Below are 135581 nucleotides of genomic sequence, written 5' to 3'. Positions count from 1 at the left end.
CTAATTTTTTAGCTATAAATGTTTGAGCCAGAAGCAAAGCCAAAGTCACTTGCTCTGTAATTGCTGAGATGCTTTAAAAAACACTTGCAGAGTAACCCTTGCTTATCAAAGAAAAAATAATAACTAGTAGCCAGTCGTGGTCAATACAGCATGTGGAAGAGTTGATGGCAGTGGTGAGGAAAGGCAGTTTTAGTTCATTTTTGCAGCAGTGTGGTGGGTACCTTTTAGACCAATTCACTGAAAAGGCAGGTCAGAGTATGTTATGAGAGTAGATGAGATGATTTTGTTAAAGGAAAATGGATATGATGGTGTGGGAAGCAATATAGAAACAATCAAACTAAGGGCAGCTTTTAATAACACTGGTTAAGGTGCAGTAGTGACAGCAGCAGAATTCAGTGCTGCTGGCAGCTGGATTCCTGTCTGTATATATAAGATTTTGAAAACAGAATCTTGTCCAAAACATGTGAAAAATTTGAAATATATGATGGAACTGGATTGTAACATGTACTATTAAACAAGTATAATCCTAACAACTGTTTTCCTCTGGAATGCAAGCATGAGTGGGGTGTGGGCAACTCAACGTTTATACATGAAGAGCTGCATTGTTTGAAAATTTAGCAATTGAAAATTGCATGGTAAAAGTTTCTATTCCTCATGGAAATTAGAATAAAATAGAAGGTTGAATTTGAAAGATAAGAGAGCTCAGAGTAGCTGCATTTATGTGCCGGCAAATTGCAGAAATTTGTGTTTTGTAAAATACAGTGCACATCTTTAATAAGCAAAAAACTAAATGTTTTCTATGCAAAAATAGAAAACATAGTTTTCTGCTGCATAGTTCACTTGCTAAAATTGTATATGGCAACTTGCTTAAGAAACTCTCACCAACTGGTAATTTAATATTTTGTATTTCTAAAGATTTTTTTGAGTTTGTCAAAATAAATACCTGCCACTATCTTAATACAGCCGTTGGGTGAAAGAAAAGGAATGATGGTTTTCTGTTCCTCCTATTCAGCAAAAAAAGCCTATTTTTTTCATATCACAACAAAAGGGCAAAGAACCCATGTCCCAGATAACATTTGATTTTTTTCTTGTGGTATATGAAAGTGAACAGCAAAGCAGCAAATGCCTGATCCAAATCAACAGCACTTGGAAAATGCTCCAGATTAACCTAACCCTCCTTCCTAGACAAACCTCAGAAGCAGAAGAAGTGAAAGTCCCCAAATGGGCACTTAATTCACTGGAATGATTGCAAGCAGTTCTCAGCGAGTGTTTCCAGAGATTTCTGACATGTTCTGAAAACAGAACTGAAATTACAATAATTTGATGCCTAGGGGCTGCAGTGCAGCAGAACTGAACAAATATATAAGAAGGAGTACCTCTTCCCTGAAGCAGATATAATTTTTGAATTATACATCCTCCAATATGTCCTGATTTCTGTTTTTTAGCACCCCTGGGATCCCACGCAGATGGCACAGGATGATTGGCATGCAGTTTTACAGGGTGACTGAGAAGATATATATGCTCTTCATGGATTTCCCCACCTGCCACCCCCACTCAAACATGAACAAATTCTGAGGGAATTCTTCAGGCTTTTCTGCTTTCTGCCCCTGGCACACTGGCTTAGCCTTGCAAAAGAAAACAGGCAGGGAGGCAGGAAAGCAGCTGCTCAGGATGTTCTGGGGTGGGCATCCCTGAAAAAAAGCAGAAAATCAACTGCAGAAGGGGTAGCCTAGTGCATCCTCCAGATAAGTTTGTGATGCTAATACTGGATATACCTCTGGTTCAAAAGTTGTTTTGTTTTAAGACAGCCTTTGTCAAGGAGCAGCTGCTGACAAAGGCAGGCAGAGGGAAATGTGTATCTGCACAATGGCTCAAGCAATGACCAAGGAGCAACACCCTGAGCTTTAATGCATCTCCTGAGCCAAGGGGTGAGGGGTGCTCCAAGGGTCATCACGCAGCTCTTTCTCACAACAAAATTGTTGACACAGGAATTTCATCCAAGACTGCACTGTGGCAGAGCCAACCACAGACACAGGCAACTGAACCCTGAAAAGCAGCATGGAAGATTGCAGTGTCCCCTCCTCACAGGGTGCTGGCATCCTACACCATTTAAAAAAATACTTTGTCTCAGTTAATTTATAAATTTAAATAGTTCCAGGCTCTTGGAACTATTAATATGATATTTCATGGGTTCTCTTTTATAATGATCTTTCCACCAACTGGACTTTAGATTATGGACTGGGAAAACACTGCAAATTCCAATGTATCAGGCAGGCTATTAAAGTTGATTTCTCTCAAATGTTCAGTTAGAAGTAAGCAGAACAATCACATTTTATGAAATTACATTCTCAAAAGAAAATTACAACTGTAACTGCAGAATGTACTAGGAATTGAAAGTCTTAACCTTGTCTTGGTTGACTGCCTTGATCCCAGTATAACATGCCACCAGTGGAGATCTGTGATTCTCTGTCCCCATTCCTGTTGAGTCTGTTCTCCAGTTCCAAGAATTAATGTGGCAGCCGCACAGTCTTCCTCCGAAACCTTCCCTTTCATACCTCCTTCTGGCGCTACTTATTCTAGCAAACCAAACAACAGAAAGGGATGAAGCAGAGCAGCTGCAATGATGGGGGTGGAGGCTTTATGGGGGGTATATGAAAGAGGCAACACTTTTCCTTGGCCCTAATGCTGCGCTATCACATTAACTCAGTTTGATACCATGTGAGTTTGAGACACCCACATTGGCAGAAAAGTGCAATATTGCGAGAACTGAGTGTGAAATGCTATGAATTGTTCAGATGAGACATCTTGTAAATGGAGAAAACACCTCTGAAGTTATACTGAAAGGACCTTGACAGTTCCTAAGGGTGAACTTGGGAACATCTTTTAGTTTCCTCTCTCCTCCCCTTCCTTTTCAACATCATGTAGTACCAAAATGACCAAGAAAGTAGAAAAGTCAGGGTCTAGAAGTGTACTACACTGACTGCTCTGAGTTTGTAGGGATGCACTCAGATTTGACCTGAACTTGTCAAGAAAAAATATTCCTCTTTTCCTTTACAAATGTGCTACCTGTTAATATTTGGTTGTGATTTTTTTTTAGCTTTGGGTTCTGTGGTGAAACAAGTCGGATTCTGACAGACCTGTCTAAGTGACATATTCCCGTAAACCCACCCAGTTGCAGATGCCGCTCCCATGTTGGTGAGCCAGCCCTTGTCCTGTCATGTCTTGTGACAAAAGACAGGTGGGAGACTGCCAGCATGGGTACAGACAGCAGAGCAGCCTCTTCCCCTAGGAGTTCTGCAGGCCTGGTTGAGTGCCCTCCTTCTGCCTGCAGGGACAAAAGGCTGGGGAGCTTATGAGAGTTGCAGGGAGAGAGCTAAGAACGCTCAAAGTGTTTCTCTGTTTCCACTCCAATCATGAGCTGCAGTTTTGAGTTACAAGCTGGAAAAGGATAGAGGAAGAATTAGTGCTAGAGTCACGGGGGCTGTGTGGACCTCCAGCAGTTTGTTCGTATTCCTTTTAAGTGCTATCCTCTTGAACACACAAAATTGGGGTTAGGCCCAAAACTGCCCATTTGCCTTGGAACCAAACACAGCTAAACCCACTTTTACAAATATGGCAAAATTTGTGCAGCTCTTTTATGCTCACATGATTTTTTTTTTTTCTGAGAAAAATTTGTTGCTTGGGATATAGATGGCTTTATATTCTCTCTCTCTCTGTGTGTGTGTTTGTGTGTGTTTGGTTTTTTTTTTTTTAATAAGTTATGCAGCTCCACTTGCTCTATATGTGCCAGGAGTTACAGAAGAGAGAAGCCATGTCAGATGAGCTAGCTAATTTTCAGAGTGAAGCAGCTGCTCTTGGCCGGGTCTTCCTGAGATCTGGGTGCACTGTGTCTCTGCAAATGTCTTATTAAGGAGTTCTGACATCCTTTCCTCATTCCTCCAGTTTAGCTTTTGAACACTCTTTTATAAAAGTGAATGACTTGCCAGTACTACAAAGCCAATATTATGGTTAATGAGTAAAAAATTCCCTATTTGTATTAATCGCGTATCTGAAAACTCCTGAAAAGTAATGTGTGTTGTGATTCTGTGTGAATCTATTGTGGCAGCAACAAGAAAGAAAAAAAATGTTTAGAATCTGGCAATCCTTTTGCAAAGTTTATAGTTGCCTGCTTTCAACTGATTGGGGAAAAGCAACATTTGGGGAATTTCTTGACTCTGTCCTCTGTAGCAGAGGGGAATGTAATACAGGGTGGTTTAACTTGCATTGTAAGCAATCCTAGATTTTTAAAAATAGATCAAGTGTTGTCTCCCTGATAGTTACTGGGTTGGTTCCTTCAGTCCCTTCCCAGTGAGAAGAACACTATCAGTGCTTGAATGTCTGGTGGGTTAGCAAGAAACTAAGAGACAAATGAGCTCTCTGACCCAGAAAGTTTTAAAAATTCCTCTGACCCTTGTATCAAGAGAATCTGTTCTTGAGCCTGGAAGAAGCTCTCTGCAAGGAGCTGGCAGTTTAAGAACACTGAAGCTGAACTCCTCAGGCACAGCTGCTCATTACAGGCTATTTTGTTTTACAGTCTTGCCTCCAATACAGTTCAAATTTCATGGTGATTTCAACAAGCCCTTACAAACAGCTGCTGCATTTTAACAGAAGACTCTTGCTTTCTTATGCTGCTGAGCTTTCCTTCAGAGCAGCTGAGAGAATGGCTAATTAAAAAACAAAAAAAACCAAAAAAAAAACCAAAACCCCCCAAAAAAACCAAAACAAAAAAAAAAAACCAATAAAGAAAAAACAAAAAAACCTCAAACAAACATCAAAACAAACAAACAACAACAACAACAACAAATAAAAAACACCAAAAAAAAAGCCACGAAAAAATACCACAAAGTGGTGTTTCATAATTTCGTTTTCAGAATATGAATTTGGGACCAGTCTAAGATAATTGAACTTCCTCTTATGACACTGAGATTTACAGTATTTATAGCAACCTAATTTTAAGTTTTCCCTTCCCCAAATGGATATGCTGTTAATGCTAAGCTTAAGGAAGTATTTGGATCTCCCACCAGGATCAGTTTTCTAGTCCAGAAGACTGTTGTAAGTGGTTTTCAGGAAGCTGCTGGAAGACAACCTTGTGCTTTCAATAATAAGTTTGCTCATGTTCAACTGCTCATGGAATTTCAGTCTATTGGCAGAAATAAACGTCTACTGCAGGACTGGATTTGTGAAGTTAAAAGTTATTTTTAGGTGCTTCTCATGGCTGAGCTCTGAGTTGCAGGGAAAGTTCTTGCATCTTATGATTATAAACATTCCCTCACTATTCATGCCCACCTCTGCCTCCCAAAACTTGATTAATAAAGAGTTAGGCTTCCTCAGTATAGGTGTTTTCAGAGTCCGTGTTTGTATTCTCAAGTTTTTCATTGTACACAACAAAAAAACCTGCCTATGCGTAAGAGAAAAGATAGAACAATACTTGGTCAACAGGATTTCCTGTCATAGGTTGAAGACAGTTTAGAAGATGGTCACAGTACCATCATTGGCATTGTTTTAATGAGCCACTTCATCTCCCTTATCTTTTCAACAACCCTTTCCCAGCTGTGACCATAGTTTCAGACAAATAAGTCATGCTGACATTTGATGACCTCAATCATAAAACAGCAGACTTTCATGGACTCTTCCCAAACCTATAAAAGACATTTTATATAGTAGTAAAACAAAATAATTCCAGGTTGTTCAGTATTTTGCAGCAAAAAGACAGAATATTAGTTAAAAAAATAAATCTTTACAACTTCTCAGTTTTCTGACTGAAAGCAGCAGTCGTGCTGTTTTTTTCTATTTTCTTGAGTGTGTCCACATTCAAAAAGGAGAGTGAAATGGATGCTATCAGTGATTTAATTGTAGTCAGCAAAATCTTGATACTCCAGAAAATTTCCACTAACTGTCCTGCCAGATGGTCCTTAATTCTACTTCTCTGGCTTTTCAGGGAAATGATGCTGAGAGCTGTAATGAAAAAAAAAAATACTTGAAGGTTTTGTCTAAACTTCATGACATGGCCAGAGGTAAAGGATCAAGATATATGAGTCACTTCTGAGGTCTGTTATTTAAGTGATTTCTTTGTTGTTGCAGTGAAGGCTGCAGATTACACCAGTTTAACGCAGCTCACCCCTCTGGAAGCCATGTTAATTAGATAACCCAAGCACCAGAATCTGTGATGCTCAACAGGAATATCCACTGAAACCCCACATCTGTGGAGGACTCCTGCAGCTTCCTGTGAAGATGCTGATCATGCCAGAAACACTGCTATCATCCAAGACAACAAAATCCAGTCACATACTTCATTTGTCTCTCCCACATGCCCAGCTGTTGTTGGGCACATGTCTGTAAGTGCACACAGTATTCCTGCAGACTGCTAAGCATTGTCTTTCTGACAGCAATAAGTCTAAACCAAAGTCCTTACTTGCATCAGCCTCTGATCAGATGTCTAAAGCAGCAAGGTAGAATTGCATAGGGCTGAGCCTATATTTCTGCTTTGTGGTAAGAAAGAATGAACTCAGTCTGTGTTTCCTACTCTAGCTGGGAGGAAAAGGAAAAAAAAAAAAAACAAAAAAAAAAAAAAAAAAATCTAGTTTATGCCAGAAGACAGTTCCCAAACAACTCAGTGCCAGTGCAGCCAGAAATGAATTTTTATTTCAGTGTCATCATGGCAAGAAATATCATTGCCCAAAAAAGTTTAGACTAAGTTAGTTATTTGTTTAGGAAGATAGAATAGCATTCAGTAAAAAGTATCTGTTTTAAAATACATGACCTTTGCACCGGTGCAATAAATATTTCTGACTCATGCTTTTTGAGGTGCAATTTCAGAATTGTAGTGGTAAGATGGATCTCCTTTGGTTTTGTTCTCCTCCTTTTCCTTGCCTCCTCCTTCTCCAAGGTGTCATACCTGAAAGCACTCAGTTACCTTTTCTATCATTATCTCATATAGAAAGCACAGAGAAAAAGGAAGACCTCCTTAAATATTTTGGTCCATATCTCTTCTGAAGCAAAGAGTTTAGGAACTAAAAATACACTGCTTTTCATTTTAAATGGGATTCACTTAAATTTAAAATAAGTTTTTGGTTTAATTCACACAATTTTGAAAGAAATAAGTCTGGGATACCATATTCTCTAATGTTGTCAGGCATTAAAGAGCACAAGCTGACTGTCTCCAAAGATATGTGATACTGGCTGAAGCTGCCTGTGACACCAATATGCCAGAGGATAGAAGGCCACAAGAGAAACAAGCACACTTGTTCCCTGTTTTGTTTGCTATCACTGGATCTTCACATTAATTCTTGGTTGTAGTTAGCCTTGCATCTCGCTCTCCTGTTGCCAAAGTAATGCTTCATATGAGAAGTAGAGGGCTGCTCTCTACAAGGGAGACAGCACTTGATATTTATTTTGCAGTATAATACTTGAATTTTCTTTCCAATAGGATACTTAAAATTCTTGCTTAGTATGTACTTAATATGGACTATATATTTTCCTTTTAGCATTAACATATTTTAAAAACCCCAGTGATTCTGGAACACAAGTGGATTTGATTATATCATCTTGGCTTTCAATCACATTTGAGAGAAACTCCATTTCACTGTCAGAGAATACAATAATTATGGCCAAACTATTAATTTTCATGTCTAATTTCATCTTATCACTAAGGTCTGATTTTTTCCTTTTGTTTTCTGTTACTCTTCAATCAGGTGTTTACCTCCAAGGTTCATTGAATTGACTGGAAGGATAGCTGATCTTTCCTCTTCCTGCAAGTAATCTTGATAGCAGACAGAAGAAAGCTCCCACTTCAAGAGATCAATGTCTGTCTTCCTTATGAATTGTAGTACTAAGCAACCCTGCCTCTTGCAGTGCTGGATGTCCTGGATATATTTTGGAGAAGAAAAATAACAACAAAGCACCATCCACCCTATCCCTTCCTATTTGCTTTACTACATTTCCATGAAATGAGATGCATACAGTGCCTCAAGTAAAATGTAACATATTTAAGAGAATGGAGACTCAGTACCTGCAAACACAACAGCAGATGATGCAATTAGAGTTCCTTTTTGGTTTTTTGGAGGGTGCAGTCAATTATTTTGAAGCTGATCAAATTGGACAATGCTATTTTTGTTTACACAATAGGCAGCAGTTTCACTTGTTCCCAAAACAAATATAATAATTAAACAGACAGTATGTTCAGAATTCAGGAGGGCATGCTATTGTTTAGGGAAGCAAAATACTTTACAAATATTGTGATATGTGAAGTATCAGGAAATTTGATCAAAGTTAATGCATTCTCAAAGTTGTAAAACTAAGCTATTTCTGTACTCCATTTGGATTTAGGAACTATATCTAGAGTCTTTTAAAGCTAGCATAAAGAAGTCAATCTTTCTCCTCGAACCTACACACAGAAATGTGTAATCACATAACTGTGTACAAAGATTAATACTAAGGCTTGCTAACAGCACTAAAACTTCGATTTACTGAGTTTAGGAAAATCAAGTTGTACTATATATTCACCAAGAATTTGGTTTATGTATTTACATCTCTCTAAAATTATTTTTCACATACCATCGTCCAGTAAATTTTTTTTTCAATCCATGGCAAATAAAAACCTGGACATCTGGACAGGTGTTCAGATTTAATGAACTGGAGTCTTTAGTAAAAACTGTTGTGGAAAGAAAGTCCTAAAGAGGACTAATGATAACTAATGTGCCAAAGTAATATTTACAAGGCTTTTATTTCCAGCGAAGAAATAATGCTATTTTTTGGGAGATGAATTTTGGTCTGTTTTAGTTGTTGCATATATGAATGTACATCCTGTGGATTGGAGTAACACATGTTTAGTGTCCAAGGACTGTGGACTTACTTTGTGAAACAGTAAGTCATGGGCATGACTGCCAAATGTGCAAAAAAGGCTGAGAATTAGTAGTAATACTTGTACAATTTTTTCAGTTATATGTGTGCAATAAAATGTATGAATACATAGTTATTAAAGACATGTTTATTTAGTATAAGTGTCTAGGTGGGAACTACTGTGGTGTGGGCTTTCTTCTATGAAAGCACAAATTTGAGGTATATAGTAGAGTGGAGATGAGGCAGGAAGAAATGAAAATCTTTGCCGTTGTTGTCAGATTAAAGGCAACTGCACAATTTATATCCCTTTCATTACCTAGCCTTCATATCTTTTGTGATTCTGTGACCTCTAGGCAGGGTGGATTGAGGTGTCATGCCGTACCAGTGAGCATACACACATTGAAAAACAGAATGGATAGCTAATATCACATTACATGGAGAAGAAATCAAACAATCAGGGGCAAATGTGGGCTGAGAGGAAAAAGTATGCTTCTTTTTGTGTACATGAACAAATGTTGTTTTCCTTCTGTATTTATGTGGCCGGATAACTCTGGCCTGGAAAGCTGTATTATAAGGTAGTCAGGGTCTGATATATTCCAGATACTGTGGACTCCAGCTCCCAAGGAGCTGACAGTACTTTCTAAGTAGTTATGTAGTTAATGCATAAAGCATATTTTAGAAATTTATAGGCAAAAAATTTCCTTTTCTTACTCCTACACCTGCACCCACCAACTGCCTCTGAAATGTGAGCATGCACATCATCAGCACAGGTCAGCCAGGAGATTTAATTAGCAAATGTCTGTGTGTGGAAGGAGCCTTGGGGAGACATCCATCTGAGGATTCTTTGCAGTTGTAGGAGAACCAGATTTTGTCACACAGGCAGCTACCAATAACTGAAACAGCAAACTAGCTAGCTAGTTTTGGTAGAGATTGCTACCAGTCTCTACCAAAGCACTTATATCCTGTGTATGGTATATAAAGTGCTTTGATCAGGGTTCTTAAAGCAGGGAGGCATGCAGGGTTATAAAATTAATCCGTCCCTTCGTTTTTCTTAAAAGTGTTGCCTAATTTCAGAAAAGAAAACCCCTAACATTGTAGTAGAAAATGAAAACTAATTATTTCTTTAAAACTTCTAGGATCTTAGCAGCTGGCGAAAGAGAGGATCTATTACTACACTGCTTGTGGAAGAGCCATTGCAGTGGCAACACCCTTGCAAGAGCTGGATCCTCAGAGAGTTTCTGTTGGGCAACCGATTTTTTGGTTCCTCCACTGAAGGAAATCTGCCAGTATTTGTGACTTATGTGGAGGGTGTTGAGTGATATGTCTGGAGAAAGGTAGATGGGATTGAGTTTGGGGTTTTTGTTGTTTTTTTTTAAATTGGTTTTGTAGAGGGTTTGGAATAATTCCTTTCTCTCTCTCTCTCTCTCTCTCTCTCTCTCTCTCTCTCTTTTTTTTTTTTTTTTTCCTTTAAGAAGACAGTGGGATCATCCTGACTGTTTTGACATCTTGCACCAACTTTCTTGCAATAGAAGACACATTTTAGTTTTTAGACCAGTTTGCAACAACCAAGCTAAAAACAACTCTCTGAAGCTTGGTAAAGTTACCAGCTGTGCAAATCCAGCCATGCATGAGCTGAAAGAGTTCTGAGGCTTAGAAGCATCTGTGAGAGCTCCCATTTGATTAAGCTGACATTAAGCATCTATTCATCTGCAAGACCCAGCTAGGGCCAGAAGTTCTCTTTTATTGTCTCATAGCTATACTAAAACTTGCAAGTATTTGTAAGGAAGATCCAGACATCACAAGAAGATTTTCAAGTATTATTCTTGTCTAAATGGCAACATACTTTTAATCGACATGGACTCCTCCCTGTCCTTTTTGAACTTCATCTGTTGCTACAAGCATTTTTGTGTTTGCCTCTGTGGAATTCTCCACAATGGAAGTTTGCCACTTCTTTGGTCTCTGACTGTCTTCTCTCAGGGGAAGATAACTGTGGAAGACTGTAAGGACTGAAGTTCTTCAGTGAGATTTCCAAAGCAAATAGAGAAATTGCAGAAACTCTCAGGAATTTAGGAATAGAAGTAAAATAGCAAAGATTAAATATTCAGGTAAATCCATTTTAGAAATACATTATTTTCATCTTAAATCTTGCAAACAAGTTGTCTACAGTATTAGCTTTTTATTTAGCCTTCTTAATACTAGATAGAGAACAGCCTTCAAATTTTTATGGTCTTTGGTACCCATCCAGGTCAGTTGCTGTGGCCAAGGAAGTTATATTGGATGTACAGAGAGACCTCAAACCTTGAAACCAACATAATAAGGAAAGTGAAAAGAAAGCTACATAAAGAGAAGCATAGAAATCCAAAGTCTTAATAAAAGTTTTCAGATTTTTTCATTATAACTTGATAGAGCTGCAGAGGTTACTTTGGACAAAAGGTATCATGGGCCAAAGGCACTACCTCACTAAAGTGTAAAAATAGTACTAATAAAACTAATACAATGACATGTCAACCTTTTTAAATTAAAATACCCTACCCAATCCAACTTCTTCCCCGTCGCCCCCAAAAAAACCCCAACTCTGAAAAAAAACCAAAAAAGACAGGAACTGTCATGACAAAGGCTTTTGTTATATGAGAATTGTGCACTTCCTTGTTTATCCTGTGTGACCCTGACTGCCAAGGTTGTGTCAAGGATTTACGGGCAATGTTTCTGAAAGGTTATGTTTTCTTGAAATGTGATATGCAGATTCCACACGCTTAGCAGAGAGCTGCCAAAAGACTGCTGGTAGAAGCACTGGTAGGGCAGCAGGTGGCCTACGAACTTAGGGGTCCAGTCTAGTTTGAAACCTTGAAGTTCCATGATAGTTTCATATGGCAAACTTGGTGGATGAGTTTCCCCCAAGCTTTTAAACCTATAGACTGAAGTGCATTTGAGAGAGAGTAGGAATTGTCTCACTCTGTTCAGTGACACCCTAAACACAAGACAACCCCAATCTTTTCTAACCAGAGTAAACTTATCTTGCCTTGTTGACATTACAGATCTACACTACTAGTAATAAAGAAATAAAGTAATAAACAGAGAAGAGTGTATTGCACCTATTGATTTCAAGAGCCTGTTGTTTTAATATGCTGCCTTCTGTTTAATTCTCTGATGGATGTCACATAGTTTGAAGCAGTGACCAAGGAAACTGTAAAGATGAACATAGTTGTGTAAACAAATGTAATTTTGTACACCTCAAACAAAATCTGGAGAAGTACCCTTCTCTTACTGAAGTGAAGGAAAAGACCTAATAATGTATAAACACCTTACACTAAGTAATGAAAAAATATGTTATGGGAAAAAAGTAAGTTGCACTTAAATATTGGAAAGCAAAAGCACAGAACTCAATAGGCCAGCTGGTGAAACTCCTGATCTTTAATTCTGGCTCCTTATGGGATTAGTCTCCCAAGTGCTGAATTATTCCATTATTTCTGGAAAAAATTTGTTTTGTTCTTTCTGTTATAGAAGAACTTTTAAAGTAATTATCTTTTTCTTTCCTCTTTTAAAAATGCTGTAGGCTATTTTTTTAACATCTCTTTCTTTCCCACAAAACCAAACTGGAGACAGGACGAGTCAAGGACTAACTTCACATGAGGTAATTAACAATGACATTAGTTCTCAAACAGTGTCTGGCACTTGCATCACTGACCTGCTCTCTGTCTGGTTTACTTTCAAACCCCACAAGAAACAGCTTCATGTTTTCTTGGTAGTGTTACACTTGCACAATGTTGCCTGATTGCAGAAGTTCAGACTGTCTCTGACTCACAGAGGAAGAAGCTAAGCACCAAGCTGCCCAGGGTTCTTCCCAGACAATAAGACAAGAAAGAAGCTGTACAAAAGTACATACTTACTGCTTTCAACAGTTTCTGAGCCCAGTTTTCCTGCTTTCTCAAGTAGAGCATCCTGTCACTGAAAGAATGAAGTTGATGAATAGGTAGCTGTTATACTATGCACCTGGAAAGGAGCAGGAAAAGAAATCTGCTTGCTGGTGCTTGCTCTAAGTGTCTTTATATTTCAATCCTCTGAGGACACAAAGAAAATTAGCCAGATAAACCTTCCTGAAATGAAAAGTATCTTTTTCCTATAAGTGTCATTGCTACCCTGCTTCGGCGTTAATTCAAATATTCCTCCCTCCTCAACTGCCTGAAAATAAAGGAAATGCCTATTTACAGGTGTGCATGATGTACATCCATCCCTGATGGGTTACAAATCAAATCTTAGTGAAAAGAGTGATATTTCCTATAAATTACTTTGGATAAATAACTTCATTGTTCTCAGAGACTTCCATTCCATATGAGAGTTATCTAGCAGAAATGCCAGGGCCTACAACATAAACAATTTATTTCTATCAAGATTTTCTGACAGTTATCTTGGAAGTTATTTGGAACAATAATATACATGGAGGGAAGCTTCTGGCTCTCTTTAAGTGAATTAAACTGAGTCGTGGGAAAATGTTTCTTCATTCACAAAATCAAATCACCACACTCTTTGCTGGACTCATTTGTGCAGCTGCTTTGTACCCAGCTGTGTTGCTCAGCCTTTCGCATTTCTCATGCACGCAGCTGAACTGAGCCAGAGCTATTCAAAAAACTGTGAAACCTGAGAAGTGTGAGGTGTGCTACTCAAATCGCATGAGTCACAGGAGGTAGAACTCCATATCCTGAATTTTGCATTCAAATACCACCACCAAGTCTCTGGCCATTTCATACACACATAAGAAATATTTTCTCCAATAAATTTTTTCCTTTCTTTCTTTTTTTTTCTTTTTTTCTTTTTTTTTTTTTTTTGGTGTAGTCATTTATGAATATTGTATACTACAGCTGCAGATCTTTGAGCAGAAAGCTGGGGAAGCTGACGTTCACATGAGTGAAATGTAGGCAACAAAGAGATGCCATCATGCTACCAGACACCACACTCTTGCATTGTCTGCAGATATGGTCTATTTCCTCTCCATGGCAGATGTGGGCACGGCCTTCAAGGGAAAACCCAGATGTATCCACAGCCCACTAATAGAGAGGCTGAGGATCAAACCCTCTCTGTCCTATTTTTGCCTCTCTGAAATTTATTGCAAAAATTATTTGAAAAGCCTACCTGCTTTTTTGCCCATCTCTCTTCTGTTTCCCTGCAACTGAAAAGAGTATCTGCAATTCTGGAAATGCATATATATTCATGCTGCTGTATTACAGTAATTGCTTCAAATTGAATGTAAGTACAGCTGAATTACTAAATGCATATTAAAGGTTGGATAAAACAGGGTGGAAAGGCAGGAAATATAACCCTGAATATATAAGCTCTGGAAAAGCAATCTATTTCTTATGTTCAATTTTTGTGTTCATTTTTGTGCACCTGATAACTGAAAAAAATATGACCTAAATTCCTACCACTGTGCTTTTGATAACTGAACAGCTTCCTCTGTGTGTAGATTGCAACTAAAAAGTCGGAAAGGAAAGAAACTTCTCCAGCTGTTCTTCCATTATTTTCCAAAGTAGCTTGGGAAATCATGAAAGAGCTTCTTCTCTGCAGACCTGCAGACCTGACTGGGGGTGATGTCCTGAGCTTAGTGGAAGGTGTTACAGTACAGCTGACCAGGTGAATTCAGTGGGCAGAGATATTTTCTGTCAGGTCTGTGGAACTGGCTGGGCACCAGTGTCAGCTGAGCAGTCTCAAGTCAGTGCAAGGGTACTGAGCTCTGTGGCAAGAAGTGCTTTCAAGCATGTTGAAATCACCAGAATTGTGATGTGTTTGATCCACCAATACTAGCCATACTGTCTGAAAGCTCTGTTTCAAAGAAAGCCAGTGAAACTAGGTGGTTTGCTAGCACATTACAGCCTTGGGACTGTTTTCTGAACTTGTGTGGTTAGGAGTCAACCTACAAGTCTTTAGTCTCATAATCATGCAGCACAAGTGAGACTGAACTCCAGCCAACACAGACAGGGCTAATTAACGTCTCTTCTTCTGCCATTTTATCTCTCTCTGGTTTTTGTGGGGTTTTTTTGGTTGTTTTTTGTTTGTTTGTTTGGTTGGTTGGTTTTTGTTTTTGTTGTTGTTTGTGTTTTTTTTATTTTTATGTGTGTGGGCTTTTTTAAAAGTAGATTTAATTTTAACTACTGAGAAGCCAAGATTCCAAATCACATTGCCAAGCCAAAACACTTTTCTAATGTTTATTGCCCTTGAATCCTGATAACTGAAGCTGGTGGAGTGTTGTTGGTTTCTATCTTGAGAGCAGGTCCTTGTCATACAAAGTCCTGCTGAGTGGCACAACACTGTCCTTGCCCACAGTGGAGAAGCAGACCCTGTGCTTTCTTCACAGTGGTAGCACAGTCTGTCATAAGAAGTGGCATCTTATCACTTTCAAATGTGATAAGAAAAGCATTTTTCAGCCTATTAGACCATTTGAGAAGCAGAAGACTGTAGTGATACGGTGGTGTGGGAGGAAGAGCAGAGGTTACATACTGCTGCCCCGCTGAGGGGCCATGGCCACGTCCAGGTTGGGCGCTGCTATCTGCTCTCTCCAGCAACAGGCACTGGGCCAGTGGCCTCTCAAGTGCCCCAGGGCCACCTCCTTTCAGATCAGTCTGGGCAGCTTTGTACCAGGAATGCTGACAGAGGCAACCACAGCTCTCAGTGCTCAGCAGCTGCAGGAGGAATAAGCACAGAGCACAAGGCTGAGGGTGTGCTGCAACAACAGAGGGGGTGGCATGCACCCTTAAGAGGTCTCTTACCCAAAATGCATTCATTTGTGGTAAGTGTTAGAAAAAAAAAATAAATTGGAGCTCTAATTGTTACTATTATACTACCTAGGCTGCCATACTATTTGAAACTGTGGGTTAAATTAAAGAGTGGTTCTAAGATAGATTTCGCATTCTCCTACATACATGCATGTCATGTTCATGTGATTATCATTCTAACTCCTCCATCAGGAAAACTGATCTGCCACATTTCATTTTGTGCGTATTTGTGGTACTGAGCACAAACACAGTGATGTTTTGTAAATCCCAAACTATTCCTGAGATACATTTTTTGTTTAATTTTTGTTTGAAACCACTTGAGATCTCAGCTCTTGCAATTTATACTAGCCTATGGAGGCTAGGGGCGTTTTAAGAGAATAGTCTAGCACAATCTCTTTCAGATCTCCACATTTCCTTTAGAGTTTGGAGTTCTTTATTAAAAAAAAAAAAATCCTGCTTTATTTCTGTGTGATGATCAGTCTTCTTCATATTACTCACATTTGGACAACTTCTCCATATAAGGTGATAAGTTGGTATTAAATACATATAATGCGTCCCTATAATTCATTGTCAGAAAATATAATTGCACAGTCTCTTACATTTCATTGATCTCCATGAACTTCATATCTGGAGTGAGGCTTCACTTAAACCTTTTCTAAGCTCTGAATTGAACATTTTAACTCCATTATTATTCCTGGCGCTATATGATGTTTGGTCATTTATCTGGACTAAAGATGGTTTTTTGTTCAGAGACCTACTTTGCTGTAATCCACATAGGAGAATATGCATGTTCTCTTTAGACTCAAGGTACTTTGAAATTCAGGTTAGAAAGGGAACAGTAGGTCAGAATTGGCATAGTCTTAAAGGAGAACCTTTTAATCTAACTAAAAGCTTGTAGCTCACTTCATGTATAATTGAAAACAGTATAGGTTCTCCTAAATATTTGAAGATACTAATGGATTTAAGTGAAACTGAATGAAAGGGAAGTCAGCACAAAGTTTCAGATCTCCATCTAATTTTGTTACTTGCCATGCTAGTTCGCAACAGGTTCAAGACTGTGGCTTATGTTTTTCCTTTCACTGACAAGGTGTTGCATATCCTTCAGTGTGCAGAAAAACTTTGCAATCCTCTGCAGGGGACACTTCTTCACATCAAGGCCTGAAATTTATTTATCTAATAGATCTTCAGCTATATCACTGTAACAAAGTCTAATATATGACAGTATGGTGATGCTAATTCTGGTAACTGGCTCCATTTTAGGATGTCACATACCCTAGTCCAGACCACACTGCCACCTGCTCCAACCATGTGCTGTACTGTCCAGCTGCAAGCAATTCTTGGCAGGGAACCAAGTGTCTGCATTGGGCTTGATGCTGTGCTAACATGTAAGTCTTGAGCAGAGTTGCATAAAATATCACAATAATCCTCTCCTATTTATTATTATCATTTTGCACTCCAGGCTGCTCTTGAGAGACGGGACTTATTTGCTCACTGCTGTGCTAACTCACTCTACAGTGAAAGAAACCTGTTCTTTCTGGAGCGAATAAAACTGTGCGGCTTCTGGTCCAAAGCTGATGTGCAGTGAGGTACTCAGGCAAGTCAGAGCTAACACTATGCACACCTGACTGTGAAGCATCTTCTAAGCATCTGCTTTTCTTTATTCTCTCAGTCATGGAGAGAGATAAATCTTACAGATACCCCTTTAATGGTTCAGAATAAAAATATACACATTATAGCTTAATTTTCTCCGAATTTGTGCCAACAGATATAGGACCACATTTGTAAGCCCTAATTGACATCTGTAGGTTAATTTTATTATGCACATAAAAGGTTCTGTGGGCATTAATTTCCACACACACAAATGGTTAGCTTTGAGTGCGTGTAAGCTCCACCTCAGAACTTTTCAGATATGGCAGTGCTCTTCCCAGGCTAGGGCTGGCTTGGACCTGGGTAGCCAGGAGTGCTGGCTAAAATTTGTGTCCATTTCTACCTGAGCATTTAGATATGCTGATGCAGAGGTGGAATTCTGAAAATGATATACATAAGGTTAGCTCCATCCTAGCTTCCCCTCTATTTCATTGCTTGTCACCCCTTTAAATTATTTGTCTCCCCTGAATAATTACTAATAAAAGGACAAAAAGACTTTAAGGACTTTGATTTAAAAAAAAAAAAGAATGGATATGAACACAAAGTTTGACAGATGGAGAGAACACACTTATTAATCAGAAAACCTTCTGTGGCTAAAGCTTAGTAAGAATTTTTCATAACAGTTACGGGAAAAGAGTTTACAAACAATTTAATTTTTTGTATTGATAAGGGTTACAGATTTTATTCTGAATTTTAGACACATTGAACACCTTTTATTCTTTTATGCTTAGATATGCTCTTAATGTGTGGCATATCAGCTTGAATGTTTACATATGATCTGACATGGAAAGAGTCTTACAATTTGTAAAACAGTATACTTATCACTTATGCTTGCTCTAATGATGACAGTGATTCCAAACTCAGTCTGGGGAGCCATAGTCTTGAAATAGCTCACAAGGTATGAACCTCCAGAAGGCATTTAGAGCTCCTAAGCTGTATGCCAAACTTCTAGACAGCAAATCTCTTTTCATATAAGATACATCCTTATGGAGCAGCAGGAGGTAAAGAAAAGCTGAGTTGCACAAGTCTGTCTGGAAAGATATGCAGGCTTAAAATACATAATGATTTACAGAATCAAAAATTGCAGAGCATTTGCAAGCATAAAACATATGAATGTATTATTCTGCTTCCGCAAAAAATGTAAATTTAAGTAAAAAGTGCTATTTAAATGAATGCATTTAATTTTAAGCATAGTGAACAGTCTATTTGTGATCTTACATTTCATCCTTCCGAGCAAGGTATCTTTGCTCGGTGTCTTTAAAAAAGCAGACTAGCAACAAGACTCCCAAGAAACTTATAAATGGAATCAGTGTCTGGAATGTAGTGAAAAGGAGTTTAATAGCAACTGAAAGCAGAATTTTCCTACTGGTGAAACTAAGGCAAGAGGTGCATGAAGCTTTACAATTGTAATATGGTAAATATGCCTTATGCTTTGAGAAAGACTCCTTGTCATTTGTAAACAATCTTTACAAGAAAAGTCTACATTTAAATATACAGTTTCCACGATCTGTCATAATGATATGTTTTCCTTTTGGTGATTACATATGTTTACAATGATAGAGCTAAAGCTTTGGAACTAAAAATTCAGTAATGGAATTTGTGGTACTACAAAAGTCAGACAAGGGAAGACTAAAAGGAGTTTAGTGTCAAGAGTAAGAAAATCAAACCAAGAGTGCTTTGTGCTCTCCTGAATAAAAGTTTATATCAGTCCTTTCATGTAGTGTATCCCCATGCAGCACCTTAGTGCTGAAATCAGATATTACAAGAAAAAAGTCACACGTGCTGAAAATGCAGATAAAATATCTGTAGTGATCTTGAAGGTAAATTAAGATGTAGAACTGGAGTATAACATGGTGACATCATTTGTTTTTTGCTTTAAAAAGAAAGAAAAGAATCCAAAATAATTTGGCAGGTTGTTACAGAATGTGACTGATGGAAATAATCCTGATGAATTTCACCATTGCATAAAGCTGTGGCAATAATATTAGGTTCAGGCTTTTGAGTCCTAGTGAGTAAAAGAAATGGAGAGGTCAAAAATTGAAAGCTGCTCTTTCACAACAGAAATAGACAGCTCAATACTTGTAGCTGGATCTTAATTAAAATTGACAGATTGACAAAAATTTTCTAAGTGGAGCTACAGTTCTTTAAAAACCCAGTTGTGCAAAAAATGAGTGTTATACATATATTAAAAAGATGTAAACAATGAAAGAGCTAGTTCAAGCTGACAGGAGAAAAAGGAATGTATTCAAGCTACAGAAAGTGTATTTCACATTCAATGTCAAGAAGAGTATTCTAAACTAAATGCAAAAAAGGAGAAAAAAGATTTCTAAAACTTGACTATTAAATTCCAATATTATTAATCACTACTGGCCTTATGACCACTCACAATGTCATCTAGTTAAGGACCGCACTAGAAAAGTATTAGGACTATATAATATCCATCTTTTCCTTTGAAAATGATCTCCATAAAAACAAAAGCAGAACTGCAAATACTATGCATACTGCTGGTTATTTCCAGTCACAAAATACCAGTCTGTAAATAAGGCACGCCAAAGGCATGCAACTGTCCTGCTCTAGGGGGAAAAATACTGAAGTCATCATCTTTCTCAAGGACTTAAAAAGTTGGAGAAATTCTTGACCTTTTAATAAGCATGCAATACCTCTGGATGTCACTTATACATTCATCATTTATACATTCGTAACACCAGAAAAGGAAGATCCTTTAATTTGAATAGGCCTAAAGTGTCTGCTCTTTTTCAGATTATGTATTTGGTTTGGGGAATTCTGGTTGCTGGAAAGCTCTTCTGTCTTGCCCAGACAGGCTCTGCCCTGACTTCCTGCATTACTTTTGCCTGCCTGTCCTTGCTGACCAGAAGTCACAGTGTTTCATGGAGAAATGTGCATTCCCTCACTTCCTTCAACGAGCAAGCTGGTTACCTCTAGGCACACATAGAAACAGTCAGCCACGTCTACTTGTTTAGCTACAGATGTCACCCTTGGCTGTAAACTGGGGGAGAGGCAGACTGGACTGGCACATTTCATAAATAGCAAGTACTAAAAAGTGTCTCATAAAGTCAAATAGTTTCCTGTTTATAACTAGGAATTGTTAACGCAAGTTGCATGTACTGAGCATTTAAACTTACCTAGTTTTGCTATTCTGGAGCATAAACCAGGAGAAATGTCAGTCAAAAGTTCTTCACCAGTGCCTACTGGTGACTATGCTTTGTGACTTGTTTTTTGTTGTGTTTTTTTTTTATTTTTTATTTTTTCTTTAATAAAGTCAGAGACCTTGTTTTTATGCATGAAAATAAAGTACTATAGATACCCTTCTGTTGTAACTCCAGTCTACAGCTGGCTTTTTACAGGAGATTTTGGAAATATTGCTAGAAGTGTTTTGCTAAGCTTGATTGCATAGCAGGAACCATGGGGATTGCCCAAACATAACATATACAGAACACTGTGCTGCCATCACACAACCGTGTGTACTGTAAGTCTGTGTGTCAGTCATTCACTCCAGAAACACAAAGAAAGGAGTGGAGAAAGTAGCAACCTAACACTTTCAAAACCCAAATAGCATTATTAGGAGACTTCTGGGTGAAAGTGCTTTTGATCTGGACAAACGTACCTGGCATTGTTATGAGACTCTGAAATAAGTAAACAGGACTTTGCCTGTGCTTTTTGCATGCCAGTAGCTTTATGAATAGTCAGTTTAAAAGATCATTGCTATGGGCATTGCATAAATAATTTTATATACATAAATACATATGTATTTATATATTATCTATGTGTGTGTGTGTGTAGGTACCAATGCATGTTAAATAAGAGCCCTAACCATATTTAAAAAACCCATAGCTTACTCTGAGACTTATTTTCTAGGATAAACTATATTTTTAATTAATCACTTCAGAAATCAAAGCTGTTCATGACCTTTTAAAATGACTATAAAGATACAGCACACTGTTACATTAATAATATTTTTTCCCCCTCCACTGCAAGCAAAGTTTAGACAGTTAGCTTTCATACTTAGAAATAATTATTAAGCTTTGATTTAATTTCTTAAAAGTTCATAATTAGGTCTTTTGATTGTGAACATTTTTTTGGTTGTTAGGTCAAAGTAATCAAGTAATTATGTGCAGAAATTAACACTTTTATCATATTAGATTATGTATTGTAGTAGTAAAGCTAGTTTGAAGTGCATGAAAAAAAAAGTGAAATTACAGGAAGAACAATCTAATATAGCAATACTAGGTGCATTCACTGTGCATCTTGGAAGGGGCGGGGAAAAAGAAGAGTTTTCACTCATTTTGGCCTAAAATGTGTTCAGGTTTCCAGGATTCTGACATCAGAACCCAGATAACGCTGGCTAGAACCATAGGGCTTTACAATAAAAGCTAAAATATTGACCATATGATGGCAAAAAGTCTTTATTTTGCGGTTAACTTATTCTCTTCTAGCTACTCTCTGATGAAGTTGGTGGTGCTGTGGAGGATGATCTCCTTCTTCTTGACAAAGATCGTGATCGTTCAGCACTGTAGGCAACATGCTTATCGTAATTTTGTATCTGAGCCTCGAGGAATTCCCTCTGTTGCTGGCTGATTGTCTGGCTAATCAGTCCAGGAAGAGCTTGAATGCTACCAATTAAAGTTTCCAGTTTAGTTTCCAGAGTAACAATTCTCTTCTCAAAATCTTCACTTCTTTCATTTAAGTCAGAAATCATGTCATACATGATGTTTTGAGTCTGAAAGTAGAAGGATGTAAGTAAAGCTTTAGAGAGACCTCACAAATATTCTAACAAGTAGCACAACTCTACAAGGGTTTGTGAAACAGGATATAAGTATTATAACAACACCTAATTTTGTGAAATAATTTTCCCAGCAGATTAAATTACAGTAGACTAAACTTTCTACTAGATTTCTTGAGCAGAAACATAATGGCTTTTAGTAGCACTTTAGACGAAATTGAAATCAATTAAAGACCAGACCCAGACCCTTTTTTGGAAATTCAGATGCTTGGGCGTGTACCAGGCTAAGCCTTTTGAACAGTCAGTGTCAGCCACCAGGGGTCGGAAGGCTCCACTGATGTGTTTCATCCTTAACTGTTGTTGATTCTGGTTTTAAATACCTTCATTCTTCTAAGCAGAGCACAAATGTTGTTCATTGTCGTGCTACTTAAATTTGGCAGATTTTCTTGAATTGGCAGTAAGAGGAGTTGAGTGGATTGTTTTGTAAAGTAGTGCAAAGAGTAAAAACTCAGTTGTATGCTTTTCTACTTTTCCACTCTCCAATCTGTCTGGCCTCTACAAAACACTGCTGGAATGCAACAAATACATAGAGTGTACTTTAAAATGACACAATGGTCAGTAAAAATGTGTAATCTGAAATGTGTTGTTTCATAGAGACTTAATTAAAACGTAAAGGGTGACTGTCTGGCTCTTATAGATTGATGCTTCAGATTATTTAAACTGGAGTCAAAACTGGGTGCAATTCAGTATAAAAATCAGTTGAAATTTATGAACGATCCAAAGGAAAGAAAAAATAATTGAATGGCTGCCTGAAGTGTAAACCACTTCAGTATCAGGTGGGTTATAACCTATTGCTCTGCCTCCTGCTCCAGGATGCTAGCATAACCCTTGAAAGTGAAGTAGTCTAAACAAAATAGTATATTAAAAGTCCTTATTAGTTGCCAGAAGCATTAGACTGAATTGCATTTTCACCTAAAGTTGTCACGTGGTTCTGTAAAGCAAGAGGGGAACGAACATTGAAGAGTTTAATCTTTGCTTTGATGCACTTGAAATTGAGGAGGATTCTGAGGTAAATGAAGAGGTGTACAAGAAACCCTTAAGAAGAGCCCATCTATGCTTCTAATGTAGCCTCAAATTAAGCTCACAGTAACTGTTAAATATTAAGTTCTAATGAGAAATCCAACATGGTAACAGCTCAGACCTCTAGCTTTCTAGTTATTACATATTTATTAAAAATTCTAGCAACAATAAACAAGCAGCTCACAACTGGATAGCCTCTTTTACCTCAACTGAAATGGTTTGAAAAGGATTTTAAAAGTCTTATGATATATTGGCAAAGTAGGCAGCTATAATTCATTATAAAAACTTAAATAAATGCAGATCTAAATTTACTTCTCCAAAGTTACTGCTGCATAAGACAGCAGGAACAGGAATCCAGAACTTCTAACTCCAGTCTAGAAGCTATTTACTATGGTCTGTCATGGCACAGTCACTAGCACCATATGGCAAATTCTTCTTACTACACAGCACTACACCACTACGGCCCACTCACAGTTCAACATTTACCATGACCTCTGCAGTCAGCTCAGGAGCTCTCAGGATCAGCCTCTCAATTGTGAAGTCTTTTTCAAATGTACAAAAAATAAATAAATATGGCACATTCAAACTTTCGTCAGGATACTTTTTCAAAATGTAGGTGCTACCACAAAACACACAGATATTTTCATTTGCTACATATAACACCTGTTAACAACATTTGCACATATAATGTATAACATTTTCACTTAAAAACTGTTCATTTTGAAAGTATAAGTGTTGAAACAACAGTAACTGCCTACTAACCTTTGCCAGGTCCACCAAAGTGTTGGCTTGATCATTCAGTTTCCTTTGTTCCATTTTTACACTTCTTAATCTAAAAAGTGGAATTTTAAGTCAGATTTTTTTAGATTTTTTTTTTTTTTTTTTTGTATGAGGTCATACTAGGATCTCTAGAGAGCATGCACAAAACTTACGAGAGCAAATAACTGCATGGACAATGCCTTGACTACTTTGTGTAGAGTCAGAATCTTTCATGTGCCTGCTACAATGAGAAGCATGCTTCTTCAACACGGCAAAAAAGGAAAGAGCAAGGAAATGTGATGTCCTTGAGAATACCATTTGCCATGGTCAAAGTTGAATTCAATAAAGAAGATAACAATTTATCCAGACTACATGAAAGAAAGCCAAAACATTCCTCACAGCCTCAGTATCGTGACAAGTAGATATAGGAAGAAACATAGAACAACAGTTTTTTGTCATTATTGTTGTAGTAATCAAGAATCTTCCCATGCCTACGTGACTAGATACAGGTATTAACCCTGTTCTGTCGGAAATGGATTGGGTTAGCAGGTGTTGGAACCTGATGAACATACAGTGATAAGTGAGTTTCTCCTTACTTTAAACAGAACTTCCATCAGACCAGCAGCTAAATAACCAACATGCTTGCCAATACATTTGTTTTTTTTGGATAATTTGTGAATCTAAATATGATTAAATTTTAAATTTACATCATTTTTTTTCAAAGCACTATTTAAACTATATCATTGATAAATTATGAAAGAAGCAGCAAGGGTGACTTTTTTACTTTGATGCATACCTATCTGCATTATCGTTGGTCATGCACATTTTTTGCAAGATACATGACCCTTCTTATAAATTCTCTGGTACGAATCCCATGTTTTAGACTACCAGAAGAGTTGTTTGTAGATTTGATTTTCACAAATAGGCAATTTCTCCCATAAGCACGATTCATTTGTTCAACATCTTATAATAGATCCATACTTGGACTTTCAATGACTTTTCTGGCTGTTCTAGAGCAGGAAATAGAGTTTTGCAAAACCAAGGTATCAATTTATAAACAATGTGTGTTCAGTCTACCAGTGTGCCAAGGGCCAACCCAAATAACGATTTGGTTAGCTGTCAAATGGAAGTAAGTTTGGCAGCATTTTGTGACATGTGGGTTGCTAATGCATTCTCTGCCCATTTCTCAGTGATGGTCTTAGAAAGGTAGTTTAAAGAAAACCCTCTTGAAGGTATTCCAAAACCAGAAAGTTTCTTTCATCTCTTTAGTTGACAAGCATTTCCTTTCATATCTAGGCTAAGTGGTATGAGAAAGTAAGTTGTGAAATACCATTTAAAAATATCTTCAAAATATAAACGGAAATAACTCTGTTAAAGTAGAAATGAACTGATCACATAAAACTGGCATTCCAGGAGCTTGTTACTGGAATGCCATATGCTCTTCTTCCCCTGGAAGCTTCTTTCAGAGCACAACATAAATGCAGACGGTAGCAGTGGTGTTTTCAGAGGCTAAAAGGTGGAGTTTTTCTAAAGCAAAAAATATGAAGGAGTCTCCAAGGTACAGAATTATATCATCACAATGTCAGAACAGAATAATTATTCAAAGGAAATTATTTCACTGGAGAATGAAAACCCCAGTGTTTTGGTGACCATTCTTTCAAATAATGTGCAGAATTTGTGTTTTCTGCTTTTCTTAAGATTCACTGACTCATCTGTTTGACAATCAGTATTTTAATTTCAAAATTCCAGGAAGTTCATTATTATTGTAGTACCAGTTGACATCAACATGATAATTCTTCATGGTAACCAAAGGAACACCTACCACAGGCTGTAAGAATGTATAGATATGGCAAGTCTTTAGCTGCAGCAGCCAGATTTAAAGAAAACCAAGAGACTTAGTATAATTCATTAAAATAAAATTTCGATTTTATGAACTTCACTTATCACAGAAAAAGATCATGATTCTGGATCGCATTTCCATGGCAGCAATCAGACCACTGAAATTCACAAATAAAAACTCTATTTTTTGCATGCAGACAGTGGTAAATTCTGCAAGTTTAGAAAGGAACAGCTTATACAACTTACTTCCGAGCTCTATTTTCATTTTGTTGAAAAAAAGACAAAACAAAAGAAAACAATGTGTAAAATATACTAAAACAACCAAATGAGCACAGTGGGCTCGATTCAGTAGGTGGAAAGGCCTAGGGAATTGCTACTTTTGATCAGTAGCTGCCTGAGGAGGAGTCTAACTCACACTCAGGATGAAGGAATCTGCAATATCATCAAGCCTTCCAATTAACTATCATTTGTAGATTTTCTTATTCATACAATACATGACATGCCTTTTTTATGATTTCACCTTCATCTTATCTAATGTGCATGAGAAGCAGAACACCCAGAACAGCTGAACACATTTCAGAGCTGTGACCATGACTGCTATCATGATCTGGTCTGGTTTCCATTATTAAATTAGCCCTGAAATTCCACTCTTTTTATTTTTGTCTCCAGTGAAATGGTTGGAAGGTGGAAGGGGACTGAACAAAACGTAAGAATCCGAAAAGATGGAAAACTGTAAGTCACTTGAGAAAAAGTGCAAAGATGCAAAAAATTTGCATCCATCTAGAGCATGCATTTCCATCCAGCTACAGGAAAAAAGCAAACTGCTAGTGCAATATTTTCACTCATGGTACATTCTTCAGCATATTGAAAATTCATCTTTTTTTTTTTTTCCTGAATACAAAAGTTTTGGGGCTGTAGTGCAAAGTGCTAAAAGATAGAGAGAAATTATTGAGATAGCTGCGTAATCTAGCTGTCACACCTAGGAAAAATTTACTGATGCCACCCTCTTCCCTCCACCTGATGAATTAATTTTTAAGAGAGGTGCAGTATACACACTTTATATCCTGAAAAGTTCCCTGAGCTTGAGTGATAAAAAAAGCTGGAGATCGAGCCTGCTGTGCTTTTTAGATTCTTTTCTGAACATATGTGCTCATACACACACAGACACACAAACACACACACACAATAAATAGTAAGTTAAAATGTTAGGGAACAGCCTTTACAATGAAAGGTTCAAGTCCAGCAAGGATGCACATGACATGCTATCCTCTCCCCAGAACCCCTGCCACTCCCCTCCACCTCCCAATCCTTTAAGCTAAGCAGGATGGCCAAACAGCTATATAAAAATGTACTTTTCATAGTCACATAAAAATGCCTCAACTTCTGTTGTCTTTTTATTCCTCAAAGTATCTCCACAATGACACAGTAACATTTAAACCTGCAAGTTTGCTAAATGTAATACAGTAATCAAGAATTACAGAGTAATTCATAGCTTAAGCTTAGCTACCTAGTACTTTGAAACATTGCTATGAAAGAGAGAATGATTTTTGGTCTAAATTTACTAATAGGAAATTAGCAAACTGGGCCTTTCCTTCCTGTCTTTCCTGTAGGATGCTACATAGATGTTCTTTTCATCATGGACACTTCCCTCACATCTCTTCACTGGTTGTCTCAGGCACAGACCTACACTCAAAATTATGAAACCATCAGTTTGAAATCAAATGTATCTATTTTTTCCATGTAACTCATGGGAACTATCTTCACAGGCTGTACAAATGACTGCCTCAGGGTGAATCGGGATAACAAATCGAACAAACAGACCCTGATCATTCCTCAAAAGAATTCTGGTTCTTGAGGGCAAAACTCTGAGTTTTTTTCCCCTCTCATGTAGTTCAGTAATAGTAACCACTGTGCAATTCTGCTCATTTGGATGTGCTTTCTGACAAATATATACAGTCAATGTTAGACAAATCCTTGTAGTTTGGCAATACCATGGCACAGCTTAACCCTACTACCAGTTTTAGGTCTCAGGCTTGTTTTCAGACTCTCAAGTAGTGGGGAAGAACTCATTTGAATAATGCCAGAGGTGCTCAATGGTCTCAACTATTGGAATACACTCCCATTTTCTAGAACAGATAGCAGGGGTTATAGCTGGCATACCAACATCTGATCTTAAGCACTGAGAATATACAGTGGAGAGAAACAACTAAATGCTGGTGGCCATGAAATCATACTTGATGAATATTCTTTTCATTAAACACTACATACGTATTCTCTTCTATCACATCATTCTGATTTCAAAATATTAAAACATCTACTACAAAGAAAATGTTTTTTTAAAAATTTTCTTCTGTCTATTGTAGCTCACATCTTTCTACCTGGAAGAAAATGCATAAAAACAAAGGATAGTCTCAGTGGCATAGAACAAAAAAAGTCTTAGATAATTCAAGAAGCATGGGAAACTTCTAAAAAATATTGACCATTTATATGGACATAAACTGCCAGTGTACCTTTTTATTTTATTGTAAACAGATAATACAGCAAATTATCTTTGACTTACTCTGAAAGAAAATCAACTTCCAGAACAATCATCTATGAAGGGAAAGGAATGGTGGGGGGAGAGGAGGGAGGGGGCAGGACAGGACTAAAAGTGACTGAGAGAGAAGGAAACTAACAGAGAAAACACCTTGGGAGGAAAAAGAAAGCAAAATAGTACTTACTGATGAATAGCTTGCAAGAATTTGCGTTGATGTTTCCTTACTTTTGCATGGTCTATTTTTTTAACCAGCTTTGTGTTTTTATAAATTAACCATGTTTCCCTGAGTACATTGGCCGCTGCATTTTTCACCTGTTTAATAAAAGAAAAACACCAGGCTGACAAAAGTAGTCTTATGTTATGTTTTTACTTTTCTCTTATTAACTCTTCCTAAAGCTTTTGAAATGCTGTCTTAATTGTGGGAAATGGGTACCTCAAGAAGCTGCAGCACTGAGGGAAGAAAGCAACAACTGGATTAAGGGGACTGCTGAGCAGTTTCCTTTTTATAAAGATGTGGTGTTCAGATCAAATATTTTTGCACCCAGGAATAATTTTCCCTCTTCAAAGAGTTGGAACTGTTTGGTGTTTACAGCAATATAAATTGCAGTGAGGAAATACTAATGCATTATCTGTATGTTAATTAAGTGTATTCAATAGGACCATAACATATCTTTCTTTCATGTTCTATGGTTAACACTTAATTCTTTTAGAAATTTAACAGTCTTTTAAACTTCCAGAGCTGTTTGTGCACTTGGTCCCTTTTTTTTTTTTTTTTTTTTTTGGGCGGCATTTGCTTTTTGTACTTCTTTCTTTTTTAACAATCTCCAATAAGATGAAAAAATATGTTGCCAATTAATGTGGGCAGAGTTCTATTTAAAAAGTGCTTTGACTTTTTTTTTTTTTTTTTAATTTGGCTTTCCATAAAGTGTTAAGTGTACCTACAGATCTCTTTTTAGGCCCTCCAAAATTTTCAAGAATGCTTAAAAACATACAAATAATTTGAATGCAATGTTGATTAATGGTTGAATGACTGGGTTACTTGGAAAGAAAAATTGTCCCAATTATTTGCCTTTATTTTCTCTCCCTCTAGCTTTACATCATGCCAGTAACTGCAGTGTCAGAGCTAAGTCAATGGCTAAGACATTGCAGGAATGTCATGCAATAGCTTGGCCCAGAACAGGCTCCCCTACCTTGCACCTCTAAGTGTTGAAGAACCCTGTCCTGTCTTCACTGAAAGCACAACCATGGTTTAAAGAACTCCTCACAATCCCTAAGTAGTCCTTGCACTTCCAAAAGGTATGACTATCATCAGGCTGTGAGGAAAGATCCCAGCATCTGCATGATTTGTGATCTGATGTGCATCTTGGATTTCTTTGCTTGGCTCACTTTTCATATGCTTTGAGTTCCACAAGCTTAAAGCTCTGAAAGCACCACTTGAATAAAGTATTAGATTAACATTGAGATTTATATGAAGAATAGATGAATAAAATAAACTTCAAAAGGCATAAATAAAGACTAGACTCAAAATCTGGCCAATCTCTGAGACACATTTTGGGTTCAGCTGTCAGATAACCCTAGAAAAGTAACTGTGTTATGGAAGGACAAATTATTTTCTGTGGTCTAGTATCAACAACACCTTAACTGACTGCAATAGAAATGTAAATCAACAAGCGCAGAGAGACACCTTGTCAGACACCCTCTACACCTATATAGGAACTGCCTTCCCACTCATCCTTAGTCTTTCCCTGCTGTGACTCCTTAGAGGAGATACACATTGTTAGTGGTGAGCAGCACAGAAATGAGAGCCAGCACAGCCAAGAGCAGTGCTCTGAGAAGCTCAGCACGTGGGAACAGGACAGGGCCCTCTGCAGCACAAACCCGCAGCAGTGCAGCGCTGCAGTGCTGCATGGAGCTGTGCTGGGGCGGCCATCCTCCTCCTCCTCGCCTGGAGCACAACTAAACTCTCCATCTCAGGCACTGACATCCCTCTGCACCCACCACGAAGGAGAAACTGCTGAGCTCTGCTGAGCTGTGATTATAAGCACCTTTGTCTTCACATTAGCTCTTCTCAATAATGGAGACTGGACAAGTTGAGTGGGCTGTACAGCTACTACTCATTTTCTTGTTCCCTCAACACTGACCAGTTTTATTTCAGCAAAGGATTTGTATTGCCTTGTTTGCTGCATTTTCTTTCATTTAAAATATTTCCATCAATACCAATGATGCCTATTTTGTGAAAAATGGTCTCTTCTAAAAATAATATATATGAGTATCTTTCAGGGTGCTTCAGTACTGTGTGCCACTAAATAAACTATGTGTTGCGTACAAAAAGCAGTTGGAAAGACTGCTTCACTGTTATTGTTCATATGTTGTCAACATATGAAAACATATGTTGTTTTCTTAAGAACATCTCTGCTAGCTGAAATTTTTGCTTTTATCTGTCATTTTACCTGTTTTAGATACAAATAGATATATTTTCATATGCCATGCAAAAGCTTTTGGTTTAATACAATACTCTGGTTTCACAGCACTTAACTGCTAATTAACTAGTTAACACCAAATACCTTCCAGTTACAAGGCACCTCTATACAATATTCTATATAAATCCTTAAAATTTGCTGACAACTTGCAGATCCCCTCAATTTAAAGAAAAACTCAAGGCATCCAATTTCTAATCTTTCAAAATAATACTCATGATAAAATTCAGCAAGGATACCATGCAGGAGACTACTTAAAAACAAATGCAGAAAGAAATTAATACACAGTATTCCTTTTCAGTTGTGAATATAAAGTGTGACTTACTCTTTTAGTTAGCTGGGTGTCCATCATGAAATTATGCACATGTTTTTCAGCTTTGGTAAGTTCTAACTTCCTTGCCACCACAGCTACCACCAGTGCAGTGCACCCAGCACCCTGAAAACAATAAAACAAACCCCCAAGATGTTACTACTGCATTTTGCAGAGTTTTTACAGGAAGTTTCTCCTTTCCTGTAGAAATATGGCAGACATCAGGTGATTAATCCCAGGTAAATACAGTGAACTTACTACAGCTGTTTCATTTCAGAGTATTATGACAAGTCAGTATTTACAGGCTAATAAACTATTAAGGCACCAAAATAATTAGTGAGCAGCATCACTTGAAAGTTCTGTTGTGGTTTTTTTGGTTTATTTTTTCCCTGCAGGGGTTCAACATTTGAGCATATCCCATTTCTAATGCATAAACAAAAGGAATGATAACACCAACTTTTTTAACCCAGTAACAGAGTACCCTGTTCTTAAAATTTTCTCAAGGTTGTAACAACTGTTAAAGAGGAAATAAGATTAGTTTAGTATTTAGCACACACACACACACACACACACACACACACACACACACACACACAAGAAAAGTTTCTTAGGATTTTCTGCAGGGCCTAAAAATAATAGTAAAATTAGTATTTACTCACTTTAGTATATTTTCCTGTTGTTCTGAGTCCTTCAGTGATCTTTTCCTATATTATTTCTGCTTATCTTATTACCATATAAAATACAACACATACACAGGACCATATCTTCAAATCTTGGATGGGGAAAATACCAATTTTCTAATTCATGCTGTGTATATGTGTGCAGATGCATGTATACACACGGACATGAGTGTGCACAACAGGCAAATTCCAGAAGGTGCCTGTCTCTTTGGAATGACAGTGGCTTTATCAGCATCACAAATACAAATGCTTCTTTATGGGGCAGATGAAAAGGAAAGGAGGCTAAAATGAGCCAGGTAATAAGCAGTGTCAATTTTATACATGTAGAATTATCATTACCTTTACAGAATTTATAAATTCTGCTGCTTTAATATTTTGTTTTAATAAACAAATTTTTACAGCTTCTTTTTTTGAAAGGTATAAATATCTCATTAAATATGCAAGGCTACATTTAACTTGCAGGTTCATTCCAATCTAGCTGTTATTCACTTGTGCCAGTTACTCTTCAATATAAAGCAATCTCTCATTGTTTCTCATTGAAGCTTAGCACGTTTTGATTCACAGAGCTTTCTTCTACTCATTCTGTATTTCTCCCATAAATTTATTCTCTATCCTCCACATCTGTAACTGCTTTACCCTCTCCAGAAAATCCAGAAGAAATCTCAGAATTTAGCTTTCAAAATACAAAATCCATTAATAAAAACATAGAGACTGCAAAATAAATTAACTCATTGGAAACCCTTTTTACACAGGGAGTACTTAAAAAAAGCTGGTTCTTGTCTCTCTGTGTACTTACTGAGGCATACAATGAATTCTGTGAAAGCCTTGAATTAATAATTTCTCCATTTCCCTGGTAGATTGTTCAAAAAATCCATCCAATCTTCCTCTCATTTTCTCCAATTAGTGTTCATCTGCCATCCTCAAAAGCATTCCTTCAAATGAGCCCCTCATAATTTTGCTACATTTCCTGCTTATTTCCTGTCCTCAGTACTAAGTCTTTGTTTTTCTCTACCTCTCTGTTATCCAGTCTTGTGACAATGGAAGTTCATGGGAATTCACTTAAAGTTTTGCTCTCTCCATGAGTCAAAATAGTGCTCAAAGTTATTTTCCTTCTCTAGACCCCATTAACAATTAAAAAGAAAGAATACAGCCCACACAGCTTAAGGCTAAGCACTTCAGGAGCCCACTGAGCCTCCACTGAGAAGAGGACAAGGCAGAAGATGATCTAACACATCCTACCTCCCCAGAAAAAAGACAGTGCTCTCTAGGTCTTCTTCCTGTTGAGGGAAATCCTAATATGCAGAAGACTTTTCTGTAGGCAATTAGATTAATAAATTACCCCATATAATAGCAAGGAAATGAAGATAAAAGCAGAGATCTTTTGGTTCAGTATGTCAGGAAAATTAGGGCCAGATGTTGATTTAATGACATAACCAGAGCTCTGCCTGCTCACAGCAAGAAAGCTAGAATGGAAATGAGCTTATCAATACAGACCCCACTGGGGGGTGGTTTAAAAACCACCTATTTAAGCCAATTTACTGAGGGATAGAAATAATAGATGGCTCTTTCCCAATCCCCCTCAAAAAGGGTAGAGGAAGGTGGCAGACAAAAGAGCTTGCTTTGAAGCAAAATCATTGCAGCCTTTGTGATTAAGCCATTTTCAATATGGCACAGCAGCTGTAAGGGCCAAATGCTGTCAAAAGTAGGAGTTTTATGTCTCACATATAATATACTGCCTGCGGTGTCACAATACTGTCACTGGTGAGCTGTGACAACCACCTCTATGGTGTATATGCACTGCTGTCTTCCTCATCTCCAGAACAGCTTGTTGTGACGGCAAGGTATTCTAAATTCAGTTTAAACCTCCTGGTTTTGTGGTATATGATGGGATCTCAGGAGAGGAACATGAGTTCTTCTAGTGTTTCTTCAGAAGTAGGAAGTATTATACTACCTGCATGTTTACATTTCACAGTACTGTAAGAAACTCAAAAAGAATCACTCATAGCAGCTTACAACAACGACTAAAATTCCACTTAAACTACATGATGCTGATAAATATTTTATGTTACAGCAACCTGCAGTATTACATGGCCCCCCTAAAGAGCTCAGCATCCTTAAAAATACTCATAAAGCGAGAATGTTTCAAAATTGCAGAAATTAAATGGAGGAAATATAGTTACTTTAAAAAATGGTAGCATTGTGTGCATGATACTTGCCATGTTTTTTGAATATGCTGATTCATAGGAAAATCAGTACGTCAGTTTACATGCTCAGTTTGTTATATCAGTACTATGCAATGCATCAGCTACTTATTTATTAAAATTACTCAATCTAAGTAAAAGCACTATTTCATCTGCAGGAGGGGCTTTCTAGAGAATAAGATTCTACAAAGTCTTATATTTGATTACTGCATTAACTTTCAACAGCATTATTTTTATCCAGTTTTGAAGTAAATAATAAAATAAATCATTGCTTCAAGCTCTTGTTCAGGAGAATTATATGTAAGATGATGAAAATTAAAAAGGCAGGACCATATATATTTTCAGGTATCAAAGCATTAATCAATTCTATCTGGAATTCACACTCCTTAATCAGCAGCCTGAGCACTTCCTGCATTACAGAGTTTATTTTGGCTTGGTAAGCAGCCTGGTTTTAAGGGCACTTAGGACAGAAATTATTACAACACATGCAGTGTAAGCAAATTGATCAAGCCAAGGCTAAGGTCTGACTACATTGTTCATCTGCTCCACTTAGTGGAAACAGGTAATAACAGAATTAACCATTCATTAATGTGATGGTGTTCAAGTACTCTATGATCAAGTGTTTGTCAGCAACCACCCATTTTAAAAGCTGATTCTGATACCCGAATTCTGTTTTCCAGAAAGCACGTACAAGCTGAATGAAATTATCTACTAAAGCATGAGAAGCTCTTAAAGATCACAGACTGAAGAACAGGCAAGACTAGGACTCCACTGATGAGCTGAGCAATGTCTATTTCCTGTTTGCAAGGATCAGAAGATGAAGCACATGAATTTCATCCTGAACACACATTATTTCTTGCTTGATATGAAGTGTAGCATATTTGTCTACAGTAAAAGCAAGAAGTCTGAAAATAAACATATCCACAGTCTTCCAGCTGAGCAAATCAACAAACTCTGGACTTCACAGTGGCATCAGATCTCTGATGCATTGATGAGCAGTACAACCTTTAGCATAAGGTTCACAACCATTTACACAGGACAGAACTTGCCTTGATCGTCAATCTATTTAGCTGCTGTCGCTTATGAAAACAATTTGATGTGACTGCAAGCAACTTGAGGACATCCTTTGTATCACCTTTAATTCTAAATATGCTGCTCCTGTTAAGGACAAAGAATGACACCTAAAGTTCAAATGCTTATGCAGGTGTGCAAGTCTGTAAAAGCCATTCTCCTCTCTAGCCCTTTGATGCCTAGAATCCAAAGTGAGTTTCCCTGATAGAAATGTAAGTGGAAGTGTATGTTGGCATTTTACTCATATATGGTCAGGCAGTTTTTAAACACTAGTAGGATAATAATTTTTTCCATTACATAAACCTAAATGATGCTGATACACCTTAAAAAAATGAATGGAAGGATAGATTAAATTGAGGGGGAAAAAATAATGTCATCAGGCATTAATGTCAAGCCCATGCTATTTGAAAAGGGAAAGAGAAGAAAGATGAAATTAATTGTATTTTAAGTTATACTTTAAATTTAGCAACGGAACGTGACATGAATTTAGCTTCAACGTGACCCTCAGAAAAAAAGCATGACTATTACTTGGTGTTGTCTTTCATTTTGCTTACAGGCATCATAAATTTCAACTTTCCCTATTTTCTGCACAGTCTCTCCTTTTGGCACTTAGTTCTGAATTACTGCAAGCCTCCTTTCAACTGCTTTAACAAAGCAAACTAGGTCTTAGACACATCAGAGGTTGCTGCAATGGTTATTTTCTTTGCCCGTCGTTATTACAATGTTACTACGCTCTGTGTTGATGTAGTCCCTTCTCCATGGCATCGTATACAGAACATTTGCCCTCAGCTGCAGTATTTTATGACTCCTCATGGATTTCAGTCCTTACAACATCTTTCAGACAAGATTCTTTGCATCACCTGTTTACTTAGTAAAAGCTCCCAAGATACACATAAATCTAATATATTGTTTTCTTTTAAAACCTTCCCCTTCTTTGTTTAGGATTTTACTTACTACAAAGCCCAGCAAAATCAGTGAAGGTACTTCAGATTCTGGTATGCCAAGATGACTTCTACTGATCCTACATAATTCCTCTTTGTTTCCCATTCTATTTGCTCTATGGGAATGCTAAACTTGTCAGTAATTTGGACTACGTATTTCTATTCTCTTTATACAGCACTGGCATCAATAGAATCAGGAGTCCTGAAGGGCTACAGGAATATAAATAAGAATTAATAAAGGTGGTAGGCCTGTATTACCTAGTTATATCATCATACTAGACCTGACTTTCCCTTTTCCTTCCTTGTCAAAGTCACTCACCAATATACTTACTACATGCCAGCTGAGATGCCTTTTGCCGTCCAGCCACAACCCTCTGTCCTCTTCACTTCTGCAATCCACACTGAGCTTTCTGCTGATATCAGCAGAATCAACACATCAAAGCTGTCTAACTAAAAGTTACTACAGAGGATTTCACATTACAGTAAACCACACCTGACACAGCCATGGCAGCTGGAGGGAAAAAGCTGGTGTTTCCCACAGCACACAGTGAAAATGTGGCTATGGAATCTGGATCAAGACCATGCCTTTACTACCACTCACAAGTGCTAAGACTGAAGGTTCACACTGCTAGAAGACAGTGACTGGAAAACTGCAGGGTTCAGACTTCAAGGGCAGTCTAGCATGTACATCTAACATTCTCGTCAAGGCCCAGTTTTACTGACAGCCAGAAAAGTGCTTTCAACTCTTCCACCAAGGGTTTATCTAAGGCAAGAAAGCTTAGCACCGGCTGCATTTTCAGTTAGAACTGAAAGCAGCAGGTCAGTAGAGAAACCCTGTTGTCCTCTAACTAAATGCCTCAGGCATTGTCAATTGGTTCTTTTTTTGATAAGGTTTTGAGATACCTTTAAAAGACTACAGCGAACTGAGTCACTGCTGCAACCACCTGGAGGATGCTGCTGGTGAGAAGGGAAGAAACACTGTCTATCAGTGTCTCTGTTGAAAGTCACCTGGCATCTTTGGTTTACTGGACTGGAAGTGAAGTGCAACCTTAAGTGGTGTAGGCATCACAAAAGTGTCCTGCTATACTTGCCTGTAGCTGAAAGAAGGCAGTTGCTACATTTCTTGCTCACTTCTCTTGGGATCCACTGAGGGAGAGAGAAGGTGCGCTTTGCAGACATATGGTTCTGGTGGGAAATTTAGCTCTGCACCAGAAAAGGCACAACAGTCTTCCTGCTGCTCTGCATAAAATGAAAATCCTGTAAGAATTTAAACAGGCATTTTGTTCATTCGGCTCTCTCAAAGGTGGACATACATGACCACCAGGGAAGGGGAAAAAATTTTTAAAAAATGTTGCTTGAAGTAAAAAAAAAACCTCTCCAAAACAGTATAGACAGATGCTAGGGAAATGGTGCTGTATAAATATGGGTTTGCATTTGTCACTGTTTACTAGGAGAGATGCATAACCTTGCAAGACTGAAATAAAATTAGTACTAGGACAACAACTATGTTATCTCACCAAAGGGTGATCTAAAAAACCTTTGCATTATTTATACTCTCATGTATTCAATATTTGCCTTGCTACTATTATCTTCAGTGGAGTTTGTCTGCATCACATCTAGAACTTTGTTGCAACATTTAAATTTCTGATTTATATAAGAGTAGATGAGCATGTTTGTTTACTTCTAATTAGTCCATAAGGTTTTTAGCAATGTTGTGAAAATAAAAATTATGAAGACCATTAAAATGTTATGTATAAATGTGAAATTGATTAAATAGTGTCACACATAAGAATGGGTAGTCTTAAGTGAGGGTGAAGTAAACTTCTTAAGAAATGAAAGCTGGGTACTAGGAGAGACATCTGGGACAGCACAGAGCAGAAAGATTTATAACATGAAGACAGTATCTCTCCTAGAGAGGAACCTATAAAGGACTGTAGCGTTAATGAATGTAGTGTTAATGACTGTAGACTGTCAGAGAACCCTGACAATTGAATATACCTGGGCTTCAGGTAAACCTGCAGTCGTTGTAACAGGTAAAACACCCCTAGACAGTTTTTCCCAAAACACATAAAAAACTTTTTGCTGGGTAAGGGTTGAAGTCCGATTCCCTTAAATGAGCAGACTTAACAGCCTGTAGGGCTGATGGGAAACATAATTTCAATAATTCAGGATGAAAGCTACCAGTGATGTTCTTTTTCTTCACCTGTGTTGTAAATACAAAAGTTTCATGAGAATATGTGTAAAAGTATACAAAAACTGCTGTATTAAATCTAAGGCTACTGCAAATGAAATTACATTTTCTCAGATCAAAGAAGTTTTGCTGCAACAGTCATCAACTCTAGTCATACCTATGTAAGCAACAACAGCATGAGACAATTGCTTCTCATTCCAGCCAGGAACTAATTGCCTTAGAATTTACTGAAATGCATCCATAACTAGACCTTAGTGGGAAAAATTTCCTGTGTCCTCTGACACTTCAAAAACTTCCCTGCTCTACTAGTACAAACTAAAGACCTTCTGAAGAAGGTTTTTTTTCCTTATTTTTTCTAATTTTGAAAGACGTGTTGTTTACTCAAATGGAGTAGAACCTCTACCATTGTCTCACTTTTCAGATTAATGCCCTCTCAACCTACTTCAGGGATCATGTTTTAAAGCTTCTCAACTTGATTTTGATAATTTACAATTCTTTACTTCAGCTAGAAATTTCATTCCAACAAGCCACAGAATAAAATAATCCCAAACTACCTTTTTTCCCTACAAAAGTTATCATTTTTACAATTTGTTGTGCTGGAACAACAATAGTAGAGGAGCTGAAAAAATTTCTCAGCAGCCCAGCTTTTAATAGCTTTACCCCTAAGATGCAGGCATCATTAACTGTCTTCTCCATAAAAATTTCTGCTTAATACATTGTCTACTTAGGTCGTACTCTGCTAGAAGGAACAAACACCGTCTTTTCTAAATCCTGATGTCACTTATATTTATTACTGAATTATCAGAATCTACTGAATTATATTCCAGCATATATCTGAGACATGGACCCAAGATGCTATCAAATCACATGAAAAGCTTTTCAGATTTTCTGTACTCTCAAAGAAGTAAAAACTGAGCAATATTCTAGATGTTTGATATCTTCTTATCCACAGAATGATGCACCACAGTGCTTTAACTTGAATTGATCATACCTTTTCAGCTTTCAAAGTGTAATTCAAAATACATCTCTGTATTTTATAAACCATTATGTTTCTCTGACACATTACACAATTAAACAACATGAACAGAAGTTTTCATAAAATCACACATTTTAGACATTATTATGCATAATAATTTATGATCTTTTTGTACATTATCCACACAGTTACATAAAATAATTTCCATATTTGCTTGAATCTGATGTTTACCTTATATTTCTCTTTTTCAGGTCTCATCCCAGAAGACATGCAGACAATGTTAACTATGCAGTTAGAACCTACTTGTTTTTCACCTCTTTTTTCTTACAATCTAACAACTATTAAATTTCAAAAATAATACAGTTCAGATTTTGCTACCAACAAAGAATAAGACAGTTAGAAACTGCTACTCTGAGTGCCTTGTTCCTATTTTAGATAGTTATCTGTATCTTGTCCACAGCTATGGTATACATTTAAGAAACTTTCCTTATTTATTTGGTTCCTTCCTAGGCCTAACAGTGTCTTTGAAGTTCATTTCAACAAGAGAAGCAATTAAAGTATAATTTCCACATTAGCAATGCAGACACTTGAAATAACATCTATTTCATTAGGCAAACTTCATCAAGCTATACCCAACCAACTGCATCCTGTGACAGGACAATTGCAATTCATCCATTTTATTTGCAGCAACGTAGGTTTGGCCCACATGTCTGTTATGAACCATTGGTGGGTGGCTTTGCAGGAAGATTCTGCATCATAAGCTTCTCATCATACAATAAACGCACCACCTCACCACATAGTGCTGGATCTAAAAGGAAAATGTCCTTCTTAAAACTCATAACAGGTCCATGTATTTGCAGTTGGAAGAATTAATTGCCATTGTTTTATCTTGTGTAACTGCAAAAGCTTACAAAGGTCTGCAGAAGTTATCCATCTCACAGTCCATAATTATGCACCTTTCCATATCTTCTCACACTCCTCCTTACCAATTTCTACAGACCTTTAAATTTTTGCTAACTTCATTAATCTCCTTATAAAGTAGGGAAAATTTTGCAAACCACTCCAAGGCCCTGGATGCAAAAAGCCATTAAAAAAGTGGAAGTGCTGCCTACACAAGCAGCAACCTTGTACAGTTTCTTAGAAACCTTGCATGGTTTCTAAATTCCACTTAGAAACCATACAAGGAAAGTGTTCCACCTGTAGCTGAGATCCCTTTGCTGATGAGCATCTGAGAGATCTGCCTGGGTGGGCACTGACAACCTGGCACGGCAGCTTCAGCAGGCATAAAACACCTGCAAATACAGTACACCAACAAGCTGCACAGGTCTCCACATCTCCCCTCTCTCCTGTTCTGAGAACAGTGACAGCAGCTGTACGTGTGTCCATCCAACACACTCTTCCAGACCTACCTAATGTACACAGGGAGCAGAGGATACATTTGCTCTCGATTTATAGTCCACCTGGCCCACAGTCTACTACTGCTGCCTAGTAAAGTCTCATTGGAAAAACACAGAATGGTAATTGAGTTGAGGCATCCAGTTCAGTTTCACTTGCTTGACTGTAAAATATCTCTGCATTGGCTCCTCTTTGTAACACGCTGTGCCAGTATTTTTACGAAAGTTTCATATATTTAAGTGCTTTGCAAGATCAAAATGTAAATTGTTCTTATTTTTTCATTGTTTGCCTTTTTTGTTCACAGGGTTTTTTTGGTTTTTTGTTTTATTTTGGTTTTTTTCCAAATTTCTCTAATACATTAATCAAACTTCTTTGCTATCTTACTCTCAACAATTCTCAAGGCATTTTTCCTTTTGGTATAATCTGAATATGTGTAAAGATTTTCCTATTTTCCAGCAGTGTGCACTGGTAGAGTTTAAAAGTGACACTTTACATCAGAGACCTAAGACAGCAGCATTTACAATGTCAATCACCAACACAACTTGGTGCCACCAGCGGACTGCACAAAGTCCACTTCTCAAGCTGGAGTACAAGGCAGAGTTCACAGCCTTGTACTCCTGAGCACTCCCATTTCTATGGCACAGAAAGCAATTCCTGTGGCAGAAGTGGGAAGATAGACATGGCACCTTCACAGGAATCAAGGCACCAAAGCAGGCTTCCTTGGGCCACCAGTTCCACAAAGCCAATATTAATTCTTCAGTTTTCTGTGTAACTACTCTTGTACTCACAAGTATTTCTATTTATTCCCCCTTCCATCCATTTTAATAGGGACCTTACCCAAAAGCAAACACTCAGCAGTATTTGGCACTGATCACACTAACCCAATGCATTTACTGCTTCAGATGCTAGGGAATTACACTTTACCTCTTGAAATCAAATTTTTGTTTTTATTTACTACATCCATTCAACAATTACATTTGTGTGTTTTTTAATTAGATCATCACTTGCTCCTATTGAAATAAAAATCACTAGGTCTGTTCTTTTAGGATTTTATATTTTTCACAACAAACATTAATTAGTTACTGTACAAGTTTCAGAAGAGTAATTGTTTTTAAAGAATGATATTCAAGACCTGTAAGCTTTTTGGTATTACAGGTTAGGCTAGAAGAGAGTTCATTATTATATTTACTGTGCCATATTTCCTCAGGTCCTTTATAAAAACAAAACAAAACAAAATGCAAGCCCCAAAAAACCCAGAGTAATTCCAGCATCTGACTTTTTCTCATTGCTCCATGGTTTTTTATCTCAAAGAATATTTTAATGTTATTAGTGGTTAGGCTTTCTATTGTTTTACCCATCATAGCACAGCAGCTACTTGGCTCATTTTCTTGTTAAGAATGCTTTCTGTCTTTGAAGATGTTTATCCCAAATTCATCACCATGACATCCTGATTGGAGCCTTTGCTCTTCCAAAGCAGCTGCAGAACTTATAATCACTAAGAAAACGCAATCAGAGACATGAAGGTTTCATCCATACATTTTACAAGTCTACCAGTGGTGAAAAAGAGCTGCCAATGCGTGAAAATGGTATGTATAAATCCATACTTGAGTTTTCCATGGAAGCAGTGGAAGTGACTTTGTATGAGGATTCTATCCTCATTCTGCAATCATTGCCCTGCAAGGTGTCAATAAACACTGCTTCTCCATCCCTTTTCCTAGTGAATTTATGATCACATTTCATTCTCTCTGGCATCAACATCCAACCCAGAAAGGAGCAAAGGCAAACACCCCAGAAGATGGCAGATCTGAGCTCAGCCAACAGCCTTGAAAAAAGCCCTGTGAGTCCTTCCTCTGCTTTTAGCCTGTACCTTTCAACTCCACTGCAAACTCTGTATTTAAGGAGGTATTTTGCATTTACCGCCTTTTGCAAAATATACTAGAAATCTTTATCAATCTTTGTCAATAATGGTCAATAAACTGAAAGCCATCAGTTTTTTTTAAAACATTTTTTGAAGCATTTGTCAAAAAAAAAACCTTAAACCTTACCAAAAAAAAAAAAAAAAAGAAAAAGGGTTTTTTCCTCTCTGGACATAAAACGTACATTTATTATAAACAAATATTCTATCAACCTATCTGCTCAAAAGGAGCAATGCTTCAATATCATTTCCTTTCAGCCATAATCCCAATACAGCTGTTTCAACAGGGCCAGATTACTTATACACGCATTACTTATAATTAATGGCAAAAATTCAGAAGCAAGTATGCATCTTATTGCTGTATACTGTACATACATGACAATCATTCAGTCTTTCTCATTCACAGGGACATTTACACAGAAGCTGGTACAAATAAGGGTGGCAGAGTCCAGAACTTGTTTGCATCTAATTTACTGTAGATATGTGTAAATTTTCCCAGCATTACAATGCATTGCTTTACTCCCTGCCCAGCTATGACCAAACAGTGCAGTACAAAAGATTAAAACCAAACATGAAATACACTTAATAAATATATATTGAGCATAACCTAACAATTGCTGCACGGTATCAATGGTAGCAAAAGGTATTATTGTGCAAATTGCATAACATAATTCCACTTAAAGCAATGGACTGTTATGAATAATATGTTATTAGACTTGTAAGAAATAGAGTAGAAAACAATGCTCAAACAAAAGAATTTCAAGAATTTAGCCACCATTATGTCTCTTTGTGATTCATTTCAATAAACAAAATTCATAACTGAAGATCCATTATTAGTACTGGTCCAATTAAACATGCCCAAAGATGATCAAGATTATATGATACCTTTACATTGAATGAAAGACTTTATTGAGATTTCTGAAGCTATGAATTATGTCAGGGTGCAATTTGTTTCTCTGTATTTCATTGCACAGCTACTAAATTTTTGCTTAAAGAAGAAGAAAACTCCTTTTTATTACTAGGAATGAGAGACTATGGGTATGGTCTGATTAAGTATACACTCTACAAGCCAGCAGATAAATATTTCTTTATGACTACCAAACGTTTTGGGCTTAATTTCAAATTAATTAACAGCAAACACTATCTCATATCCAATTAACAAATTCACTCACCATTATTCCAGTAAGTAAACAGACCCCTTTTCCACAGTATGTATTTGGTACCATATCCCCATATCCAATGGATAGAAAAGTTATTGAAATCAGCCACATTGCTCCAAGGAAATTGCTAGTAACATCCTGTTGGTCATGGTATCTGAAAAGAAGAAGAAAACAATTTCTTTATAGTGAAAACATTTGTTAAACTATTGTGCTCTCAGAAAAAATGCATTAACTGGTACATACAACCATTTTTTGTATACAATCTCATTTTAAAAGCAGCTGTAAGGAATTAAATATAACTCAGATACAATTACATGAGCAGTAATGAATCAGAAGATATAGAAATAACACCAGTAGTAGAAATGGTTTATAATTCAGTATTTGGTTATTACTGTAAAGTAGCAGAAATCTCTTTGTTTTTAACATAACCTCTTCACCAGGGGTACAAGTCCTGCTAATACTCTGCAGTAGCATAAGACACCAGAATAGCACAGTTGCTGCTGTCTGAGGCAACTGTGAGAGTCAGAACAGGTTGTGTGCACAACCAGACAGCAGAGTGCATCTTTATCTCCTGAGTGCAACGCTATGATCAGACATCCAATCCTAAATGAACACATAAATGCTGACTTAGACAACCTATGGACTTCCCTCTCCTTCTACAAGTTCAAGGTAAATAAAATGTATACCTCTGTATTTCTCACCATCAAAAGATGTTTACCTTAAATATAGCAAAAACTCCCTTTAGTGTTTAGTCAGCTATTATGTGAAATTTCACGATGTGCCATGTCTTGACTTAGTTTCAGTATTATAGTAGAATATGTTCACTTTTCCCTTCCAAAAACTGCTAAGTTCAGATTAATAATCTTATCTTCACACGACATATACACTGAATAGAAGGTGAAGATACATTTTACGTTTAAAAACCTGTTGTCACCACTCAGTCTGTGGTGGGGAAAAAACAAAAAGCCTAATAGCCTAAAGTAGGGTGGAAGTTTGCTTCCTGGATAGGGCAGCTCTGCCACAGAGACTATCTGCAGCAGCCACTGCAGACTCAAGGTTGCAATCACCCCTACAGCTGCTGTGAAGCCTCCGGTTAACTAAATGCTGTTAGATTCCCCAAAGGTATTATTTTAGCCAGTCCCTAAATCCATGTCTCACAGCGGTCACAGAGGGCCATTTATTTAATTAGTTCACAAATCAACAACCTTCATCCCACAACTGAAATAACCGCTTCTGTTTCCTTCCTTCCCGGACTGCAGTCTCCGTGACAGACCAAGAACGCAGAGCAAGCACACAGGCACTCTCAGGAAACTCCCTGTTCTCACACTTGCAAGATATTCACCATAAATGTCTGTAAAATACTATCTTCAAAGTCCCACCCATGCTCTGATGATTATAACAACATAAAAGCTCTTTGACTGCCAGAGACCACAGCAATCACTCCAATCAAGCCTGTTTCAGACTTCACCTGGATTTTTCTCTCTCCTGCTGTCAGTGTTGTCTCTCACATACTTTATGCAGGTTTTTTCTGTTTTGCCTGAACAAAACCTAGAAAAATGTAGTAAAAGCCCACATTTGGAGGTCCTAAGGACATAAACAATGACAACCACAGCAGCAAAAAGAATGGCAGATTTAACTCATGACCATAGAGCTTTGCATATAGCAAAACACAATCTGACATAGTTTTTTTTTTCCTAGACGGCACTAAATTTTAGGGATTTCAGTCTCCACTTAACAAACGTAGCAAGTAACAGCAGTGAAACAAATATATGGATACAGAGAGAGAAACACAGTTGTCCCATCCAAAAGGCAAGAACAAAGCCTGTGTACCTATCATGCTAATAGTCCCTAGAGAGTATCAAGTAAAATATATGATCCATAGGGTCTGGATGACCTTCACAGAAGGGTACTAAAGCTACAATATATTCTAAGGTTAGCAATTGAGGCAAATATTAAGAAATGTCCACATAAATATTTATAATACATTTCTTTGGATTTTGACCCTAGTCATTTCCATGCTTCATATGACTGAAAACAGAACATTCAAATACAACTCACTAAGTTCCAGAAATAAATAATCCACTTATCCTCCTTTAACCATGTCAGAAAACATACAAGCCAACCTACACATAGGTTCTTTAAAAAAGGTGACATAAATTTTAAAAGGCACATCAGAAGTTCTTCAAGTTTCATTGGAGATATGGAGACAATTAAGGTTCCCTAGATGAACTATTCATTAAAGGTATCTACATTAATATTTGCTAGCACAATTCAAGAACCTGTTTAAATGTTTCCATCTTGTTAGGTCAGGTGTCCTGGATTTCCTGCTCAGAGTGTTTCACCTAGTTATGATTTTAAGGCTATAGTTCAGCAATCAAATGTTGCATGCTTAATTTAAAAATCATCACCAGTACTTATTAATGAATTTACTGTGATTAAGAAACAAAGGCTATAGGAGGACATGAATTTTTTTTTCAGTTATTGCTGCAACTGCTCAAGCATTACATAATTTGCCTAAATTTAATATTTCAAAAAAAACTAAAAACTTTTTATCTTGCAACTATATATGGAAAGTTGAAGGGCTGACTTCTCAAGTTAAAAATCTGTAGGTAAAATTGAGACAGTATAAAATGGTATCACACTCATGATAGTTCTGTAATAATTTCTTTGACGTATTTTTAAGAAGGTGGTTTAATCTTGTCTCATATATTTTGTAACCTCACTTAAGATTTTTGAATCTCTGTGGTTAGCAGCTCTGGTACATGTCTACATGCTTTGGATTTTCATAAGATTACTGCTGTGTCAGCAGAGATTTCCAAGTCCTTTATTAAGCCACTAGGCACCACTACCACTTGAGACTCAAGCCTGAACCAGCAAAGCAAGGACAGTCTTCTGCTACCCTGTGTCCACAATCAGGTAAAAAAATATTATTATATCTGCATCAAAGCAGGAACAGCAGTATCTTAAGAAAGTAGTATTGCAGAATCTTTATTTGTACAGTCATGGAAATGGCTAAAAACTAACACCAGAGGCATTTAAAGTACTTTGTTTTGAGGAAAGGGAAATAAATCAACCCACTGCCTTTAGATGTGTTTTCAAAGTTGTCTCAGCATCAAAGAGTGAACTTCTCCATTTATGCAGGGAATAGCAAAATGGTCACAGCAAAAGTTAAACTTTCTCATATTTTTCTATAAGAGCATCTCTAACTTGTGGCTGTAGAAGCCACCACAAGACCTCATAAAAGCCATTCCTTTCACTTCACCATTGAGATTATCCCCAGTAGAGTCAATTCCAGTGGACATTATAGAGAGCAGAAAAGCCAACCACACCAGCACTGGAGCAGAGCTGTCTTGCTCTCTGTCAGTAATCGGAAGGCACTATGAACATCTCCTCATTCCAGCTGGACTTTGAAAGACAGCTTGGGTGTAACACATTCCAATATTCAACTGTAGTTTTCCCAAAGTATCCATTCACTCTATGTTGGATTTCAGAAGTTTCTATCTGAAACTTCTGAAATCCAACAGGAAAACACTTTACCATGGAAAGCTAGGAAGCCTGAAATTTCAGAATTAAAGAAATAGAAAAAAAGATTTCCTTTCAGTGAAGAGTTTCACACTAAGCAGAATCTTGTCATTACCAGCCAAATTTCAAAACGGAAGATTTGTTGTCATTAATTCTTATTTATAAAAAGGTTTTTATTTTTATATTTTTTAAATTTTTTAAATTAGTCATGGCAAATATTCACATAAATATTTAAAGCCCATTATTCTTAATGAATAAAAATCTGCACAAGAAAGATTGTGAATCACTTGAAGATAAGAACTAGTATTTAATTGTATTAAACCTGCATATTTAATTATATTAAACCTGTTTAATTGTATTACACCTAAATCACATGCAGTGTGATTTTCCTGATTACACCCAGCCTCACACAGCTGCAGCATAAAGGGTCATTTAGAAAAGCTATGTATTCCTTCAGTGTACAAAAATCATTGGCTGAAGTCACACAGGCATAAGAATTATTTATCACACTTCATTTCTAATAAGGAATATGTCAGCAGGCAGGCAGTGCTGCAGCTGGAACACACTATTCACCAGGCAATCATCATCCCGTGAAATACCACTATCCAGTTCTCACCAATCAGCATATATAAGTCTTGACACCACTCTAAATTAAACCAAAAATAGCTGAATTATTATATTTGTGAAAAAATAGCATGGCTCAATTCCTTCTCAAGCCAAACTGAGTGGGAGTTTTACAACTCATCTCAGAAAAATATAAATATATTCCTCAGGCGACAACACTGCAGTGGCTTTGTTTGTCAAATAAATATTTCAAATTCTTTATCAAACAGCAGTCTCTTTCTTCTGCTTTCACTGTTGGTGTCATGATTTTCAGTACTGCTTCCCTTCCCTGTGTGTATGTGATGAAGTTTCATTTATTTGGTAGAATGTCTGCTTTTTCGCTGCACATAATTAACACACATTCACATCTGGACATCTAAGACACATTAATCTTAAAAAGAGATTAATAAGAAGTAATCAAGTATAACATTAAGATTGACCACTGGTGCATTAATTCACACTCAGCAGTTTCAATTCCCATGAACAGCCTCTGATAACTTTGCTATTTTTGGTTTTGCCCCCTTGAACAAGTCAAGGAAAGAACTAAAAATGATTGAAAAGATGGCCATTTCTGTAGGGAAGAAAATGGACTGCTTTTACCATAATCAAGAAGAAAGTCCTGGCAATGGCAATGCAGGCTGAGTTTTTTCTTGCCAAACATAAAAATATTTTAGACTATTAACAGCTGGAAACAGACTTATCCCAGTAAATCAGAAACTTGTCAAGGCTCTGTTGAGAAACTGATTGATCTAACCACCTATTAGAGCTCCCCCACAGTATCAGACCATTCTGTTACTGTCTTTTTAGTCTTAGTTAGATGGTTAGTACCAGCAGCATTTTATCTATGATGATAGCAGAGATGTCTTTGTACTCCTCCCTTCCTCCTGTTTAAAATAAAGGAAAAAAGAAATCCATAATGGCACATGGAAGGAACAATGGGGCTGACTCCAAATATGATGAAGTCAGTGGAAGAAATTTTGCCTGCCTTGATGGGCTTAGGATCAGAAGGGCAGCTTGGAAAAATGTATGCTGCTCCTTATCATTTTTCTAACACTTCTGCTGATGTTCCCCAAGTATTTATGAAGAGCAGCAAAAATGTTCTTGTCACAATAACTGCTTAATGAAAGTGCAAAACTCCACAACAAATGCCTGCATTTCAAACAGATTGATTCACAACTGTAGCATTGTGAACCCAATCAAAAGTAATGGGTAAGAGTCAGCTGAGTGGATTGCTTCTACCACAGCCAAAAATATTCAGGATTTTTTCTGCCAAGAGCATTTTCAGGCTATTTACAAAAAGCTAATAAAACCAAGAAATGTGAAGTATTCTATGTAATGAGCAGGTTATTTGCTAAGATAAATGAAAAATATAATCTAAAAAGAAACAAAAGGACATAGGGGAGAAAAATCAACACAAAATCAGATGGGTGAGATTGTATGTTTTTAAGAAATTTTACCTTTATTTTTAATATAAACTATAGTTTAAATATAAGGGTAAAGACACAAAATTACCCCCAGCCTCTGTCAGACACCCACCCATCAATGCTTGAGAAACAGATAAACCACCAGTAGAGAAATAAGGGCTAACTGCCATTTTTACTAAGGATGCCAAGCTTTTATTTGTCCTCCACTGGTGGAGGTCTCGTCTTCAATGGTGCTGTAGAGAGCTAATGCTGGGCGAAATCACTATACCTGTCTGCAGCTGTAGCAGATGGGAAGATTTTCCATCTTTCCAAGAGAAGCCATTCGGTCACAAGCAAAAAAGCTGCTGAAGCTCCTTAAAAGTACCTGACCATTTTTTTTTTTAAAAACCCTGTGCTTTCAACAATAGTGTTAAGAATATTAAGGAGAATCTGTTGAATCAGTTCTGTAAGTATTGGGAAATTGGGAAAGGATTAAATTTGTGACAGTCAGCAATCCACTAGAAAGAGCAGAAGATCAGAGCTATCAATGTATCAAAAAGTAATCCTGCAAATAAAGTGGTGACTACTGCTTCAGAAGGTCTTGACTATGTGAAAAAAATAATGTGTCTTATCAAAGGTTCCAGAGAGTTTAAGGAGAATTTTTTCTTACCTCAATTAAGAAACACACCCACCTCTCCTCAAGCCCCAGTTTTGGTACTTTCCCCCCAGTACAGGCATATTCTTACTCCCACTGTGTTCTTTTCAACAGTTTCAAGCTATTTTGTTCCTGCAGGGGTATAACTGAAGTTGTGACTTGTTGTGACTCAGCAGAATAAAGAATATACCTAAAGCTCTTGGAAAGCTGTACAAAAAGTCCTGAGCTTTGCCTACAGATGTGTTTTTTAAACATATAATCTGACTGTTTTGAAAAACAATTAGGTTCACTGTGCTTAAACATGGCTCATTTTAATGAAGTTAAATGAGCACAACGGGACAGAATGTAAGGCATGTAGGAATACCTTTGTGTCTCTCAGAGGTGAAAGCTGGGACTGACAGTAGCAGCTGTGACAAAGGTTCCCTGACTGATTCTTCTCATTTCAAAAAACTTACAATAATTATTCTGTGTACAAAATTCTGCTTAATCTTGAGTATTTGGACTAACAGATTTTATTATACTCAGATGGTCTTCCTTCAGAAAGATCTATCTTCTTCATTTTGTAGAGCAGGCTCAGGAATTCAGCTTTTCTTAGCTCTATATTTGATAATATTCTGTCACCAATAAAATGAGCACATTTCAAAGGAGTGCCTTTAGATTTTAAAAACTCAACTCTCTAGCCTTTCCCAGTTTCTATATAAACACCCAGACTCTGCAGAATAACTAAGCATGCTTCACATAACTCAAGCTTTAAGAGGCAAAATCAGGCTCTAACGGTTGATATTAGTTGCTGGATCAGGAATAGCAATCAGCACCAAAACAGTATGGTATGAAAAAGTATTCTTACTCACGGACTTTGGTACATGTATTACAATGTGCTTCACAATTCCATAATCACATGTGACTTTTTGGTCTTCACAAAAAACATACTAGCATCTTTTCTAATGGAAAGCACAACTGGGCACAGCATAAAATACCTTACTGGCATAGCATTTTTAGCCTCATTTTCTTGAAAATGAAATATCACATTTTAATTTTTCATAGCTCTCTGACAGACTCTTTGGAAGTTAAGATTTTATTTTACAGCTGATGATTATTTTGATGACCTTCACCTTGTGAGTTCTCAGCTCCCAACTTCCCAGTTTGATTAGCCTGTATGCCCAAAGCTCTGGCTAAAACCCAATGAACTCAAAGTTCTCTATAATGACACACATGTTTAAAAATAATTCTCTTAAATTAGACATTAAAAAATTGCATGATACTCAAATTCTTCATTTTGCCAAAAATAGTAGCACATCCCAAAGAGGCAAAATAGCCTCTTAAATGCATCAGCACCCATACATGAAATAACATGGAAAAAATTCTTAGTGAACAATCAGTACATCAGGCTTTCCACAATGCATGGGAAAAATGAGTAGTTGACACCCTTTTGTTACTTTAGCAGCTTAGCAAGGAGAGCACTGACCATGGGGAGTGAACTTGTTGTCAGGCTCTTCTTAAGCACAAAGCTGATTTACATCAGCATCTTCATCTCACTGTTCTACCTGTTAGTATACAGGCTGTGAAAGCATCTAAGAATGTTTTTGAAGCTATTTGAATTTAAAATCAAATTAAAATTACTCTTTAATCCAGTGGAGAGACATACTGTCTGAAAAGCTTGAGACGGAAGCTGATAAAAAGAATATGTATGTTAAAATCCTTGATAAGCCACACTTGAGTAAATACTAACTCTGCTATGAAAGCAAAATTCAACAAGGAATCCAGAAAGGACAGTGACTGCAAACACACTGACTATTAGAAATGAAACCTGAAATATCCAAGAGCTGCTCTTTCTGTAGTTCTGTATATTGTCTGTATCATAAACTGTTCTGTAAAATAAACTACTATAAATATGCAGTTAATGTCATATTAAAATACGTGAAAATGAAAGAAGGAAAGTGAAGGGACATAAGCAAACTTGAGGGAAATCTGTTTTTCAGTACTTTTTAATCTTATTTTAAAAGATATGCCTGCGTATTTATTTAAGCTCATATTTTTCACAAAGTCTAATCACTAAAATTTGTCAATAAAATAAGAAGGAATTTTATTTTTTAAAGTTTGCTTTTCTTTAATTTTTTGAGGTCCGCAAAAGCACTGGCTAAAGCTGTGTTATGATAGAAATATGAATCATTCTAAATCAAACAATTTCTTAATGAGCTCTACTGTGAATCATCCATTATATTCACTAGCAACTAATTCAAACTCTTCTAAAATTTTCCCTTATTTTGCATTCTGCATTTCCTCTGGAGATGCCCTGTTACAATTTTGTACCTAAACCCCTCTCAGAAGGAAGAAAGATATTTTTTAAATTGAGATTATCAGAATCAACTGATATCTAAAGATTCTAAATTAGTTTTCTGAAGAAAAACTTTAGAAATAAAGTTTTACAAAGTAGAAATAGAATTAATCACAACAGACTTTAAATGAAGCATACCTTTTTTTTCTGACATAAAATAGCAGAACGAGGTAAAAGTTAGCCTTTTACGGGGGGAGAAAACAGGAGGAGGTGAAATTATATAGCAAAGATTATGCTGAGTTCTTCAAAAAGATTGTCTGACAAACAGAGCACTCTGAATGCATTTTTCTCTAATGGAACTAATTTACCATCACAAAATTTATTAGTTCTGTAGTTGATGTATTACCTTCTATAAAAAAAAAAATGAAGTACAAGCTCATGGTCATAAAGCCTGCTGGTTTGGGTTTTTTTGTCCAAATTTCATTAGGATATCAACAATTTTACCAACATATGCAAGTTCTCTAATGTAATGGACATTGGGAACAGATGACTAAAATAAAATAAAATAAAATAAAAGAAAATAAATTGCCAATTCCCTTTCCTTTAGAATTGATACTGGATTCATCAAAATGTATGTTCTGGATAAACTGGAGAATAAAACTGGTTTAAATAGGACAGCACCTTATAAATAAACATTTTAAAAATCTAGACAGAATTTATTTTGTTTAGATCAGAAGAGAAACCTGCAGTGAGTGCAAGTTTCATTGAGTTACTCAGAATTGGGGACCAGTTTAATGCTCTGTATCAGGAACACTGCTGCAGCTATATGCTTAACTTAAATCAGCCAAATGGAACTTATTGTTGATTATATTTTAATTTCTTTTATAAAAAGGAATAACTATATTTACAGTTTAGCTTCTCAAAGTCACTGCTTGAAACGAAACATTTTACTGAATATTTCTAAAGACAATTTCAAACCCAAAGTCTGTGTATTTTTGAGAGTCAGCTGGAAGTTGTACAAGATCTCACTAACAGTTCATTAGTAAAGTACTGAAGAATGTTCTGAAGCATAAAGTACAAAAACATAACTATGGATTGCTGTATGCAAAAAGAAACAAAGAAAGCATTTGTAACAAATATTTCTCACTTTTTACGTATGAAACTTCAACATGAGATTGTAAATATTTAAGGAAAAAACTCCACGGTTCTCCCTTTTGAAATTTTGTTCTCTCCGTCAAACCAACCAGAAGGCTAGGAAAATACTTTGGAGTAAATTTTTGTGATTAACGTAGAGATGTTAATTTACAGGGATTGAGAAAAGTTGTCTACACAGGAGACAACCTTGTGACTCTTTCAGCATGTCTTACAGCAGGCTGAGTTTACATGGATCAGCTACACGACGGACTTCTGCCACAAGGTCCTCAAGGCAAACGCGAGGTGAGGGAATACCATAATTTCAGATAGGCTAGAAAGCATGTAATAGGGCTACATGTAGTACTTTACTCTGGCATGGTAATAAAGGAACATCATCCTCATGCTTATACAGACCTCTGCAGTGTCACATTTGAAGACAGATGTGTTGCCCACCTAAATGCAACCAAAAAGAAAAGGCTTAAGAGACCTTCACCATAATATTTTAAATATCCTAGATGCAATTATGGCTTTCTTTGCTCTGTTTTAGGCCTTGGCATATTGTCACCAAATTCTGTCATACTGTCAGTGTGAGATTATATGTAGTCTGAACCTTGTACTTTTCTCCCCCCCTTTAGTCATTAAAAAGAGCAAAACTTGATGTTTTGCTTGTCAGGCAAAAAACCTTATATTTTCAGTTTGTTTGGCATTTGTTTTCAGTAAAGAATAACTTTTGTAGTTATCATCCTCATTTTAATGACAAACATTTACCAAAAAGAAAGGATCTGGTACTATTTTCTCTGAAGACTATGAACATGACAGAACACTTTCTAATGATATTTTTTTTTTACCAAAACCATTTTGTTGCCTGATATCTTGGCCTTCATTCAAGACTTTCTGACTGCATTTTAACTGCTTTCAATGAAGCACAGAAGAAAGAATGAAATTCTGTGCTCTGAAGGAACTTGAGCAGATGACATTTTCAGAAAAAAAATCCCACATCTTTTCACTCTGTTTTTAATTGAGGGGAGTACTCTGGTTGGTGTGGCAACAGAACTTACCTTTTGCACTATCTAAACTTGAAGCATGTGTCTTAGAGTCTCTATGTAGAACATGTTGTAAAAGTCCTTTAATAAACCAGAAATTATCCAATGCCTACTGTTTACATCACTGGCAAATTTCTATGGAAATCATACAGTAGATATTTGAGTTATCTATGTGACTTTCATGCTTCAACTCAGTTCCTTGGTCAAGCTTTAGACAGGCAAGCACATAATCAGATTTATGCTTAACTAAGGATGCACACAGTGGGAGCATTCAGCTTTGGGACTGCTACCTATAACTATACTGGCTTGTTATGAAAACTAGATTTAATTTAAACTGTTACTAATTATTAATTTTTCAGAGTGTTGAATGCTTCATAAAGGCTGTCAACATAATTAGCATTAAATTACAACAACATGCTGGAAGATGAAATGTTAAACAAACTTGAAATCTAATTTACAGTGCTCTCTTAGCCCTAGAGATGAGACGAGTTCACTGATGGGACAAATACAGAGAAATGTAATATGCACAAACAGATCTTTTTCTAGCAAGAATGGTGCTCTTAGGGAGCTATTAAGCCTCCTCCATTCACTTGTTTGACTTGCAAGACTTTACAAACACAGAAAAACTCAATTCAGTTGAAAAAAAGAAACACAGGCATTTTTAAGAGTGCCAAACGTGACTGGAGAGCTACAGCTTTTATGGTATTTTAACTGTTTCAGCTGCCCTGCTTCATAAAAAGTGTCTGAAATTATAACTTGAAAGCAATGCAAAAAGTAACAAAAAAACATATTTATTTGGGGTTTCTTGCCTCCCTCATTTTAATGAGTAATGAAAACTTTCTTGCAGGTCAAAGACACTTTATTCCATTAGCAGAAGTCCATGACATTAAAGAATAAATAAGTTTGAGACCTCAGCATATTTGGTTTGAAAAAGAAAAGCTACACACTGAACTGTAAATGTTTGTCTCATTTGAGTAGATTATGGGCCATGTTATACCTAAGCTGTATCCCTGAAGTTACAAAACTTTCACTTTAAAAATGTAAAAACAAGCATTGTAGATAGATAGATAGACATTGTAGATAGATAGAAAGATAGATAGATAGATAGATAGATAGATAGATAGATAGATAGATAGACAGATAGATGGATGTATACACAGAAAAATTTTCCTGTAAGAATTCAACTACATATGAGTGTTACTTTTTAGAGAACTCAAAACCATGATATGACTAAAAGAAAAATTGTCTTTCATGTTTAAAAGAAAAACCCCTTGATTTTCTCTAGATACATCCTTTGAATTCCAAAAATTCAGTTGTGACCCCCTTAAAGGGGGAGAGGAAAAAGAATTCAAACTAAATGGATTAAAGATCCCTGGAAAATACATGAGATCTATTGTCCTTCTTTTCCATGATGTACAGCTTCAGTCAATTTGTCCTCAGATTCTGGAGTCCTGACTAGAGAAGTACGTGTGGAGCAGCAGTACAGCCACAAGGACTTCAGCAGGGAATGGCTTATGTATTCTGCAAATCCTACCCAAAAGCATGAGAAAGAAAAATGTAAGCATGCAGAATTAACAATACTTTCTCTACTTTCATACCTCTCACCTGATTTCTCAGAATGAACATATCTAGATTGCATCTCTACCTGTACAATAACTTCAAAATAGAAAACATCAGCACTGCAATCACACTTTAATAGAATCCTTTGCTCATTTAGGAATGGGGACATCACACCAAGCACGAGCAGTAACCATGATTCTATGCATGACATAGTCACAAAGAGCTTAAATGACTTTGGTCAAGGTCACAACAGAATTGTAGGTGGGATTCTCTAGCTCATGCTATTTTCAACAGACAGAACACCTTTTTTGCCAGTAAATAATGCAGTTTGTCACAAAAAAAAAAATGCACTGTTTATTGCTTTTGTGATTTTACAAGTTATTTGTATATATTTACCATACTTTTGTTGGTATAATAAAACATTCACGCCAGTGTTCTATACTACCATAAATGCTACTGCCACTTACTTCAATAACGGAAGAGCGCTAGGGTTGATCCTACTAAAAACCATGCTAACATTATTGCAGTCTAAATTTTTGTTTTCCTTTGAAAAAATAAAGAAAATAAACTGATAGAATGTGTAACTCCTGGTACAGATTGTTGTGTCTCCTGGAGATACTAGGTCAGGACATAGCATCTGCCTCTTGGCCTATTATCTGTGCTAGAAATGATTTTGTAAAATCAAGAGAAATCACAGTCCACATCAGAAATGCAATCACTGAAGGACAACGGTGTCCTGCTGAGCTACACTGACTGCGTCAGCAGGTCTTCTGCCTCCAGCACACAAGGAACAAGGAAGGCAAGTGATGTGATCTGCTTGCAAGGAGAAAATACCACTCTAAAAGCAGTATTATTAAGAATTATCATGCACATTTTTTGTTAAATCCTTGTAGGCTTGGGAAAGGATTAAAATTAATGCAGAAGGTATTACTGAGAGCTGACAAGTATCAAGGTGTTCAATTAACTAAATGTAACATATAATTTGCCTTTAAATGCCTTGGAAAGAATCTACTGCTAAAGACTGCAATTTAACATCAAAGTTTAAACAGCCAGGGTTACAATTTCAGAAGCTCATTAGTCTGAAGGTGTATCGTGATTTTCTGAAAAGATGAATGATTAAAAACAGAGTTAAAAAGAAAAGATATTTGGGCATGAATACTTGATCTGAAATCTCTGTTCAATTTTAGGGAATGTTGTATCTCTGATTTCAGAATGTGAGAAGCTTTGCCAATTACATCCACTGCATTCTTTTTAGCACAAAATAATAAGAGGTCACCTTTAACTTAAGGAATTAGAACATCAAGTATCTTCTTTCTGAAATTCAGTGAAAAGATATGTTGTTTTTATTAGAAAGCTATTACTCACTGTAAATATTTTCCAAGGTTGTTTTCCATATGTACTACTGCTTGCCCAAAAAATGCATAGTCCAGCTCCTCAACTGACACTAAGGTCCATGTATATATTCTGGACAATTCTCAAGTCAATCCCACTAAACTAGAGTGTCTACAAACTGGTAAACTCAGGCTGCTCAGTAAAAGCAAAGAATGCAGTGACTGAAGAACGTGGAACAAAGATTAATGTCACCCTTCTCTAGCTACCAAAAGCAAGCCTGGAGCTTGATGGTTGCCCTTCCAAATAGCACCTGCACCAGCGTACACTCCACGTTCTCCTGCCCCACTGCAAGCCCGGCAGCTGGTGAGGCACGTCTTACAAACCCATGGCCAGGTTCCTCCCTCGGGCGTACTGTAGACAGCTACTGCACTCAGCACAAAGCAACCGACCCCGCTGGCACTACTGATTATAACCAAAATACCTTCCACGCTCTGCTGTACTTTTTGCCAGGGCTAACCAAGAGAGCAGCTTCTCTTCTTTAGAACTCATGTCCTACATCCACCCTGTATGTACTAGAAAGGTGATAGCCAAAATCCTCTTCTCTCCTCAAGCAGCATTAAATTGCAATAAGACTAAAATATTATTTCTTGCTTCTACATAAAATTCTTCAATTTAACTTTTATATGGCAGCTGAGGAAACAATGTATTTTGACTCTTTGATGCTTCATTTCATTAAAAAGATATCCAGACCTTATGGGACAGCTAAAACACAGACTGGCTCATGGTTCTTTCTGTAAACCAAGAAAAGGTACTCCTTCTAGGTGCCTCTTGTGTTTATTAAAAATATAACAGATTTTACAGATAATAATTAGGCATTGTTTCAGTCTTATTTAAAAAAAAAAAAAAAAACAAAAGACCCTTCCATATCACAGAACTGTTAACTCCTAAATAATTTATCAAGAATTATTCAATCAGCACCCCTTCCTGAACACGGATTTTTCACGGCAGAAGCTACCACCTTATGAGATCATCACGTTACGGGTTGAACTATATAGGTTTTCACAGCTGAGTCCCAAACTTTTTAAAGATTTTTAGTCACATTTCTGTTTAACTGTTTACTCTACTGTGCAATGACCAGAAGCTCACTATATTAAAACCATGTCCTTCGTATCCTTCCTAGTCTGCTATTGGATGTTTCCTATGAAAGAAAAACCCAACCAAAGACAAAAGGATTTAAAGATAACAGAAATAAAATCAAGTTCAGCTGCTGTACTCAAGCAGCAAGATAAAAGTGTTTCATCATTTTATAAAACGGGTATGCATGTGTTAGCAATGCCTTGGGTAACAGTCACTAATTTTTGCTTTAACTATAAGGAACTGTATCAGTTCATCTTGAAAGTTATGGTCTATAGCTCAAGGATTCAAGGTCATTCCCAATGTGGAAATGTCAAGTCCTAAAGAAATGAAAAACAAACAAAAGAAGAGAGTCAGCCAAACTGGTTGGTCTCACTGGAAGCTGGGAAGATTATCCATCCATCCATATCTGGAGAAAACATATCTGGACAACATACCACAACAGCATGGCAAGCGGCAGCACAAAGGGAGCTGTGGAGAACAGACATTAACTGCCTACCTCACTTCTGCATGGCCAGCAAAAGCTTTTTTGGTGTCTTACTGGGCGTGTCCTAATGTTTAGTCTAGTAGCCCACTAAATTCCAGCTTAACCTTCCGGATATTTTACTTCTAGTAAGTAAAAATTGCTTTGCAGTTTCAAGCTGCGTATACCTTGCTTGTAGGGTCTCTTTGCACCTGTTGAAGATTTATGAATAACCTGCTGCAAAAGAGGAACGACAGCACTACAGGAAAGGAAACTGAAGCACAGATGTAGTAAGTGAAAGCCTTTGGATTGCTGAACTGCCTGTGGAAAAACTGGGTTTTAGTATTCCAGCCTTATAGAAAATCCTGATATTTGAAAAATTAAGTTCACTTATCTACACATAACTTTCAAGTCCCAGGTTTTAAAATCCTTCTGCCTCGTACTCCAAAACTGCCTACAACTCAAGATATTTTTAATGCAGCCGGTCTAATTAGACAAAACAAATGCTATGGAACTCCATTTCTATCTACTCAAGTTTAAAAGATTAAGATATTCTTTAACATGACCAATGGCCTACTTTATAATGTCATCAAACAAAATAAGCACTGCTGAACAATGCATCATTGCACTCCTATGCCTGGGACACACACCTGGCATACCTGAAATATGAATCCCATTCACTTCTTATTAAGTGAATACTTTTTTACACTTTCAGCTGACTATGTTTGTCATAGAAGACTACATTAACACTAATATTAATAAAAATCTTCAGTTCTGCAGTTACACATTTAATAATTCTTGTTTATGTATTATAATAGGTTTTATTGTTTTAAAGACAGTATACACTGGTTTTTACTGCTATTTTCACATTTCAAGTAGTCTTTTGCAAGTCGAAGTTATTCATAAATATTTAGCTAATTCATTGAATAAATAAAATTTTTAAAAACAACGGTCCCCACAAACAAAAAAACTAAAACATTTCAAAACCAATTTGCAGGCCGGTATACAATTCCTGATACTGATACTTAAGTTTGTACCCAAGGCTCATGCCAACAATTTGGCAGGATTTGCACGATTACCCAGGCAGATGCAATCATTCTAGCCCCATCATCAAAGGACTTTAAGCTAATGCAAGCCCACTGGCTTCCAGAGTCTGCACCAGGTTTCAGACCAGGCTGCAGCCCCGCGGCACCAACACCCTCTGTTTCTGCATGTTCTTAACCTATTCAGGTACCTGCTGCTCTGGAACATTTGGAGTACTTTTCACCTTCACTGCACCCTCCCAGTGATTAGGGACTGATCTCTTTTGCTGTCAGTCTTGGCAACAGAAGATAACCCTAAGCCCTGAGTCACAAGCACTGTGTGCGAACTACAGTACGGAGACTTTTCTCTTTAGAGCCAGGCTGTTCCAATGCAGCCTGAGGTGAGACCACAGCGCTGAGCACGGAGCCTGCACATACCTGGCAGGAGCAGAGCTTCACTGACCAGACAGGGGATTTGGAGATCCCACCACCAAACCAACATAAACATACTCCCCTTGCAAGTGAGACTACAGAGGCTCTTGCCTCAGGCTTCTCCACTTGAGGCAGGGAGTACACAGGGAAAACAAGCCAGCTAGGAGGGCATAATTCCTGCCTGGGCAGTGTTCTCAGCACAAGCTGTCAGCACGGTCACTATCCACCAAAACTGAACAGTTCAGCTTAAACTGCTCTATCAACACATGAAGGCATCATCTTCATCTGAACACCACCAAACTCCAGAAGTGTTTAACTCCCCTTCTTCCTTACTAGAATTTAGTACATTCATTAGTACTGCAGTATCATATATGTAAATGTTACTCTTGGACATCACTGTGCTGAGCAGTGTGCAAACACAGTTCAAAGACAACCCCGACCCAGAAACTTGCAACCTAAATAATCCAAGACACTTGCTCCCTTCACATTGCACCGATGCCTTCAATACTCAGTTTATCATACTTCAATTCAGTGAACCACTCTTGTGCAAAGACACGGGAACTCTTGTCAGTGGATTTCATTTATCACAGAAAAAGGCTTAAAAAGAAATATTGGATATCAATCTGGTTTAGAGAAAAAACAACTGCAAGTAGAGTCATGTTCTATTGTCACATTCAAAAATGTTCTAGATTGATCAGCCTGAGCTCTGAACTACATCATATCACTGTTTTGGAGAACACAAGTGTAAATGAAGACACACACCAATACTTACTACTTCTAAGTGATATTGCAAATCACTTACTATCTCTAGATCAGCTTCAATAAAAACTATAGCTAATTTTGAACTTTTAAAGAAAAAAAACTACCCAAGCAAGAAAAATCTGCTACTGAGACAACAAATTAAAATGAAAAAAATCACAGAAAAGGAAAATAAAGAACATACAAAATATCGAAAAAGCACCTCCTCCTGTTTCCCACCATAAAACCACTAATTCCCTTGAACTGCACAATTTCATAACTATCTATATCCTCGTATAGACCTCATAAATTTGAGTTTTTAGGACTGAGTTGTAAATTCCCAATAGAATCCACTCTTCAATATCTAAGGCTAGAGTTCAGTCAGGATGTTGGAAGCTTATTTGCAGTGAAGTGATAACCATGGCCTATACTCCTCACTTTGCCCAAGAAGCAAAAGAAAACCAGTAGAAAAGCTTAAAATCACACTTCAGGGTGCACTTTTCAAAGACATTAAACTGTTGGAGCAACAAATTCTATTTTGAAGTGACAAGACATTGCTTTTTGCTTCAGTGTGACCCTATTTTATATGGATTGCTTTTGGGGTACTATGGCAAATAGCTTTTATTCATTTTGAAGCAAAATATTCTGAATCGTTTAAAAGGCTGGCCAAAAGAGAGAGGAAAAATTCAATTATCACATCTAAAAATATGAGGATCAGAATATATAACTTTGGACCCAGTAATGAAATAATGACAAAAAAAATTCCACAAATTGCTTTCTTATCTGATAGAATTTGGAGCGCGTACAACCATTCTTACTGACCAGAACAAAGACTGTTCTCTTAATTATGTTTTATAGTTTTAAGATTAATTTTAAAAAAATCTTTTCATTCTTGAAAGCAGGTAAGTACTGCCCTGTAAGTATTTTCATTCTTTTCAGATTTTTCTGCTTAGAAAAATAGTTTTCACTTTGCTCACTATTTTTGAGCTATACATGAGCTTTTCCACTTCAATCTATTCTACAACAATTATACATATAAGTCCTTTGTAAATAAAAGGGAATTTAACCTAAGAAAAGTTTCTTGTTCCAGTTAATCTGAAAGACAGGTATTTTTTGCTTTAATTAAGCAAGTTGATTTTGTTTTTTGCTTGTTTTCTAACTTTTTGTCTTTTGTGCTCCCTTCCTCAAAGTTGGGTCTGCTATTTTTGGACTACAGAAATACTGATCTCCTTTGGCTTGATATATTTTTGTGAAGGAATGATTATATCCAGTGACACTTCATCAGTTATTGCTAGTTTCCATATTTATAAGGAAAATTCTAATAACCTAAACCAACTGAAGAATATTCTTACTTATACTCCCAAAGTTATTTTGCTGAGAATACACAAACAGCCTTTTCAAAAGGAAGGAAAATATGAGTTAAAAAAATAGCAAACTCTGCATGCATCAGAACAAGTGCATCTGCTTTCCCCCTTAAATATACATAGCTTTTTTGTTTTCAAGCAGCAAAAGAACACATTATCCTTCTGATACACCTAGAATACGAATATTTTGTTTAGATCGATTGCTCTTTTTTGGATCTGGGCTATGCATGTCAGACATTTACTAATGTACTTCTATGAATAAATTCCCTTGTTGCCTTCATCGTATGATAAAATAATGGATCTGATGGTCTATTTGTAACTTTTGAAGCAAATATGCAATTGGTTACATGTGGTTGCAGTTATTGTTTTGAGATGCAAATATTATAAAACAGTAACCTCACATTTAAAGTTAAGCTACACTCAGTGAGAAAAACCAGGAATTAAGACTAGTAGGCAGAGAACCATTCATTCACAGCACAGGTGCAAGTCAGGATGATGACAGGACACCATTGCTTATTGTTGTTTTGAATATTTAACTTTTAATGTTTGCCACCACTGAAGAAACCTGGCTGCCAGTAGCACATTCTAGTTTCAGTGAGCTGTGAGCCAAGGGAAGGTAAAGAACCATGATAAACAGCCAGCACTGGCCACGCACAAACACTATTTGATCTGTTGACAGTCATGAGACTGAAAAAAATGAAAATCATATGTCATTGCTTCTGACCTTCTGAGCCTAAAAATAGCCTTAAAATTAAATATCCAGGCTTGGTTTGTTGTTGGTGGGTTTTGTTTGCTTGTTTGTTGGGGTTTTTCTGGGGTTTTTTGGTTGCTTTTTTTAAACTAAGAACAAGCATCTTCACACTGGCACTGCAGAGAATGCAAAAAGTAATTTCCATTAGAAGGTGGCCTTGTGAATATGAATGCAATGTACAACATCAGATAAGGTCCTCAATATAAGTAAAGAACTGAAATACATACTGTGAGGAAATTAGATAGCTAAGAAACATTTTTTCCTTCATGAATTACAACTGAAGTGTCAGTGTATCCACTAGCTTGTATCAAATGAATCCTTAACATTTGCCTCCCAGTTGTCATGTATGAGCTGCTTACTGGAAACTTTGTAATGGTATCATATTTCCAAGAAATAAGACAGACATTTCTTTGTAGAAAACAAGAATGAGCAGAAAGCAGAAAAAGATTTCACCCTCACACACAGATGGGATTTTGCGTATGTGTGTGTTTTTTGAGTTTGTTTTTGTTAAAACAAGGAGAGAATACAGAGCAGAAACTGACAAGAGGGAGAAATGCTGACTAAAACAAACTGCTCAAACTGAACTGACTTCATTGCCAGAAGTCAAAGAGATGAACAAATAGAACAATAAATGGTGCCAAAAGTGTGCTCTCTGCAGAAGAATAAGAAAATCCAGTTCTGTTCTCAGTTCTCCTCTGCAAATCCACAGAAATGCCAGGCATGTGATAGGATCTGTTCTGGACATACAATAATGTAATGTGGGCATTTGTGGTTCATATTGCTTGGTACACAGGCACATTACACCCATGTGTGTATTCAGAAGACAATATTTTATCTTCCTTTCCATAAAAAAAAATACAAAAACAAAAACAACAACAACAACAAAAAAAAAAAAAAAAAAAAACCACAAAAAAAAAAAACCCAAAAAAAAAAAAAAAAAAAAAACAAAAAAAAAAAAAAAACCAACAAAAAAACAAAAAAAAAAAAACCCAAGCAAAGAAAAAACCCCAAAAAACCAAACCAAACCAAAACAAAACACCAAAAAAAAACCACCAAAAACCCAAAAACCCCCAGCACACCTTCCACACAACCTAGAAAAGCAGGCCACTTCTCACAGAAGAGACACCCATTCTACAGAAGAGTAGAATTCTTCTACTCAGATTCTTCTTCTAGTCAGACTCTTCGATGACTTAATGATAAACATATTAATTTCTTTTTCTCAAGAGACCAAACTTTTCTATTTTAACTGAAATAAACAACTGATGCCCATGCACAAACCTATTTTCAGTAATAACATATGTATGGGAAATTGCAAAAATTAATCTGCTTGTAGGGCTCATAATTCAAACGTGAAATTAATATACTCATAAGTGTTCTAGATCATGTGCCTCAGAGATGTTATAAACACAAACATCTTTTGAGTTAGACCCAATGAAAAATTTAGATTTTCATTATGAAGCCTACACATGAAAAACAGCAATATACTGCTACTGGCAATGAGAAGGCAGATGAAACCTATGCAATCTTCCCCTCAAAACAGACATTATGTATACAGCAACACTTGATGCTTTCCCCACCTTTACCTTCCAAATTCCCTCATCTAGATTACTTTGCAGCCCTAGCAACCCATTTAATACTCAGCTGGCTATCCACCACCATTATCTGTACCACATTCTGCCCTCATACATGACCTTAAACTCCAATCATGGAAAATACCTTGCTCACCAACCCAAAGTGTCACTTGCTATAATTAGCATTCTGGGAGCTAACTATACAGTCATTAAGCCACCGAGAAAGACACATGTCCTGTCTTAGTTCAGTGTATATCAAGTGATCAGTCAGATGACCATTAATGCAGTGAAGTCTTTATTCAGACAGCCAACTTGCCTGGCTCAAACCGTGACCTGTCTCCACAGGTTATCTTTCTAGAGATGGATAATGCTGCTCTTTCATGTTACCTTCCTACGAAATGCGGGGCTTCCAATCTCCCTTCCTGTTCCCAGGGTCGTCTGCAATAATAACAACCTAACTTTGAATAGAAGAACAATCTGAATACCAGGTTGTCATTCAGCAGCAACAGCTTTTGCTGAGCACACACAACTCCACAATAAAGGACACTGCCTACTGTGACCTCCCTTCCCACTGAGAACATGGGACAGAATAAGAATCTTTCCCCTCCATTCCCAAACCTTAATATTTTAATCTATTATGTCTTATCACCATCATCTTGTTCCAATTTAGATGGTCAGTTAAATGATTTAATACACCAAAGAACTACTGCTAATGCAAACTCATGCAATGCTACCATATAAGAGAAATTAGAGCATGGTGCTAGAGTGATACAAAGAAACAGTTAACAACATCAAATTTTATTAATATAAATCACTCCTTAGTAAACCAAAGCTACCAGGCTGCTGCCTAATTCCTAATTTCTGTCAGATGTATTAAAATTCATTATGTTTTTATATATAGTGTCAAATGGAAAACACTCCTAATGATAGAATTTATTCTCAGGATCATTTTTTTGTACAAAAATAGTCTATTTAAAATTTAAAAAAAAAGCTCCCTTGAGTTAAAACTAAGAAAAAAGTCAAGAGTAGCTGGGAAAAAGTGTATCTCCAGTTGTGTAAACTAAACTTTTAACATCTAAGCAATTCAAATGCATAAAGACCTTGGGAGACGTCTTCTGAGGACTATGATTTCTACACAGAACAGAAAATATTCAGTGGCCATAATTGTCCTTTCTCATGATAAAATGTGGAAAATCCATTACTAACTTAGCAGGGAGTTGAAGAAAAATTCAGCTTTTTTCAACCCTGACTTCAGTGTACCTAACCAAATAAATAATCTTCTTCCCAGAACAACAGTGATGCAGAAGTTAAATTTCTAAATATAAATAAGAAAACTGAGAAAATCAAAACTTTATGAGAGTGTTGTCTTCACTCCTCCTGACCAAAAAATTGGTGAGGTGGTCTTTGTTTCTTTTATTTTTAGTGTTACTTATATACTATACATTCTTGTCCTGCAACCTGTAAACTAACAAATAAACATGTTTTACAGACATGTATCAGACAGTAGCAAATATTTTCAGTCATTTTCACTGAGTTGTACTAGCTTATTTTGAAAGCACGTGTATAAAAAAGTTAATTAAAAATTTTTTTTCATCATCATCACCATCATCATCATCATCAAGCAGTTATATGTAATGAGATAGCAATGGATGCTGAAGTTATTCAGAGCCACTTCAAACCGACAGTTTGGGAAATGCCTGAGTAGACACTCAAGAATTCCTGAGCAGCAATTGTATTAAAAGAAAAGTGGTGGGAAGAGAAGAGGAGAATATGAGATAAAGAGGAGAGACTTTGCAGAAGTCAGTTACATCTGAAACAAGAATATGTTTATGAAAATACAGCTACTACAGACTGAGTCAAAATCTAGGGTACTCCTTCACTGCTACTATGGGGAATATTCTGAAACTCTAATACGTCATTATGTCTTAACACCGTATTTTCAGAATATTCTTGAACTATTAGTCTAGCTGTAATATGAGGAAACAATACTGATACAAAGAAACTTTAACAATAAAACTACAAAAAATGTTATTCCTACAGTCATTTTATAAGATCAGGTATTTTTCCTTATAAGTTGAAAAGGTATGCAAGGAGTAACTTAAAAATGCACAACTGTGTTTGAATTAACTGCTGACTTGAATCATTTAGCTGTCACAAGTAACTCCCCCAAACTGGTTCTAAAATAGACAGACATGGAAAGGAATAGGAAAAACAAAATGGTCAACAAACAGCAGCAGAAATGCCTTAAATGCCTGCTGATGATTTTTCAGCTTAAGGAGGGAGACATCAATTCCAGGACCTAAGAGCTGTCCAAGGCATTAAATCTTTTATAGAGAATCATTCTAATTGTCTTCTTAGAGTTAACCTATCTCATATTCCTGAGCAATCCTATCCAATCAGAAGCCCATTTATTTTTTTTCTTAAAGCCATGTTTGAGAAATTCAGTTTCAAGTTGTCAGCACTGATAGCCATTTATTCTGCACCTACACTGAAGTCTGTGTTAAAGGGAGGTTGGAAAACTAGCTGAAATTGCACTCAAATGCACTTCTGATTTTCATTGGAAGAAAGAGTTATATTACTATAAGTGTTCTGCCTGCTCCCCTTTACTGATCTTGCCAACCACTCAACTGCATTTTGCACTCTCTTTCTTTTTTCAGCACAACAACACTCAAATTACATTTCCCCTCCAAGCATTTTCCCTGGCTATTTTTTCTATCTTATCCTCACTACATTTATCTTACAAAGAAAATAAATGAAAAATTGTATAAATGCATAATATTAACAACTACTCTTAAAGTCATTTTGTGGTCTCTGTCCACAAAATTCAGTGTGTTAAATATGTCAACACACTGAAATGAAATTCTAGTGCTACAAGTAAACAGTGGGGCACAGATCTCTTTGCAGAGGTCCACCAGATTAAGAGGCAAATCACTCCTGACAATGACTGTCACAGAATACAATGCAACCAACACATAAATTATCAAGGACTAGGGAGCTCCATTCTAAACAATGTTTAGGTCCCCTGAAATCAAAACTTAAGAGACAAAACAAGAGTGAAAAGTAGAAAGACAAACAGAAAGAACTGAAAAAAAAAAAAACAACCTTACCTTTCACAAGCTCGGACAGTCCATGCAGCAATTATCCATAATGAGATACTAAAAACCAACAGTACAGTTCCTGGACATATTGTCATTAGAGTCTTCATAACAAAACGGGTATTGAAGTTTATCTTATTTAATGCTCCAATGCTTCTAGATGAGGCATCAGTGAAAAGTTTGCTATGCAAAAGCATAACTCTGGCAATAAGATAAAGTCTTAAGAACATTGGTATAGATAAAATAATATCCACATCAGCTGTTGTTGTGGATGGAGCGTAAGAAAAGGCGAGCCGGGCTGTCCACGTGAATGTGTAATTCCCAGGTATGGGATGTATAGCACACACCAGTATTTCCAAGCAGATAAAGAAAATACGCTCATAAGTCATGGCTATTCTCCAGTCATCTGCTCCATTGTCCACCATGAACAACTGAAATAATAAAATATAAGGTTAACTTTAGTACATCATTAAAAAAACGGTTATAATTCCATTTTAAATTACCACAGTTTTCAATGCTGCCAAAGACCGCAAAAATTTTTTTTTAAAGTGCCATCTCAGAAAATGATATTATTACATCACTATGAAAGGAAATATAACTCTGGTTAAGACAAAAAGAATTTTTAATACACTATTTTTAAAACTGCACATGAAACTGAATTTTCATTCATTCATTATTAAATCAGAATTCATCATATTTTTAAATTGTAATATTTTATTTGTAAAAAAAAGTCTGGACACCTTGACCATTCAAAATCAATTGTTTACTCAAAGTTCATAAAATTGAGAAGCATTTAGCTGTTTTCTGAATAGACAGCTAAATTACAAAGTAAAAATATTTCTTTAGATTCCTGTTATATCACCTGGCTTCAGCCAAGGTGATATTACAGCTTCTGTAGAAGTACCCAATCTTTCTTCAAGGCACCAATAATAATCAATATTAATAATAATCAATGTAAGATACAAAACTACATGAGAAAGTGTACAAGGACTCAAGAAGATACCTCATGGTGAAAATATGAAAAACAATAGCCAGCAAATATCAGAGTGGCCCAGGCAGCCAGGTGATGCCCAGTAGCTGAAAATTAAATGCACATGTTGGCTATTGCACAATCAAGGCCTTCAACTTGTCACCCAGGAACAAAGGTACTAAAATATTTCATACTGTTTAGCAAACTATTGATTTAAGAAATAAATAGCTATTCAAGCAGTACTTGTCACTAGGTGAGAGAAGAGATATGCAAGACCTTGCAAACAGAATTCTTTTAGAGAGGAACATAGCCCATATGTACCAAGAAGATACAATTTCAGACAGAAGACCTTCCCATCACTTCAATTATAGTTTGAATCTAAACCAAGGCTCTTCAGTAAACAGGTAAGAGGGAAAAAATACTTTTGCAGAACTTTTAAAATTAGACAATTAAAAAATAATGGGTGAGAAGACAAAGTACATCATGTGTTCTCTAATGTAAGAAAGGTATTTTTGGCATCCTAAACCCTATATACACACCAAAAATCTATTAATCTGCACTGCTCTTCGCCCCCTTCCTTCTTTCATAAGTTTAAAAATACAAGCTTGATTTCCCTGTGTTTTTTAGTGATCAAAAAACCACTCTACATCCTCCTCATAATACCTTCAGTTTGTCTTTCATGAAAGTGCTCTATTGAAATTGTTTAGAAAAGTGATAGTCACAAATGAACTTCACTGTAGTTGATTTGATACTAAAAGAAATAAAGAAGTTAACCACAGAAAGGAACATAACAGACCAAAATAAATTTCTGTCCTTATGGATCTGGTTTTTTCCCTTATGTTCTTTCTCTCCATCTTATTACACTGAGTGTTGGTGACAAGGTTTTGGCTCTGGGGATGGCTGCAGGGCTGTCAGCAAGAAGTAGTCAGGGTTGCTCTGCAATGTACCCACTGCAGAACACCGCTGAATTTACCAGTGAATCAGGTGGTGCTTCTGTGAAAGCATAGCTGAGAAAGGGCAAAACATGGCCCAGGCAGTGAGGAGTAAAAGTAAAAATGTGAGAAAGAACACCAGAAATTCTAAGGTCAGAAAAGAAGAAGAGGGAGTAGGTGCTCCAGGCACCAGGAACAGAGAAGAACACATGGAAAACAAGGACCATGATAAAGGAGGCAATTCCTGAAGCCCTTGGAGATGACCACTCTAGAGCAAGCTGGATATTTCTTGAAGAAACGCTCACTTGCAGAGAGCTCACACTGCAGCAGATTCCCCTTAGAAGAACTAATGCCCACATAAGTCCCATACTGGAGCAGATTTATCCTGAAGGGCTGCAGACCACAGAGAGGACCCACAGAGCAGCAGCACAAAAGAAGTGTGAGAAGAAATGTGTGGCAGAGAGGAACTGCAGGGGACACACTGTCATTCCTCATGCCCCCCCGTACCACTCATGGAGGAGAAGATACAGGAGCTGGGAATGAAGATGTTGAGCCTGAGGAAAGGGCGGTGGGGCAGCGTATTTTTTGCCTTCCTATTCTGCTTTTAAATATCAATAAAGTAAATTAATTTTCCTCAAGTTGTGCCTATTTTGCCAGTGCCAGTAACTGGAAAGGGATCTCCTGATCTTTATTTCAACTTGCGAACTTTTTAATCTTATTTTCTTTCCTTGTGCAGTTGAAGAGGGAGAGCAAAAGCATAGCTGGGTGGGGATCTCACAGCTGGCCATCCAGGTCAAGGTGAATCCACCACATTTACATACCGTTCTTATCTCCACTACAATATTATTGAAGACAAAGTCATACACTGTTGAATTAAGCTAAAGAAACACTCCATTAATTCAATGCATGCACCATGAGCACATAACATTTCTTTTACCTGTTGTCACTCTGCAAGCTACAGATACTAGATATGTGAATTGGTACTGCAAGGCTAATCTATGTCTGTCTGTATGCCTGTCTTACCAAGACAATGCAGGTTTGCACTTAGCAAATGCACTATTTGATATAAAGGGACACACTTCCAAAGTACTGTACAGCTCCAGTGCATTTGATTCTTGTGATTAGCCTGCAAATACTGTGAGTCAGATCTTAGAAGTGTTACATCAGTCATGAAGAAATCTAGATATTTAGAACACTCAGAATACGGATTAATAGTAACAAGTGTGATTGAAATAAAAAATATGATAACATCAGGTCTCTCAAATGCTGTGTGGGTATACAAAAAAAAAAAAAGAATAAATTTACAATGGCTTTAAATATTTCAATTATAAGATACATATCAAATACATGTCAAAGTGCCAGTGCTACAAAGTTTCAAAATCTGCTGAAAAAAAAGCAATGGTCTTTTCTCCTCCCTTTTTAGGTATGCTTTTCACAGATTTCCAAAAGAATTCCATATGAAGAAAGAAAATTCAGGGAAAATTATACCCTCAGTACTAATTAAATTTAAAAGGTGAGAATAGAAAAATGTTCAGCTAAACATGGGCATTAAAATTTGATTTTGCCATTTTTATAGCAGATAATGTTATTTTATGACTGATTTTTTTAAAAACATTGGGACATCATTGTGGAAGACATACTTGATAACATTGTCACCTGTCAGCAGAAGAAATCCTAACATGCAACATACAAAGAAATTTCTCTGCAGATCTCAGTAGAATGGGTTATGCTTATGGATACAGAAGGTCCTTACCAACCTTCCACGACCTTAGGTGTGACAATTTATTCTAAGAAAACTAGTATTTTAAAGTGATAATATCTTAAGCTGTCATATAATGAGATTTAGGAAGTAAAAACATGAAAGGCAGAAAGCACCGGTAGTCACAAATACACAGATACAGTAAAACATTTCTACTACACAACAATATTAACATAAGGATGACTTTGTTACAGTTCTTTGCCTAGGTTCAAACTATGATGGATATCAAACACTGCAGAACACGAACAGGCCTGAACCACTGTGAATATGCTGTGAATAACAATTAAGTTCAGACATCATAAAATGACACAGAAACTAGTACAGGATTTAATGTACATTTTATATACTTGCAATTATGAAATCTACTTAATGCACGCTTCACTTCTAATTTGGAAGATACAGAGGTATTTGTGCATGCCTGTGTGCTTGGCTATGTACATTTCCACTCCAGAAAGTGAAGAACATAAATATAGGGAGAAGGAAAAAGACAGGTGAACAGCACAATTCAAAGAGTGTGTATGCACACTCCAGGCTGATTTCACACAATCTGGCTGTAATAAGCATGCATTAATTTCAAGATACTACTCCTCATCTGAATGGAGAACGACACTAGCAATAAAAGAGAATTTAATAAAAGTGTGATCAAACCTTCCTGTAGATTTGAGTCCTGCACTTCACAGAGGACAAACTTCAGTCAAGGTCACATACGTTATGCCTATTCATAGTTTTCAAATTTTTTGTAATTATTCAGAGTTAAAATCTAATGCAAGTACTTCATCAGTGTCCTGCAAGGTTCTCCGAATGTAGAACTCTCATATACTTTTACCACATCTCCACTTTGTGTGAAAAATTCTGAAGTTATTTTCACCTGGAATTATGTAATGTATTTCTAGCATGTTCTATGTGAATGTAAGACACAGAATCAATGCCCCACTTTAAAAATATAAAAATGACAGGTATTTATATAGATAGGTATTTGTATATTTACATAACACTTGTGAGTTACACTGTTACATTCATATAACACCAGATGAAAAAAACCAGAAAGGCATTCTAAACCGACAGATTGCACACATAAGAAATTGGATCAGAGACTCCCTAAAGGAGAGAAACAAAAGGAGAGAAGTTAATTTTCTAAATGTTGGTGAATGCAAAGAAAAAGGAAACTAGTCATACTTTAAAAATGCCTTTACAGGCAAAATTAAAAATCTGAGAACTGCATCACTATCCTGCTGTAATACTGTGCAGACACAATAATACAGGAGTAAAAAGGAAGCAATAAACAGTGATAAAGCGGCATCAGCTGTAATGCTGGAAGCATTCCTTGGAGAAAGGAAATCAACTTTACTTACAAGCAAGTTGTTGCAATTGTTTAATTTAAGAACCCAAATTAAAAATGGTTAAATACTGGAGTCACTTAAATCTTACAAAAGAGCTGATAGGACTATGATTAAGAGTAGCAAAATATGGGTTCTGGGATTGATGACATACCAGAATTTTTGACCCAGTATTTTTCTATAGTGTGTGTTACACAAAGTATCATTCACACAATCAAAAAAATAAAAACACTATGGTAGACAAAGAAGATACTCTTTTTGTCTCACTAGTCCAAGAAGCCAAGTTACTGTCCCACAGCACCTCATTAGGTAAAAATTGTTTAAAGCCACTTTCAAGTCATGAGGGGAAATTGCCACCTTAAGTCTTTAGCACAGTCGCCTCTAACTAGGAGATGGAAATTACTTTCTTACATCATGTAATCAAATGGTCTGTAAGTTACCCCATGCCTGTTGACCTTGGAGAGCCTACAGGAGTTTCTGGAAGCTGCTGTGCTGCTCATCCTAAGTACAATGCCCCAGATCAGACACGTTTGTGGGTTTAATATATATGTAAAGTCATGAGGCATCAAACTCCTTCTGCACACACAAAGCACAGAAGGCAAATAATACATTTTTTTCACAAAATGGCATGAGGGACTGGCTATCTTGTATTTGCCAGAATGTTTTCCATGTCCAGAATAAAAAACAAACTTTCTAGTAGGTCACTAGAAACTAATCTGTAAGGTCTAGCTATCTACCAAATGAAACATGCTTAGTTCATTCAAATGAGGAAGCTAGACTGCTCTATAACTTATACATGTACCCATGCATGCACACAAACATTCCCCTCCCAACTATAAACACCCCAGTTTAAACAGAAGATCTTAAAAGTCTGGTACTTAGTTTCAGCCAAAAAATTATTATTTGCATAGTACATTTAAATTTGACATCTCTGTGCAAAAATGTTTTTTTACAATGATTAATATTTTGCTATAAATAAAGCATGTATGTAAAGCAAACTTCATGTTAATTATTCCTGATGGTTAAACATGCCCAAAATACTTCTCTCAAATACTGCATTTAGATGTTATCATCTTGGGAAGGGATGGGGAAAAGAGGCTCAGAGAATTTATAGTCTTTGTGAATTATATTTTCAAAAGTGCAGTACCAAAAAATTTCACATTAAAATACATCTGAACAGTACATCTTGGTTACTCTGACAAAATCACAAATTTGACAAAAGGTCACAAATAACCACAATCATTAAAAAAAAAAAACAGGTGTGTGTTAAACAATGCTATTGGCCAAGTTTGTCTATATCTTTTTTAATATCGATTCCTCAATCATTATTAAAAAATAGGAGAGTTTTTAGAAAGAAAGTAATTTAGAATCAATGAATAACAAAGGGTTAAACCCTGCATGAGCACACAAAGTTAAATTCCACCTACCCATATTTCCCTTCTGGTTTAATCCACATGCTAACAGTATTCTTTTTAGCTTTTTCTCTCTAAAGATATTCAGAAGCATTCCTCAATATTTTTAAATGGTACTTTACAGATTTTCAGCTGTATTCTTCATCCCCAGCTATGAAATAGCTTAACACCCCCTCCTCCCCCCCAACAGCCTACAATGCCAAAAGACCATTATAGCACTAGCAATTGCTGAGATGTACATAATTTCTTTTCCTATAAGTCTCTCCATATACATGCATGTGCTCTAAGCACTCAAAGAAGATGAGACACTCCTGATAATGCCGTTACTTTCTATGTAGTATTAAGAATCGAAATTCAAGGACTACAAAAAAACTCAGAAAATACATTCCAAGATATCTGGATTCTTTCCCAAGGATACAGAGAAGAGCCCCTGAGAAAAGCATAATTATGGATTGAGCTAAGAAGTCATCAAAAGCTCATAAATATATTAAAAAAATCAAAGTAATTAGATAATGAGCTTATTATTAATAATAGATTGTAAACAAAATTAATACAAAACCAGGGTTTTTTCACTTTCATTATTAAACAGATATTTCGCAAGACAATTTCCTAGTATAATTCTGTTTGGAGTCTTGCTTGAACAATCACAGCTGAGCTTCCTCAGATCTGTAATCAACAGAGAGATATTTAGTTACATGAATTTTTATGAACATTTGAACAAATCAGAGCTCCATAAATAAAAGTCCACCACTCAGGGTGAGCATATTCATTTGAGATATTCAGCAGAAGAAGCACTATGTGACTCAATTGAATTGACTGAAGCAAGAGTTTCTACTTGTCAATGTCTATGAAAGGTATTCCTTCATTTCAACAATATTAATTTAACAGCTATTTTGTTACACCAACGTTTCAGTTCCTACGCCCAGTGCTGCATAAAACAACCAAAACAAGCTCCTAAGTCACCACATAAAGAAGGCTTCCATCCAGCACTAGAAATTTCCTAAAACCCTTGTGTCTGGCTTTAAGACTCAAGAATGTCCTCCAGGCAGATACAGAAGCAGCATGTTTATCAAAGCTCTGCACCACTAAAGTGCAAGAACAATAAGAGAGAAGGACAAAAACTGGGGGACTGGCCACCACCTGAAGGCAGCCACTCAGTGGGACCTTGATAGACTGGAGTGTTGGCCAAGAAAACTTAATGAGGCAAGCGTAGAAGGCACTGCACCTGGGGAAGAATAACCCCAAGTACCAGCACAGGTTGTGGGCTGACCTACTGGAGAGCAGCTCTGTGGAGAAGCAGCTGGGAGTCTTCGTGGATGCCAAGCTGACCATGAGCTGGCAGTGCCCTTGTGGCCAGGAGGGCCCGTGGTGTCCCGGGGTGCATTGGGAACAGTGTGGCCAGCAGGGTAGGGAGGTGATAAATGGTTAAATGCTGGAGTATACCCCTCTACTCGGTCCTAGGGAGACCACACCTGGAGTGCTGTGTCCAGGTCCAGGCTCCTCAGTGCAACACAGACAAGCAGCTACTGGAGGAGGTCCAGAGGAGACCACAAAGAGCTGAGGGGTCTGGAGCATCTCTAAGGATGCAAGGCTATTCGGATGTAGCCAGCCCTTATGAAACCCACCAGTAACCTAAGCTAGCCAGACCACACCTTGTTCTGAGTTCAGCTTCCATAAGCTGCCAACCTGCACTGCCCTGTGCTTTTGCTGGCCCATTCTGGCACATTCTCTCTGCTAAAACAGTGCAGAAAAATTGTGCCAGTTTTATTACACCTGAAAGGAAAAGTTGCAAAGTAAATGAATTGCTTAGGTCTACTTTCATAAATTTTAAAAAAATTATCACGCTGAACAAACAGCCATGCTAATAAAAAACAATAACACACAAAAAAAAAAAAAAAAAAAAAAAAAAAAAAAAAAAAAAAAAAAAAAAACTCTTCAAAAATTTCTTCTGGCCTTTTAGATCTGCTTCAACTACTACAATGAACTTGGTAATACAAGGATGGAAACATCGACATCAAAGTAAGGGATGATTTTAGCTTTGCACTGGAGCAGCAGTTACAAAACTTTGTACACGAAGAACACATAAAGTAACTGTGTTATTTTGCAGAACTAACTTTAAAAATGTATATCAAGAAACGTACAGGTTTGAGATATGTTTTTCTACATTTTTAGTACCTGAGAAATAAAGTAATTCTAATTCTACATTCTTTTTGCAGATGCAAAAGTCACTGGGAATAAATTTACATTTCAATACATTTATGTTATTAATTTTATAAAATTATTTTACAATTCTTCATTTACGACTTTTCTTCATTCACTGCATGAAGAAAAACACCATCTCCCAAAACAACTCCCATATGCCACTGTGAGAGAAGCCTCACCCTCTTCAGGGATGATCATCTTCATTACTACCAGAAGAAACTGACACTACAATCTTGCTACAGTGGCTGCATGGTCAAAACAGAATTTTATTGCTACTGCAGAGAAATGGCCAAGGCAAAGTCAGTTAATAGAACTTTAACTTATTCATAAATCAATGTCTGTTCAAGAGTTTTCAAAAACTCTGTAAAAAATATTTTAATGATAACAAAAATGTTGAGGATCAAATCATTAACACATAATAAGGCTGCTCTAAACTGAAACACTCTAAATATACCACTAATTCAGATACTCCAAAATACAGATCCACTTCTGAAATCAGTTGTGCATGACTTCTGTAAAAGTGATAACCAGTACTTGTAGAAGTACAACAGAAACACAGTGAGAATAATTTTGATGAAAATGTCATTAAACTTAGACACTATCAATGAGTACTCAGAATCATTATTTCTAATAATTTTAGGTAGGAGGTAATTTATTTTGTGCTGTCAAGCTACACCTGGACATTAAGTCTTTCTCCAGGTTCACAGACTGAATTCAGGTTTCTTATGCATGTGGGTTTTATTTGTATTTATTTATTTATTTATTTTGTGGATGCAATGGTGCAGACTGAATCAAAGTTACTGTGCCATTTTTATTTTTAATTAAAGACATGCCTGATTCTCTGGCCTCAAGAGGCCATATTCTTAAAAGCTATTGACAACTATTAACACCTGTCACAAAACAAGAAAGACCATTCACCTACTAGAACGCATCTTTGTTTTGCTGAGTGACTGAAAATGAAATTGCTTCATAATGCCTTTCTCTATGAAAGACACTACCACAACAGGTCAGTTATAGGGCAGGTGCAAATGACTGTGCATATCTATAGTAATGCTACAGAACTTGCAGAGCTATGAAAGATGGAATAAAACTTTTAATAGGAATAAAATGCTTCATAAAGAATAGTATCTCATTAGAACATACTGTGGAGCACTGCATTCATTTTATATTGCAGGTTTTGGGACATCTCCTAAAGTAGGCATATAATTCTTGACAATTATAGGCATAGATGGATGGCAATTACAATGTCTTATTTACATGACAAATGACTGATCTGAGCATAAGACTACATGATAGGCAAGCCTGAGCTTCAAGTTTAGCTATGAAGCCATCACCGGATTTTTTCCACAGGACTTGAACTCTTAATCTCAGTGTTCTCTTTCGTAAAAACATCCTTTATGTGACAAAAAAAAAAGTAAGGAATTGTCCAGATAATTTTCTTTTACAATGAAATACTTTTACAATATAAATACTTGCTAGAAAAGCTTTTCCTTCTTTTCAGACTATCTTAAACCTTCTCATCGAACCACAGAACTGAAGTATAACTGTTTGTGGAAGACACACAGTTGCATAATTTTTTGCAGAATACAGATAAAGGTCAAAAAGCTCTTTATACACAGGTGAAAATAAAATCTGTAGATACGAGCCCACATATATTTACTTCTCACTTATTTTTTATTTCAAATATATTCTTTCACAAGCAGGGGTTTTGAAGAGGAACTATACTTAAGAAGTTACACTATACAGCCTCTTAACTCTGTTTTTGACACTCATGGTTCCTGCAGCCTTCAGTAATTTTATGACTATATTCAATTAGAATTCCATAAAAATTTCTGTTGGTCAGTATATAACAAAGAACCCAGCTCTCCCCTGTACATGAAGATAACTCTATAGTACTAGTATAGATAAAATTCAGAAGCTGCCACTTTGACACAAGGTTTTGTTTTAATATGTTTCTGTAGGGGAAAAACAAAAACCCAACCAAACCGAGAGCACATTACTCTTAAAAGGTTAAGAGCAGGACTTCAAAATATAAAATTATTTGTATATGGAACACATAAGAGTGTTTCCATACATCATGAAAAGGTTTAGAATTTCCTTAAAAGAAATTTAATTCCAAAAGATCGGTCTGTCTCCAACAAAATGAAAGAGATGAGAAAGCACCTTAGAAGACATTGCTCTTCAGAACCCAATTCTCCCACTTCTTGTGGAATAAGTAATACTCATGCCCTTCTATAAAATGTGAATATAAAACTGTGCTTATTAACGACTATTTCCAGACAGATGAAGGGCACAATTGCAGGGACTGTTCAAGCGGAAAGAACAGAATGAATCAGTTAGTTACAAATGTGTGATACTCTGCAACTATGAAAATATTTAGATATGATATTAACTGAACATTTTGTTTGCAAAAGTCTGGGCTCAGACACACCAGTTTAAAATATAAGATGTTCATATTTGACTGCTGCCTTTACAAAATAATTATTTCTAAGCTGTAAAGCGTGTTCTCATGACAGTTGCTTCTGATCATCTGAGAGACATAGGAAGGAATCTCTTAATGTGGCTTTCGTTAAAACAATAGGACAAGGTCAATTTATACAACTGAATCAAGAACACATCATAATATTTCTCTATGAAGAATAATCACACTAAAGAATCTATCTATATATGTAGATATTTAAATTAACTGGATCTTTAGAGCATTTCAATTTAGAGCACTCATTATGTGTTAAGGATTTGATCTATATTATTCATATCACTTTTACTGAACAGAAGTTTTCCCATTCATATTTTTCAACGCAGTGTCATTTAAGTTATTAAATTAAAAAAAGGCAAGAGAAAAATTCAATTCTATTTGTGTGTGTTACCATGATACGCAGCTTTTCTCTTTTCCATAGAAAAACTGTGAAAACTTCCTCACAAAATTCCTGAACACTTTATAAATTTTTTAATTAAATTTTTGTACAGTGATCAATATTTCTAGCTTACCTGAATGCTAGTTACAAAATCAATTACAGCCTCTTCTCTTAGTGGTAATTTACATCTTAAAAGGAACTTCATAGGCTCAGAGCAATATTTTGTCCTCTCCTGAGGGAAGGTGACAACTTTCATCATCAACGGTGAAAACAGTTGATTGAAAGAGAACCTTTTAATTCTCCAGAGTCCTAAACAGCAGCCATTCCTGTTCTGATCTTCACGCAAAACAGATGTCAAATACATCTCAAATCAAACTCAAAGCCCAAGATACTACATTTGGTAGATCACACACAAACCAGAACCAAGACCAAAAAGGTATTTATGCACACTCATCAGTTCTGGCACACTTTGACTTAAAGTCAGGCAAAAAAGAGCTGTAGTCAAGTACCTGATAGAATTTCCCAATTTGATGGTCCCACAGCTGAAAGATCTGACATGTACAATAGTTTCACATTAAGATGGGCATGCAGAATCCCTCTAACACTGAAGACAAGAGCATCTGTTCATTTCAGCTAAGCTACACAATTTATACAAATCCAGAAACTGATTCCTGGTTACAAATGTTCTCAATGCTCTCTCTCCTCCAACAGCGACAATGACATACCTTCCCACACCTCATAATGCATTGTTATGTCTTGATAAACTTCTGACAGTTTAATTAAAAAACAGTTGGAACAACATCAGATATAAATAAATAACTCCACGTATGGCTGGACCAGCCACTCAGTGTACTGAGCACCACGTACCACCTCCTTCTACAATCTAATAAAGTAAAGCCAGTTGGAAATAGAGGCATAATATATGTTTAACCTTATTGCCCCTTCCAAGGCTGATCACCATTAAAGGATTTTCAAGCCTGCCTTCCACACCATATGCATTCCAGTGCTGCTTCTCAGAGACAACGGGCACCTGCAGTGTTTCTTACATCAACAGGATCTACACATAAAACCATCAAAAATGTACTGAACAGAATTGAAACTTAGTGTTTTCACAAAAATACTCTACAGTGTTAACTTGACATATGCTGTTAATTTGTCAAGTATGGTGACATTGGATTCCTGTGTGATTCCTTGGATTCCTGTGTGATTTTGTGCAGTTCATTACAGAAGTGAAATGTGTGTTAAATTTAATTGGTAAAGGGGAATTTTTGAATCCGAACATGAAGTTATCATATCCTTGATCAACTGCCACACAATAAGTTTGTTGTTGCTTGACTCAAAAGCTATCAGAATAATTAGAAAAAAAAAATCACTAATTCTCAAGAGACCTCAGATCAGGCTAAGTAACACTCTAAGTTTATTTCTTGATTTGCAGCCATTTTCCATCAGACTTGCTCTCTGTGCCCTTAGTCTAACTCATTCATTTCTTAAGCTGAAGATTTACAGTCTGCGTGAGCAATCCCTGATGCTTCAATACACCTAAGCAAAGACAAGTTGAACTCCACACAAAGTCAAAAGATTGCCAGCAAGACAATGAAATGCACACGTACCACTCCAGTGAAGGCAAAACAATGACATGGATAGAAACAAATAAATAACAGATAAATAAAAAATGAATAAGTTGGTCTATAGAACATCCATTACTTCTTATGACAAGGAACTGTAAGGGAGTTTAACTGTTCACAAGTGCACAATTTTTATAGTAAAACTTTCCACTGATGCCATTAAAATAATGAAACTCCCATAAACTGTGCTTATTATCATCATGCACTACGGGATGTATTTGCACAATAAACAGGTATTATGTATTTATTACCATTCTTTTCTGTTACCTGATACTGCTTGTTCAATTTTTTCTAGTTTTCAGGCACAGGGAAAAGAAGATTCTTAATTCTTCAGCAAGATATTTGGGCTCTTGGCTGTAGTAATTTTATAGAAAGGTAATGACAACTGACAATGTTTCACTCCAAATCTATCAGTAGCATGTTATTTTCCCACCACTTCAGACCCATTGGGACTGATGTTACTTTTTTCCTGCAGACCTGTGAGGCTCTGCTATGCAAGCAATAACTTAAACTTAACCTTGGAGTTTGCAAGCCTTTCCACGGGTGTTCTATCAAAGTATGAACTAGCAATACATTTTAAAAGTGGTTAGAAACTTCAGCTGATACACACACACACACACACACACACACACACGTGCACACACACACACACGATTTCTATTTGCTTTAACAAATACCAACAACTTTCATGATTCTGCACAAGTGACAGCATCTGTATCAGGGAAAAAAAAAATAAGCTCAGATGCTGTCTGAGACAGCACAGGTTAGCAATACTCAGGTTACTATTATTCAGGACAGATAGTATGTTTATTTACAGAAAGGGTACACTAAGCAGTCCAGCATTAAAGAAGTGTTCCAGTGGATATATTCTTCCACTGACCACCATCTCTGAAGAAATACTCAGCTGTGGTGGGAATGCCCAGCAAAACATTAAAGACCTCTGAATGGCAGTCTCACAGACTTTTGATTTAATCCTTTTGCTCTTCCTAATACAAGAAAGTGCCAGTACTAGATCAGGGGTAAATAGTTAAAAAGCGTTTGTATCTCTAACCATAACAGAGATAGGCAGAGACATCCATTTTTAAACAAAATTAGAAAAATTGCAGATTTATCTTGTAAACCCCACTCAAAACTTTCTTAAATTCCCTTTTATTTATGGATCAAATTCCACTAGAGGAATGTGGAATGGAACAGTAAGTTCTAAAGAGTACAATTTTAACTATGTTACATACTGCCTCTGCTTTAATTACGTAAAATAGTATAAGTAACACACTGTTTATGCATGAAGTGGATAATTAATATATCAAAAATTATTATGACAATTGGGTAATGTTGTCTTTTTAGCTCTTCCCTCTTTCATCTCTTCAAACTCTCAACCAGAGTAACAGTCAGAGAAATACCTGTTCTAAGCTGGGATAATGATGAATTACATTTTTCCCATTGATCTTTCAAACACAAAGCACTTGTTCTGAAGAACTGAATCAACAACCACACAGGCCTGGAGAGAGAGCAATGCATATTTCATTATCTCCCAAGTGTAATGTTTTTAACATCATTACAGACACAACAAAAATGGAACAAAAAGTGAGCACAGATTTTGCGGTTATCACTAGCCTCAAGTCCAACTCTGTTACTCATTAGGATTTTTTTCTAGAAGAGGGAAGGACGTGAAGCAAACTTGCTCACAATTTTTATCCTCTTTTTGGGAAACGATGAAGTAAGCTATGAATTAACATTTGAAACCAACTGTTTCCAACTGACTTTGATTGTATTCTTAACACTAACTCACATTTATTAAAATTCATAACAGCTCACATTTTTACTCCCGGGTCTGGCTAATACAGCGTCATCACTGAAAACATATTTGTGGAAAATGTTTAAACAGTTCCAGTATTTCACAAAGACTACTCAGCATCCCTACAGTTAGCCTTGTCTAAACACTGTAGTTACCACCCTTCTGGAGACTGTGGTCCGCCAGCTGCAGAGCTATGTGTAGGTTCCTGGGAGCCGCGCAGGCACAGGGTGTCGGTGCCCGGCGGGATGCGCCGCCGAGCCGGGCGCTCCGCGCGGAGCTGTCTGCGGTGCTGAACCGGCGGCTCCACACCGCCCCAGCCGCACCCGAGCGCCCCACCGCACGCCTACCGCGGTCCGACCGCGGGAAAGGACGAAAACTCAGCTGCCTTACGCTGCTGTACCACTTCTCGGTTTGGGAAGAATCTTGGCAAACCGTTATAAACTTTCCTCCCAACTCCCTTTAAAAAAGCAGCAAGTCTGGGGCAGGCAAACTCTAGCGACTGGTTTAACTGGCTGATTTTTCAAAACAAAACATACAAGCAATGTCACTTCAAGAGAAGACTAAAGCCACCTGCTGTGCTGCTAGGCACCGTCCCATGGACATCCTTGAAGCATGGCTGTTTGATCTTCACTAATAAATCAAGGTCAAAGACTACTGAAAAGAATGAAAAAGCTGACTTCCACTTGCCAGCATTCTAGGTCAACAGGAGTTTCTCAGTCAGTATTCATCCTGCACCCAGTAATAATTACTAAACTGTCAGCTCCTTATTTTCCAACTTTTTTTTTTTGTCTCATGCTTTGTAGAAAAATCTACTTATGCAAAGGTTGGTCTGCTCCCACCAGAGTATGAAAGACACCAGAGCCGCAAGGTGAATACAACCACCTTCTTCTGTTCTATAGAAAAATTTTCCTCTCTCAATTAATTCCTGCTTATTTACACTATAACAAATATTTAAGTATGTTTCAGATAATAATCAAAAAAGAATGTTTCAATGGGAACACGACTGACAAATAGCTGGCGCAAAAAGTCCTCCAGGACACAACCAACCAACTGTGGGCTCTGTTCTACAGACCTTATTCATTCTTCTGCACAGAGCAGAACGTTTGCTTGAATTAATGACATGTCTGCCTTCAGAAAACAGTCTGCTTTAAAGGTTATTTAAAAAACATTACCTTATCAGGGTTACACAGTATCTTCTTTTGCCTGGAGAACATAATGTACATTATATACTTAGCCAAGGGATTTTAAAGATACCTTTTTTCCCCAGGTGTCTACTGCAACATAGATTTTATTACCATAGAATTGATATAGCCTTTGCCCTGCACTCTCATCATCATATTTTTTTAAAGTCAAGTGTGTGCAGAAAAACATACTATGCTAAAATTCAAAAGTGAGCAGAGCTACAGAGGTTTCCTTTCCTTTCTTTTTTTTCTTTCCTTACATCCTTTCCTTCTAACAAACTCCTTGAAACAGAGAACTTCTCTTCACTTTTGATTTGGATGACAGAACCCCTTGAAGCAGCAGCTCCTCCAGGCACTGTCATGACTACTGCAGTTTCTGGTGTCTCTCATTCTGAAACATGGGGTATTGCTGCTTTACAGGTAGGTGTACTTGTGTTCTGTCTGGCGGCACTGAAAACTACATTAACTGTGATTAAACCATATGATTGCACAACTCCTGCCATGGAGTTACATATATGAGGAAGTTCTTTAAAACAATCAGTTTAAAAAAAACCAACCAAAATGGAATGACATTTTTTTGACAATATTTTTTTTGATCCATAAGGGAACTGATTCCTAAGACAATTAAAATTTTTAAATCTTTTCCTGAAAAAACCCAACAAACGATTGAGTCTTGGAGTAACTACTCAGTATAAGCTGGGGTACCTGCACGGACCTACAGCTATTTCATTTTCATTCAACTATTTAATTCAACTATTTATCTTCAAAAAAATTCTTCACTTAAAGTTATATGCATAAAATATTTTAAACATACAAGCAATGAGAGGGCTTGTTTTAAGCTCTGCAGTTCATGCCTGAAGAAACATTTGTGGGAAGATACACCAGAAAAGGCTCCCACACTGCAGGAGTGCTACTTATTTATTTTTATACTGATAAAGAAACACGTTCATCAGTACTCTGGTAGTTTATAAATTTGCTGTCTCTCCAGAACACTTGTTTATTCAATACAGTATCATTAAATAGCTTTCAATATCTTTGACATTAATGCAGAAAAACTGGGTTCTGAGCCAGGAAAAGAAGTTTTGCATGCGCAAAAACTGTACAACAGTATTGAATTCGGCAAAAAGTCTTCAGTGACGTAATACTTTTCAAACACTACCCTAGGTGTGAGTGTCAAGGAGACTATGTACCATTTCATATCAAAACTACATGCATTCATTTGCACAGGAGAAGAATTGTAGTATACAATGCTTAATATTTTATTTTTTATTTAACTGACTGGTACCAGTGGCAAAGTCTTCATTGCCCTTGAAACCTGACATTTCAGTCTTCGGCTTAAGGAGTCTCTGAAAAAGCAAAAGCACTATATCTATGAGTAAGGTCTTTTCCCTTAAAGATTTTGAATTCTGTCTGTTGTACAGTTTGGTTGAGATGAAATGCAACATTTTAACTTCTTGGTCAAAAAATTTGAAGCTGAAATTAGGACTAAGTCACCTGGACAGAACCTGTGACAGTATCTGTGAGATTTATTCTGTATCTTTGACCATTATGTTTCTCTTACCTTTAGCCCTTTTCTTCTTAACACTTTTATCTGGTCACATTCCTAGACACTACAGCATTAAATAAAACAAGTCAAATATCAATCTCCCCCCTCCTTTTAAACACTCTCCTAGAGTATACTCCTATTTCAGACAGCTCACTGAGCATTACATACCTTGCACAGTGAAGACCATTAATGTTACCACCAAGAGAACACGCACAGCATGAAATTTAGTCACTGAAAAATAGAAGACTATTGCTGCACCTCTGCTGCAGGAGACGACAGGCACATCACCTGGAAAGCAGGTTATAACCTTCAGGCTAGGCAATCCTATAGCACAGCTACAGACAACAGTTCCTAGCAGGCAGAATTCCCTAGCAGACAAAGCTTCCTGGCTGCTCTCTGCCCGTCGTCTGGTGCCGATCTCCAGGGCTGAGGTCCATTCACCAATTTCGGCAGGCTTGCAGAGACCGCGTTTGCCTTCTGAAGCGGCAGGACGTGCCCAGTACTTACCACCACAGCTCCCCTGGACAAACTGCCTCGCACCCCCCACCTAAGGCAGCAACGCTCCCTGACCCACAGAAGGAAACGTTACCTGGATTTCTCTTGCGTGGTACACGATGATGAGCCCGAGCAGGATAATCGTGGAGAGGCTAATAAGGCATTTCAGAGCGAGGGAATACAGAGACTCCTGCAAGAGAAAGACACCGCCGTTCCTCAGAGATCCCATGCGCGGGGGCCGCTCCGCCCCACCGCCACCCCGGCCCGAGGAGGCGGCCGGCGGCACCGCGCCACGGGACAGCGGGGACACCACGGCACGGGGACGGGGCGGGGGCCGCGGGCGGTGGGACCGGCTGCCGCCGAGCTGGTACCTTGGTGTAGGCGCCCCAGGAGAGCTCGGTCTCGATGACCATGACGACGATGCCGAACATGCCGAAGATGAGCGCGTAGTCGCTGAGGCGCTTACGCTTCTCGAAGAGAGCCCGGCGGTGTCCCAGCTTGTAGCCGATGTTCTGGTTCTTCTTCTTGCTGGACTTGCCCCCGCCGTTGTTGGTGCTTCCCGTGCCGGGGCCGGGGCCGGGGCCGGCGGAGCTGTACAGCGCCAGGTTGTTGGAGTTGTTGTGTTCGGGCTTGGAGACCACGATCTCCGGGGCGGCGGGGCTGCCGGCGGCGGGGGCAGAGCCGGCGGCGGCGGGGCTGGCGAGCGGCGCCTGGAGCGGCTGCGACTCGGAGTCCATTTCGTGCAGGTTCCTGCGGGACGAGCTCAGGTTGCTGAGCGGCCGCATGACGCCGCCGTTGTACCTGCAACTGCTCATGGCTATTTCGGTGAAGGGGTTGCTCTCCCGGCGCTGCTGCTGCTGGTGATGGTGGTGGTGATGGTGATGGTGATGATGATGGTGAGTGCTGCTGCTGCTGACACTGCTGCTGGGGCTGGCTGCCTGCTGCTGCTGCAGGCTATGGCACTGGTGGTACTGGGAATATTGGTGAGGCTGTCTGGACGCGCCAGCATGGCTGGACGGGGTGAACTCGCTGACGTTCAGCTGGCTGCCGTGCCGGGAGGAGGCGGCGGAAGACAGCGGCGAGGAGTGCGTCCGAAAGGCGCCCGAAAGCGGCGAGGAGGCGCGGAGCAGCAGGGGCAGGTTATCCCCCGCGGCTGCCGCAGCAGCCCCGTAGTAGGCGCAGTTGTTGCACTGGAGGCACGGGCTCTGCTGCTGCTGCTGCTGCTGCTGCTGCTGCTGCTGGAGGCTCTGCTTGTCCTGGCCGTGCTGCTGGCAGTGCGGCGGCGCCGGCGGGCGCTGCTGCTGCTGCTGTTGCTGTTGCTGTTGCTGGTGCTGGTGCTGCTGCTGCTGCTCGGGGCCGAAGCCCGCCGGGAAGTGGCGCGGCGGGTCCATGCCGGGGCCGTTAAAGCCGCAGGAGGACCGGGCGGTGGTGCACCCTGCGCAATGCGTGACGGTCGGCAGGGGAGCGTCCTGCTGCCGCCACGACGGGCCCATCCCGGCTCCCGTAGAATCCAGCCGCCGCGTCCGATTGGTCGGGCGCACCAAAACAACGGGCATCACGTCACCTGGCGGGGGCGGAGCGACCGCGCCGTCAGCGGTGGGCGCGGGCCCCCCGCCCGCGGGGATCCCGCCTCCCGCCTCCCGCCCCCCGCAGGTGAGGGCTGCCCTCGCCCCCGGCCCGCCCCGCCCGCGCCGCGGAAACCCGGGGCTTCCCGGGGGCGGGGAGCGCGCTCGCTCCCGGGATCTCCCCCGCCTGTCGGCGAAGGGGCTCCGCCGCGGCTCTCCCCGGCGGCTCTCCCCGGCTCCCCACTCACATCTGCGCCGTCTCCGGAACATGGGCGCCGCGTCGCGCTCCGGAGCTGTCCAGCAGCGCCGCCGCCGCCGCCGCCCTGCAAAACACAGCGTGGGGCTCGCTCCCCTACCGCCGCCCCGGGCCGCCGAGAGCTGGAAGGGGCCGCGGCGCGGAGCGGGGAGCCCTCCCCGGCACATCCCGGGCCTGTCCCGAAGGACGGGTAGGGGGACGCGCGGCTTCTGCCGGCTGCTCCTTCCTCCCTCAGCCGGAGGAGGGAGAGGCGCAGCCGGGGCGTGAGGCCGGCGGCAGCCGGGGGTGGTTCGAGGGCTGCAGAGCTGCTCCGCCGGGTCGGCAGGAGCTGTACCGGGAAACGGGACCGGTGTCACTGAGTAGCTCCCCTCCGCCTCCAGCTCCCTGCCGTGCACTGCCTGCACAGTCCTGAAGTTGGTTGTATGCTGCCATTTTGCCTTTTCCCCTTTCTTTGCCTCCCAAGCCCCCAGTGAGTAATCTGCTCTGGCAGATCCGTTAGGCAGAGCCATGTCTGCATCAGGTAAAGTCTGCTTTCTGCATTTATTTAAGGAAAGATTATTTAAGGAACGAATTATGAAAATGAGAAGTGATTTACCTTGTTACAGCTGTGTCATTCCTGTCAAATGTCAACTAGGCAAGACTATAAGAGGGTGTTTCTTTTTTTTTTTTTTTTTTTTTTTTTCCCCAGTCAGTATTTGATAGCATGAAATATTTCCTTACATCTTTAATTTCTTGGCAATATTAAAGACAAAATCCACCAAGCCTTTCTAGGACAACAGCCTGCATCTTTGTAATTTCTGTGTCTCCTGTGACATTCAATTTCCTTTGAAATCCTTAGATGATTTGTAGGTTAGAAAGATGAGTGAGGCAGTGTCATTAGCAAAGTTTTTAAATATGCTCTGTTATAAAATTTTAAAGTTAATTCCTAGTCAAGGTGTAGCTTTTAAAGCAAGCACACATATCACCCACACAATGAAACAACCCTCACTAATGTAGTAAATGGGTTACAATATAGATAAATTATTTAGAGAAAGACCAAAATTTAGGTATGTTTGCATAGCATGATATTTTGAAAAAGCACTCATAAGTGGGAGTATATACAATACACAAAATCATAATGTCTTGTGATAAGTAAAAATTTGTCTTACAACCAAGTTTTGAATAAAAATCTACACACACTTCATTGCACAAATGAAAAAATACTTTCGTTTTTAAGTTACACAGAAGCATATCTGGATGCTCAATATTGCACTAATTTCCCTGAACACCAATAGCCAACATAAAAATTGCTTTCATTCTTAAGAATGAACAGGCTGTTTAGCACAGTTTCAGATACTCTATTTTCTTTGAAAAAACCCAGTGCTGTAATTCTATCTTACTTGTCCCATTTTGCCTGTTTTTTGAAACACACATGAATCTCAGGAATCTTTGGAAATTAAAATCTCAGGGAGCCTGGGCTTCTACTATTCTGTAATACTACTGTTCTACTATTCTGCTTCAGTCTTGCTGAAGCACGCTTTCAAATTGCACGTTTTGTGAACTAGTTAAAAATTAGATAGGCAAGGTTCCATCTTTCCTTTTCTGTTCAAGCTGTGTCCTTAATTTTCCTTAAAGGTACTTTCTTTTAAGCTTTCATTTTACCAGGATATAAATTCTCATGACCTAGTTTACCTTGGAAAGCCTTTTAAGAAATTTGTAAATCTCCATGTTTTATTTAGAAGTCACCAAGGCTCTGTCCTGTAACTTCATTTACTCTGATCATGGACGCTTATATTAGAATTGTGAAGAACAAGAAAAATATCTTTTTAAGGTCTTGTTATGCTAAAATATCTCATATCTTTATGCTGTGTGGGGAAATTATTGCATTTATTTTTCTAATATATAGAAGTCACAAGTCCCAAATGTTATACATCTGCTTCTGCTATCCTGTTTATTTGTTGAAATGCAAGGACAGTGCTATTACAAGCTTTTAGATATTTAGTCTTGGTTGCTTCATTGTGTGAATAAAAAAAAAAGAATATTCCCATGTCTAACACAAGAGGTCATACTCATCACACAGCTTGCTAGAAAACTGATAAGCCAGGTTTTCACTTTAGTCTCATTGGATAGTCTGGGATATTTTATCACAATTTCAAGGTATAAACTAAGAATTGTGGAGAGTTTGCATTTTCAGAGCTAAATAAACCTTCCCTTCTGTGGCATGATTAATGAGAAAGAACAGAAATTAGCTATTTGTTCTATATTCCATTGCTAAATAATTTTGAAGTTCATTTTGAAGAATGAATGTATTTGTTTTCAGAAAAAAAAATCTATTCTTCATGTGAACTTAATTGTTACATTCTTTTGTACCACACATTAATTAGTGTGGCAGCTCAGAACTGCTCAGTCATGCTAACATGGCAACAGTGAACGCCTATGAAAGAAACATTTGTTTGGGATAAAGCTTTGGGGTTTTTCCTACCTTTTCATTATAAACTGGGTGGAACTGTTCTTACTGATTGTCATAAGGACTGTATCTGCTGCCCCAAAAAGGTTGATTTTACATGAGCATGTCTCCATGCATGTACATGCACACCTTAATATAAAGTAAGAGAAAAACAGTTACTGCAGATCTCACTTGATAATTATGATTAATGGCGATATTCAGAAAACAGATTTTTTTTTTCCTAATTGTAAGAACAAGATAAATACTGCCAAGCAGTATTGAGCTAAACTGTATTAACAACAGGACTGGAAGCACAACAGACACAAGAAAAATTAGATTTTTGGGAGGATAAAACCCACTATGAAATATTTGAAGTGACATGGATTGGCTGGTCATTTGAAAACCTCACATAGCAACGTGCAACGGAGACACAGCACTTACAGACTACAATAAAATATGTTAGAAAGCTACTTTGGCTGTTACCCTATTGCCCCTACTAAAGCCAACCTCCTGTTGAAATAACTGGGAATTCTGAACTCATAATGTGATCAAAAATATAAAAAGACAGTAAATAAAAGGAAATGAAACAGAGAAAAAAAGAAAGCCTAGGAAATTCCATTCTCAAAGCATATTCTGCACAACACCTAGAGTTCTTAAGAAAGCAGCAAAGGAAAAAGCCTTGTCCAATGACAAAAAGAAGAACAAACAGGCATTGCAGAGCTCAATATTAGACTGAAAGGTGTCATTCAGTGAAGGCAGAATCACAATAATAAAAACAGAGGTAACACCAGGGTAATACAGGGTAATATAAGATCATTCAAGGGTATCTATATGAAATGTAGAGAATTTTGTGCAGGAATGGCTTGATGAGAAAGGACACAGTCAAACTGGCCTGATAAAACTAGATGGGAAAGGAGGCTAATGATATCTTGAAGGACAGGGTGTCCTTCAGGAGGGAAAGTCTCGGTAAGACTGTATCAATAAGTTGCAGAATTAGGGACTGAGAGTTAGCTCTAAAATCACAAAAATGCAGAAGAGACCTTCAGATGATGTAATGACGCAAATAACACATTAACCAATGATGAGCTATAGTTTTGCACTATGCATGAGCTAATTAAGTATTGTATTTAACCAAGTGTATGACTATCATTAAACTGAGAGTTTGCTGATGACCATCTGGTGTCGCCTCTCCCTTCTTCGACATCTATACAGCAATACAAATGCTTTTGAGACCATACGAAATGACTGCAGTATAGCTGCTGAGATGATGGGCATGGAAACTAACTGTATGAACCACGTGTGTAAATTACCTTTTCCGTACCATCTGGCAGGGCTTTTACCCACCAGACCCCCCTAACTTTCACCCCAGCAACGTCTGGTGTCATGTAATTATATACCGTAGCTGGAACACCACCTCTGCTGTACCTATGCTTATTTCCAAGACCTTTTGATAATGTTCCGTATTAATGGGACAAGGAAAATACTATGACTCCATACAAATAATACATATTAAGAGGATGCATGCTTTGCTGTTTCTACTTTTGATTTTATATAATTTGACTAATTTTCTGCACTTTCTTCTGCTTCTCCAGCAACACCACCAATGGAAAAGCAAGTCCCCTCCAGTTTAAAATCTTTGTAATCTGGGATGTGTAGGATGTGACACATAGGGACACTGGATTGATGACAGCTCTAAAACAGTAACCAAAGTTTTCTAGGGATGTCTTCGTTCATAGGGATGTAGCTTAAGAAATATCTAGAATTGCTGCATGCCCTTCCTCCAGTTAAGGGGCATTAAGCGATGGGGAGTTATTTTTTTTTTACTAAAAGCAATTTGTATTTTTATTATACATATTGAAAATATTGAATGTGGTCCAAAAATACCTGGTAAAAGTATTTGTTCACTTAATTCACTTTCCATCTTTTCTGGATATTTTATAGTAGTTGAAGGTCACACAAACCTAATGACTTCTTTTCTTTCCTTTGCTTTTTTTTTTTTTTTTCATTATCAAGGGATACTGCCGCCTTTAAAGGCTTTCATAGCTAGCTAAATGCATTAACATTAATACTGTTTTAGCCAGCTGATACAGGTGCTCAGCACCTTAAATCATGAATCTTAATCATGTTTAATCTTAAATCATGTTTAATCAGACTGCCTTTTAATATTCTCACAAATTGTTGCAGTTTTGTAATGGAACTCAGATAACTCAGTACAATTACTGAAATGCTAATTTAATGCAGTTTTTCCTATTTCAGCCTGTGCAAGAGCGCAGAGTGACTTTTAACATGTATGGGATTATCAAGTGTAAGAATTTACTTTGAACTGTGCAGAGTGTTGTTTTTTGCAGTATTTTGACCTGTTAAATCCAGTGAGACAGCATTTACATCTAAACATAAGATTGTATCTTGCAGAGGTGGATGTTAGCCATGCTTTTTCTCTCTGTAAAATATGTCCTCTGTGATTCATGTAGCAGTTGGTTCTAAATAATTAAATTTGCCCATGTTTAAAAAAAAGGTTGTTGGATTTTTTTTTCCATAGGTACTTTATCATCAGTGCTCCATTTAGCTTTAAGAACAGAATTGCTATGGATTTGCATTTTCTTTGTTCTATTTGGAAAGTCCCTTCAAGGTTACTTAATAACGGGTTCCATTATTAGGCTGAAAAATGTGAAAGTGGACTTGCTTTTATCAGGTGTGTATGAGTACTTTCAAATCTTTAATGGTAGGTTCTTTCAGCCAATAACCCTCACAATTCAAAACACATAGGAAATGTAAGGTTGCTGCTTTGTGTTTATTGGGAGATTTTTTTATTTGTTTCTGCATTCCTGATAACCTGAAAGACTGCAATTTCCGCAGCACATTCAAATCTCTTGTCACAGAAGTCTGTTTAGTGCTGTCATCATCACACCTAAAGTTTTATGGATGTGCTCATAGTACACACAAATATCAATGTACGTTGTGGTCCTGCTTACAGAAATTATGTCTTTAATAAGTCTGGAAAGTTTATGCACTTGCAGAACAAATCGAAGCAGGGAAAAGATGAAAGCAAATGTTCAATTTTGTGTTACCTGCAGCTACACTTCCTACACAGTATAGAGCTGATTGTATTTATGTGCTTGTTTTTCTAATTTATGAAATGTCTGGTTTGAGAAATGAGTTTGGGAAGAGCATCTCCTGCCTTCCTAGCTAGCTATGTGTGCAGTACTTTATTTTCTCCCCTCCTCTACCTTTCACATTATCCTCTTTCTCAACCTTCCCTGCTGCAGAGGAAACAGTACACTTATGTTACTTGAAAGCACTTCTGAGGTGGTAGAAGACAGGGAAGCATTTATTGAAGTTGGGAGTTACTTGAACAGCCTCCGCTTCTAGCTGGGTCTGGCTGGATAAGCTGTACAGCTAAACAACTATTTGAAGTGATATTCCAGAGCTTGATGGGAGGTTTTATAAAATTTGCATTCCCTGAAGTATAATTCTTTTCACTTCTCTACTTTATCCCTTATTTCAATATCACTCAACGAAAAGTTTGCTGTGTTTTTGAGGAAAAGACTAGACAGTATTATTTATCAAACCTAATTTTAAAGTGAAAGGGCTTAATACATTTGTGCTCTTTTCAGCTGGGGAGGAGTTAATTTTCTTCACAGTGGTTGTGTTTCAGACCTGTGCTGAACACAAGGTTGATAATGCAGAGACGTTTTCGTTATTGCTCAGCAGGTCTTACACAGATTCAAGCCTTTTTCTGCTGTTTGTACTTCCACACTGGTGAGGAAGTTGGGAGTGCATGAGGGGTTGGGAGGAGACACAGCTGGGACAGTGACAGCTGGAAATCCCAAAGTGACCAAAGGGATTTCCAGACCATGTGACACCATGCTCAGTACATAAATGTGGGGGGAAGAAAGAGGATGGGGGAACATTTGAAGTCATAGAGTTTGTCTTTCCAAGCAAGCACTATGCATGATGGGGCCCTACTGTCCTGGAGATGGCTGAACACCCATGGGAGGCAGTGAAATAATTTCTTGTCTTGCTTCACTTGAGTGCATGGCTTTTGTTTTCCCTATTAAACTGTCTTTATCTCAACTCATGAGTATTGTGGCTTTTACCCTTCCCATTCTCTTCCTGATCTCTCTGATGGGGGACTGAGCAAGCAGCTGCCTGCAGCTTGTTGGCTGGCTGGGCTTAAACCACAACTTTTCACATGAAATCCTACCCTATTCAGAAAATAGAATTTCTACAGAATTACAATTAATTCCTTCCAGATGGGTACAAGATATCTTTGCAACACATTATATGAGATTAGTAGCTATTGTATCATCAAATACATATAACACAGTAGACTGCTTTAAAGAGTTTGGATAACCAAACAATTTCTCAATAGAAAAACTACTTTAAAAAAAATATTATTCTTAAATTAAAAAATTATTATTCTTCACACATTCAAAATATATTCTACATTAGAGTAGTCTGATACAAACGTACAGTGTGGTTTCTTCACCATGACTAGTATTTTAGATTATTTATCTTCTCAGAAGATCAAAACCAAGTTCAAAGTGGGAAAGATCTTCCTATTTAAATTATGAAATCTCTGCTGTTACAGTTACAAAGTATGACCTGAAAGTTTTTTCTCAGAAAAGTTTACTAATATTGAAAATTTATCAGTGTTGAAGCTGGTCTGAATAAAACTAGCTTTTTCTGTCTCAAGGAATCCTGTCTACTGGAGTAGAAAGCCTTCCATAGTAGGAATCCATTTTCCCCTTTGTGATCATTACTGCAGAATGATCAAGGCACATAGATAAAAGATCTTCCTGTACTGTCTCAGGAAACAGCAGTGCAAGTGACAGTGTTGAGAGCAACAACTCATCGAAGTGTTACACACTACTTGGCAATGAAAAATCTTTTCAAGAACAGAATTCCAGTATTTGGCAAGGCATGATCTCTGATGGGTGGAGTGGCAACATCTACATGCCCCTCCATGTACCTTGTTTCTTGGCCCTTGATCCCCAGTCTGGAGTTTGGGGATATGGATTACAGGGTTCAACAACCCAGTGTGCAGTAAGCTAGTCAGAAGTGTGAACAGAGGAGAAGAACATGATCACAAATCCAACATTTAACCAATGGTTCTATTCAGAACTCTCTCCAGATGGAGTGGGAGCATAATATTTTCCTTTAAATACCATCAGCTATTGTGTTCGCCTCTTAAATCCAAGGTATATGTATCTGGGTGTTCTTTGCTTAAACACAGTAGGGAAGAAAAAGTTATTTTCTTTTCTGCCAGCCTGGATAAGCTTCATCTCAGAGAGCAGGTCCTAAAAATCAAGCTGTACAGTAACTGAGGGAAGAAACAACCTATCTCCTCGCCTCACAATTGTCTGCTTATGAAATTTGAGGTGATTCATCGGGTCACTGAACAGGAAAGTACCCAAGTCATGTGTCTAAACAAAAATCAGTCACTCTCATCAGAATAGGAACAGGACTCCCCACCCCACAGGGAGGTGCAGAAAGGTCCTTTTACAGGCACCTCTTCGAAAGCAGTGTGCATATACTCACCAAACAGCAGCAACATCTAGAGCTGTCCCCTTTAGAGGAGCCAAAGGAATGAGTTGGTCATTTCCAGACTCATGATCAGGCTTCTATGTCTGCTTCAGTGCAGTGTCAGCATTTGAGTGCTCAGGGAAGTACACAACACTTGGAACCCCAGATCCTAAAGCTACTTTCAGAACTGCCCTGAAGTTTTGAGGCTTGTATAGTATTTGCCAGAAATTTCTGACAATCTCTGGGAGTTTAATCTGACATTCAAGGATTGCTTATACTTTAAAGCATGCCAACCTGTAGTGTCCTGTAGTCACTGTGATTCTTGCATGTTAAATTCAGCATGTCATCTCTCTAGGTATGTTAGGTCTGTGGGAAAAGGAGGACTCACTACAAGCTAAATGCCATCAAATTCATTTGTCATTGAGCTAGTTGTCAGTTTGGGTGAGTTTTTGACCTGCTGCCCTTCTCATGCACATGCTACAAAACTGACAGGACAGTTTTTCCAAGAGGTGGAGCTGCTATATTCTGCTAGTTTAAAATAATTAGTTTTAAGTATCTGTATGCACTCTTTACTTACTCTGAAGAGTGACTTCAGCTTTGGCAATTTCTTTTTCATCTTCACCAGGATTTTTATGAATTGTGCTTTATGAGCACATTTTGCATAACAGGAAAAGGAAAAAATACTTTCTATTTGACTCAAATATCCACAAATTTTATTTACAAAGTGAAATGTGACATTAATGAAAAAACCCATATTATAAAAAGTTTGTCTATGTTTATTCACAGAAAATAAATCAATAAAGCCCATCTCTGCTTTCTCAAACAATCTAAGCAGTGCTTCCATGTCATGCCTTTTCATGTTCCCTTCTGTGCATGAGGGGATTATAACAGAAGGTTTTGCTTAGCCCCTCATGAGGGTGTAAATCAGGAAAATAAAAAAAATACCTTCAGGCCTTTGAGGTCTGGCAGCTAAGATTGGCAGGTGAACACTATGCTTTCTGCTTCTGCATTGATGAGTAGCTATCTATCCAATGCACAAAAATACCAAAAGGGTGGCACAAGAATGTCTCTGTTCAGACCACTTCGTGCTGCCCTGTAGGGCTGGATCTCCCAAACAGATGCAGAAGTTTGCAAGGTCCTAGGTGGCTTAGTCTAGCAGTAGGATTATGGAATAAGGAAGAAAATAACTACATCTACTATGAAAATATGTGTTTATTTTCTTTTATTTGCAACCACAAAACTTCTTTCAGTTTCTAGTTTCATCAGGGATTAAAAAGAATTCCTAAATTTATTTTGATAAAAAGGTAAACCTGAATTACCTAATTACTCTGTGGAAAATAAACTGTTCAGTTTTACTCCTTCTACTCTAGTTCAACTGTTTTGAGTGTAATGCTTTCATTTCGACAGGCAAGTATTTGCACAGATCAAATGTATATGCCAGATAACACTTGCTCATGTCTTTCTACAGAAGAGTCTCTTTGCACAAGTAAGCATGTATTTTGTAGGCACAGTCCAAAGGCTTACTTTTGAAAACTGTCCTAGAAGACCTTGGCAAATGTAATTGCAGATTCTAGGTGAGGATGATAGATCTACAGCAAGTGAAATACAGGAGGCACTAGGAGGCATTAATAAAAGGACATACAATTATGGGTGTAATTTTCAAATGAAATGTAGTGATTTACATTTGCAGAAGGGTGTCTGCTTTTGGTAGGCACAAACTCTGCCAATATGTTTATTTCTACATATGTACTTATGTAATAATAGGGCTGCAGGCAGGCTGGGAAGGTGAGTGCTAAAGCACTGGAAGTGATTGCACAGTCACACACTGGAGGCAAGAGGGTAATTTCTGTTTATTATGATGCAAAGCGTGAACTTGCATGAAAATGCCCCCTAGTATGCTCATAAACAATTTCCTTGTAAGTAGGTAAAAGCCTTTCAAGTAGAACAGTATTGCTTACTGGTCTCTGATCTGTAGTATGAAACTGACTCATGGCAGCAGAGCTAGAAATGAAAACAAGACAGCAGTCACTGTGAAGGAATAGTGGAACTATAGAGATGAATTATGTGAGATGGAAAGAATGGTAATGAGGGATAAAAAAAGCTGCAATTCCTCAATAGATGTGACAGCAGATGTTTAAAAAATATCTGAGACACACTGTTTGAAAAGTGTGGTTAAAAGAAGGAGAGGTGATGTTTTGGCCAGAAATACAATAAGTATACAAAAAAAAATTGTCTCAATTTGAGTGTCACCATATCTGAATGTCTTAAAATGCAAGAATGCCTGCAATTAAATGCCAGTTTTTTTAATTCCGGGAACACATTTTATCTATGTAGAATACAAATACCGCTTTAGCCTAACTCCTGAGCAGTGAAAACTGGCTTACTGCTGTAAAGTACTTGCTTTTTTAAGAACAGTTGTACTAGTGAAAATTTTTTGTCATTTTTACACGTTTGATCTAGGTTATCAGCAGATGATGGAGATGGCTGACATGTCCTTCCTCTCAGCTATAGAAAGCAGATAAGGCCTGTGATCACCAGGGCTGCCCCTCTTTGTAATCTGTGAGGAAAAAGTGTTTTAGACCCCAAGTTTAGGAGAGTATCCTATCTGCGATGGAAGTTGATCAGACATTTGGTATACGGATAGTGCTCAGGACTTGGCAGTAAATAAGGGGACAATCCATTCCCCTTGCTAGGGCATGTGTTCAGCATGACTTAAAATGCTGTGGGTGACAGAAGCCTGGTGATTGATGTGGCTGGATCAGTTAATGTGGAGCAAGAAAGCAGTCTCTGCTTCTAGCAGGAGTCCCTTTCCAGTGCACCTCCAGTATGCATCAGGCTGACAGGGTCTGCAGACCTGTCTGGTCTCAGACTGCCCTGTAGCAGTTTTGGCAGTGATTGCTATGAGATAATAGGTTGGATCCCTCTTCCAAGGTCTCTTATTTGAAACACTAGTTATAAATCTAAATTGATACCCTATCCACCTTCTAATCTTTCTGACTTTAGAGATCAGACTCCCCAGGATTATAATTTGTAAAGGCTCAGGAAAAAAAATTTAGGAAAAAAACCCAATCCCATTATAAATTTTGAATAATCCTGTTTCTAATATTTCATTTACTTGCTGCTAACTTTTTTGATAAGAGAAAGAAGACACAGGTCTTATTCCTTTTGTTCTTGTTGCATTTTATTTTTAGGCTCTTTTATTTTAAAAAACGCCTATTTTTATAATATTGTATTCTACAAGAGAAGGCCACTCAAAAAAGTTAAGAAGTAAGAAGTCCATGTAGTTTTTTCTTTCAAAAGTGTTTTCTATACCTGGCCAATATAAATTATCCATTCCTTAGTCACACTTAGAACTGAAACACCCTCCTTGAGAAGGAATGTCCAGGGCAGCATTTCAGAGCAGAACACTTACTGATGTGTCTTCAGTTATTAAGCTATTCATGTTATTCTTAATCCTATTATTTTTATATGCATCTTTATCTGTGACAGCATACTGAAACTGTTCACTGAGTTACCTGCAGTGATGTCTAATACTCCTACCTCAGGTGACTTTGTAAAAGAACATTAAAAATTCCTAATTTATTGCTACATTAAAGCAGTAGTTTCCTTAGGTTCCTAGTTTTATGTCATTTGTTGAAACCAAGCTTATCTCCAAAGTTCAAGCAAAGAACACAGGATTAGTAATGATGAGCTCATTCTTAACCTCCTCTATCCTGTTAAGGCATGAGCAAAGATTAACCCAGTTTACTTTTCAGGAGGCTTGTGAATGTTCATGTTTTTCAAAATGCTTGTCACAGAGCACTGCAGTGAAAGGGACAGATTTCCTTCTGTTGTACCTGTGAAGAATATGACTCAGGTACTCTGAAAATTATGTTGAACTCTTGGAGTTGGTGTGACAGATCTTTTGGAACTTCTTGACTGATATATTTTGTCAAACTGACAATTACATCAGGTGCTTAGGAATTCTGAAAATGCAGCCAATTACTATCGTGCTACTAGATTTGGTATTCTTTCTTACTTCGAGTACAAGACTTTATTTTTCAGTACAAGGCAGAAGAAGAGTATTCCAGCTTGAAGAAAATAGTGTCACAGTGCCAACACGAGTTCCGGTGATTCCCCTGTGTAAAGACTTTTTTCTAAATTATAGATCAATAAGATACATTAAAAGTAAACTATTGGAATTAGGCTAATTCAGGAAGAAAGAAAATATATGAAAACAGGATTTTAATAATTAAAACAGATGCCCTGGAAAACTGGAGAGTACTTTCTCAGCAACAATATCACAGTGGACACAAATAAGCCATGTAGATGAGATCTTTCAAGGAGAAATATGAAGAACTCTGTACAATATTACTGAGTTTGTCCAGCTGCTGTAGTACTCTTTTATTTCTGTGTAAAGAGATTTCATAGATGTATTTGTTATGTGAACTTGCTCATAAATGAAACAGGCAAGGAGATTCAGAACATAAGATTATGTCTACTTCTTACAGGAAGCAAATCCTTAGTTTTGGCTTGTATAGTTGCCTGACACAATATAGATTTCTAGTAATGTCCAAGAACAGAATTACCTGATAACAATTTTGTGTAATTCTAGAAATTTCTTATGCTAAAGTCATCTCTTTAAATATATTTTACTACAGAGATTCCTGTTCATTTTGACAAACTAAAAATATGAAGGAATGAATCACTGATGTACCTCAGAATATGAAGGAATGAGATCAATAGATGAAAAACAACAGGCATTTAACTCTTAATAAGCAGTTAATAAATAAACATGAATTAACTGTTTGCATTTTTTCCCCACAGCTCCTGCATGTAGGAATAATATTTATTGCAATAGCATTTCCAGTTGATCATGGAGGTAAAGATACATATTTTACAGTAATATAAGTAAAATGGTCTTATTTGGCTTGGGGAATATCAGCATTTTTATAACTTGATAAAAAAATCCTTTTACATTGTCTTAGTTTTCTCTGAATCCCTGTATGCCTGGAATGCCTTGAGAGTGAAGTTTAAGGGGTGATTTTTAGCCACTAAATTGCCTGTCTCCTCTTAGCTTTTTTTGGTGAGCCAAAGGAGCACTAATGTATGACAAAACTGGGATAAAGATGTAATAATAATCCAGGTACTTGAGAAATTATAAAAGATCAGTGAAGTGACCTGAATTAGAGGTTCAAAAGCTGTGCACCACAACATCAGTGGTTGTAAATGCTGTATTTCCCAGTACTACATCTGTTCTTAGGTATCTAGCTACTAATATAATAAGGACCCTTTACCTGCTGATTACAACTTTAAACTTGACCTAATATTCTCGAAGACTTAATCACCTAACTGTAAAATAGAAAAGCAACACCTGAGCCTCAGCTAGTCAGCAGGCAGCTGCTTTGTGAAGGATGATGGCACTTCAAGGAAGTGAGATACTACCATACAGTACTCAGTATAGGTCCCACATCCAAACTGTTTCCTGGAGCACAGAATTCATCACTGCTTCCTGCAAAAATGGAGAGGATATGAAGAAAGGACAAACAGGATGCAGGAGTGCCCAAGCAATGTTTCACCTGCTCAGCACATACCCAAGTTGCAGAACAAATAGGGTCAATATCTCCTTCTGCTTGATGAGTTTTAATGAGCTTCTCCTAGCTCTATGCTTTAGCCACTAACCTAAAGGGTTTTCTGAAATAAAACACTTAATAGAATGAACTTTAAACACTCATTAGTATAGGAATTGGAATCCAGTTTCCAAGTCCCAAATGACCTCCTCAGCCATTAGTCTGAAGAGCATTGCAGTGGCTATTTAATTATTCTGTTCTACAGTAAGAGTAATTGAAAAAACCTTACCTTATATTCTGGCAATTAGTGATCCTGCTCAGCAGGATTTAAAATTTTATCACACAGAAGGGATCTACAGCATGGTTTCTCACATGCTAGGGGACACTTCTATCTCCTAAGTTTATTAAATACGTGTTTGTGGAAACAGGTAGCAACACCACTGTTTTGAAGAGAGCAGTGAGGGAAGAAGAAAAATTATATAGCAAGTTGCAAAAATGTCCAGTGGAGCTGGCCATGATGGTGAGACAGAGGTAGAAAAAATACTCAAAATCTGTTTTTGCCAGATACAGACATGAGCTGGGTAGTTAGCTGATCATTACATGTAAGATTTTAGTCCTGGGCATTCCCAAAAACAAATGACATGAGAATTTAGCTGCTAGAAGGGAAAACATCTATATAGTCAAGTAGTATATATGATAAAGACCTCAAGGCCTCAAGTCCTGATCTTACATCTTTCACCTAGTACCCCACAAAGAAGTTTGAATACCTATCCTATATTGTTTTTGCAGTAAAAGAGAATACAGTAAAAAAGAAATAAAGTGGCAAAATATCAGCCAGTGTTTATAAATGCATTTGAAGATGAAGTAGCTGAATTGCTAACTGCAGAATATATAACCTCTTGCTAAAGTCTACATCAACACCAGACAGCTGGCAAATGGTTAATACAGTGTGAAGGTTCCTGGTATGATAAGTGACACTACAGACCAGTAAACCTGATGTTAGAACTGCAAAAATTAATAAGAACTATATTAAAAGATAATAGTAATGCATACTTGATTGATATGAGTTTGGGAAAGATTCAAATCTTATTTTCTTCCCTGCAGCAGATGTCCTGCCTAAAATTTCAATGGATTTCCTTGATGAAGTCAACACAATGGTGTTAACAAGGGACAACCATTTAATACGTTTGGATTTTCAAAATCTGTAGAAGACTCTGAAGCAAAATTGTCTTTTCAGTAATGTCTTGGGATGATTACCAATTTTTACCCAGTCATTAAATTTTTCTTTAATGTTAAAATAGACTTCTATGTGGCAAGAGCAAAAAACTAAAATTTACTTAATCATTCAGTGAAAGAAAATACCAAGTCATTTCATCAAAGCATTTCAAACCCATTGATTTCAATAGCTGGGGTTTTTTTTCTCTGTATAAACACTTTCAGATTTTATCTGTAAGTACTAAGAGGATGCCCAGCACTCCAGACAATCTTACTGCTGTTCCATTAAGGCCCTACTGTAAATAAATAACACAAAGGAAAACGGCATATGAAAATGAAATGAATATTAATATTAAAATGAATATGAAAAAAATTGCAGTAAAATATGTCATATTTTTTCTTTTTCCTGTTTTGAGGGTATGAGTCATGTGGCAGAAATACCCCTGCTAAGGTGGCTAGTTCACAAGTCAGTGGGCAAACTGACAGACTCCTCCAGCAAACCATCCAGGTAAATAAATATTGAAAAAGGGTTTTTTTGCTTGGATTTTAGAGGAAGATTTTTCACATGACTGAATTAGCTGGATAATGAAATAATTCTATTTAAAAGTGAAACATATACAGCTTTTCATCAAAAGTGATATTTTCATCAAGGGCGAGACACATAAATTTTTTTCCTCCTCTTTATGTAGATTAATTCAAGCTATAATTTTTTCAAGCTATAATTGTGTCTTGAATTTTATACCTAACTATATGTAGTTGCAGCTGATTTAATTAAGAAAAAACCCAAAGCAATGGAGGTCAGAGGGACTATGGTCCTTGAATTGCCTTTTAACTGACAACTGGTCAATAATTTTTATGCAACATTTTTCTTCACCTTTCCAAAACGACTCTTATGCCTACAATTTTTTGTCATGAGGAGGAAAAAAATTTCAAATTTTAGGATTTAATTACTATTCCATTGCAGTCCATCACTCCCCTTCATTGAACGGAATTTAGGAAGCAGTTTTAGCTGACAATATTGATTTCAGTTATATGAAAGGGAAAGATACAGAAGGATTATTGAAAGAGAAAGAACAGCATTGAGAAATGCTGATCTTACAAAAAGAGAAGGTCCTCTGTAGAGAAGATTTTAAGTTAATGGGAGAAGTCAAATCTTCTTTGTATATTAATTTATCCTTTGAATCTCTGTCTTCCATATAACAGGAGTAGCATTAACAATCTACATAAAAATAATGTTGCTTATCTCATACCCTTCAAAATGTAAGAAAACTTAAAGAAGAACTGTAGAAACTGAACTTCAGCATTTGCAGCTGGACTATATATAGCCAATCTATATATATATATAGGACATTGTTTTTTACTCACTTTGTTTTTTTGTACTTCCTCACATGGCTAAGCCAAAGAGAAAAAAAAATCTATTTTAGACTTAGTTACAGCTTTTGCAGCATACAGTATTGTGAAAAAGTTGTCTTTCTTCTTCAAAATTTCTTTGCACAGTATTTGTACTTTGCAGATGAGTTACAAAGGATTTAACTTAGGGGAAAGTGGTTGAAGAATACTGAGGCATCAAAGAGCTGAATAATTCTTCTAGCTCTCTTCATAAATTAAATTGGGATCTTGATAACACAGTATGGGTGGGGAGCAGAGGGGGGCTATCCCATCATATCTATATGAATACTTTCTATCCATTTGCTTAATTAATCAGTGTGTTTCCTCATAAGTGCTTTGCTAAAGAACCTAATTTTTCTATATCTTCTGAAAGAATTAATTTATTTATTTCAGATGTGAGCACAAAAGCTGGCTCTATTCTTGACATATATGCTTGACACTTTAAACAGTGTCTTGGTCTTCAGAATTTGCTGAAAATCCAGTCTCGAGTATCACACCTTGAAAATATTTGAAATCACCAAAAGCAGTGTTTCCAAAATCATTGTAGGTCTGTGAAAGTCTTTTACCTGTTCGATGTAACTGCTGCTGATGCAAGGAGACATACTTGTATAAATCTCTGTATAAAATACCTGTATAAAATCCCTATTCAAACTGTCTTTGAGCCTTTTTTTTAGTTCTCTGTTTTCTGAAGTATAAAAGACAAATTCCTCACATGAAAATCAAATATTCAGTAGGATCAAATGCCTCTAAGAGTAAGTAAAAGGGCATTAATTTTCAACAGATGATGTACTGTTTTCCAAAGAGGAACCCTAAGAGCTGGCTAATAGGTAAACACAAGTGTAAAAAATATGCAATATATATGTCCTGTTCCCCACGTTACTAAGCAGAGGCAAATAGCTCTCTCCAGTTAAGAACCCAAAATGTCTCCTGAACATGTCAGTATAGAAGACAGCCAGAAACAGAAACAGCATCTTCCCTCCTGCATCATAGTCTTGGAATTAGAAATTAATCTCCTACCTTTTGGAAATCTTCCCAGAATAATATTTTACTGTCTGTATGTCTCCTGCCAAATCATTGAATAAAGTCTTTGAGAAAGAAGAAGTTAAGAAGTGTGACTATACAGCCTATTCAGTATTCAGTAGGACAGGGATTCCTGCTGTCCAAGACTCTGATATTTGTCCTATACCAGTCCAGAGCATCACCTCCATTACCTCTTCCAGCCATGCTTGGAAGACGGCAATGCCTGTGGTTATTACATTTCATGAAAACTCTGGTACTCTAGCTTTTGTGCAATGTGTGCTGTATGAAACTCTACCAGATCACTGCCTCAAAGAGGCTGATGTGTTAACATCTAATTTCTGTGTCGAAGTGACACAGAAATTAGATGTTAACTGTACGACAAAGGTACGACAGTGTTTTCTGCTACAGAAAAATAGTTTTAGAGGAAGAAACTAGAGTAATTATGGATTAGGTCCTGTAGATTAGAATTGAACAGACCCCCAGAAGGCCTCCCAGATGAAAGTGAATGTTTATGAATATTTATCATACTTTCATTATTGCTTTCAGGTGGACAAGGAGAAGAGGGGATATAAAAAATTCCCTCATCTTGTGTGCCTATGTATTCTGTGTATCGACACAGCAGCAAAACACAGCTGCAGTCTTGAGCTCCCTTGTGTTACCACTCTTTGGCATGCCCACATTCTAGTGATTCAGTCTGCCTACATTTCTCTTGCGATTGGTCCCTAATAAGAAAGAAAATACAAAATATCAGTGGTTCATTTGAGGTCTCTTATCTGTAATTCATTAACAAAAGCTTTAGGGTTTTGTAAAATGTGTTTATTGGACTCAGGCGAGATGGCTAACAGCAAAAGTGATTCTGTCTTTGTTTATGTAATATTCCCTGGGTTGAATTTTAATTATTTATATATATTTGAGAATATTCAGCCTTTTTTTTTCTCACCAGAGCTTTGTATCTGTCAATGTGATAGATACAAATTGAATAAGTGGAATTGTTGAGAGCACATTACTTGGACCTAGGGAAAACAAATTTTTTATCCAGTCAGTTCAGGAATGTCCCATGGTCTTGTTTCTTGTACTTGTATCTTAAGGTGAGTGGCAGAAAAGAACAAACCCAAGGATGTCTTACCCTATTTGTGCTAAAGTGCCCAGAGCCTCTCTTCTCTCCAAGGCTTCTGTCTCAGTCAAGCATTGTTTTCTAGTCATGATAATTAGGCCACAATTTGTAAACAAAACAAAATTCACTGGACTCACAATAAATTGAGAATTTGAGGAGGAAAGGCGGGGGGGGGTGTGTGTGTGTTATTATTGGGTTGTTTTCTTTATTTAATAGACAATTACAACAAATACATTTTAAATTTTCAATAAATAAATAATTCTCTCTCTCTCTCTCTCTCTCTTTCTCTCTCTCTCTCTCTCTCTCTCTCTCTCTATATATATATATATATATAGAATTATTAGTTCTAGAAATTACTTTTTCTTTTTGGTAAAATAATTGAACATTATTATCATCACCAAATTGATAAAGTATGCTTTCTGTTTTCTTTTCTATAAAGCTTTGATGTCTTCTGATGTTTAGCCACAGGTATGTCACTGCTATGTGCAGATATATGAATAACTATGAATATGTGAAAGCCAAAGAAAATGTTTACTTAATGAAACTTTATTAACAGAGAGAAGTACTTAAAAAGTTAGAGCATCATTCATCTGAATAATTTATTTGTGTGGCACTTTGGAAGAAACAAATTGTAGTACCTGTTAGTAGATCTGCATAACAAAGGTTAGAAATGTTGACACTTTCAGTGCATGGAAATGGTTGTTACAGCAGAGACTTGCACAACATTGAAGAGATTCAGCTAGAGACATTTGGTAGACTTTGGGACAGACACTGATGAGGTGAATTTATGCTTCTTTATTCTGTGATATTTCAGCACTTCTCTCTGTGGCAAGTCTCTTAGAGAAACCCTTGCCTCAGCACACAGCCAGAGCACAAGATGGTGTGTGCTGGATGTGCCCTAGCCAGTGACCCTCACCTGCTCTTTCACATAGGAATGCAACATTCTTCTCAGCCATGTTGCCCCTCAGTTAATGAAAGTGGAGGTGTTTTTACATCATCTGCAAGGATGTTGTAATTCCCGTTTTTCCTTTAGATGCATTAGTGCAGCCAGACATTTTTCTGCCTGTAAGCCAGTCCCACCTCACTTTGCTGTAGCATTATTGTTTACAGTAAGCTGCAAAAGCGGTGCAGCTACACTGTTTTTTTGTCTCAACACTTGCTACACTGTTTTTTTGTCTCAACACTTGGGCGGCTTGTCCCAAGTGCAACATAAAGTCTTCACACATGAGAAAACAGAGCTTGGCTACACCACTATGTGAACAGTCCACTCCCTCTTCATCTACAGTAAGATCACTGGAACAACAAACTGGTTTGAGGTCAGAAAGACACTTTTCAGCCTGAAAAGATTCTGGGTTGTCTTTTTTTTTTCATTGCCATGAGTGCATATTTTGCTACACTAGCAAGGATGCTATTGTTCAAATCCTGCCTGTCATGCCTATGTGATTAATCACGTTATAAGCTAAACTTTGAGATGGGCTGGACACTTGAAAGTATCTTGTTAAAATCAGTGGTTTTAGTATTCATTGATGTAAATGATTCAGTACCTTTCATGAATAAAGCTGAATGTTATCTGAGATATTTGCTCCTAAAAATAAAGTCAAATGCAAACAGATTAAACTAAGTATCATCCAAGCTGTAGAGCCCAAGATAGATAAATATTTAAAGGTATGAATTGCAATTGTGTTCAATCATTTCCCTGAGCCATTACAATTTGGTAAAAATGAAACATTTTTGCCCCTCAGTTAATTCTTCTAAACTGAAAATAAACTGAAACAATTTGGAATTTAATTTGATAAGATAATGTAAAAAATAAATATTTGTATAAACAGATAAACACAGGGCTCAACCACCATCATTCCACCATAATCAGACTGTTCCTGATCAGAAGCAGTGTCAGAACTTCCTTATGTAGGAAGTTCCCTTCTGCAAGCAGATGGACTCATACAAAACTTTCGCACCGTCCCTAAGTTGCTGGGTGCAAGACTTTTTTTTAGCCATAGCATTCTGTTTTCTCAGATATCTGTTGCTTCTGCATTTATATTACATAGGTTTCAGATTTCATTATTTATTACTCTACAATCATTGGCCTTCTATTCAGGTATAAAGTGTTACATGCAAGCACACATAAAGGAAGTTAAGAGAGTCTTCATGTATGTTCCCAGCAGTGAAACAAACCTATGTGGCTCCTGATTAAATTACTGTTTCCACAGGAGTGGTGAAAAGCCTAATACATTTATTAAAAAATTAAAAAAAGATCATGTTATCCCTTAACTTATACACAAACATTTGCATTTACTTACAAAAATAATTTAATACATTTCTATATTTGGGAAGAGTGGGTTTGCTTACTCTTTTGTTTGAGAAGAAAAAAAATGGAGAAAAGGGCAGAAATATGCAACTTTTTATAAAAAATCAGTATAAGGTTATCCACAATGAGTTCACTTATTTGCCAGTACTTGTGCTGATAATCCCAAGTATTCAAATGCTCACATCTCTAGCCCAAATATTTTCTGTACATGTGTTTGCATGTACAGAAGAAAGGATGAGAACTTACAAATTGTTTTACAAATCAAACCTCCACCTATTTTACTATAACAGACAGCCTTTTTCTTAAGACCAGTCATTGAAGTAGTTAGGCAAACTTAACAGACCATTTCAACTATAAAAAAATCACATTTGAAACAACAGAAAAAATCCTCAGCTTCTTAAGGTAGTGCCAGAATAACCACTAAGTAAAAAAAAAAAAAAAAAATGGCCCACTATGGCATTTGTTAGTTGCCACAGGAAATAGCATATTCTACAATTCACATTTACTGAGGCATAAAAATTGCCATTTTGCCCCCAGAAGAAACAGACAAATTATATTTCTTACCGAAAGAAGAAACCAGGGTTGACTACATGAATTAGAAAATACTCAGCTTTCAGAAGTGGCATACCCTGCACCAGTTTCTTCCTCTGCCTGTCTTTTGTGTGATCTAGTCTTTCTGTCTAAGCCTCCTGGGAGTATTAAGACAACACTCACGTAGTTTCTATGTGCACTTGCTTAAAGTGTTTGTGCAGTGGAAAACTTGGAAACAAGGTGTCAAACTTCACTACCTGTACAATGCAAGAGCTGGATTAAAACGGAAAGTGCATTGTTATATAACTACTTCCTGATCAAAAAATGAATTTTGGTGAAGACAAAAGTCTAGGTTCTAAACTGTGTGCATTAAAGAGTAGGAAGCTCTTGCACTCCCAGGACAGTAATGACAAGAAGGCTAGGTGGCTACAAACCATTATTGGAGCTGGAAACAACTCGGCTATAAACAAAAAGTAATCATATGCAGTTAAAATCGAAAAGAAGACATTTTATCCCCTCTATCCTCCTTACCCTGACAGTCACAGAGAAAAGCAGTTACTATGTCTCTTCAATGCTTCTTGAAGCATTTCTCTTTAAAGTATGTCTCACAATTCTCCCCTTCCACTCACTGTTCTTTCTGAATTGGTGGTGCAGCATTATGTCACGACACTGCTCTGCAAAGAGACAGGTGGACACAAGCTTGGATCTTAGTCTAGGATGTGCCAATGGTTCCTGCAACTCCATGGACTCTGCTTCAAACTGCACTGGTTTCAAAACTTCAGAGACAACTGCTTGAAACTTCTTGGTGGCTTTGCACCAAGGAAATGACAACAGAGCAGAGGAGTCCAGTGCAAACTGGCAACTTATTTTTATTAGTGAAGCATAAAATATACAACTACCAAGAAGATATGTAAGCAGAGACTCCACTAACATTTTAGTGGGCTCAATTCTTAATTAAGGATGAGATGTATACCTGAATAACATCTCCACTTCCCAAAATATATTTTTCCCTAACAACCCAGTATATCTTTGTTCCAGCTCTTTCTTGGACCACATATAATTGAGTTTTATGTGATAAGTCTCTGGAGGCTGCATTCATCAGGCTTATATAAAGCTAACAGAGTGCCAAAGAACAATCTAGCCAGCAATGTCTTTCTATCACAGAAAATTGGGATGAAATAGACCTCAAGATATCATATACTCAATTCTCTTAGGCAATTCCCTTCTGGCATTCCTGACACCAGTTTCTCTAACCTAAAAGCTACAAGTAGTGGGAAAAGACATTGCCCTCTAAGATAATCTCCTCAAGGACAAAAAAAAGTATTTGAAAGCTTTGTAGATAGGCAAAAGATAGTAGATGCAATATCTCTTACTTTAGGGAAGGTTTTGTCTGTCTCTGATGACCTTTCCAGAATTTTACTGCAGCAATACAGTTCCGGCGGGAGCTACCATGAACCAAATATAGTATTGATTAAAAAATAATAGTCAGAGTAGTTCTTATTGCTTCACCATCAAACTCTAAACATTTATCAAATGGGTTTTAACGTTAATCATTCTGGACCCTTGAGTAGACTGTGCACTTAATATGCTTGTGTGTGTGAAGTGGAAAAGATTGCACTCACTTTGGCAGAAAGAAGTAATGCAAAATTATCTTGACAAGTCAAGGGAATAATCTGTGCACAATGCTATGTTTCTATGTGAATAATGAACTGCACAAGTTCAACTGGAAAGACATCTGTGAAGCAGCTTTGCAGGAAAGGAGATGGGGATAGAATGACTCACAGATCAAAAAGGCCTTATCAACTCATACTTTTACAATATGGCATCATCTGAGTTATTAGCAGGACTACCAGCAGTCAAACTGACTAACAACTGACACAAGTAAAAGCCTTACTAGCGGAAATAATCTTCTCTAAGCACCACAGTTTAGGGACTATTATTATATTTAGGGAAAGCTTTCAGAGGAGAGCAACAAAATTTCAGGGTGTTGGGGTGATCAGGAATGACCAGGATATTTATTTAGTCGAGACACTACATTTCAATGAAAGAATTAATAAGTTCTTCCATATGTCTCCTGGATCTAGAACAAGAGCAATAATCCTGAATTACATATAGATAAGATATGATGGTATGGATGGTTAACAGAGAGAAAGTATTATATAAGAAAGAATATAGAATCTTCTAGGAAAAAAAAAAAAACTTTTGCCAGGAAAATTTCTGGAAGAGTTCCTGAGGTTGGGAATAAACTAGATAATCTAAAGAGGTCCCTTCTAGCTGTACGCTTTGTTGCTGGGCCTAGGAGAGCTGAGTATTCATCTCCTGTGCTGAACTAGTTTTAGAAAAGTTCATGACATATTCTTGGCCTGGCGTGTATAGTGGCTCACAAGTTTGGGTCATTAATTTTCTGCTGTGGGCCTAATCTACACAATGTGTGTCATTCTTACCACCATCAGTACTGCTGTCTTACACTTGCCTCTCCAGCACAACACAGGTTTTTTAGAAAAACCTGTTTCCCAACCTTGTGTTTTTCTCCCTGACACATTACTGGAGGGAAGACTCCTTTTCCAAACTGATAGTTGTTTCACTTTTAATTAAGATTTATTTAAAAAAAAAAATCCAGTACTGTTCTGCTTTAGTCTTTTTTATCAGCTGCTTTGTGGGGGTGACAATTGAAAGTTCCATTTAATGGCACATGTGACACAATTTTCAATTCCATTTACAGGCGCACAAGGACACATAGTTCTCACTAGTCAATGTTTCAGGACTATGGTGTTTTAGCAATGGCACACGATGCAAAGTGAACAACATTGTGTTTGCATGCCTATTGGAGCACAACGTGCAGTGCAGCACAATGCAGCATGTGTCAGCTTTTGTCTGCTGATGGCAATGACCCCTTGAGCCAAATTCATCAATGTCTCAGAACAATAGATTTCTTTCTCTTTGATGCTTCTAATTTGGAGTAACATTGTTTTATTTATTTCAACTATAGTTAGTTCTGGTAATAGACTTGGACTGATACCCGCAGTAAACAAAGCTGTGTGCTCACCCTTTCTTCTCTATTCCTACAAAAAGGCTTTAAGTTGAAAATACTTCAAAAATGGTGTAGGTAATCTCTCTGATTAAAACCGACTAAAATTCTCCTCCCTCCCTGATATCATCACAAAATTATATTTGATTTTTTTTTTTTCCCCATTCATCCACTGGAAATTGCATAACATTGATGGAAACAATAACATTCATGGGAATGATCCATAGTTTGGCTGAGGAAATGACACTACTTACTTCTGGCAAACTTCTTTCAAATTTCAGGCTTGTGATTCTGTCTGACTTTTATAGCAATACTCACTAACAGAAGTTTCTCTAGTTACTGCTGAATCTAAAAACATACATCTTCAGAAAAGCATTAAAAAAATTGAAGGAAACTGAGTTGAGATATCTGAGCCTTCAGTGCGGAGAGGTTAGGCAAGTCTGAAATAATAGATATCAGAGGACAGTTACATAAAAAAAACTTAGTGCACCATGAACTTATATGCACCTCAAATTGTATTAATTACCAAAAATGAATAAATAGATGACTAAATCAAGACAACTGTCCCTTTATATATCCAGCTCCCTAGACACTGCAACTACCCAAAGAGCAACCTGTCTGCAGCAATCTTGCTGCATATCTCCTTTATCCACGACTGTGGTAAATCTTGGATGTGAAAAGCATACACATCTATGAATGAATAAAAATTTACAAATAGTTCAGTTACCATGTGACATGTCAAAACCCATTTAACTTTGTCCTTGTGAGGCTTTAGCTTGTTTTCACTGCAGGTTTTCACGCCCCAGAGGCACATCAGTCTCCAGGAGTCCTCTAAGAGTGTTACCAGATGGGGAACTGTTTGCACACTTGGTGGGTTAACACAATGCTTATTCTTCAAAAATCACTGGCCCATGGAACTACACAATGCTTATTCTGTAGGATCAGGTTAAACACTAACCAAGAAGAAAAATGGGAGAGTAACCAGCCCACTTATGCCAACTTTTCTCCTTACTTTGAAAGAAGTAGTTTATCAGCCTGTCTGATATGGGTTTGGGGTCACCAGCCACCAGGGTCCACCAAAGAAATGCCCAGGACAGAAGAACATGTGCACAAAGAGGAGTGAAGAAAGGGATTTTGAAGAAATTATTATCATATGCATTCCAGGAAAACCAATGAAAATATATGTGAAATATAGTTAAACAGGAGCATTTTCTGTACTCAGCATGTACAGAATTACAGTGCCTATATCCCCTTGTGCATCTGGCTGAATAGAGTGTCTTCTTCTTAATGTTACATTTATGTTAAAGAGTTTTACTTCACCAATTTTTGGTATCAACACCCCTGCATTCTTCTGGAGTGAGGCAAAGCCCACAAGTGAAGCAAGTGAGAAGCAGAGAGAAAAAACACTTCTCTTTGAGGCCCTCATGGTTTGCATTTCTAAAAGATGTAATTTCATTCTTGATATCCTGAAGAATTTTCCCTGTAGAAGGTCTCCTGACATAACCACATAAGGGGAAAAGAAATACATGTGTGCTATGCATTCTCTCCCTCACACAGGTTGTTCTGTACAAGCATGGAAGAAAACATTTACATTTCTTGCAATCCACCAGACATACTTGACCTCTAAATCCAGTTTGCTAGGGTATTGCCTAGGAGAGAATTGCTTTGGAAGTTTCTAGCACAGATTAACACTCTGGGCCACCATTTACTCAGTAATTCAAAACCAAATCCTGAACATACACCATTGTTCCTGACCCATTGTTACTCTCTTGCAAACTGCATAATCTATGAATACATTGGCATGCAAAAGTGTGTTCTAATTAATAGATGCGTATCGCAATGTGATACACATCATCAAATTTTTTCATTGTCTTTGATCCAACAGTCACTGGCAGTATTACAATGCAGAGTAACTATTCTATCATATTATCCTCCTATGCATGTGAAAAATTTGCATAGTTGCAAAGCATTAATTTTGTTCACAGTTGGGGTTTCTGTACACTGATGTCTCATTTGAGCAGTTTAAAGTTAGAATTGAAATCTTTCTGTCGAAACTTTTTTTTCATTAATTTTCTACACCCTTGAGTCACAATTTAGCCGCCTCGGAAAAAATTCCTCTTTGTAAAAATCAGGAGGCACTGCTTTCTTTTGGAACATAATTCCTCTTTTTTTTGTGTTTTTTTTTTTTTTTTCTTTTTTGTGTTTTTTTTTTTTTTTTGTTTTTTTTTTTTGGGGGGTTTTTTTTTTTTTTTTTTTTTTTTTTTAACAAGCTTGCATTACAGTACCTGAAGGACTCTGACAAGAAAGATGGATACAGACTTTTTATGAGAGCATGTAGTGACAGAAAAAAGGAGTATGGTTTCCAAATTGAGAGTAGTTTAGACTAGAAACTAGGAAGAAATTCTTTACTATGAGGGTGGTGAGGGACTGGAGTAGGTAGCCCAGAGACATTGCAGATGGCCCATCTCTGGAAGAGCTCAAGACTAGGCTGGTTGGAGCTTTGAGAAAGTGCCTAGAGAAATGTTTCTCTGTCCGCAACAGAAGGGTTGGAACTACATGTTCTTTGTGGACTCTTCCAACCCAAACCATTCTATGATTCTATCATTCCAGTAAATAGAATATTTTGATTAATTATTTGCCTGCATCAGCCTGCAATGAAAGTAGAAATTAAAATACCAGTATAACTTCGTATCTTATGAAAGGAATTCCATATAAAAACAAATAGCATTTGTAGCTTTTCTGTATGAGGGCTAAGTGCTTGATCTTTCCCTACTGTTGTAGAAAAAGCACCTCTATCCACAGGCCCTCTTGATGTCAAAAATTAGAGGCAATGCCCAAGAAAACTCTGTAATCATTATGCACATCACAGAGAGTTTCTGTTTTGCGCTTCACTTAGATGTATATTTTCTTTTAAGAAGACTAAGGCAGACAGGGCTCCCTGGAGGTGGGATAAGAGAGGGCTTTGTTCTTCTTCCTGGACCTTCTCAACCTTCTGTGTCATCTCAGGTGTAAGCTGTGCCAGCAACAGCAGCATTTGGCTGTCAAGACAGAGGTGGACTCCAAGTCTTATACAGACACGTTTTACTTATGTTCTGCCTTAATTTGTTGGTTGGTGCTTTTTTTTTTTTTAATTTCAAAACAATGACCCTTCTGGTGTTTTGAATGAAAAACAGGATTTTTGGGTTATAAAATCTTTTGGTCTTTGAACAGAAGTTCACTGTAAGGAGAATATTTGAGCAGATCCATATCAGAGTTTGCACTAGCTTAGCCTTCTATCCAACAGTCTATAAAGCAATATCTCTTCAGTATTGGAAACAGTCATATTATACTTCCCCATCATCTTGCAATTTAATATAAAACATGAACCTTGAACAATGTCATGGTCATGTAATCTGAGCATGGTGAATTGCAGGTGCTCAAAAGAGAGCCAGTGCAAAGTGAGGACAATAACAGCAATTAAAAAAAAGATGCATATAAAAAACTAAATGAGATGAGAAATAAAGTCAAGGGATGGGTATTTGTTTCTAGGAGCTATAGACAAAGGCACTTTTCTATATTTCTTTAGGCACTCTGTCTTTTTTTTCTTCCTTTGGAGAGTCTTTAAAAGAGGAAAATTTCCTTATTGCATCAAACCCAAATCTGAATCTTATGAGCAAGGACCTACTTTTACATAACACATAGTTTTGTTTCAAATCTGGCCTGCATCTGCAGCTGCATCTAATTCAAAAAAGTTAAAAGAATGGCGAAGAAAACATCAGGGGAAAATTTAGTTATTAGGAACAATTTCTTTAATGTGAAGGTGGTGAGGCACTGGAACAAGTTGCTCAGAGAGGCTGTGGATGCCCCATCCTTGAATGTACTCAAGGCCAGGCTGGATGGAGCTTTGAGCAACCTGATCTAGTGAAAGGTGTCCCTGCCCTTAGCAGGTGGATTGGAACTAGGTGATCTTTAAGGTCCTTTCCAACCCAAACCATCCCATAACTTCATAATGAGTCTGCAATAAGCAGAAATAGGAAGAAATCACCCTATCTTACTGGAGTTTTCAAATAAATGTCTGTTCCAAATCAGATCACAAAGTGCACATGTTTTCCTCAAAGAGGAAGTTCCCTCTAAAATTTCAGAGGTGAAATACAGGAAATATATAAATTTTTAAAGATTTCTAGCACAGCCCAAATCCAAGCAAAATAAATTTAATTTGTTTTCTGTATGGTTCCTCTTACTGCATTCAGAAAAAAAGATGAAGCCTAAAACCATTTATCAGTTTATGAAAAAGGATGTCTGAATAACAAGTTGAAAATATCTTTCAGTTTTTTCTTATGTTTCTATCAAGGCAAGACGATAAATAGAGACAGATGCTTACTGAGTCAATTGGTACAATGGTTAAAATCCTATTGCCCCAAGTGAGAGTTCAGTTCCTAATCCAGAAGGACTGGGAATCATACTCAGCTTCATTTTCAGAGAGACCTCTACAACATGGTAATGTCAATATGGTTCTTATTGTCCTGAGGGTAATAATGAACACTGGAAAGATCCTCTCCATCCCTTTGTTTTAAGTTCTGGGAAGGAGCTGTAGGAAACAATCCAAGGAAAATAGCTTTTTAATCCACCACATTTCTGAAGTGAACATCTAAGTGAGACTTGATAAATTTTCTACTGTTTTAATCCTACCACCTTAATTATTAATTAAAAAACGCAACAACTTAGAGGAAATTTAACACCATACTAATGAAACATTGCACAGTAATCCTTTTGCTTTTCCTTTTTTCTCACAGACTTCTGCAAAGCAATGCAGGTCCACACAGGGTTATGGGTTCCTTTTGTCTTTGGTAACTCAGCCAAGGTTTAACTTAGCACAAATGCTGAAAGATGTTGCACTAACAACAAATAAAATTTACTGGTCCAAACCGTGCAGCATAAAAACTCCTTTCTTTAGTGAACATGAAGCAGTGGGGTTGAGATAGCCTGAGGTCTGGACTTGAATATCAGTTGAACAAGTAGCAGCAGTCCATGCCAGCCTGAAGCTAATAAGCCATACAGTGGTTGTTGCTCTCCTGCTTCTGAAGAGAAAGAGGATGTTTGAAATTTTCTAGGGGCACATGGCTATAAGCTGCATAGCTTGTGTCCTAATACTTATTTTAGTCTAAGCTAGTACCAGAAGCCCTATGCTTCTTTACGTTACAAAAAGTGAGAACCAGGGAGCCAAACCCACCTGTCAGATGCTGCTCTCCATCAGTGTAGCAGAGAATAGGAACAAGGAGATTTTATCTCCTTTACTCATGGTTCTTATGTAATATGGCACAACAGTGTAAAAACATCCAATTCCTTTAGTGCCCCAAGGAGCACCCTGTAGAGTGACAAAGATTTATGGAGACTACCCTGTATACATGGAAACCAGATCGTAAATCTTAATTTGACACCAATGATAAGATATATTTATTTATAATTACTGCTAAGTATCTGACTTAATTGAACTGGGCATGAATAAAAATCCTAACAGGACAGGACAAAGAATCGGGAAAAGGGAGCTGTATTACTATGTATACATGCCACAAGATTAGTGTCTGACTGTACATGGACCCTTCAAATAAGGTGTTTCCCAATGTCCTTCTAGAGCTGTAACCACCTGCTAGAAGACTTTGGGGCATATTTTACACCTAAATGTCCAGCTGAAAGTGGAGGAACTTGACTCCTGCCACATTGTCACATCACAAATTAAACCATGGCTAATTTAACATAAGCCATGGCCACTGATTGCCTAGTTTGTTTAACTGCATGCTTGGAAATAGAGAAATGCTAGTGCTTCATTGCATAAAGGTCATGAAAAAATGTCTAGTAATTACTAGACAACTAAAAATAATGGTAATAGGTTTATTCAGCAGCTAGCAAAAGACTGCTGAGGGTTTTTTTTTTTTTTTTATTTTTTTCCTGTAAGCAGGTAAAAATCCAGGACCATGTGATACCTGGCAGCAAATAATATATTAGTCTAGTCTATGCAAAAAGGACTGGTAGGTTTCCTGTTTATTCATTTTGTACAGGTTGTTTTTTGTTACCTAGAGTTTTATTTCCAGGATGGCAAAGTTATGGTGCAGCCCAAAGCCTGCTACAGTTTGCCAGACAGCACGTCAGCAACCGAAGATGAGCACAAAGATACCTGAAGACACCTTGTAGAAATAACCCTTTTTCCAAGACAATTGCAAGATAAATGTCTGGATTTTTGTTTATCTTTTAGAAGTCACCAAGTTTAAGTAGTCAAACAGATGAGAGGAAAAGAGATGAAATCTGCAAGTAAATCCCTTGCAGCAACACAGTGGGAGCTGAAACACATTCTAAGAGAGCACAGGGAGTTATGATTTGACAGAGAGGAAAAAAAACCAGTTAAATAAATCCTCATACTTCCTTCATTTTCTTTTTTTCTATATTGACACATTAAATCAGGTTTCAGTATTTTCTGAAAATAGTTGAATGCTCTTGTAAATCCAGCAGCCTTAAACAGTAGCAGAGCAATTAAATTGGCAAATTGTGACAGCCCCTGCAAGGCTGCAGAAACTGTAGTGCTTAGGCTGGTGCCTTACAAGCCAACATGTGGGAAATGTACAACGGCAATTATTTCCTACAGAAAGAACAAAGTTTCTCTCTTCTTACTTACCAAGAGCTGTCAGTTTCCTTCCCAAAGTAAGTTAAATTAAAATCCCTCACAGATTGCATCAGACAACAGTGAAAATTACTGCAGATCCAGGATTAATTTTGTATCACATATACATCCATCTGAAGAAGTTCCTGCATTTGTCTGTAATGTTGGAAACTGTCCAGAACTCATTGGCAGTTGGTAGAGTCTGCACTTGAATTGGGGCTGTGTTTAGTTATTGTAAGTTTCTTTCTCTCACATTACCCACCCTGTTGAGCTATGGCAAACAACAATATTATATATATATATATATGTATTAATCAGTGTTTCGGACTCCCTGCAAGACAACCAAGAAAAACTACTATGTTTACACTTCACAAATGTCCTAGATTTTAGGAATCAAAGAAGAAAAAAATAACTGGAAATTTTATTCACCTTTTATGGCCTCAAAATTTTTATAATATCTGCAACACCCTCCACATAAATGACCTTTTTTTAACTCTCCTGAAAGTCTCAAATCACCACCTGAGGTATGCTGCAATAAAACATGACAGTAAAGCATGGGACTGTGGCCCTTGTGAGGTGTGGAAGTGCAAGAAAATATGTATTTGTTTTAATTGCAAGCTCTATGATGAATAATGATCAGTTGTAACAGAAAAGAAAGGCTCTTGTGTCTCATTTGACCACATCAGAAACAATAAAATACAGAGTTCTTCATGGCATAATAGCAGGTCATCCACAGACTACACCTATAATAGTTACTTGGAAATTGATAAGTAGATGATCCCTTGAGACCCACTTCAACAGTAAAACCTACCAACCAAGAAAAAACCCCACAAGAGATTGCTGAATGTCCAAGTATTTGTTCATACACTGCTAAAGCAGGTGGGGCAGATCGTGGACTGGTCCCTTGATGGTTATCAGCTGCAATATGTATTATAATCTGGCCTGAAGATTTAGGGCTTGACAAAGCTTAAATAACGCACCTTGGCCTTCACAGCTGAAATCCCTAACTCTTTAGCATTTCTACATATTCCTGCTTCCCTGTGTCACAATGCTGACCATGGGATATATAGTAGCTTTCAAGTATTTTGACTATTGCAATCTTACATTTAGAAAAACCTAGAAAATTAGAAAATGAGGTGAGATTTTTCCCACACAAATGATGAAATACACCTAGAAGAGGGTATGAGACAAGTGGTGGAGGTGAAGAGCAGAATCACTTAAGCTCAGAGGTACCTGTACTGTCAGAAGGGAAACAGCAGGAAATCATTCTTTGCATTCTAGTTTCTATTGTTTGTAACTTAGTGTAATAGATGAAAAAAAGAAATTTACTAATAATCAAAACCAGTGCTATTTTAAAATATAAGACCAATACTGTTGTTTTGACCTTAGTGACAAACAGCTTGGCAAGACTACAATTTTCTTATATTCATGATGCAAAACTTCAAGACAAGGTGGTGTTTGGGAGGAGGAATTGTATCTGTCACTAGGCACACAGTTCAGAGAGAATGGATTACATAAAACAGGGACTGTATGCAGTAGATTTTGGTATCCTCTTGATAAGGTGGCTGGTCTCAATAAAGAAAGTGACAATTTCACTGAAGTATGTGACATAGAACTAGGGAGTTATATTTTGCATTCAAGTCCTGGGCCATTAGTATATTGGGATGTGCTTCATAGTACCTCTTATATTATCTAATTTCTTGACATAGGAAAAAAAGATACTATTTCTTTAGCAAAGGGCAGCACTGATTCTTTATGCAGTCCAAAGTCTACTTTCAGTGAAGCTGCCAGAAGAAGCAAAGGCACATTACTCCTGTGGGGATGAATTTCCAAACATGTGGCTCTCAGCAAACATTTTGATTTAACATATGACCACCTTTTTGAAGGTAGCAAATTTTCCAAGTGTTTTGAGAAAAAAACAGCAAAATCTCAAGTCACAGCAGGTTTGAGTTATGCTCCTTCAGAAAAGAAAGAAATTGCCATTGCCTCATAGAAAGTTTTCCAATACATATGCTTTTCCTGGAGCTTTGACAGCAGAGCTGTGCTTCTGAGTTGTAAACATAGCTGCTGCTTTGGCTGTCAGAAATTTGATTCAGAAATAGAAATACTTTTGAATAAGATAGTCTTGAATTCTAATACCCTGTGAATTATTGGAAAAGATGCAGATACAATTGGAATCCATTCTTTTACATATGTTCAGGAACCACAGCAACATAATTTTTTTTTCCCCTCAAATGTTTTTAAACTCCAGGCATTGTTTAGTGATTTGTAGGCTAAAAAAAAACAAAAACAAAAACAAAACAAACAAACAAACAAAAATCCCCCAAAACAACAACAAAAAAAACCCACCCAGATGGTGTGCTTTGACCATTGTTTATCTTACCAACAAATTTTATTTCACTATTGATTTATATCCTTTCTCCTGCTTCTTGAATCTGCTCATTTCCTGAAGTTATTCTATAGCAATTTTCCAGGACAGGGAAAATTTCTGTGTTATGCGTGGGTGGTGCCAAACACTGGGTGGCTGCACCCTTAGTACAGGCAGAAGTTAGACACTAAACAATCTTTTGGTGCCATGTGCTGTTTTCAGTCACTTCAGGTGTAGCTTCAAGTTTTTTAAACACTGTAATTTTTCCCAATTAAGATACCCAGTAGACAGAGTTCATTTCAGGAGAAGGTGCCTAAGGAGCAACAGGAATGGACTGAAAGGTGGTCCATGTAGCCTTCCCAGGGAAAGAAAAAGTGAAAGGACGTGGGCAAAGCAATGAAAACTGTAGACCATCCCCTCAATGTTACAATAAATAAGAAGTGGTACTGAGGGGCCACATACATGTTCTTCATCTGATTCTCTGTATGCCAGTAGATATCAGAAGTCCTCTGGCCTCACTGTTCTCTGGCCTCACTGTTCTCTAGCCTCTCTATTGTTCTAGTGAAAATGCTGTGACTTGCTCTGAAATAGATTCAAATGAACAGAGGAACTCACCCCAGCTACCTATCCTGGTGCAATTCAAACCTTTGACTATAGACACTGTTGTGATTTGAATCGGTCCACTCACAGAAAATAAAGGGAGAGTACTAAATAACAACACCACAATTCAGCTTCCAAACTGTAGAAACAAGTACATAATTTCTGATTTTGGTTTAAACAGTTTTTCCTAAGCAAATTATTCCTGAGAAACCAAATAATGACTTTTTTAAATGTCCCTGTTTTATCATTCATCTCTTTTCCTGTTATTTTACAGTATGATTTAAGAATTGGTACACAGACAGGGAACAGCTGCTTCCTTTTGATCAGTCTTAATGCAAGTCATTTACTTATAAACAAAAAAAAACAAACAAATGAACCTCCCCAAATAAAAAGGTTCGATCAGCATTTGCACTATACTCTCCCACTGGACACCTTAATCTGTAGGTCCTCATTTTCCACTTCATGGTCTGTGTATCAACAACATCATGCCATCACGATAATTGCTGTCATAGGGATCAGCTGTTCCATTTTTGCATTCTAAATAAAGAAAATGAACACGTCTAAGTTGCTATTTAAAATGTAAAATTTTCTTGAAATTGCTAAATGAAATGAGCTGAATCTGGAGATAGAATTGTCCTGTGTCTGCCAAGGTACTTGCTGTGGCATTACTGCTCCATGTATGGACTATAAAATAATTCAATTCCCTGGCCCTGCAGCCTGCAGATCTTCACATCCTCACATCCGACCTGTCAGTGTGTTGCTACATTGCCCCTTTATGAGGAACAAGTTCAAAGAGAAATGTCCATCATGTTTTGCAGTAGCAGCACAGCAGTCTGGTGGGTGAGAAATGATAGAAGCAGCTAAAGCAGCTACAGCTGTCCCGTGAGGAACAAAGTAAAGAGTCACAGCTGGAAGCCAAAGAAAGTCACCACAGGTCTCCCACCCAGTCAAAGCCAAGATTAGATGATGCCACTTGACACAAGCGCACAAGCACTCACAGTGCTTCAGAGGATGAAAAATGGAGGGACAGGCCAGATGGCAAATCCAACCAAGAGAAACCACAGCAAAAGCTACCCAAGCTGTCAGCAGCCAGCACAAAAACTCTGCTTGTGAGCTGTCTCTCTTTCCACACATTTTGGGGCATTTTATTTTGACTCTTTAATGTGCAGAGCTAGCATAACAAAGCCTCATCTTCAGTTTGTCAAAGATATGCCTGACAGCAACAAGAAGAGTAACAAAGGGCCTTCTTACTGCTAAGAAACTCTGCTAAGTGAAAACTAGCGAGGACTATAATAGAACAAGTTATTAGTGATGCTTCAGGCAAGGAAGGCTGAATTAACCGGAATCTAAACAGAAGGAATATCAACTAGAGTACAAGCAGGAATACCAGCAATTAGTTAAAATTTGAACACATCCTTTGGAAGGATCGCAGACACTTGTCCAAGCCCAGTGAGTCTGTGCCCATGCACTCACATACACAAAACTGCTGTCCAACAGTTACTCCACGGTACTCTAAGGCAGATGGGCATTGGCTGTGGGCTGGAGATTGAGGGAAACAGCTTAATAGGAGTGAACCAGAACAGTCGTACCAGAGAGTACATTGTAATTTAGGAGGCAAAGCAGCATGGTAGGAGGTGTGGGGTCAAATCACTTTGGGTAAACAAAAGACTATTCACACTGAGCTGCTTGGTGGGAGAAGCTACTAGCTTCCTTTATGATTGCTTTTGAAGAGACTGATGTATGAAGCATCCAAAGGTGTTTAAGCAAAGCAGGGATACATGCTGCTGAATGCTGTCTGCAGAAAAGTTCAGCTGCTGAAGAATGATAAAGGCTTTGGAACAGGTAGACGAAGATGAAACTGAGCAGAAAACTTTTGAATAACTAATTTTGGGCCTGGAGACTTCTAAAGAAAGCTAAGTACATAAATCCTTTTTTTAACATAGCCCTCTTTGTGAAGAAAAGGCATCATTGTAGGATATAATCATATTTCGTGAAGGTTTTAGAGTTTACTTCTGGTATGTGGTGCAGAATTTAAGCCAGAGAAAACTCCACCAAAAGCAGAATGCACTAGTGTAAAAATAAATGAGATCAAAATCTGCCCCACAATCAGAAATACTTGTGGAGATTGAATGTTCTTTGACACATTATGTAACATATTGGAGTAAAAGATTCAGTTGCTTACAGGACTCTAAACAGTATGAAAATAGAGTTACTTTTTAAAAAGATGAAGAGATATTTTTTATTAATTTGTAGGGTAAATTTTTATCCATCTGACTACTTGTATATGGAAGTGCCTTATTCAAAGTAGAACTGGGTCACTTTATCTTTTGTTTCAAAATAAATGTCTAATTTTTTTCTGTGAAGGATATAAGGGTGGGATAAGAGGAAGATGAAAAATTAACACCAACTCTTTGAAATGTAAATTGCCTAATAAAAGATTATCAGTGATAACTGTTGATTTGTAGTGTGCAATTGTGCATCATAGAGATGGTTTTTGAAATGCTGATGCACACAAGCCTCTAAAATAGGTTTTTATTTCTATAGCATGCCCAGCAGATTTTTGTCTTCTCTTCACTTTTCAAGTATTTCAGTGCATGCAAAAATCGGCAATTTATTCAGTATGAAAATTTAATTACTTTGAAAGAATATGTAGGTGATAGAGACGCATGGCTTCTGCAATAAAGAGTAAAAACACCTAACATTGTTCTCTGGACTTTGATTTGTAAACATTCTAAGCAGTAAAACAAGCCTTCTAAAGTTCCTTTAAATTTTTGGAGATTTCAGATTATGCTAGCACTGCAGAGTTTCAGATATAAATTAAATGGTTTAAGTAAGAAATGAAGGAAGAAATGGCTTGCAAGAAAATGTTTTCTTTTCAGATGAATGTCAGCCTTTGCAATAACACCACTGTTCATATCAAATGTTACCAGTATGACCTGTTTTTGTTATTAAAGTGTCTTACAATGATAGCAAGAGATTAAATCCTAATAACAAAAGTCAGTATTGATTTTCAGGTTATTGAGAATTTTAGGTGTTTGTCATTTTATTTATATGCATTGTTTAATCACACTGTGTTACTTCTCTTTGGGATTATGTGCATTTTTTGATGCTTGCCTAGACAATTTTTATACATTCTTCCAACTACCCCAGTGCAATTCTCCAATTGTGCTACAACAAAATCAGATCTGGGTGAGTATGAGCAGTAACATCACAACTTGGTGCAGGCTGGAGGGTTGATAGGAGCAGTGGTGGTCTCTGAGGACCCCCAGGACCATTCCACGTCCCAGCCAGAGTACTCAGGTGTCCTGCTGTGCAGGACAAGCCTTCTGTGCAGCCAGCTACTTGTCAAAAACCCCATCTGGGCCTCACAGTAACATTGATGCAGAGCCCCAACTCATTCATGGTCAAGTCAAGATGCAGGTGATGTCCCTTTTTCTCACCCACATCAGCCCTTGCAGTCTGCTTCAGAGGAGTTTTATCACAGAAATATGTACAGGAAAGCAGAAAGACAGGAACCTTTCAATAACCTACGGAGCAAGCTTTAACTGAGTTGTCCTCCAACCAAGCTTCTGGGATTGCTATCTTGATGTGCCTTCAGAGTGGACAGCAAGCTTGAGGTTTGCAATACTGAAAGTCAGCATGCCCGGGGTTTCAGAGGCACTGAAACTGACACTTTTTTAATATTTAACACCTTTGGAAGGAGGGAGGGAAGAGCCTACGTATGATAAACAGACTCCAGCTAGTTCTGGTCTGGTGGCAGTAATAGCAGACAGAAATATCTTGATTTGGGCAGGCTCTAACAGTGGTAAAGTGAGAGAGGAGGTCGCAGCAGAATCAGCTGCACAGCAAGCTGCCAGACCATGGTCTTGGGCCAGACACCGTGAAGTGAAGCTCTCTCAGAGCTGGATCCCTGCCTTAGAGGGAGATCCTATGGTATGGGAAGGGGACTAGTTAGGGTGATATGGGGCCTGAGAAGGAAAAGAAAGCGGACAGAGAAGGAACTACCTTTTCCCATGAGAGTAGAGCTGATTTGGTCCACAACAGACATGGGATCCTTAGTGACAGAAAATTGCACAGAAATAACCTCTTCAGTAATTTCTATTGATCTACTAAAACAACTACTCTAAAATCATATTATTGCAAAAATCTACAACTTGGAAATTTCTCAGTGAAGTCTGATGTGGCCCAGAAGCACAACAGATATAAGGGACATGGTGAGCATTTACAGCAGTAACTTCCTAAAAATCCTTATTTTCTTACCCAAACTACTGTATTGTGTATTTCAAGTGCTGAACTCTCTAGTTTGAATCTGTAGGAAGCAGATTAAACAGATTCATTTCCATCCTAAAATGAGGGAATTCTGGTACACATCGTGCATTTACCTCAAGATTCCTTTGATCAAAGGAATACATAACCAAGTGCTTAACACATAAGAGTCCTCTACTGTCTCCTGCTTAGAGGAAGGTGCTACTGCTAGTCAGTGGCTACAGAAAACAAGATGGAAGTAGTGCAGAAACTCCCCAGCCTTCCACATATCACCCACAGTAAGGAAAAAAATGAAGAAAACAGCAACAAAAATTAACGCACACACACAAAAATCCTGCCAGAATTGAGACTTTTTGAATAGGTACTACATGTACCTGACTCTTAAATAACTTCAAATGACTGGGCAAAGTGCTACACATGAAATAAATATTTCTAAGACAACGTCTGACTAAATGTTGATTCTATATTTTTCAAAAAGAGTGATGATTGGTTTGCATCCACACTGAACTTCTGAGTCCAGGAAAGTTTCAAGATGGAGAATTTAGTGTACATTCATTAAAGAAAGGAAGTATTTTCCCTATCTGCATGTCACTTTGTCACTTCTTCAATCACCTAAATCTCTCTTTTCGTATTCTTAAAACTGTCTTCCCATATATTTGAGTCATTTATGCATTATACCATAAAGGCTTTCTTAATTAGAAAGAAAAGCCTAGAATTTCTATTATTCCTATTTAATGAATTATAGAGGTTATTCTGCAGCACAAAGAATAAATAAACCTATTTTGGATAAACAAATTTTACCTGATTTTTTCCCTTGCTTTCTTCTACTGTGATATGACAGATACTTTCACAGAACTTCTGTTACAGAAATTTGGTTTTATTTTCCATAAGTTCACCTAGCTGAGTTTCACTCACTCAGGCACAATATTACTGTAACTGAAGGTTTTGGTGACCTCTTTCCCACAAGGCAAATCTTGCCTCACTCTTGATACCTAGAGGACATCCATTTAGGAGAGACAAAAAAGTAACCTTTGTAGTCAGGTCCAGAGGAGGTCCATTAAAATGATCAGAGGGTGAAACCCCCTTGTGAGGCTGAGAGTGTTGGAGTTGTTCATCCTAGATAAGGCTCTGGGGAGACCTTCTGTTTCTGCCTTCCAGTGTATTAAAGAGGACATAAATGAAAGGTGAAAATCTTTTACCGATGCCTGTAGAGACAGGACAATAAGCAATGATGTTCAGCTGAAAGAGGGTAGATTGAGATGGGATACATGGATATATTTTTTTATTATGAGAATGCTTAGACACTGAGACAGGTTGCACAGAGAGCAATGTGTGGATGTTCCATCCCTGGAAGTGTTCAAAGCCAGGCTGGACAGGCTGTGGAGCAACCTAGCCTAGTGGTGGGTGTTCCTGCCCATGGCAGAATGTTTGGATGAGATGACATTTAATGGCCCCTTCAAAGCCAAACTGTCCTGTGGTTCAATAACTTCTTGATAGACTTAAATAATACAATAGGATATTTTCCTACAGACGCCACTCTGCATGAGGAATCAAAGAAGTAAGAGCCAGGTTTGTGTATCTCATTTCACATTCTTTTGCTCTGTAGTCCATACTTTTTTTCCCCTGGTGCTTCCGGTCTTCTTGTGCCTCCTCCAAAGACCTTTCATTCCAAGGTTGTCTCTTCTTCTCTGGAATCCTGTCCTTTAACCAATCTTTCATTCCAGCCCTCAGTTCACTGCCTTTTCCTGGTAATCTTGACCACGTGCCATACTTCTCCCCTGATCCATTAAATCGCTGTCCCACAAAGTGCTCAATTCAGGTGTCCAGCTTGGTGCATGATAAGTACTGTGTAGTTCAGCCTCTATGAATATATACACTGCTTATATGCTCATAGTGAGCATATATTTCTGGGTTTGGCAGCCACAGTCAGTCCCATAAAGACTTATACCCATCTTTCATGGAAACTACAAACAGCTCAGAGGAGTTTCTTCACTTTTAGAACACCTAATCTGAAACTCTGTGTTGGTTTTAAAGTTACTTCATCAGCCATTCTGCTCACTACAGGTCTATAGCTAAGAACAATGTCCTGAACCAGCTACTGAAGGAGGTTGGATATTACAGCTTGTTATCCTCACTGAAAGGCTTTCAGGTGCCTTGAAATCTGCAGCCCAACATGAAGCCAAGAAAAATTATTTTCTCTTTTTTTGTAAATATTGTAAATGCAGTAAGTCTACATTAAACCTTCTCACTTCCCAGGTGGTTATTTTCCTCTGTTTTAAGTGATTTTTTTAAAATTTATTTAAAACAGGATGCCAAGTAACCAACCTAAAGTAGGTATTAGACAGTTAATCTGCAGCAATAGTGGTTGTGGTATGAAGAAAAGTCCATGGCTTACAAGCCCTTCACTTTTCTGTTTCAGTTGCAAATTATGGCATTGTAGTTGATGGTTAAACTGCAGCAGTACTAATTATGGTATCAAAAACTTATAAGCCCTTTATTTTCCTGCTTCCATGGCAGATAATGGCATCTTAGCCCACTTCTAAATGACACATTAGGAAATAAATGGCATATTTATTCAGCATTTCTACAATAAATTGATGAATTCTCAAAAAGAAATGCAACCTTAATAGGTATGTAAGTGATCATTATAGTGAAGCCAGCTTGTTAAGAATTTCCACCTAAAGGCATTTTCAACATCAGTTTTTCTCTATTAGCAAATGTTGACTTTTTAATGAGATCATTGCTGCACTGTCTGGTGGTGCTATTTTGGTTTGCCTCTAATTATAAACTCAGTAGGTCACAACACAGCCCAAGGGGAATGCCCCTCCCCCCAAAAAAAACCCAAACAAAACCCGACCAAAATCAAAATGGATAAGGCAAAATCCGCAGAGAACTCATTTTATCAATAGTCCCATTAAAAAATATCAAATACAAACTCAAGGCTGAGAGAGAAACCAGCAGGCACAGTTTCACAGTTTCCATTTTATGCTGAAAGAAATACTAATATGTCCCTAGACTTATTATACTTAAACCTTGCACACCTGTGTGTTTCACTTGCAGAAATACAGTGCCATCACCTCAAACCTGCAGCACAGGAATTCTGGTCTTAGGAACATCCCTATAAATCTTCCACAGTGAAGAAGGAATGAGAACAGATATATTAGCATTGTAGGTCAGATGGGGAGTGTGTTTCCAAAAAGAATTTGCTAATTGCCTTCACATATATCGGTTCATGCCAAGAAGCAGGCTCAGACTAGAATAACTATATTCTTTCTGGATGACGCTGGAAAGTGAAATACTTCCCACAAAATGACCCAGTGCCTTCCAGCCACTAGTAGACATTCAGGTCAGAGGATGAGACTAGCGCTGCTTTGAGACAACTTCACCACCGCCTCCAAAAAATGTCAGCGTGCCAACAGCAGTACCATGGCAACAACCTTGTTAGCTTCTAAGTCACACTGCTTAGGAGCATGGATTGAGCTCAGTTGTAACACGACCACAAACAACTGCAGCTCTGATAGCGTAAGTACAGCACTGGGGATGTTTCCCTTGACCTAAGCAGTTTTTCCATTCCTCTGGGAAGTACTCAGAACTTTTAAAACCCAATTCATTAACAGAGCTTCCTTACAGAAGGAATAGTTCTCTTCACAGTTACACAGTTAGCAACAGTGAAAGATGGAAAGATTAGAGGTAATTATCAGTGAACAACTCAAGAGCACTGTTTTGCCTAAACCACAAGGCAAGGGGAGAGGGAGGAAGAGCAGAACAAATTGACTGTGAATATATTTAGATTGTAAATATGAAAAAGATATGTAACTCAAAAAGGAGTCAGAAACTGAAAGCATCCCAGAAGCTGCTCTTATCACAATTTCTAGCCAGTTCAAAGGTGGAGGTTGATCATGTTTTTAAAGGGATTACAGAAATAACTGTCTGTGAATGCAGCAAATTGGACTATATGTTCCAGTAAGCCTCTTCAACTCTTTATTTTCTCCTAAGCTTGCCTGAAAGAGATGCACTGTGAGTTATGAGTGATGCACTGTGAATATAATGAAGGAAAAAGATTTGTTCTCACCTGGATCCTTAGTTATCACTACCTCAGTAGGTGAGAATTAGCACAGTTTCTTCTCGTCAAAGACTCCTTTGAGGCCTGGAAAGGAAGGACAAGACAGACTAAACAAGCTTGTAGGTCCCCACTGTTTCTCACATAGCTCTTTTCAGTACTTGTCAATACAACAATAGATGCTTATATTGAAATCATCTTTAGTTTTTATGGAAGATTGGCAACGAAAATCATGGTATTTTAGCATTTATATACAGAAGATTACAAGGTTATTTATATTAATTTAATAATGTACTAATTTTTACATAAAGACTCTTCTATTTAATGTGGCAAGCAACACTGCTGTGCAAGCAGCCAGAAATGTGTTTATCTGCTGATAGTGAGGGCTTACAAAGATAGATGCAGCTGTTTGAAATTCACAATTTCCCACTCTATTCAAAGGGCTGAAAAATGTTTCACAAAAGGGAAAGCCTACACTATTTCTTTATTTGAAATGGAGAAACAAGTGAGAGGATCGTGCTCCTTCACTCCTATTGCAGAATTAATAGTATCCTACTCTAGAGATGGGAGTATCATTTCCCTGGGGTATGGCCAGGCTGAACACTGTCCTGTCCAAAGTCACAGAACAAACTGATGACATCAGAAACCTCGTGTTATCCTCGAGTAGACAGCTTTCCACATACTTTACTTCCCTGCAGCTGATTCCTTTTTAGTTCATGTAAAACTCTCTCTGATTACTTACCACCAGTACTTTAGGTCTTTCTTTAGCAATGTCAGGCATTCAACTTGGCTAGTGCTCCATAGGAAATAGTTCCAGGTCATGTCTGGTAGGACAAGTGGGGCAGGTGGACCATCCTTAAGTAACAAAAAACAGAAGGCTGCAAACTTATCATCACTGGGAAAAGGTTTGACACAGCAGGACAGAGGCTCCTGAACAAAATACATTTGAGATCATCTTGTACATTCTGTAATCTTTGTTCTGTAAACTCTGGTCATGAAAATGATTTATACTTGGATTTATCCTGAAGTACAAGTTTCCTTCATTTTAAATGCCTCAAAGACATCTCTCTTTTCTTTTTGCAAGAAGGGACATATTCTTAAAAAGAAAATTAAAAACTTGTTAGCACTATATGAATGTGATGAAAAGTAAAAACTCATTTGTACAAATACCTTTCAGACTTCATATTTAGACATCCCTTTCAGACTTCATATTTAGACATCAGGCACTTTAACAGAAACTTTCTTACTGGCAAACATGCACAGTCATTGCAAACAGAAACAAAATGATAAATGGCTGAGAAGGGAGAAAAGATGTCTCTTCAGACTTTAGTAAATCCAACACTAACTTCTGCTAATGACACGATCCATTTAATTGAAGTCAGGTCACAGACTGGGACCATATTTATCATTTACACATGGAAATAAACTGAGAAGATGCAAACCAAAAATCAGTGAAAATTTTATCTTATCTCTCAGTACAAATCCAGAAAAATACCAAGAGACTTTGGTTTCAAGATGCCCACAGATTCTATTATGAGAGGCTCACACTGCTTAGAGTTGCCACAGAGGGAATCCTCTCTCTACCCAGAGAAAATGCCTCAATAACCCACAATAACAAAAAAGTGTATATATGAACACTTTATTTCATTGTTGATACCAGGTGTTTGAAGAACACAGTTTTATGGAGAGATAAAGCTTCCCAGTTATATTAAGATTCATCACTATTAAGGAGACTATAAAAAATAATTTCAAACTTACCTTTACTTTAACGATTCAGAGTTATTACTTAGCAGTAGCATGACATTCTTTCAAAGAAAACTTTTCAAGCTTAAGGACACAGGGGGAGGTTTTTCCTTCCTCCCTTTCTGCTAAAGAAACTTTTATGAAGTAAGCTCATTTATCATGACAAATACCAGAGACAGGGTTCTGGAGTTATGGAAACTGCTGCAGAGGACTTACTAAAACCAATAGCCTGTTGATCTGATGAGTGTATAAAAGTGATACTAAAAATACTCCCTATGGAGAGGTGGAGAGAAATCAGAAAATTGCTGCTGATACTGCATTCTGAAAAGCACTTGTCAGCTACACTAATGATTGCTTCATGCAATGTCCATCAGTGTGACAATACATATTTTTATCTAGGTTTCTTTCAAATATGGCATTGTAAAATAATACAAATATTTTATCAAAGCTGAGGCTTTTTAGCTGTGACAGTGGTGCCCCCTATACATGCCAAAACCTAAAGTCAAAAGATCTGCCAAGTATCTCAGAGTTTGTTACTTTCTCCTCCATTGTATTTTGCACTATTTCAGATTCTTTCCCTTCCAACTGCACCTCACCTACACCTCAACATTAATGCAATTTTTCAACTTTTTTGGCAAAATTGACACAAGAATTTAGCCAACACATTACATAAAATAACACTCTTAGCCAATGGGAAAGCTTTGTCAAGGCTGAGCAAAATAAAATGAGGAAATCATGCTTACAATAGAAGCAGAATTTTTTGTCGAAAGGAGATCTGTAAAATTATTAGCTGACTAAGACAGAGGAAAAGAAGGACATATAAAGGGTTTGAAATTCAGCTGCCAGATGTGAAAGGTGGGAAACAAGAAATAAACTGAACATGATGATCACTCACTGGACAAGAAGAACAGGGAATAATTCCTCCAAAGAGAGATTTGTAGTACATTCAGTAGGTTCCAACAAGGGCACCTGGGAGTCCTTGATGTTAGTGAAAGTTTTGACACAGAGATCAGAAAGATCTGAAGTTTGATACTCAGAGGCCTGGAGTTCCTCTCAAGAGTGCCTGTTTTCACAGTAATGAATTTACATTGTTAGAGCAGAGATCTAACGATTGCATTTTTCCGAACCAGCAGCAGCAAGAATATCTCTGGTGAAAGTGAAATTATACTTCCGTGTATATAATACTGAATATAGTAATATAAAGTATACTTAAGTGGCAGTTTACTATTTACTCCACCATAATTTTAATTTACATCAGCCATGGCACACAATGGTCATTCATATCCAGCAGTGAGGAAACACATCATGATCGGTGCCAGTTAGGACATTACCAAGACTGCAAAGAGCTGCCAAGAACTGCAATAGCAGGAAGTTCATTCATTTCCAGCTCACCCCTTTTCTGCTGCAAAAAGTTCTTGTCTCCCCACTGTGAGAAACATTCAGGTTGTTGCTGTAATGAATACTGGTTTAGAAATTCTGGATGAATTTTAGCAATTTAGAGTAAATTCATGGTATTTGTAGACTCCTATTGACTCAGATTATTTTACTTTTAAGGGTCTCTATCAAGACAAAAGGCTACGCTATCCATGACTTAAATTCAAGCAGAAATAAGATTCCATTGTGCCTAAGACTTCTTAGAGGTTGCAAGGTTTAAAAACAAGTTATATCTGGGTTAGTAGTTTGATACACTGGACACCTGCATTAAGTACCTCCATTGCAGACACCTCCAGTGTGTCTAAATAATGACCCAGCAGCATTGCACAGTTGTGCCATAGTGTAACATATGTGGATATTTTCCACACTAAACTGGTTCTGCAGTCCAAGGCAGGCTTCAGTCTGCTCCATGTTCAGTTCTCTCCTTTGCAGGTAAGATAAGCTGATGCCCACAGGCCAGTACTTCTCTCCGGTCGGAACACAGGGATGCAAGAGAGTGAACAGGAGTATGATCACACATGGACCTCTTCCTGCACTTCCAAAGCCCAAAGAAAACTGCCAAGACCTCAAGAAGTTTTTTGTAGGCTGTTTAGCAGGAATGTGACAGACCATGGTGCTGGATCTGAACCTCATTTGGATGCCATTTTATAATGAGAAGGGCCTAAGTAGTTATTAAAACTGGGGGGAAAAAGGAACTCAAACACCATTATAATTTGCTCCAGTAAAAGCAAGCTGTAACTGCAAGTATGTGTCTGACAAAATACATTGTGCAGCACATTTGTTTTTAAAAATCTCCAGCTCTGACATATTTCTAATTGAAGGAAAGTTTATAAATTTCAACAACTTCAGTCAAAAATAAGATTTCCATTTCAGAGAGATGGAAGTACCTATGTCTCTCAAAATAAAATAAAATAAAATAAATAATGCTCTTCAATTTCAATTGTAATAGTCATGAAACAAAATAACACTGGTACAGAGTTGTCTGTGCTTTCCAAACATTTTAGAAAAGAACAGAACCATAAATGGGTGAGAAAGAGTGAAGCAAAGCAAAGGAGATAAAAGACTATATCAGGTGCAGGTGTCTGCAGTTAGGGTATTTTAAAAAGGGTAGGAAAACAGAAGAAGCGGAAGAGGGGGGAGAAAAAGGAAGAGAAGATATGTCAAACAGGATCACAGACACTGAGCTTGGAGACAAAGGGGCAGGAGGATGTGTCCCATGTCAGTGTACAGTCTTCAACCCATGGAGACGAGCCCATGCTGTAGTAGTTTGTGAAGGACTGAATTCTGTGTGAAGAACCCATGCTGGAGCAGGGGAATGATGTCAGAAGGAAGCAGTGGCTCTGTTACAGACAGAATACAGTCCTAATTCCCCATTCCCCTGCACTGGGGAAAAGAGGTAGAGGAGTGAAGCTGAGCCTGGTGAAGAGGTTGGGGAAAGACGTTTTAATTTTTGTCTTTGTATCCCACCATCCTACCCTATTTTTAATTGACAATGAATTAAATTAATTTACTGCAAGTTGAAAATGTTTGGATCGAGACAGTACTTGGTTCCTGAGATTCCCCACTCTCTGTTCTCCCCCTGCCGTGGTGAGGTGGTGAGAGAGCGGCGTGGCTGCACTTTGAGGCTAACCCACCACGGTGACTCACTGAAGGTCACACAAAAATTCACACAAGCAAAGCCAAGAACAAAAACTGTCTCTCTGATTTCCCAGCCCAGTTCATATTACTGTCAGCCAGGTCTCCAACCTCCCTCGTAGCTACAAGAGAACAGCTCAGCTCATACAGAGTTCCACAGGAAATAGCAACAAGGTACATGGAGTAGCCAACGAGATCACTGAGGCTGTGACTAATCCCTGACTTCAAAGGAAGAATTGCATTGGCACAGTACCGCTGGGGCTTAAGAGACCTTGCAGTTATTTCAGTAAGTACTTTGGTGTTAGCCACACCACTAACATTTCAAGTAAATAACATCTGCAGAGTGTCAAGGCATGTCAGTATCATATTACGTTATTTTTACACTCAGATTTGTTGTCTGCAGTTTGCTATAAACACCCAGCTGTTGTAGTAAAGCAAACCTTACACTACAGGGTAGCGAAAAATTCTTGTTTTTTCTATTACAATTTTCACATACCTTCTAAACCATTGCCATTCTCTGACTGAAGATACAGAAATTTTCAATTTTTATTACAAAAAGCTGAAAAGCATATTCAGTCTGAATCAGAAGAGACAGAAAACTAACCACAAAATATATTTGTATGTTTACAAACAAATTATAGATATATAGATATATTTAGAGTTACTTTAAAGGAATTTCACCAATATACCTACAGCAAGTATTTCTGTGGAAGAAACCCTCATATTTATACTGGATTTTGGAACTATTCCAATTTATATTGAAAGTATTGTATTTATACTACAAGAAAACACAGCTTTTTTTTTTTTCCCTCCTCTCTAGTCATTAGCCATGCTAATCGTGTCTGTTCTGATTCAACACATTGTCAACAACCTCCACAAAAAACCCCATCACCCTCTGTATATATGGATACACACAGGGCTTCCAAAGGATCTTGTAAATATCACAATGGCATGGACAAGTCTTCCATTCTAAGGTAATCATTTGGCTTTTTCGATCTCTAAAAGTCCCATACAAAGACAAAACAAGCATGAAACTACTATGGCACTAAGCTGCAAATGGTCAATGACCACATCAATTGTCTAATTTTTTTCACATTTCTGTGCAAGCAGAGACAAAACCTCTTACTCTGCTAAGCCAGGAGTGAGTCACTT

At 37.5% G+C, this 135581-nt stretch overlaps 1 protein-coding gene across 3 annotated transcripts; it reads right to left on the bottom strand.

Annotated features, from left to right (window-relative positions):
* Positions 1-17925: 17925 nt before the first annotated feature.
* KCNN2 (potassium calcium-activated channel subfamily N member 2) lies at positions 17926-87678 on the bottom strand. 3 transcript variants are annotated; one of them, XM_041398432.1, is made up of 9 exons: positions 87580-87678; positions 86138-87330; positions 85861-85956; positions 67670-68088; positions 43573-43714; positions 31046-31156; positions 28428-28555; positions 23872-23941; positions 17926-22026 (listed from the first exon to the last, which is right to left on the bottom strand). In XM_041398432.1, the coding sequence occupies exons 1-9, from the start codon at positions 87599-87601 to the stop codon at positions 21739-21741; spliced, it is 2469 nt and encodes an 822-aa protein (XP_041254366.1). In that variant the 5' UTR covers positions 87602-87678; the 3' UTR covers positions 17926-21738. The 3 variants fall into 3 exon arrangements, with proteins under 3 accessions (XP_041254366.1, XP_041254367.1, XP_041254368.1); XM_041398433.1 differs by lacking the exon at positions 87580-87678 and having other exon boundaries at positions 86138-87419; XM_041398434.1 differs by lacking the exons at positions 67670-68088; positions 85861-85956; positions 86138-87330; positions 87580-87678 and adding an exon at positions 53567-53601.
* Positions 87679-135581: the final 47903 nt, after the last annotated feature.

This window comes from Onychostruthus taczanowskii, unplaced genomic scaffold, assembly GCF_017590055.1.
Source record: "Onychostruthus taczanowskii isolate IOZ18803 unplaced genomic scaffold, ASM1759005v1 scaffold148, whole genome shotgun sequence".
Lineage (NCBI taxonomy): Eukaryota > Metazoa > Chordata > Aves > Passeriformes > Passeridae > Onychostruthus > Onychostruthus taczanowskii.
This window is presented reverse-complemented; position numbering and strand designations above follow the sequence as displayed.

Coding starts and splice junctions, on each gene's coding strand:
- KCNN2 (XM_041398432.1), bottom strand. CDS start 87,601: ATGTTCCGGAGACGGCGCAGAT. Junction 85,957..86,137: donor CCTGGGGCGCCTACACCAAG/GTACCAGCTCGG, acceptor TTTCTCTTGCAG/GAGTCTCTGTATTCCCTCGC. Junction 43,715..67,669: donor ACTGTCCGAGCTTGTGAAAG/GTAAGGTTGTTT, acceptor TCTTCTTTTCAG/ATACCATGACCAACAGGATG.